Genomic DNA, 127,837 nt, shown 5'->3' with positions numbered 1-127,837 from the left:
GCAGGAAGGAAGACAGGACCGCAGCCAAGCTCCTAACCTCTAGCGCAGGCTGAGCTTCAGTCAACAATGAAAGACATGTTCTCAAAGCTATACAGATCATGAATACGTCCTTGAATTTCTCGTTGAATACAGAGAATCAGGGTTGAGCCCTGAAATCCTGTAAGTTTGTTTGAGAGGGCCTTTCTCTCTGTTTTTGTCCAAGTATTTTGCTGCCAGGCAGAGGTGCTGAGCTGGATCACTAAAGACGAGCTGCATCCTGCTCTGAATGGTGAGACAGCACAGGTCTCCTCTGCCTGCAAAGCCTTGGGGTTCTCCTGCCTTTAAAGTGGGCAGTTGTGGATGTGTCCATATACGGTACGGGAGACTTACAGACCGGACCTTTCCAGCATGCAAGGAAGTAGGCTAAGCACAGAGATGGCCAGGACAGGTAAGTCAAACACCATTAGGAGCAAGAAGCTGGCTTGTAAGGAAAAGAGTCGAAGGACTCGGGGACCTTCACAAAACAACTGCCGTGGGTGGGAAAGAAAATCAGAAAGGATAAAAGTATATAAACATAAAGGAAGAGGAGGAATTTTTGTGGGTACTTCAAAATAAGTAAGTAGGACTTATCAGAAGGCAAATGAAAATATAAACCAGCTACAAGCATATCCCTTAAAATTCAGACTGGCCTGGCAGTGATAGCACTAGTTGCTGTGGGGAGCAGCGGCCACAGCTACCTCTTGTGCTGACTCCTTGAGAGCTCCTGCTTTGAGTTTGGGCTTTATTGCCTATAGTCATGTAAACTGTGGCACAATACTCCACCTTGTCTCTACCACTGCAAAGTACTTCATGTCCACCACTGCGCCAGAACCACTAGAAAAGCAAGGTAGATGTCACACAGGGTGAAATCTTGGCTGCCGCTAAAGGCAGTGGCGGTTTTACTCTCTGACTTTGAAAGCATGTAGTGAACCCTTGCCTTTAGCTCTACATAGCTCGACTCTTACCCATAAGAAAGGGTTTTAATTTTCCAGGAGCCCACTAAACAAACAGTCTGCTGGCTACAGCAGGACAACCAGGGCTACCTACCATTTCAGCTGAAGCAGCGGTGATACCACTGGAAGTGCCAGCAAGGCTGAAAAGGGTTAATTAGCATGAGGGGTGGTAAAAATGCCAGCAGTTGCCAGAACATCATCTCCACTTGGGCCCCCATCACAGTAACTCCCTGGGTTTATCTGAGCCAGCGCTAGCAGTGATGTAGTTTTTGCTCCTACTCCTCTTTGGAGACCCGGCCAGGACAGGCAGGCTGTCACATTATGAGTTCCTCCTTTCCCTCTTTGAATGTATCCGTGTGGAGGCAGCAGGAGCCTGGCCTTGAGTATGCACAATTACCTTCATAGAAGGGAAGGAAATACAACAAATTAATGCCAAAACAAATACTGTTTCAGTCACATTTGGTATTTTATAGGCCTGTTTTGTTCAGTTTAGTATAATACTGTTTATGCCCTGAAATCTATGCTGTGGAACATACAGAATGTATGTTATGGAAGAATTTCCAACGCTGCTACAACCTCAGTCTCTCCACTTCCAGAAGCTCAGGACTGTACATCCATCACCTGCATGATGCACTAGTGCCAGGTTTGCATTAAGAAACAACTGTTTTTATTATATTATCCTGAAAATTAACGTCATCTCACTTTGTAAACTGACTGGCTTCATTCTGCAGCCACTAAAGCTGAAAAATAAATTCTCTGTCCCATTTTTTCATGACAACAAAACTCATGCCATATCAACAAAATGTTATCTGCATCTGAAAGACTGGCAAAAGGAGGTAAGTGGTAGCTGCAGGCTGATGCTCTGACTAGACAGATTTTTGTGCTTGGCTTGAACCCACCGATTTCAAAATGAGGCCTCATGCACCTGCTTGCCTGGAGCAGCTTACGGGATTGGGGTCAGAACGGCGGCTAGCAGGGGAAGCCTCTCTCTCATCCCTGCCTCCAGTTTTTTCTTATGATCTTCGTGCTTATATCATCTGTAGTGGCACTAATGCAGCCTGATCTCTCTAAACTATGTCATACTAGTGGAAGGAAAAAAAAAATGCTTGTCTGCGCTCTCTGTCTTTGTACTTTTCCTTTTTTTTTTCTCTTTTAATTTGTTAGGTATGATGACCTCTGTGAGAGTGCCGGATTTATTTTGGCAGATTTGGCTGCTAGTTCCTATCGACTAGGATGGAAAGACAGGATCTGAATTTGGGATGTCTCTCTATTAATAATCTGTTTGTTATCTTAATAAATATTTGTTAATTGTTTATCTGACACAGATGACATGTTTATTATTACAAATATGCTTATTGGCCATGATTCACATTGGTCTCTATTATTTTGGACTGTTTTCATTTATCTGTAGGCAGCTCATGCTGTTTTATATATTCTGTCACAGTTGGTTGTGTTTTGTCTTTTCGTGCTGATCTCTGTAAAAAACACAGTAGATGAGAAATTAAAAAACAATGAGAATGTTTCCAAAATCATCCTCTACCACATCCATCCAGCAGTAATTTAAATATATACGAAACAGAGTACAAACCTGAACAGATGGGAAGCTTTTAAACAAATCATAACTTCAGACATCAGCAAATAACTCTGGCTCTTTTAGGATCCAGACCTGAAACTAAGACAGAGTCAATGGAAAGACTGGCATTGTCTTTTGACCAAGCCACAGGTACCTATGTGCTCCTGCACGGTGACATCTTTGGAGAGAGGATTCTGCTTGCTCACGTGGCCTTCATCCCTCGTTCACGTATGCGGTGCTGTCCTTGTTCTCAGTAGTGCACGGAAAGAGTGTTAGGTAATTACAGGTGGAGCAAAGATCTGATGCTCCCTGCTATGGGATGATGTGAATGCTAAAAATTCAGACAGGTTCAAGGTGAAACCAGCCAAACTGATAGAAGAGAAAACTACTAAGATGATTGTTTTTTTTAATGCAAGGGTATCACCTCCGGCTGAGGAAGTCTGGTTGGAAGCATATTTTGAGAAAGTAACACTTTGTGCAGCTCCCACTGTAATTCTCTTTCCTAGGCATCTGACTTTTATTATTTATATGCTCTTAAAGTCTTACACAGTCGACTTCAACCTAACTTTCAAGTTCTGAGTCTTGCTTTTAACCACACTCAGCATGTCTTTATAACAAATATTCAGCCATTCCCTTCAGTTTACTGAGAAGCACTTCAGATACCTCCTGCCCTCACACCTTTCTGCCTCCGTCCGCACATTCACTTCTTTTCCACAACTTCCTCTTCAGTCTTGCCCTCAGACCAAACATCAGCCTCCCCCCGCCTCCGTTCTGCCCGCCCCAACGACTAACAGCCTATCCATCCTCAGTGCCCTGCCCTCTGTCAGTTCTCAGTGGTCTCACTACATATTATGCTTCCCAATTCACATGGGCTTTCTCTCCCTGCCATCCAGTCACTATTACCACTTCTGGCTTCTAAGCCCTCCCTGCCTCCCTCCAGGGATGAGACCCCTTGCCCTTTGCCATTTATCTCTCCACCTTCCCAAGGTGAGTTCTGCAGAAAGTGCTGCAGAGGGAAGGAGTAACTGAACTGTCATCTCTGCATAGGAGGGGAAGAAGCAGCGCTGCTGTGAGCTTTGGAGATTTTTTTTCTTTTTTCCCTCTTTTAAAAATGAGTGTAGTGTTGTTTGAGAGGATACTTCTGTTCTGGAAAGGTCTGCTAGGCTGCTTTTACTTGGGAGATGGGCAAATATAGTAGCCAGCACATCAGTGGGGATTTTCTCTCTGACCAAATTAAATATTGCAAGGTTTCAGCTGCCTGCCTTGTCACTAGACTGGCTTCAACCATTGCCAAAATAACATCAGTAATGAAGAAATTCACAAGACAGACTGGCTTGCACCCAGAGCTTAACCTTATGTTACGCTAATGCATGCAACACAAAAACTAGACCTGTGATCTGCCACCTTTTGACCTATCTCCTGCTCTTTACACCTGGGCCCCCCAAAATCATTGGTCTTTTGTGTCCTTTGCAAGAGGCTGTGTAGACAGAGGTCCAACCACATGGAGTCTGTTGCAGGAATGTGGATGGTGGTAGCTGTCTGAAGCAATTCTGCTGTGTTCCTCAAAGAAGAGTCTGGAGCAAGTTCTCTTCCGTTGGTTTTGAGTCACAGGATCCTTTTTGTCTCTTCATTTGCTCCTTAAAATTCTTTCAGACACCAAAATAAAACACAGAAATACTTATCACAAGTCAGCATGTCTAAGCACAAGGGATCCTGTCTTTAAGCAGATTCGAAGGCAAAGGTTAACCTGAGCAGAAGCCTGACCCCATAAATAACGAGCAACAAGAGATAGGAACACATCTGAGCAGTGACCTCTTCAACAAATGTTTGGCCTGCCTTTAGCTGGACCACGCTATGCATCAGCGAGTCTTAAGGATTACCTCAAAAGCCAAACACACAAACAAAAAGACTCAGATTTTTAAAAACCTGCATCATTTAAAGAGTTCAGTCCTTCTAGCTTGCTAAAAATAATATCATCGGGTGATCTGATCAGTCACCTTCAAGGAGAGAAAAGCTTTAGGAATAAAGAGCTCTTTACCATAGCGGAGAATGGCATAAATACTCATGGCTGGAAAGTAAAAAAGGATAAACTGAAATGAGAAAAATACTCCAACTTCTCAACAATGACAGAGATGAACTGTACTGACAAAATATCAAGGAACGAGACAAATATTCTACCTTTTACTGTCTTCACAGAGGCATTCCTGGAGACGATACGTGTTTCTTAAACTCGTGTTCCAGGTTGAGTAGCTGCATGAGATTATATGGTATGTAGCACGTCCGGCCAGATGTGTTGTTGATTTGTCCTGGCCTTAATTTCCCTGAGAAGTCAGCATCTGCTTACCCCAGTTACGTAACGGGAGCAAACCAGCCACGCTTTCAAGGTGAAACAGGACGCCACGGAGGGTCTGTGATCAGAAAGCACTGGAGTCAACAGGAGTGCTTCCTCTGCACTCAGTAAAGGCAGGGGAGTCCTCTGGCATCTTCTGCTTCAGTCCTGCACCTAAAGCCAGGTGGCATGGTCTGCAGTCCTACCTACGTTCTTTAAACTGACATCTGCAACAAGGTGAACTCTCTCTCTCCTGTTGGGGTTGCTGAATTGCTAATTCCTACTGATGCCACAAAATCACAAGCAAAGGGATAATATCTTATACTATAAATCAAACATAAAGAGCTTGAGATGTGGTAAGGGCAAATACTTCAGTTTCTTTCAATGCTGCCTTTTTTTTCCCCCCCTCTTCAGTGAAACACAGCTAAGCAGACATACAAATATTTTAAACAGCTGCTCATCAGAAAAAGGGTATATTGTAGCCTTAGCTGAAATGTACACTGTTCATGCATGGTTTTTGTTTTCTTGACAGGATGTGATCTCTACCACTGCAGAAAAAGCTTCTAGTTGGAGTATGAGTTTAGACTTAACATCATTCCACTTCTTTCCACCCCCCCCCCCTCTTTTTTTTCCGTGTATCTTATGCAAGGACAAATCACAAAAACTTGTCCCGTCTGAAAATCCCCATGTAATTCAGTGGGACTAGTCAGATAAGATGTGGAGAATCAAGCTCATGTTCAATTTTTTCATTTTACTGCAGTATTTACAAAAGACTGAACAACTGTCAGTTGAAAAAAAACCCTGACTGACTCTGAAGAAAATGTCTCTGTGCAGCTTTTGCTCTCTAGAATTAATCAATTAAATGGTCAAAGCTTAATTTCATGAAAAAGACAGGAGATAATGTAACATTTAGCAACATTAAAAGGGAGAGTGCATTCTAAAGAGGGACCTTGATTCCTTTTAATTTGCAGTAAATAATGCAAGGCTGCAATAGCACAGTTCAAATACAGTCAAGATTTTAAAATGTGTCAAAACCATACATCTCAGCTAAGGCTACAATACAGATTTTGTACCTTTTTCCTGATGAACAGCTGTATTAAGATATTTATATGTCAGCTTAGCTGTCTTCCACTGAAGAGGAAAAAAAAAAAAACAACACTGAAAGAAACTGAAGTATTTGTCCTTACCACATCTCAGCCTCCTCTTTATGTTTGATTTATAGAACAAGATATCTTCCCTTTGATTGTGATTTTGTGGTATCAGTAGGAATTAACAATTCAACAGCCCCAACAGGAGAGAGAGAGTTCACCTTGTTGCCGAACTCAGTTTAAAGAACGTAGGTAGGACTGCAGACCGTGCCACCTGGCTTTTAGGTGCAGGACTGAAGCAGAAGGTGCCAGAGGATGACTCCTGCCTTTACTCAATGCTCATCTGAAGCTGAGGAAGCGCTGCTGTTGACTCCAGTGCTTTCTAATTACAGACCCTCAGTGGCGTCCTGTGTGATTGTGGGCAACACACTGTACTTGGTCTTAGCTTCACTTTATCCATCTGTTTAACAGGTGTAAGCAGATAGAGACTTGGCTTAGACTCAAGATGGTGAAACATCTCTCATTGATCTGAATAGTTTTGGATGAGGCCCCAAGTGAAAGAAGCCTGAGTGAAAGAAGCATTCAGAAGATGCAGATTTTTTTCCTCAACCATGAATTATGCATGAGTACATTGTGATTGTCTTGATTCTACACTCTATTTTGAAATTATTCATCTAATTCCTGCAGAAATTTTTTGGTCTGCAGGCTGTTTGCAAGCAGTTCTGAGAAACTCTACTCAAGCAGCTGCTAATTTCCAGGTGGGGCTGAAGACACCCTGTCTTCCCCCAGAATTCAGAATGGAAGGTGGCAACACAAGACCATGATTCTTGCGTCTCTTTCCTCCCGTCTTTTACTCTAATTCTGTCTTTTTTATATGATTTGTGTTATGCTTCCTTGTACGTACTTCCTAAGAACTGTATGAGAATGGATCTGGTGGGAAACACTGGCTGTGAGGATTTCACTGGAGATTCTGCCACAGTTTTGAGAGGGACAGGAAGAAGGGGAGAGAACGTTAGGTTAATTAAGGTGGGTTGGCCAACATTAAATCTGCCTTTCCTTGAGTACTAAGGACTTGACCTTGAATACCCATAATCTCCACTGTATTCAGGTGCACTTGTACACAATTCTCCTTAAAGAAAGACAATAGAAATACATTATAGAAGTATAAAAACCCTTACCATAAGCTCATAAGCTTATGATAATAAGACCGTAAAATCATAGCTGGAAACCTAAGCTATATGCCCTGCATCTCAAACTAGTAGCACTGTGGATACTGAATCACCAGGAGAAAGTTGTTACCTTGCAAGCCCTGGGCGTGGAAGGTGGAGGGGAATGGGGTCGCCTGCAAGAAATGGGGAGAAAACTGCACGGATTTGCTGTGAGGAGCTCCTGTCCGGGAGAAGGAGATGGAATGTAACTGAGAGGAGGGAAATGCCTTGAACAGAATTTCGAGTGGAAAAACACGGGAAGTCTCTACCTGTCAAAAGGCTGGAGCGATTTGTTCGCATCAAGTTTCAGTGAGCTGTTGCAAATTAAAGTGGGATTAGGACCTCTCAGAAAACATTACAGGAACACTCTGCAGTGAACATTTTTCTGCAGATGAAACACCTGAAGATGTTATTACCTTCTCTATCGTGTATGCTTATTAGTATACCCTTATTTATGGATTCTCTCTCCTCTGGCTGAATTAAATAGCTAAATAAATATAAAATGAAATCATGTAGTATTAGACCTTTCCATTAAATCCTGGGGCTTGACTCATTTGCATTTTGTTGTTTTTATAACACATGCTTGTTTTAATTACTACTGCTGCACTTTATTTGTAATTGTCTGTGCAATGCCCAAGCACCTTGCTAAGTGGATAAGGGAAGCACTTTATTCCATAATAACATAATGAATCCATTATTATTCATTATTATTTTTTCCAGAATGGACTGAAAAGAATCAGGACTTTGAAAAATACAATACCAACAAATTATCTATGGAAAAAATAATTTTAACAATTCATACTTTCCTTATCTTCACCATTGTTTTCCTCTACATATCGTCTCTCCTAAAGAGAGAGAAGCAGCAGCATTTAATGACCTGAAGTTTGGGCTAAATGCCAAAGGTGTTGGAAATGAGAGATCTGTCCCCTCGCCTTCCTGCATGGCCTTGGACCAGTCATTTAACCAGCCTGTGTCCTTATTTCCCTACTTCTGATGGCTACAATCCTACCATTCACCTTCTACGGAACAGTAAAGCTTACTTCACTAATGTGCAGAGCTTTGCAAATGATGCATGCCAGGTATTGTGGCAGCATAATCAAAGGGACACAGTGATGGCTGGATAAAAGAGGAGGCGTTTTCTAGCTATGCAGGATTCTCGCTTACCAAGTGAAAGAAGACATTCGGTTTCTTCTGATATCCTTGCAGATTCCTCCTGAATGAATACCCCGTCTTCACTGAATAATCTCTACTACAGAGGATTATGCAACTTGTTACCTCTTGACGTTTTGTAGGGAGATCCCTGCATGGCCATTGGTTAGGCACAAAAGCATTCTGCTGCATTTTCCTTCCGCATGTGCTCTCTGTAGAAACCTGGAAGGTCAGGGCTGGTCAGTCATTACACCTGCACAGAAAACCAGTTTTTTTAAGCTTCTCCTAGCCTGCTTGATTTTAGTTTACCAATCCATGGCTGTCATTCTCTGTTTAATTTATGAGAAAGATTTATTAGTAGAAACTAGGACAATGAGGCTGGTCAAGCAAATTAAAGGTGCAGAAAAAGTGGACAAATAAATGGGATCCACTCTGCGCAGTGAAAGTCTCATCTTCTGATAGCCATTCAAGCACCATGACACAAGATTTCCAAGCTGGCTTGCCCCATCCCAAATCACCCAAGCCAGTATGATTTTTTCTTTTTAGTTAGTATTCACTTAAGAATAAGTGCCACGACCTGGCTGACTATACCTGGATAGGCCAGTACAATGTCTACGACCCTTATTTCCTCATCGCTTTTATCCAGCTGAGCTGCACAGGAACATGACGTCCACTGCAAAGACAGAACTCTGCACAGGGCTTGCCTGAAGAGTTAAAACAGCCACTCCTATTCTGCAAGATAAATAATCTCTGCCTGAAGTCTCTCCTAAAAAGGACAAGGTAGCTCTTTGTGTGTATGTCTGCACATATGTGAGCACACCCATACCCATCCCTGGTTGTTTCCCAGAAAGTATTCATGCCAAAACCATGTTATTTCCATTGGTGCCCCTGGACTCTGTTCCTGCGAGGCAAGACTGAAATGATGCTGCTCAGTAGTCTCTCTGAAAGGAGAGAGCATACCTACACAATTTCCCAAATGATCACTTCCACTCTGCCCCAATTACAGCTTAGGTGTTTTCACCTCCTCTGCCTTCCTGTGCATGCCTTTTTCACATTCCCCTATAACCACCTCTCCCCTTGCGAAATAACGCCAGTTCCTGCTCAGTCAATCCCCTGTCACAAAACATTAATGACATGATAGGCAATGAGATGGAGGAAGGCCTCCCCTCAAACTTTCCAATAAAATCGCAAGTGTGTGGGATTTGAGTGCTCTTACTCCTCAGAGTTCACTCTGGGGTCTTCCCCCAACACACAGGGGACATATGGCAATGTTTCACGATCCCCCAAAGCCATCTCCAAGCACTTGCAAGAGAACTGTGAATAGCAGTTCTTTTTTAGGAGGAGTCTGTGAACAGCTTCTAATCCTGGTGATCCTGTTTGCATCAGTTTACGTTCCCAGGGCTATCTGTGAACTGAAAAGACTTGAAATACACCTTTCAGCTCATGGGAAACAGAAATTCTCCTCTAGGTTTGTCGGTTCCTCACTCCAGCAAATCCTTGCTGTGGCGCAGGTTTTGCTGATCTGAAAAGGCAAAACGAGAGTAGTTCTACGCTCAAAATCACCTACTGGAAAAGCTGCTTTTTGTTCTGCGGTCTTGCACCTTTTGCACGCTCGGTCGAATCTACTGACGTGCTTGCCTAAACCCAGGTCTGGCTGCTCGTGACACCTCCTCTATCTTTGGTGGCCACAGGGATTGAGAAGGACGCCGCTTTTTCACCCTTTAGAGAAATTGTCAAAATTGTTCATGGATCCACACAGGAGTTCCTGAGAGTAAGTTTATTACCCTTAGCAAGGTTGCTCATTGACGAACGTAGTAGAAAGCACACAGGTAGCTCCTCAGGCCCAAGGCTGCAAGCCTGCGAACTCGTAAGGCTGAGGCTGGGCGAGGGAAGGTGTTTCTTGAGAAATGAAGAAGACCCGCACGGAGTCTCCCAGCAAAGGCCCTGCCTGTCGCTGCTCTGGTATTGCCTGCGCAGCCCCCAGCAAAGCTCCACGGCAAGCCCTAGTTTTCTTCCCAGGAACGAGCCGGACACCAAAGCCTCAAAGGAGTGACAGACCGGCGGGGAAGCAGCAGGTTCCTCTGACATCCATTTCCTCCGGTCACCCCTTCCCTCGCGTTCGGGTTCAGCCCTGCCTCCCGCCCGCTTACGCGGCAGGCGAGAAACGGGAGCGTTACCAACAGGGCGGCCGAAACCAGCCACGCTTCCTCGAGTCGCTCTGAAAAATACGACCCCTAAAATCCCTCAGCGATTTCCCCCTCGCCTGGGGGAAGGAAGGAACGGCCGCACCCGGAGGGGCCGCTCGGGGAGGAGGGAAAGGCGGCTGCCGAGAGGCTGCGCCGGGCGCCCCCGGGCTCCCCTCAGCGCCCGCCGCTCCGCGGCGCAGCGAGGCGGGGCGGGACCTCCCGCGCTTTCCCCTCAGGAACGCCGGGACCCCCGAGCCCCCTCCCGCGCCTGCGCGGCCCGCCGGGGGAGGGGGCGTGGCCTCTGCGGCGGACCCCGCCCCCCTTCCCCGCCCCGCGGCCGTGCGTGGCGCGCGGGGGCAGAGCGGGCGCGCGAGCTGCCTCGTCTTCCCTCCCCTCCCCTGCCGGTGGCGCGCGCGGGCGGTCGCGCGTGGGGCGGTGAGGCGCCTCCCCGCAGCCCGCGCCGCTCTCCAGCCCCGCAGCGCTCGGCGGCCGGGCGGCGGGGGGGGCCCGGTCCGGTCCGGCAGCCGGGGCATGGAGAGCCTGCTGGAGAACCCGGTGCGCGCCGTGCTCTACCTGAAGGAGCTGACCGCCATCGTGCAGAACCAGCAGAGCCTCATCCACACCCAGCGCCAGCGCATCGACGAGCTGGAGCGGCGGCTGGACCAGCTGAGCACCGAGAACCGCAACCTCCGCGGGCAGCGGCCGCCCCCCGCCGAGCCGCCTCACGGACCCCAGCCCGAGCAGCCCCCGCCGCCGCCCCCCCCGCCGCCGCCGCCGCCGCCGGGCCAGCCCGACCCGCTCCAGCAGCACCAGCAGCCGGCCCCGGCGGGCCCCGGCGTCGGCGGGCGGGCTGCCGGCCACCAGCACCCGGCCCTGCAGCCGCACCAGCACCCCGCCGAGAAGGACGGCCGGGAGAAGGGCTGCTGCGCCGCTCTGCTCCAGCACAAGACCCCCCAGGCCATCGGCAAAGGCGTCCTGAGCCGGAGACCGGAGTGAGTGAGCCGGGGGACCGGCGGCGGGCAGGGCTTGGGGGGTAGGAGACGCGGAGGCGTCGCGGGCGCTCCCCGGGCCCGGATCCGAGAGGGAGCTGGGCTGTACCCCCCCCTCCCCGCAGCCTCGCAGCGTGTGGGTGGGTGGGGAATCCCTCCCGGCCCCCCTCCCTCGGTGCGTGCCCCGGGAGAGCGGGCGGAGGGCGGCGGGGAGCCGGGGTGCCGCTTCCCAGAGGCGTTTGCCTCCCGCTTCGCCACGTTGATTTTTATGTGCGGGTGTCGGTGGTCCCTGTGAACCCCCCCGGGCTGCCCACGCACAGCAGCCGGCCCTCCTTGTCTGCCAGAAATAAAGAAGTCTCGGAGCAAAGGTGAGTGCGGCTGAGCCCGGGCAGGGAAAAGCTTTGCGAAGCATCGTGGCAGCTTCTGCTTGCCCGAAGTAGTCGGTATCCGTCAAAAAAAAAAACAACCCCGTCATCCCGGGAATGAGCTGGGGTTTTCCTGCCCTCGCTGGTGTCGGGGCTCTAGGGTAGGAGTTGTACGTTCGCAGAGATACAGATGCTGTACATATGTCTGACATTTGGGATGCTGATCGCACTTGCGTGTGGGTTGTCTTTTTTTTTTTTTTTTGCGTTTGGTTTTTTTTTTTGGTGAGTGACACCTGACGCTGATCCAGCTCTTCAAAAGGACAGAGTGTTTTTTGCTGGTCTTTCCTCTTCAGCGAAGCAAGCGTGACTGCTGGCGCTGAATACTGATACAGATCTGTGTGCATGCACCCATAGTAAACAAGGACGAGCATTCCAGCGCTAGAGGTGGTGGAAGAGGCTGCTGTCGAAGAGTCACATTTTCTTGGATTGCGTATCCAGTGTATGCCATCTGTTATCAGCAGGTAGTTACAGCCGGCTCAGTATTGTATTTGCCTTTGTTTGGGCACTTTGAAAGCAGGGGAGTGTTTTCTGGTCGAAAGGCAGAATTAGTGAAGGTAAGAAGAGAAGGAGTACAGTTTCTGATGTGGCTTCTTTTATGTAAGAAAGACGCTAATAGAAGTAGTACAACTAGGTTGGAATTTCTTTCCTAGAACAAACTGTGTTTTGGTTATAGTAATGTCAAAACAAACGAAGTATGCAGCACACCGTATAGCCCAGAACGTCTTCCTTGGCTCTTTTGACACCTTGAATAAAAGGGCCACTTCTCCCTCATGTTTATTTTGAATGCACAGCCACAGCTACAGCACGGAGCTGGGTTTTCAGCTGGTGTAAGTGGAGTTGCACCACTTCATGAGAGCTAAGCGTCTATCACGTGATGCTATGAAAAACAGTGGAGAAATTACTATTGAAAGAAATACTATTCAAGGAATATGTACAGTCGAGGCACACTTAAATCCCAAAAGACTTCTAAAATACTGCCCTGTAAGACTCAGTTTTGCACTCACGACTTAAAGGAAGTGAGTGGGCTGCTCAGAGTATTAATACAGGTAGTAAGCATTTGCAGGACCAGGCCCTCATTTATCATGCAATAGACGGCGTTTTAAAAAGATGTAGGGCCAGATTCTGAACTCATACCGATTGGTGCAAATCCAGAATAGCACAGTTTAAGTCACTGAAGTCGAAACAGCAAGAAACCCATATAAAAATGCATAATGGACCTCATTGTTTTTTCAGTAGTGAATCCCTGCAGTGAGGGCTCTGTGAGAAACATCGCACCGGCAAGGGCTTTCCTTTCTGCTGCACAGAGTTTCTAACATACGTCATTACACGGATTGAAGAATCAATTTCTATGCATAAGTCTTAAATTCCTCCTTCTTATCTGAGCTTTTTTTGCGGCGGGATTTGATTGGGGGGAAAAATTGTAGATTTTTTTTTATTCATACCGAAATGCACAAAGAGAATTGCATTGAGAACACAGCTGATTGCTAGTATATCATACAATAATCTTGGAATTTCAGATAGATGGATGGATGGATGGATGAGTGGATGGTGCCTTTTTGTGGCAAGTCAGGGCTGCTGCTGGGGATAACAGAGCAATCCCTGCAGCGTTCTTCACTCAGGAAGATTAAAATAGACTGTTTCTGTTTGCTTCTATAGCTTAGGCAAACCAAAATCTTTGTATAGAAGAGGAAATATGAGAGATACAAAACAGTCTACACTTCTCGCTCCTGCAGGTTCTTTTTTTTCTGCCGTTGATTGTATATATTGGGTTTTGTCCTCTCTCATCTCTGACTGTTAGAAGGAAATCAAAGAGACTGCAAAATCTAACTTAAAGGCAACTTGGATGGAGGGGGGGTGGAATCTTTCGCCACTTATTGACAGCATGCCCAGTATCCCTTGTGATCCAGCTCGCCGACCTGAGAGTTGTATTTTTGCTTTTGTGTGACAGCAGGGGACGTATACTTTAATGCCGACACCGACTAGGTATCTCCCCTCTCTTGCTTCCTCCTCACATCTGAACGTGCTTTTCCCTCTGTTATAAACCCTGAAATTCGATGTTATCTCAATTTTTTTCTCTTAGCCAAGAGCTTAGGAACTGACTGTTCACTACAGAAAATGGCCACTCTAAACAGAACAGAAATGATGTTTTCGCATGTCAGGATGCGGTGGCTGAAAGCGAGGGTTAAAGCAGCGCCCGGGCAGTGCTTGGCTGTCGCTGCCCGGTAATGGAATTTCCTCTGCCTCTCACAAAACAGGAGGTTCTGGCAGCATGTTTAAGTGTACTTGTGCTGGCCCTTCTCACCTCAGACACAGCCCAGGGATTTTGCGCATTTTGAGTCAGGATTGAGGTTTTTTTTGCAGCCCAGCTCACCTCAAGCCCTGGGTAGAAGTGAAGACCTGAGCTTTTGGACACGTGTGACTGTTCGTGTCAACTGGGGCAGTCTTCTGTAAGAGGCTCAGAAGAAAAATCAACCGAAGCATCTCTAGTATTTTAAAGAAAAGTTCCATCTGATTTTTGTTATTAGCTTTTAAAAAAAACAGATAAAATTTTTTTTAAAGGCTTTTTTTTTTTAAAAAAAACCCCAGCAACTACATTTTGAAAGGGAACAAATCCAAGCCCACCTCTAGAAAGGGAAGAATTCCTGCGTTATGCAGAGGATCGCTAATTGTTGGTGCGTGTCTTGTGTGAGAAAGGAAGCACTGAGCTTACCTATGAAAGGAGAGGCAAGGAGAAAGATTTTTGCAGAGATTCTCAGCAAGAATTAGGCTGATTATTATTCCGCGGCATCTGTCTCTTTCTACCTTAGGAATCTATTGCATAAGCGCCTCACAGCTTTAAAAACAAAAAAATAAGGTCATTCGTCATGGAATGTTTTGCTTCAAAAATACAGGTTGCCAAATTAGCATAGCTTAGATCACCCTTACCAGGCAGCCTCTTGTCTTAAGGGACCATCCCAAAGTATCCTCAGATCCTGTGAGTATAAATTTTCCTTCCCTTCTTTATCAGAATCCTGCCTTCTTTGCCAGTCCCCAGTAGCCTTCATTGAGTATCAGGGAAATGCCACAGGGTTGAATTTAGCAGATTAAGTCTAACTAGCCCAAATTGTGCTGGTTTTTATCAGTCAAACTCTCAGTAGGAGCTCTGCCTATGGAAGGACTTCAGAATTTGAGCCCATGCATTAGCTGGAAAAATCACTTCGATGAATAGAATTGAAATAATAGAATAATAATCCGTTATAGTTCCTTCCATCAGAAGACATGGGTGCAGTTTATAAACATTCTGCATTAAAGTGGCATTAAAGTCTTCTTTTAACGACGTCACCAACCGTGAAAACAAGGCATGGAAACAGTATTTGTCTGGCATGACATAAAGAATCTAAGTACTGCCTTTAAATTATTGGCCTGTCTCTACAAGATATCTCCTCACGCAAAACAAACTCTTAGAACTCTTGAAAGAAATTTTCTAAGATCATGTTTTCACAGAGGTCTTAAAGCTCGTTTCGATTTGCATTGGGCTGAAAACTATTCTATTTTATTTCGTGTTGGTTTAGGATAGTAGCTTTCATCTTAGTAAAGAGGCAAGTTTTAAAAGACAATGTTAGAGTCACTTAGTTGCTGTTGTGGTCTGAGGCTGTTTGCTGTCTTTTTGTTTAATTTCAAAAGCTCAATTATGTAACTTTGAAATGAAGATACTGCATGTGCAGAGGTGCCGTTTTCCATAATTTTTCTTTTTATCTATGCATTAATGTTCTATTCTATGGATTATCTCCAGGGTAAAGGCAGGAGACAAAATCCTACTGATTTCAACAGATATTAACAATAACTGTAAATATGGCTTACTATTAAAATATTTTGCTATATTTGCGCATTGCACCAGCACAAAAAAAAAAAGACGACGACCAGAACAACTCTGAATGGCTTTTGTACCCCAAGTACCCGTTCCGTTCACTTTGGGTGCACAAGGAATGCTACATTTTCCCTCTGCTTTCATTCTTTCAGATTCAGATTTCCCTCAGCCTGTTTCAGAGTTTAACTCCCTTGAGCTTTCACACACCAGAAATAGTTGCGTTGGTGCTGCCCTGGGTTCTGCAAATCCCTGCTAGCAAGGCACCGTTTCAGCATCAAGAGTTATTTGGAGTAGAGTGCTGTAAGCTGGTTTCAAGTGGCAGAGGTCTGCGTTGTCATTGCTACACAGATGCTAAAGCCCTGCTTAGATGGTTTTGAAATAAAGAGCATAATGAGAGGAGAAAAGAAAGCAGACTCTCTGTGACTACGTCCCATTTAAAGATGTATCCATACTGGTTGCGTTCACACTGTAATCATCCTAAGACATCCATGCCGTGAACACACCTGCGTCATAGCTACATCGGGGCCTGTAAAATCCCAGGCAGAGGAATATGGAAGTAATGATTCACAACAATATTTAAGAAATAACAGATGAAGTGAGAGAAGGAAAACCTCTCAGGTTGGGAAGGGCTCAGGATGGAGTTCTAGGTATAAAACTGCTGAGTAAAGACAGCATGAGGAATTCCACCCACAGGGACAGCACCCCAATATGATGCTGTATAAAGTCCTGGCCAGAGCAACAGAGTGTCAGGGCTGAAAATACGATTGTGGGAAATCTCACTGGCTGGACAGGAGCCTCAGGAAGCAATAATAAGGAAGGAATCTGTGTGAAGTACTGCCCAGTGGTGCTTTGGATGGACAGTACCTGTGTATCTGTGTCCTGAGGCCAGTTAGAGCAGTACCTGGAGTAATAAAGACTCATACTAATCTTTTGACAAGAGAAGCCACGGGCTGAAAGCAACAGCAAGAAAGGTGATTTTTTTAGTGCTTAAATGAGGAGGGATGCAAATGCATGATTTTGTTTTTCTGGTAAGATGATGATATTTTTATGTCGCTTGGCTATATGTTCTGTTGCAGCCAGGCTGCTGTTCTCTGGTGGCAAGGGTGCCTTTCTTCCATACTCTTTGTATTGGCCCATTTGGTGTCACTTCCCACGCAGAGCCAAGGTAAGGCTTTATGAGAGGACTTCAGGAGCAATGGGCTCACATAGCAACGCTGTTATTCTGTGCATTCAGAAGAACTTGTGCATGGCTGTTAGGAAGAGGTATAAATGGAAAAATGTCCCAAACGAATAGGTGTTAACAGTGTCCTTGAGAATTCCTGCCAGGGACTCAGTGCCAGGTGACTCTTGGGCTGGCTGTCCCACCAGTGTTCTTTGCAGTACGTGTAGTGTGGAAGGACACCCGTTGTTCTGAGATTGCAAGAAGCGACTGATACTTCCACGTCCTTCATAAAGGGATGCGCACACAGGAATATGGAATTCAGGCATGGTTCATACAGTTCATGCAGGCAGCAAGCAGCTACTTATGAGGCATAGACTGTACACTCTCCCACCTACACCATGCTTGAAATTATTTGCACTTTTAGTCAGAGTAAGCTGGAGAAATGTAGCCTTGGGATGCTCTTCTAGTCCTTAGATGGTGCCAGACCAGAGCCTATCAGCTAGAAGTCTGGTCTTGTATTAATTTGGGCTTCTACCTCCTCATTCAAAAAAAAGTGTTCACGTGATAAAATGAAGTACATTTCTGCAAGCAAAAATATCTAGAGAAACAGATGTATTAGATTATAGAAATTCCCCAGTTCTATTTTTTTTTTCCTTCTGCCTTGGAATGCAAGTAGAAACAGTAAAAAAGAGCTACTGTCTCTCTACCTTAATCTTCCTGTATGTAAGGTTTATTCACCTTCTGTTTTCCTGTTATTTTCCCTGTAAACGCCTTGTTAGGTTGCTTGTTTTCTCCTTTCTTTCCTAGTTCAGCAGCAGTTTATTTATCTTTTTCCATTCTCAGTTATGAAACCTTTGTTGCTCTCCTTAAGGAAAACATTATGGAAAGCCAGAAATATTCCTCTGTTTAACAGATGGAAAATATTTCATTGGTTATAAAATTACCTGTAGCTTGTGATCATTACTTGGTCCACGTTCCATGGAACCATATTAGAGCAAATAAGCAAAACAGGAGAGGGTCATTTATGAAGGCAGAGCCTGAAATGTGACCATTTTCCCTTTCTTTTTCATACATTTTTCAAAAACTGTATATACCTTTTTTCCCTCAAAGAGATATCTTGAAACAAACTAGTAATATTCTTGTATTCATCTATTCTGGAGTTTGTAATTTCGTTTAGCTAAGCCCTAGGTGAGAAAAGGAGAGTCTCGAGTATTGGATTTGTTCTGCCCAATGGCTCTGTTTAAGATCTCTTAGTTAGAGCATTGGACTAACAGTCTTAAGATCAAAGTTGAATTCCTCCTAAATGTATTTTTAACAGTCTTGTGATGCTGGACAGTCCCTTTCATCTCTCTGTATTTTAAGATCTGTAGCAAAGCAGTTGGAGATGTATTGTTACAGATAAGAGTGGGCAGACAGATCAGGAGTGATCCTTTTTATAAATTTCAGCACAGGAAGCAGCATCAAGCTCCTGTCGTTGCTTGCAATGTGTGCTGCAAGGCAATACGTATATTTGCACATAGACGAGAGGATGTGTTTGCATGAGCATTTGTCTGCAGTGTCTAAGAGCAAAGTTGAAGCAGCACCTAGTTGCTGTGCTTTTTACATACAGAAAAGCAAATCATCTGCTGGAGGAAATCAGTGTATCTTTACTGACGTCAGTACAGCCATGACAATTTACATCACCTGGGGATCTGTACCAGATTCTGTGTGTCTGGCCTCACACACAAATACACATACATCCACTAGTGTAGATTGGTGCTGACAATAGCACTGGCTAGAAACTCATCACAGAAATAACAGGGAACAATGAGAAAACCATTAAGCAACATTCTGACTCTTCGTATGATGGGTTTGTAGTGTTTTCGTATGGTATTTTAATACAAGGTGGTAGGAGTTTTGTTGCTGCAGGGTTATAAAGATGTATTTGCCGTGTTTGATAATGTGTTTTGCTTTTTTTTCTCTACCCTGTGCATGCACCCTCAGTCTACTTCTCACACAGGTATTACCTTTATTGCTTTTTCTATGATTATGCTCATTGATCAGCTGTTATTTTCATGTGCTCTGAAATTGCACTTTCGGAGGGGGATAGAAGAGGATCAATATTTTCCATGATTAGTCGCATCTAAGAGGGGACATTTTGGTGAAGTGGAAGTGATTTTAAACAAGAAGTTAAGAATAGCAAACCTTATCCTTCCTGCCCTGTTCTAGCTGAGAACAAGGGAGTCTGTGAGCTGCAGAGCTAATCAGGCTTGGCTTCCAGAAGATTTGTGTCACGGTTACATTTTCTGATGCCTAACAAGATGTGAGTTCTGATCTAAGCTTCTCCTGATGTTGAGGCTTTTATAACATCTCTCTCTGACATGGAGACTTCTATGTGGAGTAATGGCTTCAGTTCACTTGGCAGCCTTTCCCTCAGTGGAGAACCTACAAAGTTCTCTGTTACACCCTGCCAGCTATTTTCATGAAACTTGCAAGAGGTTGGTATCTCTGAGACCACTGTTACTCACTCAGACTTGGTTGAGACTCAGAGTGGGATCTGCAGCTACAAAGTAGGAACCAGCATAGACACACAAACCGACATGGAGAAAGAGAGAGACCTACATGCATAGAAGGAAAAAGGAAAACATTATATGGTCACAGAAACCTTATTTTGCTTAGGAACCCAGGTAATAAAGACCAAGTCCTAGGTAATTTTTTTATTTAGCTCACCAGTACGTCAAAACGACTGAACAGCGTCCACTCCAAATCTGTGACCCTTTCTTGGAGCTGGTGTTCTGTGTGTAATAGCCTCTTAGAAGTCTTGGAATGTTAAAGTTACAAAGGATTGGGAAATTACTCTAGGAATTCAGGAGGCATGTAGATGGAGGTTTACCATTGGCAAATGGAGTCTGTTGCGCATGCTGGCTTTGCATATGAAGTTGGTGGATCATCTTAATCCACTTGCCAGCATTTGCGTGGGCATGGGCTGCTGTGGAGACAGTCACTGCTAGAGAGGTTAACCTTATGTTTGCTGAAACACACGAAAGCATCCATGTCATTCTCGAGAACAGCAGAAAATTGACACTGAAATTATAGCTCTTAAGGAGGCTTGGGGTTGTCTTCAGGTTTTGCCGTCCTTTGGATGTTTGTTCAAATTCTGACCTTTCTCTTAAAACTCAGGACCTTGCTGTCGATCTGTTTGTCTCTGTGACATCGATTTCCAGGCAGTCCTCCAAAGCGGTTCACACTATCCTGCTCCAGTGGGAGAGCTGCTCTGCCAGCACCTCCTTCAGCCTCAGCGTCCAGCAGCTTGGTGTTGCTGTGCCTGGGTGGGCGCTGCCTCCACGGAACATCCTTGGATCTGCCTCCTGGCGTAGTGTGCTTTTGGCCCTGAGATTCTTAACAGACTTTATACATGATGGCATTTCCCAAAAGAGACGGTGCCTCTCCAGATGTGTAGAGATTATTACCTTCCTTTCTGCTTCAGTTATGGAACTAAGCTCAGACCTGTCTTTCCTTGCTTTTGCCCCTTTGTGAGGAATACTGTTTCTGCCTCTGTTGGGTTGTTCCAGGAAAAGTTTCAGCTCTGCCGTCAGTTCCAAATTCTCACAAATGTCCTTGTCTTTCATTTGCTGGTTTTTAATTTGTAAATCCATTCCCAGCAGGACACCAGTAGATTGCCTGTGTCTGCCTAGGTACTCGCATGGCCCCCTTCACCATAGTAACCGAGTGTCTGGATTTGTCCTGAGGGCCCAGGCTGATACCCGTGCACACTGGACCACTAACCTTCATCTGAACTAGCAAAGAATCTGAGGAATCTCCTCCCTTTTCTCTGAGCATTCCGTGGTTCTCATGCCAAAGACCTCTCTTCAAGCGGTTTTCTTCTGTAATGATTCGTGCCAAGAAGTCTATATCCAGTCGGACTCCTGATGTAGATAGACTGCATGGCTCTGATCAGTAACTTGCACTATTTTACAGTCTGGGTAAGTGTAAGAGCCAGATTCTGTTACCACTTAACTGTAAAGCTGAGCAGTTGAACTCAGTACTAAGTGGCTTAAAATTTGAGGTGTGAGAGAACGCTCACACGTAACGTCTGGTGTTATGGATCTTCTGGAACTGACTTCTGTCCCACCACTGGTTACTTTGTTAGCTATTAGCCTATTAGATTCTGTGCATACTTGCCATGGCAATCATTTGGGATGGCACAGCCAACTGCTGTAATGTTTCCCCCAAGAATTCTTTATTACTCATTTGGGAAAATACTGATCTCTGTGTTAGCTGAGCTCCAACATCCGCTGCTGGTCCCTTGTTTCTGCCAAGAAAGGATTGAGTTTCTCATCTTTGTCAAACTGAATACATAAATATTGACTTCACTAGACATGCCCTGACTGGAACTATTATACCACCTCTGTCACCTCATTCACCGGGGCTCCTACACAGCCAAGCAGATAGGGAATACCAGATTGTATCCTTGATGGATAAAAAGCATTGGCAGAGTTTCAGTCTCAGACATGTAAAGGCATTTAGCCTCCCAAAGGTGGAAGAAAGAATCTACTCGTTTTTAAGGGAGGGATCAGACTTCTGCCAGACTCCATTTGCTTTCAGCAAGTTATTTTACGGGTAGGGAAAAGAAAGGAAATCCTGATGACAGGGGAAGAGGGGAAGAAGAGGATGAGAGGGATCTACAGTGTGTCTCTAGTCTCTGCTGAGGGCGAGCTTCAGGCTGGTTGAAGTCCGTACTAACGTACTCATCAAATCCCAACCTGAAAGCATGGCTAGAGCGTTGCCTCAGGACGACATCCCAGCTGTGTGCACATCTGCATGCTCTCCGAAGCCTCTGCAACAGTCATAAGATAGGGTATACCATACTTCTGTGTTCTGCAGATGTCTGTGCTGGGATGTACAAGCTGGTGGAAGAGTGGACAGCAGTGGGGAGGAGTTACAAGGGGAAGGGAAAAGCGCCCAGTGGAAACTATAGAATGCGGGAGGGCCGGGAGCCCCATAACCTTATCCTGCAGAGGCTGTGAAGCTTTTGAATGCCTGGTTCATTTACGTGTGCGACTGTCATGAGGCTTCAGTGTAGCTGGGGGGAGGGAAGGAATGACAGGGGTTTATGTCCTTTTTTTATGAAGCTTCTTGCTCTGGAGAAATTAATAATAAACAGCCCACACGGAACATAAAATACATACTGACGGGTTGAAGCCATCTCCCCAGTAAGCAATTCCTGGGCTTAAGGAAGGAGCACACTACTGTATGCCCAGAGTGTGACTAGTTCTCATCACTGTGGGGTGGGAGGTTTATCAGATCTTACAAAGCAATGTAGTTTAACCTGGTCAGGCAGTGTCTGGGAGATCTCCAGGAAGCACCCAGAGTGCTAGGAAAGGACAGTGGAGTATGTTGGCAGGTGGCATCCTTTTCAGGATGTCTCTGCCTAGCATTAGCACCGCTTTTTTTCAGATTAGATGTTGGGGACCTTGGCCACTTATGTCCCTTCACAGGATATACACACACAGACCAAGGGTGTTATCCCTGTTCACACACTGGTGTAAATTTGTAGTCATGTTCCTCTCACTGTTTTGCTTAATTCACAACAGGCCCCATTTTGTGAAGTTATTTTCTTTTGTGTGACATGGGTTTAAAAACAGCAAATCCTCACTGAGCAGTTTACATCCCACTACCTCAAGCACAAATGATAATGTGACTTGTAAAGCATAAGGAATCGGGGCCATTCTTCTGCTGCAGTTTTTTACAAGGCTTCATTGCAGGCTGCTATGGCCAACTCTCAGATCTAACACCAGAAACACCTACATTTCAGAGATGAGTACATATGCACAGTAATATGATATTTTCTGAAGTGCTTTGGGAGGTAATGCACTTATTCACAGGTGGAATATTGCTAGTGCATTTCCCTACCAATATCTAGAAGTGTAGCAAGTAGCAAGCATGTAAGCTTTTTCTTCTAGCACACCTCTAAGCATGGCAGGATCTTGCTGCAGGATGAATGATAGAAATACCATGCAAAAATAGGTAATGATAATAGTAAGACTGTCTCTTCTACGTTACTCTTTATCAGTAGACCTTTCAGTGCTTACAAATGTAGTCCTCATTTTACAGGAAGGGATGAAGACATGGAAAATGTTTTGCTTGATTCACCCAGTTAGTCAACGCTGAGAGTAAAACCTGTGTCCCAGGGCTCTGATGTGCCAAGTAGGCTACAATGCCTTGAAGGAAGGAGACAAACAGAGCAAGAAGTGTTAAAAGTTACAAGGTCGCTTCTGTGGCATAAATAGCATGTCTCTAAATCCTGAAATCTGATTCACTCCCTGGACAGCTTGATATCAGGAAGAGTTTTGGCCAATTAAAGATCTATAACTTGGTCAAAAATCCTTAGCAGCCATTCATGATTGGTGTCAGTTATGTACACTAGAAAGAATGAACAGTGGAGGCTGGAGATAAAATTGAATATTGAATTTGAGGAGGAATCGAGACACGTGGTTTCAGGCTGGCAGGGCTGTGAACATGTACTGCATGCAAGTCCAGCAAAGTTTACAAAAGCAGCTAGTCCAGCAAGAAAATGTGTTGGAGTAAAAAAGTGCAAGAAGCCACACACACATGCTGGAGCGTGTTTTGTTTCTTGCAGCAAAGAACCAGTTACGAGTTGCACAGAATGATGAGGAGTAGTGACAAGAGGTAGGTTAAGAGTCTATAGTCTCTGCTGTTTCAGTTTGGTTTGATGGGAGAAAGCACATGGAAGACACCAAAAATATTCCTCTCGTGGGAGCGAAAGGAAAAGCCTCCCACAGAGCTAGGCACTGCATGGGAGCTAGGGAAGCGGAAAGCAATTATTACATCTGTGGATGTGAATAAGTTGACAGAATACCTTCTCCAAAAACCACTGCCTAGCAAGATGCAGTTCCTTCTTCCCACAGCTGTATTTTCCCTCCCCAGAGCAATACTGGGCTCTGCTGCCTCCATCCCCTCCTCCCCTGATACAGTCACAGCAGTATAGGCAGTCACCAAGTCAAGCAGACAGTCTCAGCTAAGGAGAACTCTTGCATGACTGATATATGTACCTTAATGGATTCTGGGCTGAGGTTTTAATTTCCAATAAGAAGAGGAGCATTTGGGTTCCCCCATCCCTCCTGTTTGTGGTATGGTTACATTAACTCAGTCTGATTAGCTGTTACCGGGGGGACATGGCTTTGACAGGGATCCTCCATCCTGCCTGGTTTTTTATTCAGCACTGGGGCAGGCCCCAGTGTTTTACAAACCCGACGGGTGCTCTTTGGCACACTCGTGCGTGTAAGAGAGGGGAGCACACTCTGGGAATTCTTATACAACTTGAATACATCTCCCACAGTCAAGGGGCACGTTCAGTATAGACCTAGCCTGCATTTCATAATGACAGAGATGGCAAGGGAGATCTGGAACAAGGGCAAGAATGCCTGCAGGATGTGAACGTGCCTTGGATGTTTCTGGAACTCCTTTCTCCTACCAGTGAGGAGCTATTGGTTACGTTTTCCTCTCAGCTTGTACTGTAGGAGTATACTGAGTTCCTCAGTTTGAAAGGACTCAACACCTCAGAGGATCAGGACCTCTCTCTCTCCTTTATCTTTCAGCTCTATTTTTTATTTCTCCATTCTGATTTTATTTTCTGCTCTTTTGAATTCTCTGAGGTGAACACTAACCAGAGACACAATTAGTAACTGTTCCCTTGGGATCCAGTATGGCACTAGTTGGAGATATGTCAAAAAAATAGCTAAAATATGACCGATTTAATGATATTTCTCTATTATTACTCCTTTTATTAAAGTCATATTAAAGAAAACCTAAGGACCTGAGTGGCTCCTGATTAATAGCACAGCAGCATTGGCAAAGATAGCAGGAAGAATGAAGCTGGCCTTCAGTAAAAGAGCTTGGAGCTCCTCTCCAGGCTTCACTGGCTCCTGCCAGACAGCACCTTCTGTTCATCCTTACTTAACTCGCCCTTGGTCCTCTTTCACACTGGCTGTTACACCTCTTTTTCCCCCCAGACCTCCATTCTACAGCTCTGCTGTGAGAGTAGTGTAGGTGGCAGCTACACCACAATGGCAGCGTATGAATACAGCACTGCTGAGAACAAGGCTGTGATGAAGGTTGCTGCTGCTGGATTCCCAGATAGCTGTTGCGAAGATGAGGAGCATGGCATGTCTGCATGTACTGAAGAGTTAGAGTGTACCCTCAGCAAGTTTGCTGATGACACCAAACTGGGAGGTGTGGTAGATACACCGGCAGGCTGTGCTGCCATTCAGCGTGACCTGGATAGGCTGGAGAGCTGGGCAGAGAGGAACCTGATGAGGTTCAACAAAGCCAAATGCAGGGTCCTGCACCTGGGGAGGAACAACCTCATGCACCAGTACAGGCTTGGGGTGGACCTGCTGGAGAGCAGCTCTGCGGAGAGGGACCTGGGAGTGCTGGTGGACAACAGGTTAACCATGAGCCAGCAGTGTGCCCTGGCTGCCAAGAAAGCCAATGGGATCCTGGGGTGCATCAAGAAGAGTGTGGCCAGCAGGGCGAGGGAGGTTCTCCTTCCCCTCTGCTCTGCCCTGGTGAGGCCCCATCTGGAGTACTGTGTCCAGTTCTGGGCTCCCCAGTTCAAGAAAGATGAGGAGCTACTGGAGAGAGTCCAGCGGAGGGCTACAAGGATGGTGAGGGGACTGGAACATCTCCCCTACGAGGAGAGGTTGAGGGAGCTGGGCTTGTTCAGCCTGAAGAAGAGAAGGCTGCGAGGGGACCTTAGAAATGCTTACAAATATCTGCAGGGTGGGTGTCAGGAGGACGGGGCCAGACTCTTTTCAGTGGTGCCCAGCGACAGGACAAGGGGCAATGGGCACAAACTGAAGCAGAGGAAGTTCCGTCTGTACATGAGGAAGAACTTCTTCCCTCTGAGGGTGATGGAGCCCTGGCACAGGCTGACCAGGGAGGGTGTGGAGTCTCCTTCTCTGGAGATATTCCAGCCCCGCCTGGACAAGGTCCTGTGCAGCCTGCTCTGGGTGACCCTGCTTCGGCAGGGGGTTGGACTGGGTGACCCACAGAGGTCCCTTCCAACCCCTACTATTCTGTGATTCTGTGAACAGAGAATGAGTAGGGTGAAGTGGCATGCGAATGATACACCTGTAATCCCCTCACTTTTCTTGCCACCCCAGTGGCAGGTACGGTAAGATCATCAGCAGTCACAGCTTTGTTTTGACACAATCTTTAGAGATGTATTTATTGATGCTAACACTGTAACAGGGGATGCTCCTATTTAAACTGAAACAATATATTTTGTCTACGACCACTCCGCTCTGCTCGGTGGGGAGAGCTCTGATGGCAAGAAGTCCATAGAGTGGCTATCATGCCAGTAGGCTACCATGGCTCTACCTTAACATAAACTAGGGTGAGCTTAGTGACATTTGTCTACCCTTTATGTTGATATTTCCCCAGGTGGCAAACCCAAATTGGCTCAGCAGAGCCACTGTGCAAGTCCACAAGTGCATTTGTGAGGTAGGAGTTGCTGGGCAGAATCAAAATGAATGTGAGAGGTCTGCATTTTGAGGAAGAGACATAGAGAACTGGAGGAAGCGATGCTGCAGGACTCAGATGAAGACTGGGTGTTGTGCAGAGGGCTAGCAAATACTGCATGTGGCTAGACGGTGAAGGAGCAAGACTGAAATAGCATGGGCAAGAGTAAGACAGGATTCTAATTCGTCAGTAGAGCTGCATGGACAATCCACACTGGAACAACCAGTGGTAACACAGGCAGCTTTCTGCATCAGCAGCAGAGTTATATGGATGAATAGGTCTGGGCTAGCAGGGTTTGGGTACTGGCAGCTGCCCGGGTGCTCAGAACTAAGCTAGGGGAGGTGCTGCAGGTGAGGAAAAACTGCAGAGCTGCACAAAGGTAACCTGCTTGTGCTCTGCTTGGCACCAAGCAGTTGCTATTAATCTTTCGCTTCCCCAAGCACTGATATTCATGCAAATTATGAAGAAAAAGAAAGTTCCTGAAATGCAGCAGGAAAGACTCTTTAGCCTTTTATTTACGAACTTCGATAAAAGAGAACTTGATATGAATCTGGACAAGTGATGTCTCAGTTTTGTCCTTTCCATCATAATGATGAGTGCAAGTGTGTGTTGATTCTTGCTACTGACCCCTTCCTTTCCCTTGTCCTTTGTGAAGTTCTGTTTCTCAGGGAACTCCTTTTCACTTAATAGTTCAGGCTGTTCTTTGTCCTTTCAGCCTTGTGATTTCCACTAGCACCAAGCCAGGAAATTGCCTCATTTGCTAATAGGTATTCTAGTTAATAATAGCAAATCCATCCACTGAGGATATTTCTGGCCTGCTTTGCAAGGCAGGAATACTGTTTTGATGGCGCAATGCTGGCACACAAGTGGGAATGCTTGTACCCATTTGTGTAGCTGCATGTTGCACACAGTCGGTGCACCCCTGAGAACTTGTGATGCCCCACGTGGCTCAGCAAACCATAATTACGATGGTGGAGAGAGTGTCATAATTCCATAGATAGCTGAAAATCTCCTGGGTGGAAAGACTTGCTGAATTTCCATGGCACAGGAATTCTGCCTATGTATTCATTGGCTGTTTGGGGATTTGACTATGAAGAATCCAAACCAATTTTCTCAATCAGGCTTTTGATGTTGTTGTTTTATTTCTTAATTACAGAAGAATACGTTTTCAAGAAAAGATAGATCAAGCCATCTCCCAAACAGCATTCAAATCTCCAAAAGAGATTTTCTACAAAACGAACTGTAGATCTAAACAAGAAAATTACTCACGTATTTTGCCTGTTCCCAATGTCTTCTAGATGCTTAGCATATAATTCCTGTTTTGTTTACCTTGGCACAAATGGAGAGTAACCATCAAAGGCAATGAAACCAATCCAGTGGAAGCCCACAGCCACGAACAGACCTAAGTGAGGAGAGAGTAGAGGCCCTTGGAGTTCTAATGGGCACACAGGCGACAGATGCAGATTTAATTAAACTTTTAGCAGCTGGATTGAACAGTTAATAGGGAGGGCTATTTCAGTCTTGGTAGAAACACAGGCTGCATTGCTAGCTAAAAAAATGTCTTGAATAAACAAGCAAGAAGAAGGGTAGCGCTGTAGTCAGCAGTGGCTGTTGTCTGTAAGAGAACAATTATCTGTAGCAATGGACATGGCATGGGTCCCAATGCCACAGCAGCTGTTCTGGGCACTGCTGCGTATCTCAAAGTTCATGCCCATACTGGTTCTATGGCGAGTGAGACAAAGGTGCATTGAGAAACATTTTTTTTTCTTTTAACTTGCGTTTTTCAGCCCTAACAGGTTTTATTTTCCAAACGCTCAAAGCATGAAGCCTGTTCCCCTATTTCCTCCTTTTTGTTGAATTCAGTCAAGGATATTGGAGAATCACAAATAGGAGTGTCACATGAAGCCAACGCTGACAGCACTGCTTTCCTTCCACGCTCCAGTATTTAAGTACAAAAACTTCAGAGAAAATAATCATCATCAAAACCCTCCTAAAATGGAATAAAAGTTACTTACCTTTATCCTTCATCCCTTACTTCTTCCCTGACATCCACTGTCAAAGACCAAAACCCCGACATTTCTTTCTGTAAGGATCTGACACAAAAGAAAAAGGAGGTGAGGTTGGATAAAAACTGTGAGAAGAAAGGAGGTATGAAATGAAAAATACAATGTCATATGGAGGCAGCCTTTATGAACGCTACAGACACAAAAAGCAAAACACTTTATTTTGCCTTGCGTTTCCCCAGAAAGCATTTACAGGGGCACACAAGTGCAACAGTCAGTCTGTTGTAATACAGGCATAGTTTTTAGTATACGTACGCAGTTGCCTGCATTTTGCCTCCTCCTTTAACAGACTGAAGGTCTTGAGACAGACTGCAAGCCTTCCCAGGGAGAGATAATAAAGAGAACATTGATACAAGAACTTGTTAAGACAAATGAGTTTCAGGAGAGTGATTTATGTAAAGGATCTTGTAATCACTCCAACCCCAACACTGTCTGACAGCAGCTGTTCTTATGAAGGAAGTTAAACACAAGAGTGACTGCTGCATAGCTGTCTGCTGCAGAAGGCTGGGTTAATTAAACAAAACAAAACAACAAACAGCTGGAAGGAGAAGATGAGGTAGTAGCTAATGCTATCAACTGATAAGGCCTGCTGCATTTCAGAGGCACATGGCATCCAGGAGTCACAAGGCCTCAGCACGTTCTGCAAGATGGCAATTGGTCATCAAAAGTTTCTGCTCCTGGGCTAGATGGCCTTATTGCTGCTGCATGTGGAGCAGTTTATTCTCAGACGCCAGCCTTGTTGTTTTGTGGAGAGCTAAGCATGATGTGGCAAGTTTCACATTCTCAAATGTGCTAGTATTGCTCGATCCGGGAGGTTCACGGTTACCTCACAGCTTCTGCTATTTCATATGAAGCCCATCAGTGGAGGAGCCTGCAGGTTTGTCTTGAGGACGAACCTCCAGATGCATCTGAATTTCAGTTCTGTAAGGTTGACCACGTACCTTTTTTTCTTTCTTCCTGACTCTATCCTCTATCTCCTTCCATTATTAACAGTTCCCCATCTTATTTCTTGCTGGAGCACTCCTCAGATTGATGTAAAGCCCGCAAATTAATTAGTTGCCAAGGCAGAATTAAGATGCCCAAACCCCATGATAATACTCCACATCCACCTCTTGTACTTCTGTCAGGCTCTGTTCCTTTCCTTTTTTAGTCTTGCTCCTTGTCAGTGTTTCTTCCTGTGAATCTCCCGTTCGTCGAAACCATGGCGTAACCAGAAAGACAGGGGATTTTTATTTTGTCAGAGGCCAAACAATAGATGAAAGTGCCATCCCCTTGATCTTTTCGAGATGCTGAGGCTGCCATCGTCTTTCTGAGACATTACACGCAAGAGAAAGGCTGAGGAAGAGGAATGAAGTGCAGTCACCTCCTCATTTCACCCTGACGCTTGGAGCTCTTGGTACCAGCTGTTACAAAGTCACTGATTCTGGTTCCTTGCAGACAAAAGCAGCCATGCAGCAGATACCTAGTAACAAAAATCCACAGCACTTACCTATTGCGCACTGCAGGCAGAAAAGGACTGTCCAACAAACTGGCAGCCTCTATCAAAAGAGCAAAAGAACAAAAGGCAGAGCTAGGAAATGTCCCAGAAGGAAAGCAAAGGAAATCAGGAATACTACACAAGTCTTAATTACTGTAGAAGTAAGGTGTGGTAAGTCAAACTCAATGACCCTGGAAAGCAAGCCACGCTGTCCACGGGAGAGGTGAACAATTTGAAAACAGGCAGAGGAACAGCATGAAAGAGTATGGCAAATGCTTTTGGTTTAGAATCTCCCAGAAAAAATGAGAGAGTGGCACAGACTTATATGCACATAATCAAACTCCTCCCCCCCAACCTTAACACCTCGGGAGCCCACGGTTAAGAAACCCAAGTCTGTTTCTAGGCACTCCCAGAACTCTGTTCAGAGCACTTAGCACATGAAAAGACCGACCTGTTGCATTGCACTAAGAAGGTCTGCATCTTTTATGTCTACATAGACGCTACGAAACTTTGGGTACTATATAAAGGAGAAAAAACCTAACCCTATAGAGAGTCAAAACACTGTTACCCCTTCTCTGCTTGCTAGCATCTCATTAGCACCTCCTGCCCTCAGCGGTGTTTTAGCTTCTAAAAGTTAAGGAGTCAGTCTAGTTACAGACATACTTTCAGGGGTTAAAGTGTTCAGCTCTGGGTGATGGAGAAGAGAGCTTTATAGGGAAGGACCCAAATAATTCTCTCCCATTTTAAGGATCACGAAGGAAAATGTAAGGCTGTGACACTGAACCGCAGAGTAAAGAATATTGATGAATATGCTGCCAACCTCTAATACCTTACCCATTCCAGCTAGCCACTGTCAGATTTCCAGAATCAGTGTAATGTGGAACTGTACACACGTGTGAAAGTTCAGCTTCCCCCTTAGTCTCTTTGCTGTTTAGTCTGGCACGCACGGCCCTCAGCAGTGCCCAGCCCCACAGGTCGCCCACAGAGCATCCCTTTGACACAGCCATGCTGTACCTTCTATTCCAAGCATGCTCTCAAGGTGCCCGTGCCCATTCCGATGGATTCCACTTCTCCTGCTCTATGACAGCAATTCTGTGGTCTGCTGGAGGCTTTGGTGTGCAGTTCACAGGGTCTCTTACACAGCAGTGCAATTTAATTTCTATTAGTTTCTGATAGTTGGGCTGAAGCACTAGCTGAAGCAGTTATGAAATTCTCTCCCTCCATACACAGCCTTAACGAGGCTTTTCAGAAGCGTTGTTCTCCTTAGAAAAAAAGAGTTTGTGAATTAAGGAGCTCAGAGGATATGTAATTGGAAACAGTTCCATCAGATAATGGCTGTAGACTAGAATTCCCTTCTTGCCCTGAGGGACATTGTTTCCAAGCCAGAAGAATATTAATTTCCATTGACAGAACCCTTCTTCTTTCTGAGCACTCAAACTGACCATTACCTGCCACTGAGACACAGCTGCCTCTGGGACAGAAGGCAGCAGTCCCTTGTGATCAGGATTACCATTTCTTCCACAAAATCTGTTGTGCAGGTGTAGGCTAACCAGCTGAGACCAGGCCGTTAGCTGGTGCGTATGACCATAGCCCCCGTGATTTCTGTTAACCACGTGGAGCTGGACAGAAGACTCAATGTCTAGACATGCAAGCATGGAACAACAACAACAACAAAATCCATTTAGCCTTACTAAGAGTTCGGGTGACTTCAGCATTCCACCTTGCTAGGGACACCGAACCTCACAGCACCATGCCATGGCACTGGTGCAACGATGACTCAGAAGGAAGGCTACGGCTTACGGCAGCACCCGCTTCGGTTTTTACTGGAAGTCTTCAGTCCTGCTGCACTCCTAGACTGATTCACTTCGCTTATAATAGCTGTCGTGAGTGCAGCCTGAGGAAGCGTAGCTGTAGGCTACTGAGCATTGCTAAAGAGACTTCTTCAACTTGATGAAGGAGGTCTAGCAACTGCAGTGAACACGTGTCAGTCTGTCTGCTTTGGAGTCACCCTGAATCTGACTTTGCTATGAATTTTGTCACCCTAAACACAAAGATCTCACTCAGTTCTTTTTAAAGGCGAGAAACATATCCTTGCAAGTGGCAAGAATACAGCACAAGCAATGCCCAGTCCTGATACATCTCTGACTTCCAGTCTTGAGCCTCAATTTGTGCCTGTTCTCAGTATTTTCACATTTTTTCCTTTATAAAGGCTCCTCGTGCTGCTGTTTCTACAGATGAGAGGAAACAGCTATCACACACAAGAGGAATGTGAATTTCCCTTTTTGTAATCCAATCAACGGCAACAATTTAGTCAGAAGGGCAGAAAGACTAGTGCGAAGTGATAAAGGATCACATAGAAGCTTATGAAGGGTTAAAAGCAGTAGAATGACATACTCTTTGGGAACTCACCTAATCCAAGCTGTACGCTTGTTCTAGGACAGCAGAATAAGCTTAAGGAAACCTGCCATCTTTCAAGGAACGTTTGTTTCTGAGGACATGCTGCAGTCATATGTGGGTTCTTCAGCTTACCTGCAATCAAGCAGGACAGCTCTTAGTTCCTATCCAAAATGGCTTAGTGATCTAGGCATTTATTTTCAAAAGGGGTTCAGTTCAAAGGCAAAGAAAGTGGCTTCTCAGGAGCTCATGGTGGAGCAGCAAATCTCAGATTTGAAATCTGAAAGGCAGAGTTCCCATCTGCTCTACATAAGTTGAAAAAGCTGAGTCTTCCAAAGTCACCAAGAGATTTCGGGTGTTTAGTTTCCATTAACACTCATGGAAAAGGAGCAGTTAGATCCTCCTAGATGGACTTGAATCCTTAAGTAATCTTCCGGCATATTTTGCAAGAGAAAGGGTTTACTTAGATATCCCTGGCTCAAAGCTCCTCCTTAAACAGCTCTGCAGCAAACTGACTGCCAAATCCCACCTAAGGGATGGCTAGACATCAATGGCACTCTCTCTGTTTCTCTCTCCCTCCTACCCCGCTGTATAAAGCACTTAGGGAATTAGTGGAAGTATTAAAAAGTTGCTTATTTTTCTTATTACAAACAGCTGCTGTACCTTAATTTTACAAAAGATATTAGTAGCACCACAGAGGGCAAGGTATCTTCACGGTCTTCTTTGCCCAGCTGTGCCCCTCAGACAGACTGGGGACTCAAGACACTTAAGTTTAGCATGAAGACATTAATTTTTACCTCTTCCACATCTTCTCCAGCAATCGGGTTTCTAATGTTTTTGCCTCCCCAATACGAATGCAATGACATATGTATCCATCGTCACCACTACTGCATGAGAAGACCATGGTATGTCCCAGGCAATGAACGGCGTTACAATGCCTTTCTCGCAGCTACAGCGTGAAAGCAGACATCATAATTCCAGTAGATGGGCTGGGTGGGGGAAAGGAGGCAGGTGGGTCTTCATAGGTAGTTTTGAGCTGTACTAACACTGTTTTACAGGGAAGTAAACTTCACTTCTCAGGTGAAGTTCAGCCACCCTAAACCAAGATGGATCATGCTACCAAATAAGGGAGAAAACACTGCACTTAGTCCATGATGATGGAACTGTGCTACCAGCATGACAGCATCTAGTGGCTACTCTCCAAGAGGATAGGTTCTCCATGTTAAGAAGTAACACAGATTAGGTAGAATTCAGAGGCCCTTTCCATCCAGCACAAGCATAAGGAGTTCTTGTAATCATTCTGTGGCACCATTTGAGAATATTTATGAACGCTGAAACTGGCTAAGAAACCACCCACACATTTCCAATGTATGACAAGGTCTCATGAGAACCTGCATCTTTCAATAAAACGTGACACTTCAGAATCAGCAAACTGTTTTTGTTCCTAGATTTTCCATTGGAAGGTAACTGAAAAAATTTAACCAGTATTTAAAAATCTTTAGGTGTTCCTTCTGGGTCAAAAAGGCATTTCTTGTCAGGAGGATATTTGGACTCTAGCAGCTTTTGACCAGTTGTTTAGTGAATTGTCATTCAGACCAAAACTTTAATGCTTTGACTTCGTTTGCTTCAACCAGAAGTGATACGGGTCATGACATCTTTGGAGCACGCTGTCAGAAAACGACTCAACAATTTTTCCTTTAATTGTACCCATTAACAGAGCAAGGAAACTTCCTACTCATTATTCCAAGAATAGCAACAATGCCTTTTGAAAGAGGATTAGCTGAAATTTCAAGTGTGCCAGCACTCCTCAACCCTGAAAGCCCTGCTACTGACGCCAAGCAGCAAGATTAGTCTGCAGGACGAGGGAGCCTGCACAGCAGCGATGTGGTGTTCAGGATTGGTGACATAGTTGCCATGTGATGAAAACTCCTAGCTATTCCGTATGAGTAAGTACAGTTGTAGCAGGATGGCCTTCCTACTGGCAGGCTTGGCAGAAGAACTCACTCCTGTGGGAATCTGTAAAGGCTGACAACCTTCTTGAATTTGAAACCAAAGACAAGGCACAATGCTGGAACAACATGGAAGGGGGAAAAGGCTGCTGTCCATTCTGTGTGCATTGTGTGGCCTGTTGCCTTCATGTTCTTCCCTCGTACTGGAAGTTCCAAGTAAAGGAATGTGTGTTTGGATCCATCACAGAAGGGGGTAAGCCTCATTATATAAGGGCTGCAATTTGTTTGTCTGTGTTGTTTGCTAAGGAGAGAATGTCTCGAATGCTTATGTGAAAGTTTGTCGGTATGGGTCGGGGTAATCCCCGGAACCAATACAGGCTGGGGGATGAAAGGATCGAGAGCAGCTCTGCTGAGAGGGACTTGGGGGCACTGACAGACGAAAGGCTGGACATGAGCCGGCAATGTGCGCTGGCAGCCCAGAGGGCCAACCGTGTCCTGGGCTGCATCAGGAGAAGCGTGGCCAGCAGGGCGAGAGAGGGGATTCTGCCCCTCTACTCTGCTCTGGTGAGACCTCACCTGGAGTCCTGCGTTCAGCTCTGGAGCCCTCAGCACAAGAAGGACATGGAACTGTTGGAGCGGGTCCAAAGGAGGGCTACAAAAACGATCCGAGGGCTGGAGCACCTCTGCTATGAGGACAGGCTGAGAGAGCTGGGCTTGTTCAGCCTGGAGAAGAGAAGGCTGCGGGGAGACCTGATTGCAGCCTTTCAGTGCTTAAAGGGAGCCGATAGGAAAGATGGGGACAATCTTTTTAGTAGAGACAGCAGTGACAGGACGAGGGGTAATGGTTTTAAACTAAAACAGGGTAGGTTTAGGCTGGATATAAGGAAGAAATTCTTTACAATGAGGGTGGTGAAACACTGGAACGGGTTGCCCAGAGAGGTGGTGGAGGCCCCATCCCTGGAAACATTCAGGACCAGGTTGGACAGGGCTCTGAGCAACCTGATCTAGTTAGCGGTGTCCCTGCTCGCTGCAGGGGGGTTGGACTAGATGACCTTCTAGGGGTCCCTTCCGACCCAAAACTTTCTATGATTCTATGATTTGTTCCTGTTGGCTGGCTGAGGCGTCGGTTTTGCTGGCTCTCCTTTTTATTTTTTCCTTTGCCTGCAGCAGCTATTAGTGACAATCAGTTAGTAAAAGAGATTTATTGTTGCCGGTTAGGGCATGTTGAAACTTTTCAGTCTGATTATTTTATTATATCAACCCAAATTAAGTATCTTGCTTATGCTGCATTTCCCACTTCCTGATGTACCTCCTGCCTGAGTGGAAGCAGGCAAGGCGTGAGGACTCAAGTAGATAGTTAATATGTGCCTTGGGGAAAGCTAACATCTTTAAAGATCCTATGAAATAGACCCAAGTTCTAGACATATCCTTTATCTCTGGTTTGCTTTGTGCGTAGTTGCCATCTGCTTTTTGTGGTGTAGTAGGAGAGATGGAGAATGTTTGGTTGAAGTAAGCCTGGACACTGGAGGAATAATCCAATGACACCTGCATGTTCTCACAGAGTTCCTCTTTTAGCTCAAGCAGGAGAGGTTTCTTTCTCCATAAGACGACATCAGGGGCTCCATTTCTCTATTCTCAGCATACAAGCAGATGTTTAGCCAGGTGCTGCTGCAGGACTTTTATGAGCTTTAGTGGTGATTTCACCAGAAAGATGTTGCTTATTTGGTGTGCTGAGAAATAACTGGAGGTTCTCACTGTGTTATGGAGGCTATATGTTCTCTTAGAGAGAGGAAGAGACTGGTTAATATACCTGGAAAGCTGGCCTATTAGTAACAACTGAGCAGTACAGGTCAGCTCCATTCCTGTTCCTGTGGTTTATTAGTGACGTGAACCATTTCATTCCAGTTCATTTTGTGCTGCCTTTGCTACTTGCAGTGAATGGATTGGTTTGCTCAGCCTGGAAAGATCAGGCTTATACTGCTCAGGTTCAAGGCCTTTTTCTGGTTATGCGAGCTCGTTTGCTATTCCAATGACAGGTTACAACCTGTTACCCCGTCTGCAGCCCTGTCAGAGCAAGGATAATACTTAATTCAGACAGGCACAGCATAGTGCTTCTGAGACAGACGTGCTCTTCTGGGACCACAGTTTAGGCTATGCAGAAGAGCACCAGGATTCAGGTGCCATTCTTTTAAAGGAGAGGTGCCCAATTCTGTTCCTTGGGGCTGCTATCCAGTAACGGAACTTAGGGTGACCTTTAGGGGTGCACCTGGCCAGGTGAGCTACTGGGCAGAAGTGACTTGCACTCTGTTCTCTAGAAAGTTTCTCCCTCATTTAAAGAGGCTTTTTGCTCTGCAAATGATCATGAATCAGGGCAGGGGGAAGCAGAATGGGAGGGCTGGATTTGACAACTACAAGCTTTAGCAGTTAAGCGTAGGTTGTTTCTGCCTTTTAATCAGTACACACATTCTTCATCCCCCAACTTGTTGAATTCTTTGTGCTGGTTTCTTCCTTTCCAGTGAAATAAAATCTTTTGGCTCCTGTTCAATATGGTGTTCAGTATCTACTTAATCCTTTGCAGTAGTTTGAGCTGCTGAACAGAGAGGAAGCTTAGGCTATTGCTTAGAAACGAGGACTGAGGTGTTAGAAAGGTAGGAGCTTCATGCTACAGACGAGCTTGCTGTGTGACAGTGGGCAAATTGTATTGCCTTGCTTTCCTTCAGCATCTCCCTGTGTGACTAGAGAGCAGTGTTACTCATCTCCCTTGCAGGGGGTAGCACGAGGTGTCTGCCAGTGGGGTTTGTAAAGAGCTTTGAGAATGCTGCCTTTGAAAGACGAACGGCTTTGCTGCGGAGAGCGCTGGATGGCTGGACATGTTTGACAGCACTTTGTGGAGCAAAGAAATGAGTGGGACTGTGCATTATTGTCACAAAGGGGAGACAGTTTCTGAGACAGCTTTTGAAGTTGAATTCTACATAACCTCTTAATGCAAGAATATATTTTAATTTAGACACAATACAAAGTGCCACAACTTCAGAAACTGGAGTAGAAGCTGAATCAGGCAGCCATACTGGAACATTCCTAGCGCTGCCCCAGAGCCAGCACTGAGGTTTGGGTCCTGAGAGCCTCTGGTGGGAGAGAGTCACATACTGTGCTTAACAACTCCATTTTCTCTTTGTGTCAGGTTAGGTGAAGCAGTTTGAGGTACAGATACTGTTTGGTGAGAGAGCTCTCAGGATGGTAGTTTTAAATTGCTTACCCACATTCCTATTTTTCCAGCACCTCAAAGCAAGCGTAGTGATGAAAACATCTGCGTGACAACACAACTTCCTATCCCAACTGGTGGAAGTCAGACCCTGAAAAGAGGCAAGAGTTGCCTGGGAATGATCAAGGAAAACAAAAACAGTGAGAGTGTTCTGGTAGTCTCTGACAGAAATTAATAGAAATTTTGGTATTTAAATATGTTTTGATTATTAAATCTGTATATGGGTATGGCATTCCAAATGCAATGGTACAGTTTGCCCGAGAGAAGACTTAAGAAAAAAATTGGGAGGCTGAAATTCAGATCCAGCTTAACATTTTTGCAGGTAAGTTTTTTGGATTCGAAGCTCGTTTGGGAAGGGAAAGAGGCATAGGTTCAAGTCCCTGCAGATTCAGAGCAAAGGTTTTCCTCTCCAGTCACTTTGAATTAGGTAGAAAAGGAGCACAGCTCACTTGGTCTTCCACATGTCAGCAATGGGAAAAGACCGTTATGTGGGTTGTACACGACAGTCAGAAGTCTCCTCTTGGCCTTCTGGCACAATCATGAGAGGATTATGTAAGACAAGAGATGAGATAACTAAACATAGAGATCATTTCCGCTGCTCTTTCCCCTTCAAACAGAATTTAGCCCTGGTGAGAAGTTCAGAATTGACGTTACTAAGGTTTGAGATTTCCTGTTTACCTCAGAAAACAAGCACCGCGCAGGCCGTGGTAGCTCAGGCTTCCACGGAGTGCCTCAACACATCATTGTCACCCCTTACCCAAAGGGACGCGCCACAGGAGCACAGAGGTAGTATCCTTGCAGCCACCACCACTACTCTTTTTCAAAGTGGCTTCAGCCCAAGGATCGAAGGTCTTTCCAGACATTCCTGAATGATGGGCGTAGCACCCGCAAGAGGTTCCCTGGTCTCAGCGAGGAGATGGGGCAGCTAAGAACTACTGCTTTTTTTTCCTAAAAGTGAAGCACACACTACCTTCTACTGCAAGCTGTGCCTGCTCTCAGCATCAACTTAGTGGGACGCAGTAAGTCATGTAGAACTTTTTGTTATACTGGCATGCAGATTCTATACAGGTAAGTGGGACGGTTCACACCTCTCTTGCTGTTGCTTCAGTCTTTTTGTGGCTCGTGCTGGATCATATGTTGTGGATTATACGTGAGTCACAGATTTTTCAGAACTGCATGCCTACACACATAATCTGTCTCTAAATCCATGTTCAAGAAGTATTCAGCATGGAATCATTAGGGGCTTTTAAGATCAGGCTGTTGATTCTGCTACCCATAGAAAAATGTTCCCGTTGGAAAGTGTTTAGTTACTAGTGTAAAAAGATTGAAGACAGAGAGGACAACATAGGCATTGCTAGGGGAGGCTGCTGTGTGAGGAGCCATATTGTTTACTGATCCTCCCTTTTGAAATGGCAATAGATGACATTTCTCATGCAACAGACACAAGAATAAGATCTGCTCATGAGTAGGAAGAGCCTTCATTTGAAAGCAGATAGTTAGCATTTGAGTCAGGACAACCCTTAAGAGCTGAGTTGGCTAGGATTCACTGCATGGGACTTGAAATCAGATCATACACAAACTCAGTGGAAATACTGTTTTAGTGGGAGTTGGAGGAGATCCCAGATGAATAACAACCAGATTCCATTTCAACCCTTACTCTTGGCCAGCTGCTTCTTTTGTATGTGCTGGGAAAGATTAAAAAGTTTGGAAACAGTATTCATGTGGTGCCTTATCGCCGTTCTGGGGCATTCTCTGTCTCTCTCAAATGTACCAGAAGTGCTAACAGTTTAATAAGACCAGGGTTTGGGGTGTAAGAGTGTGATGTTAAAGGATTGCATGTAGCCAGCCAGGGTACATTCTGTTTCAATCAAACCCATTCTGCCTTGAGAAAACTTCAAGGACGAGGGATGGTTAGATGTAGAATTGATGCCTATGCAAGCAAGCAGGTGGTCAAAGACATTGCAAACTTTGTGGACCCTTTTCTGGCTAGCATATTGATAGCAGTTATTATATGTTTCCTCTGAAAAGAGTAAGAATTGCATAGAGGCCTCCAGACTCCTCCCATATGTTTTGCACCTCGGGCTCTATACAGAGGTCTCCCTATGCATTATTGGAAACCTTTCAGTCTTCTGAATTCTTCCAGTCTTTTGTTTATGGGGAATCTCCTAGTACATTTGTGTTTTGCTTCTGCTTTGTTTATAGAGTGTCTTCTGATACGGTGATCCTTTGCCAGAATATCTGATCCTGTCTCAGAACTGTTGATAAGTGGACTGTGTGGAAATATTACCATGCCACCTATGAAGTTCTCCAGCAGAGCTGGACAAACTGATTCTAGAGTAAGAAATGTCACAAAGTTCACTGAATGTATTACTCATTGATTTTCACTTTATTCACACAGCTACAGAGTGAATAAAACCAAATTATAATATGACACAATTAATGTCATTTGCCTAGCTACTGTATAAGAACAGAATCCTGCTTCTCCTGATACCAAGGGCTGACATTTGCATTAGACTTGTTCATTAGGTAGGAGCTGCAGGTCTCCAAACCAGATCCATCTGTGCATAGTCTATGTAAGTGCCATTGATGCCAATAAATTTACGGTAGGGTTGTATTTTGCCTCAAGTGTCCTTTTAGATGATTCTTCTCCACAAATCCAGTCTCCCATTGGTACTTTAATTTCGCTGTAACACACATTCACCCTGAGTTTGACTACTGTCTTTTTACAAATAGCCTCATATCCTGAAGACACACAAACCAGCTAGGTGTTTTCAGCTATGTAAGCAGTGAAAGCTGACTCCTCCAGACAACATCTTAATGGTGGTACCTGAAACAAGCAGTTGAATCATGGCACACAGTTACACCCCGTGGCGGAAGCATCAGCCTTTTGTAGAATTCAGCACTGTTTTGCAGAGGCTTGAGCTGTCTTATGACAGTAATCACTATGAAATCTCAATAAATGTTAGAAAAGCGTGGTCCATTCCAAGTGCAGCCTAACCATGAGACTCCAATCTGTAATGCAACCTGTTTTACAAGATGGGAAATTCTGTCTCTGTCCAACTAAGAATGGGTCGCTGCTTGGAAGTGAATGTGGGAATAGTATTCAAGTCCTGCTATCATAAGACCTGAAGAGAAAGACAGTCTCTTCCACTTCAGTTATTTGAAGAGCATTACTTTGGAAAGAAAAGAAAAATTACTGCTATTCTAAGACCTTGCAGGTTCCAAAATAACATCCTTCTGGAACATCCCAACAGACTCTCCCAGTGAGCCTTGTCAGTGTTGGGTCAAAACTCTGGCAATATGATCTGCACTGTCTTAGTACTGTATAGTGCAAACAAGTGCTACACAAGAAGAGAATTGTTAAGGCAGTGGTTGTTCATAGAGATACAGGAATTAAAGAGCCTAGTAACCAAGGACATAGAAAAAGGGTCTGAAATGTCTTATGTGTTCCAATTATTCCATTAATTTACTTTGGAAAAAAGAGATAGTGATCTTCAATGTTCCTGAAAGGATGAAAGAATTCAATTGTTCTGCACAAAGGTGCAAAACCCAAGCAAATGCCCTCAAATTCACAGTGGCATCAGTTACCCAGAGCTTGGGAATTTGGAAGATATGCTTCAAATTATGGACTAAAGCAGAAACAGAATAAATAAAACACAGCGAAGTATGACATTGCCCTTTATAGACGGAGAGTCATGGAGTGAAGTAGCAAAGCAGTCGATACCAGAGTTAACCAGAGGGCAGTTTTTCAAGTGGAAGAGAAAAGGCTTTAGAATCTGCCCTTTCCTTGAAGAGGCAAACCTAAAGCTTTTTATGTTCTTGCTGCTCCCAGCCTCCACGCTCCCATGTGCTTCCTTGAAGGAAGGAGCCTGGCACAAGCAGAGGGAATTCCACAGCAGCACAATTTAAAAATGCCATCAAGGAGAGAAACCTCTGACTTGCAAGAATCAGCTTAACTTTTTTCTTCATTATTCAGCTTTATACAAAATGCCTGTATCGCAGGACTGTAATATACCTCTTCTTTCTACCACATACAGACACATACCAGTATTTTTAATGACATCTCTTTGGTCATTTTGCAGATGTCACATAATGCATCCTTGCTTGCAAAGGCAAAATACCTCCTGATAGAAACTGCCTATCAAAATATCCCACCACATCACCTGTAGCGACCACTGTTATTGTCCTCTTGCCAAAGCATCTCTTGCTTATGATGATTCAGATCCCAGCAAGGACCAGTCTGCTGATCCCCATCCCAGTTGTATTGCGGGCATAACTGCTGCCACACAGACCAGAGAGATTAATCTGTTAGTGTCAAGCTTAATTTGAAAATATGGTGGGTAGAAGGAGAAACAAACACATCAATAAAGTACGAGTTTATATGGCTTGAGCAAACATTGACTAGAGTGGTGGTGAAAGCAATCAAATTCAGCTGAGAAACAACTGTTAGGAAAGGTACAATGACAGAGGGAATAAAATGCAATGAGAGTTCAGTTTAGAGTGAGCTGGGAGATCTGCTATTTGATGGAGAGGTCAGCTGAGAAACGTGGAGCTGTCAATACAACTGTTCTCATCTAGTCTGGATGTGATGTTGGTCACTGTATTGAAGTAATCATGAGCAGGGAGGAAGCAGGGATAAGGAAAGCCCTCAGGAGATGCTTTTCTAGTTAAAATAGAAGGCAAGTGTATAAAAGGTACATTTGTCTCTCAGTGTTATTTACTTGTTGGTTTTGCAAGCAAGGCAGAATAACTTTTGTCTCAAAAATAAAGAGGATGCCCCTTTCTCACTGCGTTTAGGTGTTTTTGTCAGTTGGCTGCAAGAATGGACGATATTCAGTATTACTTGCTCTCCACTATGAATCACTTCTGATTTTTTTTTTTTAATCAGATGGCTGTTGAGCCTCTAGCAAGAATTCCACTTTACAGATGGTCCCCAGATCACTGTCCAAAATGACCTTGGAGGCCTCAGACTTTAGAGACCAAGTAGTGGTCTGCAGCTGCAACTCAAATTCTGCCTTTCTCAAAGGCACACGGGCTGGAGCCCAGGACAACATTCCTATTTCTTCATACATTTCAAGAGTATTTCTGCTGGGTGAGCATGCTGGTCTCTGCTGTGTAGGGAATTGGGTGCTAATCCTCTAGAAGAGGAAATAGTAGCCGTGGGCAGAGAGGAATTCTGGCAATCACAAGGCACGAAATATCATATCTCCCTGGAGGGCAGGACTGGGGTGGAGTAGCAAAGCCGCATGTAAACAGCATAAAACTGTATGACCCTGGAGGGAGAGTACCCCTCCTAGCAGGGGAGGGGGGGTATTTCATCGCCATGGCACATTGAGTGAGCACTATTTCATGGCCATGAAAGAAATCCAGTGACTAAGGAATCTCTGTCACAATTTGGTTGTTCTGGAATAAACCCTGAGAACAACTATGATGCATAGCTACTCCCTGGATGCAAGGGGCTGTGTTTCAGCTACAGGCAAGGCTGACCCTGCTAGCCTAGGAGTGTGATAATTGCTCTCACCTGTTCATAGCTGTGCTTAGAGAATAGGAAGGAAGGTGGCTGTCCTTTCTAATCCAGGCTTATACCTCTGTTTGACACTTGTTTGGTTAAAATGCTATTTTCACTAGGCTGTTTTTCCTGTGAGAGGCTTCGTTGTCTCTTCCCAACACCTTTTCTACAGCTCTGGGATCTCTTTGCGCACTACACGCTTTTTGTACAGAACAGCAGCTGCCAAAAGTGGAATTTCCCCCACCACACAGCTTCCAAAGCTAAAGTAGAGTCTAGGCAGAATCCGTTCATCACTAGACTTGAGATTTCAACAGCTCCTAGTGCTAAAGTAACCACAGATGCAGGTAGTGCCACTGCTGTCGCCTCTTCCCGGGATGGGAAGTAGCGTCACATCCCAGCATCTGGGGTCTGGAGCCATCACTGATGTAGCTTCACAGCTGAAGTGTGAAAGCACAGATAGCACTGCCAGCTTATGCGGAGCCACATGGTGTCAGCTTATGCTACAGCCCTGTTGGCACCAGGGTACTGAAGCAAACTTGTTAAATCTCAGTTGTTAGAGGAGATTGCCCAGCTGTAAGTACCGCAAGGTTTGGAAGGTCTGCATCAGCCATCTTGTTTCAGGAGTAGAAACATAATCAGTCCTACAGCTCCTCACTCAGATTGCTAGTAATTGTTTTTATAACTTTCCTGAAATATCTCAGCAGAAATCAGGCTCCTGTAGTACAGGAAAATCTCTTTATGTTTCCAGAACCACATCTTATATATATAATTTTTTTTCAAATAAAGGAAAGGAAACAAAGGACTCCAGCACATGGTGGGAAGCTCAAAGCTTTACTAAGTAGAGAACAGTAATGGATTTGTAAGTCAGATGCTTTAGCAAGACTCCCTGCAAGGCACAAGTTAGCTGCAATAAGGCACTACAGAGAGATCCAGTAGTACAGACAGACATAAACATCTCATTTAATTCAAGACGAGCTGTACGTTTGGCTGCAGATGCTGGCTATATAGGTTCCTATAGTCATCACTGACTGAAGCACTGCTCCTTTGGCCAGATATATGAGTGTAAGCTGACATTTGTATCTCAGTTCTGAGACAGAGCATGGAGGAACAATTAGTGTATGCAAGGCAACCGGTTAAGAGGTGATGCCTTCTTTATTTTTATGATGATTTTTTCCCAGTGCTGCCGCACCAGACAGGGAGTATAAAATAATCCAACTCCTGGGACTAAGACTAAACTGTCATCATCCTGACAAATTGACTTGACAGTACATTGTATGTCGTATCAGTGTTAAATCTCAGGAATTATCGAGCAGTTAACATGGGGAAAGGGAACAACTTTCATAGCTTTTCTAAATCTTAGGATACCTCACCTGCTCTTCTGCTACCTTAACAGAGTTTATGACGCTCCAAGAAACTGTGAAATCTCCTCGTAACCCAAAACCAAGTATCCGTGATGGTCAAGCGCTGAGCATGCAAGTTGCATCCTCTCCCCACTTTTATTAATGCCAAATTATACTTTCCTTCCAGGGCAATTATACATGCAAATTCAACTGCTCTTGGTGTGAACCATCTGCTGTGTCCACAAGCAGTCTTGGACACTGCCTGTTTTCCATATGCCAAGGCCCTGGTGGAAGCACATGGCTGTGTGTGTTTAAGGTAAATGGGGAAATTAAATTTCCCCTGAAGCAATGGTGACTATTCCTATCTGTCACCTGAGGCACTGGATTCAGCTCTGCAACTGGTCCTGCCCTCTTCCTCTGCTCTTCTTCCCGCAGTAGAAGCAGCTCAGCTCTGAAGCGTCAGAGAACAGCAATATTTAGCCTTGCCTATGCCACCAAGCAGCCTATGTCTGGTTCTGCATTCCTAATTCTCCTTGCTGTCCTTTCCAGTTAGGAAACCACTCCACTTTCAATTGTAGGCATCTTTGATGCAGCAGCCCCAGATACCTGCAGGTCTTTTAGTAACTGGGTATCTATAGCCAAGCCAAGGACCTGAAGCAGCCTTCTGCAAAACAAGCCAAGCCAGGGCATGCTGTTTCTCACTGCATTCAACCGCACTCCTCTTGTTACAGTGTTTTGTGTCAAGCCTCAACATACAGAGTCTGAGCAGCTCAGTACTAGGCAGCAGGACTTACCCCACAGTGCAATCTTGATAATCTTTGGTGAGTAGGCAGAATAAAACCACTACTTAAATTTAGTGCATCAGCCTGATGTGGCATTAACAAGCTTTTAAGCTTGTCTCGAATAGCTGGTGAAATTTACTGTCATGCTACTCTGGTATCCAGCCTTGAATACAGGGCTGTCTCCAAGGGCACAGAACTACAGTGATACCAGCAGCAAATACGGCCATGCATTTCCATGCAGGGGCAAGTCTGCAGAAGACAGTGTTGATAAGGTGCCTGAAGAGCTTAGTGGCAAGCCATTTCCAGTGTATGCAGCTAATCTGCATGTTTATGGGATTCTGAATTATTGAACAGCACTCCTTCGTATAGCTTTGTGTCATTCTCCAGTGCTGAGGGACAGTTTGATTTTAGCCTTTGGAAAATTCCAGGGCTTTCTTCCTGTACCAAGGGGTTAGACATGAGCCACGTGAGCGAGAAGCCAGTAAGAAGTCTAAGCCTGCTTAGAAACAGATCTAATACTCAGTCATAACAAATATCCTTTTCTTGAGTCCAATTCTGACACTTATTCAAAAAGTAAACATAATTTATGCTTACTGAGGAAGAGACCTAAATTCCGTTTATATCTCACAGTCCCAGTAATTATGAAAAGTGTTGCCAATTCCACAAGCCTTAGCTTTTTTAGTAGTGTTCATACATATTAGCCCAAAATAGGAGAGAAAAAAAAAAGGTGTTTACTCTGGTAGCAGAGCATTCAGGCAGAGTGCTAGTTCCGGATCTCTTTAGGAGGACCACATACTCATTGGTATTAGGCTGAAAAACTATAATTATTACATGAAGAACTGGAGGGGATTTGGAGAATGCTCATCAGGGTAATTAAAAGTGAGCTTTTGCCAGCTATTTCCATTTTATGTAGTTATAAATCTATTATGTGAACAAAGAAGAAAGGGCCTTTGTATAGTACAAAACAGAAGAGGTATGAAAAGATGTTTCAAAGCTACAGAAGGTCCCTATCAGCATGCATTTGCAGACATGTAATTATTCCATTACATATATAACCTTTAAAAGAAATTATGGTATTGAAGGTAGTTGGAAGTGAGGGATGCTGTCTTGGAAAAGGTCACATGTTGTCTTGGAAAAGTAGCTTTGTATGAATATGCCATCTTTCAATTAAGAAATTAATCGATACAACTTCTGTTTATGGTAATTATTTAATTGAAATGATTTCAGGAACTTACACAAACTCCCCCTCGCACATGCTTCAGATTTACATAGCAGCTTCCTGGTTGTGATATCTGAAGTATGGTTTTGGCTACGACTTCTTAAACCTCTGCTCACTTCCAGTGAGTATTGCATGTGTCGCTAGAGGTTCCCATCCACGTCGTTAGCTGTGCACATACGCTCAGAATATCAGATTGCTCTTTCATACAGTAGCTATTTTTCCTGAGTACCACTCTTCACCCTGTTAGCAAGCCAGAGCAAGTGATGTTGTGACTTGTCTAGCACAATAACTCATTAACGGTTTCCACCACTGACAGAGGATCCAATCAAGACTGGTGGTGCACACTGGACTCTTGCACAGTCCAACATAAAGCATTTCCCCCCATCATGGCTGCTTTGCCTTCTTCCTCTTAGTGCTTATGAACTGCCAGTCCAGTTATCAGACAGCCATGCTCTATGTGGCTGATGTTCCTCTGGAAGATAGAATTCCAGTCTAAATGGAGTAAATGGACTCATTGACATGTAATTCAAAGAGATTTCGGGAGAGGCAGGCCCCCAGCCCCTCTAGCAGCTGATGACAAACTCTCTTCCACCCAGGAAGTTTCTTCCTGGGAATTGCTTAGCAAGTACAATCATTTCCCTCATCCCTGTTCCTACTGTGCCTTCGGAAATAAGAGTAAAAAAAGAAGCTTCACAGAATCACAGAATCACAGAATAGTAGGGGTTGGAAGGGACCTCTGTGGGTCATCTAGTCCAACCCCCCTGCCGAAGCAGGGTCACCTACAGCAGGCTGTAGAGGACCTTGTCCAGGCGGGGCTTGAATATCTCCAGAGAAGGAGACTCCACAGCCTCCCTGGGCAGCCTGTTCCAGTGCTCTGTCACCCTCAGAGGGAAGAAGTTCACTCTTCTGAGTGAATCACTTCCACTGGGCCAATATGAGAGCATGAGAAGCATCCCTCATAAACCCAAAGGGTATTTCCTCAACTAGTAATTCTATAGGAGACATAGCGACATTGGAGATACAAGTATCCCCCTACAGAGAACTTTCAGCAATGCTGGCTTCTCCCAGGCCATCTGCGTGTCCCAAATCTGAAGGTTTTGTTCCGTCCAAGTTAAGTACTATTTCCAAATTTCTTCCATCTTCTGCCTTTTAATAAGGTACTGCATCTGTATGCAATATATTATGTTTATTGCTTTAAGGATCAGACTTTCTTTGTACAGTAGATACTTGATCTTAAGTTTCCTCCTGTGGACAATTTCTGCCACCTAGACTGACTCTGGTTATATTGAAGTTAGTCCACAAATACTTGAGAGTGAGTGTATTATCCTTAGTTCGCCTTATATGAGTTATTTCATCCACTGTAGCTGAAGCACCAAGAGCCACAAAACTGCACGGAGAGTAACGCACCACATAGCATGAGAAGTGCTGGAGGTGGGTCCAAAAGCTGGTCCCAGACTTTGCTTCTGACAGTCAGAAGGAGATTATCTGGCAGACTGGACTCAGAAGCCAGTATGGACTCTCCCCCTCCAGTGGATTCCTGGAGAGTCTATGAATACCAGCTGCTCCTTCTCTTCCTTTTTCTTCTTGTACCCATTTCTAGCACGTAGGGGAGATCTGGCAGTTCACCCAACCACTCCTTGTAGGCTTAATGCATAGATGAGATTTCCTTCAAGTGTTTCTGGGTAACAAAATGAACTTGTGTTACGCATTTGCATGGCAGGGTTTTGGTAGCAGGGGGGCTATAGGGGTGGCTTCTGTGAGAAGCGGCTAGAAGCTTCCCCCATGTCTGAAAGAGCCAATGCCAGCCGTGACAGTAACTGGTGAGTGATTGCTCCCTGTTGTTATCTCGACCCTCGAGCTTTTCATCATATTTCCTCTCCCCTTTCCAGCTGAGGAAGGGGAGTGATAGAGTGGTTTTGGTGGGCACCTGGCATTTATCCAGGCCAAACCAAAACAACTTGTCAGCAGCAATTTTCACTGAATACAGTGAATCACAGGTGACATCTTTCCAGTCTTCCTCACTCTTGCTAGTGATGTCTGGCGCCTAGATCCTTGGGTAAAGGAATTTCTGTCAAGTAGCCTGCCACCAACCAGAAGAAAGACAGTATCTAGGTCTATGACAGAGGAGCAGACCCCACTGAGCTGGAACACAAGAGGGGGCGGCTCATTTTCACCATCTCCCAGACACGTTGCTGACTGACCCCAAGCCCGTGAATGGCAGCTCATGCTATCCCTTCGTGCTCTGACCCTATTTAGTACACATGCACACGCATTCGTCCACCGGTCGTGTTCTTCACACTGAAGTTGGTGCAAAACACCCCAACTTCTTTCCGAAATCTGTGGACTCATCTGCCAGTCATGCCCACATTTTTCCCCGAGAATTTCTTCAAGGTAATAGTGAGGATGTGCAGGAGAAATGCCTGCCACATATATGGACTAAATTAAGCTGAGAAACCAACTGTTCAGGAAGATATGGCATTAATATCTCCATCCCTAGAAGCAGATGGTGATAAATGAATGGCGTATTTGACATATCTGTTATTGTCACCCAACTAGTTAACCAAAAAAAGATCAGATCACAGCAGCATTGGCTCAGATCTTCTTCCTCCAACACAGGAAATTCCAGTTCCTCAACACGGTGCCTTCTGCTTATCCTTCCAAGCTGTGCTGTTCTGAAGAACCCACAATAGCTCAAAGACACACATTTGCATCAGCGTGTCACATTGAATTTTCACTTTCCAAACAGTAGTATATGCATGTGGTATTTTATACTACTGAGGTGAATTTGTTTTAAGATATTTTATGGGGTCCCTAAAATCGACGTGTTCCGGTGAGAAACTGGAAATACTCTGTCAATGGGAATCCTGTCTTCATCCCATCCCCTAGCACTAGAAAAACAAATTTATAGTATGACTTAAAATGAATTTGTACCAAGAAACAATATGATGATTAAGCAGGTGCTAAATAGGTTTTAGAGGATGAGCTCTGATCTTTCAATCATCGAATTTCTAGAGAAACATTATGGAAGAAGACATTGTCTCCAACACTTCCGAGGTGTTTCAGGCAGGCCAAGTTCCAGACTATAAAACATATTTGATTTTTCATTTCTGGCAGGCAAGCAGAGAAAATAGATGCTCCTGCTAAGTTCTCCCCTCTTCACCCCTCTCAGCACGACTTTGCGGGGTGGAGGAAGGAAGAAGGAAGAACAGCTTTGCGAATGCTAAAGAGAGAGCTGTGGAATGGTGGGCACTCAAGTGTACTGAAAGAAGAGCCACTGTGTGCTGGGCATGTATGTTTATGTTATACATTCATCCATCATGCTGACACTGCCAGGGCATTTCTTCAGCAATTTGTTTCTGTAGGCAGTAGTTATGTGCTGACATCTAGACATCATCTAGACAGCTCTTCATTTTTTTCATACAATTAATTAGATATCTAAACCTGTGAAGGGTTACAGGCAGAGCTAGACAGTCCCTAGTGTGGAATAAGTTAAGAAAATCCTAGATCTGCATGATGTGACTGGCACTCTGCACATAGATACGTTATGAACATCGACCCCTGTAGGCAACAGACCAGAGTCAATGACAAGAATGTGGAACAGAAAGAAAGTGGTTCTGCATAGAGTATAGTGGTGTATGCAAGCCCTTTACAAATAAGGCACTGACCTTCCAGATAGCTAAAGGACTAAGGATAGTCACTACCACTGATGAGGGAGTCGAGGCAGTGATGACTTGGAGAGCAAAGTCAATCCATAGCCATGAACCCAGCAGATGTGGAGTATAGGAAGAGGCAGAGGCTAAGAAGTTAGAGAGGGGGAAATAAAACCAAGGTAGCCTAAAGGTGTCGGTCACCATGCTGTGATTCTGTGTAAGAGCTTGCTAGGTCAACACACACACATTCCAAATCATCTTCCTATCATCGTTTGCTCAGTTCTTCCCCCTGCGTCATTTGTTGTAGTTTCATCCTCAGCAATCTGCTACACAGATCTGACTCCAGACTGCTTCAGTCTTCTTCTCCTCTTTGAGGATTAATGCTGGGACATTTTTTGACAGAATACAGAAGTCTTTGACAATTTAGAGAAAATTACCAAATCGGTCCATTCCTAGGATGCATCCTGGAGACACTCAGGTTGAGATTGTTGTAGTTACTGGGAATGTAAAATAAAATTAAGGTTTCAATCTTGTTGCACTGCTACACTTCAGTATCTTGGATACTAAGCCACTTGCCCTTTAACACAGGATTTCTCGGGCAGTTAGATTTGTGAATCTGGTTTGTGTAGCTGTTTTTCAGAGACAGCCAACATAAGATGGTCAAGAGGGAAGAGCAGGAAGAGTCACAGTAGACAGCCATGGGACACCCGTAAAAGCCGCCTTCTAATGCTGAAAAGTTTGAGTCCTATACATTGGCTTTGGGAAGGATCTGTGTGAAGTATTCTGATAGGATAGTCTTTAAAATGTCCCGTTCCTCTCTGAATCTTGTCAGATTCTTGCCATCAACAGTATCCCATAACAATGAGGAGGCCATCAGACTTACAAGGAGTTAAAGAACTTAAATTCCAGAAATTACCTTGAATTTATTTTTAATCATGCGTGGTTTCCCTACAATGTAAGCTCTGCCCATACTCAACTCCCTCCAGCATAATGACCTACAATGGAGATCAGTAACGAAGACAGCTAGAAGGTTTTAGTGAGAGTATTTTGGAGTGAAGAGTGAAGAAGCGGGGGAGAAACAGCTAGTTGCTGGAAGGAAAGACTGCCTCTTTCAGATCTCACTTCTGTCCAAACAATGACTTTTGGTCAAACCTCTAGCATTTTTTCAGAAGGTGGAGTTTTAAAGAGAAACCAGAAAGGCTGCATGACTTGGACTAGTTATTTACTGGTAGAACATTGCTTGTTTGCCTTTCAGCATTGTCAGATTTCTAAGAACTGATGCGTGCTTGGGCCAAGGGGCAAGGCTACTGATTATGCAGGCCAGTAGGGCCCCGGTATCAGGCTGTAGAGGTTAAACAAGTACTGGCAGTTGGAGAACCCAGTGATCTTCATTGTCCTTGCAGCAGGGGCCATGCCAGCTATCCTACATCACTGCCCAGGGCAGCAGTCACGGTGGGATGCAGGGGTGATGCAGTGTGTTAGAGAGAAGCACTCTCTGTGTATACATGGTGAGAGCAATTTCATTCTGTCTTGTTTTGGCATTTCTTGTAGTCTAAAATCATTCATGCAGAAAAACACAGAGCTGCTTTTTATCTGTGGGAACAGGCCACACTGGATATTTGTTTAATTAAAGCTGACTGCTGGAGAGCAGGCAGCACCACCGTTTTCCATATGCTCTCTGGGTTGGGGGTTTGCTTTTGTGGGGGGCAGAAGAAGATGAAAAAGGAGTTAGACTTGTTTACCATAATAGAGCTCTCAGCAGAAAGGCATCTCTGCTTCAGGACAGCTATCATGGGTGCCAATCTAGTGGGCACTGACGCTTAGGATGGGCAACAACACTGAACGAACGTAAAGCCCCAGACGCTTGTCTTAAGGGAAGATAAAACATTAAGGCAATTTTAGGAAAGTTTGCACTGCTTTGGCCTTGTGATGTGCAGTCTAGATAGCTACAGAGACTTTCAGTTTTTGGAGCTCAACTCTTACACCCTCTACAACAGCAGTTTTTAAGAGAAAAGAGGCCTGGCTTTTTGGGATCCGTAGCTGTAAAGACCAAGGCAGCACGAGTCAGGGGGCCCCTCTGCAGCACAGTCCAGCTTTCTAAGAAGCCGGAAAGGTAGATCTAACTCCTGAGCTGACTAGACAGCTTGTGCTAGCCAGGAGGTTTGGCACAGGCTTCTCTGAAGTTCATCACAGAGCAGGAGTTGCTGTGGCCGGACAGTTCATTCACAGATACCCCCACTGAGGCTGCAGACAGCTGGCTGGAGGATACCTCTTGTCAGGAGCAATGTTAAAGACAGGCTGAATAAAATTCAGTCAGCTGTTTTCTCTCTGAGGAGAGGGGACTAACGTTTCAATTGACAGCATGGGTTACTGCTGGGCCAAGCGCAGCTTTCTTTGCATTTAAGATAGGTCTGGACTGCCAAATCCTTGCCTCTGGAGCATGCGTCCCAGCTAGACAGAGCAAGGCACTGACAGGCTCAGGCTGTTCCCAGTCCTGCTTTTGCATCTACGCTTACCCTTGTCCTGTGCTGCTCCTCCACACACGACTCACGTCCTGCTGCCAACATTTGTCCAAATCGGATCTTCGGCATTCCTCCTCCTCTCCATTAGCCTCTTCCTCTTTTGTACCACCCAACACCTCTTCACTCACCCAAAACACCTTTTCTTCTTTCTGGCTTTTTCCTTCCAAGCTTTCATCAGGGTGTAGCCCAAGGGATAATAATTTATTTGTTTTTAAGGCAATAAATTGGGAACAGAACAGTTCAACACTATCCTGACAGACGAGAGAAGTCATCTCTCTTCCAGTCACCTGCCTGATCTGCCCATGACAGTGTTCATTATGCTGCAGTCTCTGTGATGGTTTGCAAGTCTAAGCAAGGCAACACAGAGGATGTAGAGGAAGAGACAGAAAGGCAAAAAAGGAAGAAGAACTTCTTCCCTCTGAGGGTGACGGAGCCCTGGCCCAGGCTGCCCAGGGAGGCTGTGGAGTCTCCTTCTCTGGAGATATTCCAGCCCCGCCTGGACAAGGTCCTGTGCAGCCTGCTCTGGGTGACCCTGCTTCGGCAGGAGGGTTAGACCAGATGACCCACAGAGGTCCCTTCCAACCCCTACTATTCTGTGATTCTGTGAAAAGCAAGCCCTGGACCTACTCTTTTAATTGGTAGACCGTTGCCACCTACCTGAAGTATTTAAAAAGAAAAAAAAGTACAGATCAGCACCCCAAAGTAATGAGTCTGAATCGACTGTCACTAGACTGAAGATGTGCTGCCTTCCTCCCTGTTTTTCAAAGGCAAAACAAGCCTTATGATTTCTGGTGTTTAACTCCTCAGAGGCTGTGCATTCAAGTTTTAAGTAGCCTTTCTGAGTTATGAAGTAAGATTTGTTTAAAAACAAAATAAAAAGAAAGCACATAAAGGAAGAAAAAACCCACCATGAAAAGTCTTACACTGACTTCAAACAGATACTAAACATCTCAAGACTCACTTTAAAGCTGCAAAGTTTGACAGTACCACAGGGGAAGGGAATCCAGGTAGCCACAACCAGTACAATCCTGCCAGGCTCTCCTGGATCACAGCAGCAAAAATAACATCTTACCTGAAGACTTCACACACTTGAGAAGACAGCTGCTTTCCACTTACTTTAGGCTTGGAAGTGATAGTAGGGCCATAGGACACTTGCCTTTTGCACCCAGATAAGAGCTGCTTTGCCCAGATAGCAATTAATACAGCCTCTTCAGGGTGGAAACAGGTCCACTTCCTTCATAGCAAGTTAACCCTCTCCCACCTTCTGTCTGGGCTGTGCATGCTATGCTGCAAAGGCGAGGGCATGGATTTGCAAAATATCAGATATATGCAGGATCAAGAGATAGAAGGAAAGAAAGAGGAAGATCAACAGGGATAGTCTGCAAGGTGGAACTCAGTCCCTGTGGTGTATACCTGGGTAGCACAAAAGAGAAACAAGCTATAAAAGAAGAATGTAAATAGACCCAGAGCTCCAACTGCTCTGGGGCGTTTGGGGAACTCGGATGTAATGGGAGTAATAAGATATCCTTCCCTGTCCCAGTCAGGGGAAGAGCTTTCAGCACAGTCTTAGAATACCCGTTTGCACCTCATATATTTACCTCTATCAGGCAGTGTCTGCTCCTCACCACCTCCTTGGTGGCTTCTCGATGGGAGTCATGGCCCCCGGAGCGGGACTCAAGGATGCCAAATGGCCTGGAGGCAGATTTCTGCCTGTGGGCATGATCAACACATGGTAGATGTATGCAAAGTGCACAACTGTTCCAGAGATCTTGGAATCTCAGAGGTTCAAGAGGACTCTGGTTTCAGCAGAAAATACCCAAGATTAGTGTTAAACACAGATGAGAAAGTGTGAGAACCAGAGCCAACAGCTGACTGCAGCTGCAGTGCTCAGAGATTCTCTGAAGAGTATCTGTGAGATGATTTTTCTTAAAAAGCCCACAGAAGACTGAGCCTAAAGTCCTGTAACTTCATACCACTCATGCTTTCCATGTTTTCCCTTTAGTTTTCTCCATGTTTCTATCCTGATAATTAACTAGCAAGGCGTTTCATCTATATACAGGCTTCTGTTTCTCTGCTTTCTGTCTGTCCTTGTGCCTTCCTCTTTTTCCCTATGTTTTCTCTCCCTGTTGTTTACTTTCTTCATCTATAATTAGGAATTGGAGTGGTGCATCTGCTGTTTGAATAAAGGCAGAGGACAGTGTAGTTCATTTAGGGAAGTGTTGAGATTAGGAATGGCTGAAAATTCGGGTGTCCGTTTTTTGGAAGATTCCATCTGGAAGCTGGTGAAGGATCTGGAGAACAAGTCTTCTGAGGAGCGGCTGAAGGAACTGGGGTTGTTTGTCCTGGAGAAAAGCAGTCTGAGGGGAGGGGAGACCTTATCGCTCTCTATAGCTACCTGAAAGGAGGTTGTAGCGAGGTGGGTGTCAGTCTCTTTTCCCAAGTAGCAAGTGATAGGATGAGATGAAATGGCCTCAAGTTTTGCAGGGGGGGGGGGGTTTAGATTGGATATTAGGAAATTTTTCTGTACTGAAAGGGTTATCAAGCACTGGAACAGGCTGCCCAAGGAAATAGTTGAGTCACCTACCCTGGAGGTATTTAAAAGACGTGTAGACCTGGCACTGTGGTTTAGTGGTGGACTCGGCAGTGTTAGGTTTATGGTTGGATTTGATGATCTTAAGGGTCTTTTTCAACCTGAAAATGCAATGATTTCAAAATATGTTGTTACTTTTGTCTGGAAGTAGGCTGTTTTTTCCCAGCGGTTCCTGTAGAGATGAAATTCAGTGAGAAATGCCAATATATAATACTTGGGAAACCAAGAATGCTCCTCAGAATGAATGCCAGCTGTTGCTGACTCAGCTGAGAGCCTTGTGCATTGCCACGCTGCAGCTGATGCTCTGCAGAGCCGACTGCCTTGGTGCAGGTGCTCCACACCTCTTGGGCCAGCCAGCCGCCCGAGCATCGCTGCTTTGGCAGTCGGGCAGAACAAAGAGCTGGGTGGAAAACCTGGAGGTGTGGGGCAGCCTGCCAGGAAATCCAGGCAAAGCCCTGGGATTTGAAGAATCTTTGTCAAACCCAAGATGTTTTCACCAGATAGTTTAAATTTGATGAATCGGTGTTTTTATGCCAAACCAAAATTTTATCAGAAAATTCCTGACAGATTCTATCTAGAAGCAGAGTGACAAGATGTAGGAGCTGGAGTGTTTTGTGAGCCTGCTTGAGCATAGGCTCAAATGTGATACCACCACTTGCTTCAGTGAAAAGACAACACAAGTAATTTGTGGACACACCAGTTGGGTAGGTACTTGCCGTCTGAGAAGTTTGAATCAGAAACAACATAGTTAGAACCAGCAATAACCAGGCTGGTAGGAGAGAAAGGATGTGAACTGGGTAGTTACCGAAGTGGAAGAGCAGGAGATTAATTTGCTATGTCACACCAACTTGCCCTCTCTTTTCCAGCAGGTTGCATGGCACAGGCAGGGGCTGAGGGCATGGGCAGAGGTCAGTGAGGTAAAGCTAACACTTGTCTTCCCCCTGCTGTGTTCCCTTGCCAATCCTGTTGTTTGTAAGAAAAGATTCCTTTTGAGAAGCCAAGGAAGTGGAAGAACGAAGCAGTTGGTTACGTTCAGCTAGCTGGGAGGCCAGAAGGAGGTGGCTGGGAACAGTATCATCATTGCCTGTAGTTTAGCTCTCTTTGTGGCCGTGTCTGTCAGATTTTGAGAAAGACAAAGGTGATAAGCTTCACATTTCAGAGTGACGGAAAGCGTGGCAGGGCCTTTGGTGGAATCCGAGACCCCATGACGAGCCAAGAGACTTAACTTTATGCTTATGTCTAGGTTAGAAGCCGCAAAAATATTTTTAAAAGGAGATGACCCCTTTTGAGCCCTGGGTCTCTGCAGTAGCACTGAGAACAGAGCTGTAAGTGCTGTTCCACTGACTTGGAGACGGGGTGATATTACGCCATCTGAGGATTTAGCCTGCTTTATCTTCCCTGCTTTTCTTCTCCTCTTCGCGTTTTCTTTTCCATTCCCCTAGTACTTTCCCCTCTTGACAATGTGTCTCTTTTTAGGGACTCCTTTTCATTGATGAAGGTCAGTGTGTTCAAAACTGGCTGTTGAATTGTGCTGCCTGTAACACCTCAAGGGCCTCCCTGGAGGTATCTTAAAAGGATCTCATTTTCAGAAGTGCTGAGCAGCTCTTTCTGGGTTCCAATGCTGTGATAAGTGCCCAACACCCCTGAAAACTGGGCTCCCAGGCAAGGGACCCAAGAACAAGTCCCAGTTTTGGAAGTTTGGTCTAGGATTTCTTCCTTTGGATGATTTTTTTTTGCCTTTCTTACCTAATAAACACATTTTTAGCCTTTTGTTTTCTTGTTTTGCTCAGGTTTGTGAGCAACCTTCTTACGGTTTTGCTTTTTTTTGCTGTGATCTCTTCCTCTCGTCTTGATCTCAGCGTCCCTGCTTGGGCTTGTCCTCTCAGGTTTCCACTACTGTTTCTGGTAAAGCCCAGTGCTGATGTGCTGAGGCCATTTCTGTGTTCTAGAGAGGTTTCAGGAGAAATGTCTGCAGACTTAATTTAGCCACCGTCAACAAAGAATCAACTTCTTTGCATTACAAGGTATAGGAAACATATCTGAGGAAACACATCTAAGGACGTGTTTCTGTCCCAAAAGAAATAAAAGTTAGACAGGCAAAACTGTTTTTCCTGAGGTGAATGGGATCATGAGACAGATACTGATGGAAGGAAAACTTTTCATATGGGCGCTTTTGCCCCATTCTCTCCTGCTTGACATCAGTAGCAGGACAGGTAAGGTAGGAGACAGAATTGTCAGCCCCCTTCTCTCCTGGTCCGCACGACCTCGGGAATGCAAGAGGTTCACGTAATAATCAGATTTCTCTTTCAGCATCACTGGGAGTTACTGTCCCCTTGGAACAGCCCTGGGAAAGGCATTCTCCCTTGAGTTTTCTGCTGAGTGAGCTGAACACTAACCTGCTATGATTTGTTTTTTCTTGCAGGAATGAAACTGTTTTACACCAGTTCTGTTGCCCAGCAGCTGATGCAGAGCAGAAACCTTCATCTCCGGACTCCTCACCAAGGTGGGAAATTGCTGCCAGCAAGACCTTTTCTTTTCCATCCTGTACCTCCTCATCATCCATCATTAATCTTCCTGCCCCAGATAAAACTCACATATTATACATCCCCATGTTCCTCCATCCCCCCTTATGTCCCATGTCCCCAGCACTGCTGTCCGTCTCTTTTCTCTCCCAGAGATTATGGTTCATACATGCTCACTAACCCCCTTCTGGCCTCCACTCACACACACCCATGCACCTCCAAAAACATACTTTCAGCGTCTCTTCAGACATCTACTTCCACCAACCCACATTCATGCTTGTACTTTTTCTTACCCTTCTGCATCACTTTGACACCAACCACACACATGCTTCACTCTTCTTCACATTAGTTATCCCGCATCGTAAAGTGTCTGGACACACACCAGTATACACCCATAACCTTTAAGTTACAGCAAAAGTCACCAAACAAACTCAGAATTCTATCTATCTCACCTTAAGACAGGATGGGGGACACAGTTTTATATGTGTTGAAATGGTCAGGGCTTGCCAGTGAAGGACAGTTATAGACTGGTACTACTATTAGCAGCTTGTATCCAGTGCACCCAGGTGAGCGCACACCAGCAATTGTCATAGCTCTCCCTCGTCAGTGAGTGACATCAGCACCAAGACCAAGGGGTCCAAGTTGCTTAAAAAATACTTGAGATGCACGTAATGCATATAGCTTCCATGCTAAGCCTTGTCCCTCTGTTCTTGCCATCTTCTCCTCCTCTCACAACTTCTTACACCTCCATTTCACAGACTTATTCCATCTTCTCATGCCTCATCACCCCTCTGTCAGCAGGAAACAGGTTTCTCTTAAATGATTTCCCTTCTCACACTGCTAGACATTTACATCTGCCCTTTGGCATCTGTATAAGAAGCCTGAGTTACTAGGGAGGGCTCTGGACAGAACTGGGCAGCTGAATTCCAGTGGTGACGATACAACATTTTTTAAATGGTATTTCTCTTGTTTGTTCTGCTCACTGGAGCAGACTCTTTTCTGACTTGCTTCAAAGGAAAAGTGTGAGTGCTGGACAACTGTGAAGAGAACAGTGTGTGTGTGTGTGTGTGTTCGAAAGTAGGGTTCAGCCACACTTGGGGACAGGGTAGAAAAGCAGGGCTCCTCCTGCCCATTTGAGTATGAAAATGGAAGGGTTGACACCCATGACTGTCTGTGCTGAGAGGTTTCAAGCATTGGTAAAGTTTTCATGACAGCCATGTGGGACATCTGCCACTGCACCTCTGTGGTAGATGGGGAGATGCTGGTAAGGAAGAGGAGGAGACAGCAGAGGTTTCTCTGGTAGGGACAGCCAGCCATCTCTCCCTTGCACTTCTGGAGAGAGAGAGAGTTTTGTTTATGTGCTCTATTTTGTGTGAACAGAGGCTCAATTTTGCCATAGTGTTCTATCTTCATACCCTGATCCTGGACCCTGCCCATTCTTGTTCCAGCCTCCACCTTATTTGTGATCAGTTCCCTTAGTTTATAGCATTTTCTTATCCTACAAGGCTGTCACTCCTACAGTGTCTTAAGCTCTATGGTCATTTTTGTCATGCTCATGCTTCAGACCTTCCCTTTGTCCCAGTGAATCCTAAAGGCGCTACCCATTCCTTGAGCCTGAGTTTGCCTGCCCTCCTTGTGCTGGGAACCACCAAATTCTCACCTGGGATTTGACAGGTAAATTGAAGAGGAGGCAATCGTTTATTTCAGTAATTTAAGAGCTCTGGCCAGTTGTGTCTAAAGATGAGTCTGAGCCAGGAAAATCAGCAGTGAGTATGAATGACAGTGACCCCTACAGCGTGTTGCATTTGGGCTTCCAGTTAAGGGGCTTCTCATAATGATCTGTGCCTGTCTGTTTTATGTCTTTTATAGCTTGTCCCACTCTGCAGGCCTCCTGCTTTCCTTACATTTTTCCCAAGGCTTTCTCTTGTCCACTTCATTTCTAATGCCCCCAGATCCCAATAGCAGTCCTGAATCTGTCTGTGTGTGACACAATATTCTATGTAGAAATAGAGATGGTTGAAGCCACCATAGCTATTTGAAGATGAGGAAGAGGCACACAGATTTTTTGCTTTTTGAAACAGAGCAGCTTTTATATGTGATCTCTCTATGTGACTTTCTCAGCAAGAAGAGCATCCCTACTTCCCACACTGTGCCAGAAGAAAGACAGAGCACATACAGGACTGTTAAACTCATCAGCTTTATGCTGGCCAGAAAACACCACCTAGCCTCTGCCAGGTCCTGCAGTCAGCCATGGGCTTGCTTCATATCGGAAGTTACATATACGATGCAGTGAGGAGAGCGAAAAAATGGCCTAGAGGGAAAAACAGGGTCACTGTGGAGCTGGTGTCCATAGCTGGTAGCTATGCTGCTCTGGAATGGCTCAGTATGCTACTGGGAGAAGCTCATCAGTTCGTTTACAGAGCCTGTCACCCTGCTCAAATCATGAACAGGCTTCCATTGAACCAAAGCAGAACAGAAGTCAATCATCAGGACTGAAATACGTGGGTCAGACAGCCTGAATAGGCAATCAGTTCCTGGGTGAGCCAGGCATATCCCTGAATAAGCTCATCAGGAGCTCCTGATGGGACAGCCTGGGACACAGGGGCTCCCTGTGCAGCTCTCCTGAGCCCCGCTGAATGGACAGCCAGTCACAAGTGGTGCTGTGGTGAATTTGATAAACCAGCTCAGGTTTGTTCTTTCTTTTCCCCTTCCACGATCAGGCGTTTCCCTAAATGAGATAAATCCTGTCAGAACTGATGCCACTAATAACCATCAGCCGTCTAGTTTTAATTAGAGTTTGCTTCATTAATGCCCCAACTCCTCTCTGCGCAGCAGATTAAATAATGTACTTGCAGCTCATTTACACAAACCCCCAAACTGCAGGGCTGAGCTGCAATCCTTTAATTAAACAGCCCGGCTGATCCCTACCGCTGCCTTGGCTCATCAGTCTAAGCCGATTAAAGAGAATAGGGACTAATAAAGAGCATAAACAGGGAAGTGACTCTCGTCCCTTCAAGGGACTTGGAGACTCCAGTGGTGATCGGCTGCTTTCTCCTCCTCTACCAGGAACCTTACCTCAGCCCACATCACTTCCTTCTGGGACCTGCAAGAATGGACCTGCTTTCAGCAGGAGCCCAGCCTTATCTTGTGGGACAGAAATCAATTGGGAGACTGAGGGAGCGTGGGCAGCAGAAGGGTAACACAGCAGGGAAGCTGAAGATAAAGAGGCATCAAGGCAGTAAGAAGAGTGACTGCCTGGCTGCAGGAGAGACCAGCAAGAGCAGCCGTACAGCTCGAGTGGGAGGGCAGAAGGAGAAAGAAACACAAGGCAGAACAGTAGGATGTTGGCTGTCAGGAACAGTCTGGGACAAAAGTTTGTCTCTGGTTGTGGTTTGTGATGGTCATTGTTTTTCTTGTGTGGTCTTCCCTGACGTTTGTCCTGCAAGATTTCTGACTCTTTCTTTGCTACTCATCCAGCTAAAAATGCCGTGGCTTCACCTGGGTGGGAATGCTAAGGAACATGTCAGTGTCTAGCCACTCAATAGAAGCCAACTCAGCGAGACAGCTATGACCATTCCCACTCATACTGTTCTGCCTTGCTTCACTGACTGCCACAAGCAGTGCTACCTACCCCCCTTCTCTCCTCCAGCGTGTGAATCCTTGGGGGGGGGTTACAGCTGCATGAGTTTAGCAATGTGAATTTCCCACCTGGCTGCCTAGCTGGGTTGCACCAGCAATCAGCAAGACTGGTGCTGTAGGCCATGAATATTAGGAGACAGATTTGGTCCCAGAATCTGCCACCAAGGAGCTCAGAGACAAAGTACAGTAAGAGGTGATGACAGCAGCGGGCAGACTCCTGTTGCTGAACTCTTAGGGCTTCCCCATTACAAAATACAGTGTAAACCCTAGGCATGGACTACCGTTGTCTCCAGTGGACTTGCACACCACTGGCTTCATGACCATAACCCATCTTGCAGGTTGGGCTTCCACTGGGGATGCCAAAGATCAGGTTGAGGGGCATGAGGAGACTCCATGCATGGCAGTAGGAGCTAACCCTGCTCCTTTACTGAAGTGCTGATTAGACTCTGATTTAGCCAAACCCTGTAATTTCATAAAGCAACCGCTCTTTTTCTTGCTGGCTTCTGCCTGTTAACGGCAGGGTTTCATTCTAGGGATTTGAATAGCCTAGTAATTGCATTTCCCACTTCTCCCAGTCTCACACAGTAGAGACTGGCATCCCAGAACAATGACCTTAAAACGTGTCCAGCAGCAGCCCAGCTCTAACAGGATTACGTACCATTTTCCTTTGTGTGAGGTAATAGGGCTGAGATGAGGAAGATTAGTTTCTATTAGAGTAATGAGAGGAAATGATGGAGTCACAATTGGAGGGAACAGTATATTCATTCAGTTGCCTTTCATAGGCTTTTCAGAGCCTGCCTCTGGCTCGCCTGCGGTGCTGAATAGGAAATCAGCAGAAAATCACCTCTGCTCCAGTGGTGGGAAAAGTTCTACATAAAACTTTAGGCACCTGAGGCAGGTCCACTGTGGCAGTGGGCATGGGGATAGCACTGGAGGGCTGAGGGATCATGTCACGAAGGAGACTGGATGGGATCCAGGTACATTTGTGTGAAGGGCAGGGTCAGATGCCAGGTAGCTCTTCGGGAGGGGAGGATGTTCCACCTGCATTTTGTGGGAGACAGAAGGTCCTACCTATCTGGAAGAAGTGCAGATAAGACCTGACCTTTTACGGCAAAGAAGACAAAGAGTTCTACCAGGAGGACGAGAGGTCAGGGATCTGAACAAAGTGTGCTAGAAGGGCTTGGATGTGTGCTGAGCAGAAGGACTAGGATCTGAAACATTATGGAAAAGTTGGAGAAGCTCTGCTTATATTTTACCATAATATTTTCTCACTTTCCAGCAGGGAGACTGCTGCTTAGCTCAGGGTTAAAACACGAATAGTGCAACCGGCAAGTGTTTACTTCATGATTACAGACCAATTAAATTGTAACTCGATATAGTTTAGACTTCAAACAGCTGCGTACTCGTTTCTGAAGTGCCTGCTGGATTAGTCACCATCACAGACTGGTTATTGCCTGGCATCACAGCACCAATTAGTGGTAAGGAGACATGTAAGCCACTGGTTACATCTCCAAGCCAGCCTTCCTTGCAGTTCTGGTGAAATTCTCTCTTGCCGCACTTCTGACTTGCCAAAGTACTCAAGTGGAAAGGTGTTGTTGCTGGAAGAGGTCCTCTGTGCTTGTTGCTACAGTTTTGCATGTGGGAGGGTGAAAAGTGAATGGACAGATTTTGGACAGTTCTTTGAAATCAAACCTTCAAACATCTTTCTTCCCAGCTCTCTGAGCTGCATAAGAGTATATGCTACACCCTAAGTTAACCTAAGTTAAAAAACCAAATCTGATTTCATTTTCTTGTGGAGGTCTGCTGTTTCTGACTCTTCATGGCTCTTTGCCTGAACTCACTGTTTCCACTGAACATGCGTTTGTTCTTTGTTCGATGGAATTGTGCCAGAAAACATTTGCACAAAAAAGCCCTGAATGTTATCCACTGCACAGTCACAGCATCACGTTCTCCTTTGGCTCCCCGCTGCTGTAGCCCAGGAGCATCTCTCCTCCCAGTCCAGCTCTCACTTTGCCCTTGGGTCACTCTAGGTCCTCTAACAGTTGGAATCTCCTGAGAAGTCCACAAGACTTTATTTGGATTTTGAATGCAATACCCCTTAAGGCTGAGGCCCATGAAGTTCATGAGAGATGAACCACTGTCCAAGTCGGTTCTCCCTTTAGATACCACTGAAGAATCTTGATAGAAGAGAGGTGGGGAGTTATGATCTTTCACCAGTATCCATCACTCTTTAAGTGTTACAGAAAAACAACAGAGCTGCCAAACATTTTGTCCGAACTTGTAGAAGATTGACCTTGCCTGGTAGAAAGAATGCAAATATACTTCATGAAATTAGCCTTTCTGGTTTAGGACTGCTGAGAGGATATTGGATATATAACCTGGAGGTCAGCGCTTCCTCTCAGCTCAGAGGTGCTCCGTGGCTCTGGCCCAGGTGTGAAACATGATAATGATTCTAGTCTGTATCAAATCAGATCTATAGCCTACCACACAGAACAGCGTAACAACTCTGACTAATTGGCCCCCAGCTGGCAGTGTCAAGTGCAAGCTCCTACAATTAGTGGACCATAGAGGCTGAATTCTCCTCTGACTCTTAATGGAGAACGCTTCAGGTCAGGCTCACAGCACCTGGACATGCCAGTGCAAAGCAAGCCTCTACGCCCATGGTCGGCGCCTTGTGTGCTCTGCGGACAAATGACTTTGTATACAAAGCTCTTCAGTCTGACTTCTGTCATTCATGCTGAAGTCCTCCACAGCACTGTGTCTGAAAACACAGGAGAAGTTTGAGCAACATTTCTGCTTTGTTAGCACATCCTCTTTGTGCTTATTTTCTCATTTCTTTTCCTTATTGAGGTCACAGGCATGAAGAGAGGATTTTTTGTGCTTCTTACCAGCTCATCTACTTCCTATTCTTTCCTCCCTGTAGGCTTAATAATCCTGTTCGAGATATTACAACTGGAGGTTGTGGGGATGCTGCAGACAGGCGAGGATGGGTCAGCAAAGTTCACATAAATATCCCCCCAGGCTCACAGTTGTCAGAATTTTGATTTTAGTCTGACACAGAGATGTTGGTGAGGAGTAGTGTCTAGACCCAGATTTGAACTCTTTCTAAGCTTGGGAATGAGTAGATTCCTCGCTTTTTATGGGTGTTTCGTACAGTCAGGGCTAGGAGCTTTAACTGCTTTGCAGCAGCCTCGGTCCTGAACCACAAAGGTATTTAGTGCATGTAGACTTGGGGGAAACAGGGAAACACAATGATAAGCAAAAAATGTTTTAGAGAACATCCTTAACATCATAGTTACCAACAACCTTGGGAATCTCTTGCAGGGAGGTATAGTTGGCAGTTCTTCTGGTACTATGACCTGGGAGGAATGGCTCCTTCTGGAAACACCCAAAGAAACAGGAGGTGAGTTTCAGATGCAGTGTCTCAGTCCTGTAAAGGAGATCCACCAGGACATTTTGTCACTGTCTCCCACACAGGCATTTGTCTGCTCCTTCTCTCCGACAGCTGGTGCAGCCACTTTCAGGCAAGTTTGGAGAACATGAGGGTGGGGAAGTAAAGAGAGGAATAGATGTGCTTTTCAGCAGGAAAAAAACATCTCTGGCAGAAACTGGAGTCTCCCTGTCATATTGCTTGCTCAGTTTGCCTCTGCCAACACCTTTCTCCAGGAAGGAGGAAGGTGGCAGGAGAGAGAGGCCAGAGAAAACCCATCTGAAGTATCCTCTTTTGAAACTGCAAAGATACCCATCAGACACATGTTTTCTGAGAGCCTGAAGCTGTGTCCAGCCATTGACTGGCCACGTGTTCTTCCAGTCCTTCCTTTTCCCCTGTTACTTCTGTTGCTTATGTGAGTCTTGCCCTAGAGAAATTCCAGGATGGGATTGGATTCAGGTACTCTTCTCCCGCATATGACGATGATTGCTATTTCTTGGGCCACATCAGTGGTAATGTCAGTGAAAGAGAATCAATCATAGCCAACCTGACAGTTGTGGAAGCCACTTTCAACAGCTATTGAGATAGAGTTAGTTGCTTTAATACTAGGTGATTCACTCACGGCTTGCAGATGATCCTCATGTTCTCTCTCCTGTATTGCAAAGAATTCACTGCCTATAGCACGGCAACTTCTTGGTACTAGTGGAACACAACGTAAACACCTGCTGTAGCCTGTGTTTTCTGTGTGATAATGCCACAGAGATGCATGAGAAAAGGCTATGACAGCTTTGGAAATAGTCCTGTATCTAGCATTGGAAAACGGGCACAGACGGTTGAGGAAGTAATAGCAGATGGACTGTGGCGGAGCTCACACCATTCATTCTGATCCTCTACTGGTATCATTTGACATGATCTGCATCAGTCAAGATGCACCCACCTGCAAAACCGGGCCATTCCAGATCTTTTGTACACTAAGGTATGTTCTGTTGAGCTTGACGGGTGGTTTCTGTGCACCTTCTGTCCACACACTTCTTCATGGCTTACAAGGCAGAGAGGTAAGGCAAAGAAATGGAAAAAAGAGCCAGTGAGAAAGGAAGGGAGGCAGACTCACCCCAACGAAGAGAACTGCTGTTCTCTTCAGGAAAATGGATGGCAAATATGCTCTACAGAGAAGGGGAATGACAGGGGAGAACAGGAGGAAAAGCAGGAAGTTAAGAAATAGCGTCAATGAAAGAAGAAGATGGAGGGAACAAGAACATATTAAAAAGGAGATAAATGAGCAGATCGCTTGGCTGGAATATTCCTATTCATGCCAGCATTCTTTGCTGGTGACAGCAATGAGGCTTTGGCCTTTTATTACACATTTTCTTGCAGTGTGATGTCAGTCTGAAGGCCTTCTGTCTTTACTGTGCTCTGCAACACTAACTCACTCCTATGCACGTTCATCTTCTGACCACCCCCATAGGGCAAGCTCTGTGCTCAAATACAGTAAGGTCTCCTCTTGGAAAAACATGTGTGTGCTCCAGAGTTCCTTCTTCTGCATGTGGCCCTGGCAGGCTTTCATATGGTCCAGGAAGAACCAAAGAGTCTGAGATGCTGAAGAGGAGCACACTGTACAGCTTCTCAGGCTGAGCTCTGCGAACAGCTAGATAGCTGAGGGATAGGGTGTAAAAAAGTTGGGAGATTTTTGGGACTGTCACCTGGCCCGTTCAAAAACTGCAGAAGAGCTGAGACCTCTCCCATCTTCTGTGAGGAAACATCATCCTGAAAAAAAGCATCAAGACATAAACAAGAGCTGAGTTCAGTGAGATATTTCTTTTGAGACTGAGGAACCTAACTCTGGCCACACGATTTGGAAGTGTGTTCTAGTAACTTTTAACCATCTCTGGTTGCACCTTGGTTGTTTCCATACACAGATTGTACCGTCATCCCACCAGGAACTGTATTTGCCTAGTGACTGTAGCTATGGGTCACCTTTGTTATGTCCCACACTGGTATGTTGCTGCTTTCCTGTGAACAGGTTAGGATGCTGTTCTTATTGCCTGTGTCTCTGGGTTGACTGCAATCTCTCTCATTCCATCTTTTGGGGAAAGAGGGAAGATGGGGATAGACGTGCACATTGCTGGTACTCTTGTACGTGCCTTCCAGGGTGACTGCTGAAATATAACAGATGCTGGTAATTTCCCAGAATACACTGACGTGAGAGTGGTAGGTCAAGGTGCACAAATAGGACGGTGCAGAATTGCATTGTGAAAAATATTGCTGTGCTGTTACAGCACAATTGGATGTGATACAGAGTGTCTTAAAATACAGCATATTGGGCGAGATCCTCCACTGACCTTGGTGCAGTCCACTGGCATAATGCCATTTAGCACCAGCCATGGTTCTGCTCAACAACACAGTAGGATTGGTTGTGTCAAGGCAAACTCCCATTTTCTTCAGTGATCTTGCCCCAAAAGGTCCATGTGGCATACAAAGTATAGGGATGGGAAGCATTTTCATTCCTCGCAGGGAAGAAAAGTTTAAGTGGCCCTAGGGGGAGCTGAGCTTGTATGACCAAATGTGTAAGCTGCTAAGTCATCCTGTTTTCCAAATGGGCATGAAGAAAGATAGAAAAGGAAATAAGGCCTGAGGGAAGAGAAGTGACATGAAGTGAATCAGAATGTGAGTGAAGCAGCAGCGACAAAATAGGTTAGAACTTGAAAAAGTAGAGCCTGGTGCCTGCTGCACAAGTCTGTAGGGGTGTTCACTGGGTTGGGGAAAGGAAGAAGGAATGCTAACCGTGCTGTTTCTGTCTTAGTTTTCAGCCATAGGCCAGCCCAAAACCCTAGATCTGAACACAGTGGCAGAGTTAAAATCTGGATCATATCTGATTTCCTAAAGTTGATGAATGGTGTTTGGACTGTCTGTTTTGAGGATGGTGATTTGAGACTCTGTTACTCTTCTATGGTGAGGAGGACCAGGCTTCCTTCTCCTAGGTTTGAGACAAGCAGTGGCCTTCTGTTGGGCTGCAGTGATCGCAAGAGACAAAATAGCTGAGATACTCGAGAGCAGAAGCAAAATTTATCTACGTTATGCAAAGATCTTCCTGTGAAGTGGCTCACTCACTACCTTCAGTAATCAGTTACCCTGATGCCTTAAGAAGGAACTCAGAGGTGCAGTCCAACCCAGGGTCTGTCACAACAGGTGGAAAAAGAAGACCACAGAAACCCTTGCTTAAGTCTATGAATGCCAAAAGTTGTGTCCCTCACCCAGCTCACGGGTGGCTGGAATAGGAGAGCAACGGGCTGAGGAGATACGCAAAATTTCCTTGCGTTGTAGAGGTTCTGCTTCCTTCCAGCCCTGAATTCATCTCGTTTAGCAGTGAAATTCTATCTTCTGCATGATTGCACTGGCAGGCTTTTGTCAGCGAATTTGGTGATGTTCAAACCTGCCTCAGGGGTGAGGAGCCAAGAGATCTGAGTCGAAGTGGCAGAAAGGCTGCTGCTGAGAAGCCAAGTTTCTCTTTCCCGGGGTGCTGAGCGAGCAGTTACACTAACGCAGGATGCCATCTGTTTTTTCCTTCTCTAAAAGGTCGTGTTTACCAAACATTGCAGAGGCAAGAGAGGTCTGGGGTTAAAGTAAAAGTAATTAAACCCTGCAGAGCAGGGGTCCCCTGTGCCTTCACTGTCCACTTGGTGCTTTTCATACCTCAGTGATAAGCACAGGTGCCCTTTTTGACATAGCTACAAGTAACCCCCTCTGCAGTGACAGGCTGTGGGACCTCCTCCTAGTCTAACCTGCAGAGACAGCACAGCAACCAGCCTGGGGCATCGAGCACCGAGGTGTGGTGGGCAGCTGAGAAAGGGGCTGTACTTCCCAAGCTGAGCCCCGTGCTCCTGCAACCGGTGAGACAGGAGGCATGGCTGGGAAGGGAGGAGGAAAAAGGGGTATGCCAGAGGGGTAGCCCAAGTGTCATTCTGCGGTGTCATCCAGAAACACGTAGGAACTATAAGAAAAAAACTGTCTGACAACTACACCACGCAGCACAGGCAGCCTTGCACCAGAATCATAGAATCATAGAAGGTTTTGGGTTGGAAGGGACCCCTAGAGGTCATCTAGTCCAACCCCCCTGCAGCGAGCAGGGACACCACTAACTAGATCAGGGTGCTCAGAGCCCTGTCTAACCTGGTCTTGAAACACCACTTCTCATACAGTGGGAGCTGCCTTAGCTCCAAGTCACCTTCTGGAGGAGCCTGCCTGTCTCCATGAAAAAGCAGACGTCCTAGTCCTCAGGTGGCTGAAGTTAGTCGTGGAGAGCCTGGCCCTCAGACAAGCAGCCAGCCCAAACTGACAGCTGGACAAGCATCTTTGCACCGTGAGGGCATGGGGTGCATCAGAGAAGTTCAGATTCTGTAGAGCTGTTCTGTAGCAAAAGGTACAACACAACAACGTCGAAATTACACAGACATGGGGATCGTGTTTAAATACCAAATCCGAAATGAAGGCCCTGACTTTGGCGTGTTGGACCCTGTAGGACACGAGGCATTTGCTAGCATTCTTACATTTGCTGTCTGCTTAATATACATCTCACCCAAAACCACTTTAAGCAATGTTGAAAAGATGTTGCCTGGTTCAGTCTGTGCTAAAGGATGTTAAATTTAATTGATTTCCAATATATTTACCATACTGTACTGTCAAATCTATTTTACAGGTGTGTGTGCCAGCCTTTTTATGAAACGAGTGATATATTCTGGAATGGGTAATGAGCTTGGCTAATTATCATTAATTCCTCTTGGGTAAAACTAGTGTGAGAAGATGGCTTCATGCCACTGCTTTGCAAGGTGTTACGTGAACGTAGACAAAATCAGAATCTTGTTTCTATATTTGTCTTTGGTGGGGGAGACTGTCTGAGAAAGCTGCAGCTCGGCTGGCAGGGGATGATTTGCCAAGATCAGGTTCCAAGTCCCCTGCCTTCCTGGCAGGAGAGACTTTTGCCTTCCATCATTTTCAGCATGCTCCCAGGGAGCATTGCCTCCAAGTCACCCTAAAACCTGAACTTAAAAGCAAATCATAAGCAATTCTTTTGCACTCAGACCCTGAGTATCTCAGAAATCTCTGAACCTTGAAAAGATCCCATAATATATTACCAAGCCTGTCTCAACCATTTTTTTCATTGAATTCTGATCAACCCATTCACCGTATGTTTTGGGTGTCCTCAGGGAACACTGAAATGAAATAAACTGAAAAGGCACTTTCAACCCTGCTAACTCAGCGATTGATTTTTATTTTTTTTTCCAGAGCAGGGAGAGGAGAGGAGCGAGGACAGCAGAAATGCTGAAATGTCTTAAGACAGAGGGAGCACAGGTTCTTGCAGACTTGGGGTCTGGAATCCGTTCTCTTGGCATTAGCTAGTAACCTCTTTTTCTAATTCTCCATATGCCACTTTCTAAGGGTTTTTTATTTTGACATCTCAGAAGCTTTGAAGTCTCATATGGCTCTCAGGCCATGGTAATACTAATCGCTTACTGCAGTTCAGAGCATCATGTATACAATAACCAACTGATCCTTACAAGGAGCTCTGTGAAATGGATTCATAAATTTTTGTGGTCCTTCACAACTAGTCCGTATAGTCTTTGCCTCAGTTACAGGTCACAATCCTGCACATTGATCTTGAATACCCTGAAGAAGGCGTTTGGTAAGTTATACATGGGAAACAGCGATGTGGTCTTCTCCTGGAGTGACCCAGGGACAGAAAGAGGAAGCCAGATCAGCCTCCATCGTACCTTCGTAACACCTCACACCCGTAGCCTCCTCCCATCCAATTAGCTAGATCTTTTTGTATGACCACTGTACCTGCCAGCAGGGCATCGGAGCATCCTCTTCTTGAGTGACTGGTTTGTTACACCACTGTCCAAGTCCAGAAGAGCCATTGCTATTTTTGTTACTCTGTTCTTGCTCTTCTTTATATGCAGTAATTTTTCTTCTTGCAGGAGGAGAAGGAGCAAAGAGATGAGTTTTGTGTCTTGACCACATGAGAGCTGTGTAGCTATGGAGTGATCAGTGAGAAAGCTCGTTCTTAATTTCTTATGGGACTAACATTACTGTCCTTGAGAAGGGTAGCTCTTCTGGCCCTGGAGCCCTGTTTAGCCACTCAGATACCCTGTAAACACCTTTCTGAGACCTCTGAAAATTCCTTGTAGACCGTGGACTGATTCTGGTATTTGACAGCAGGGCAATAGAACGTAATGTCTAGAGCATCCAAATTCTGTGTTCCTGCTACAGGTCTAGCATGAAATTGCCTTGAAATATTTGGGGAGAAGGCGCTGTGTGTTATTTCTCAAGTCACCAGATACGGGAATGTGTAAGCCGGACAGTCAAGATCCAACAGATAACCATGGTTCAGCTCCACAGCTGGCGGTTAGAGGCATAGATCCTTGCCAAGCTGGAAGCGTCTGCTTCCAGCAGCAAGGAGGTGGTGAGGAGCATGCAAGAAAGTGCACCATCCTGATGCTGTAGGAACTGAAAGGCAACCAAATCTCTCCCAGGACAGAGTATGATACAACACCTCTGTACGGATATGGGGAGCTGATACTCCTAGGAATGGGCGGATGGGCTTCTCTGGTTTGAGAATTTAGTATCACTGATTTGGGCTTTAGGTTTCCAAAATACCTAGGAGGAACAGAACAGCTGAATTTGTAGTCTTCCTTTTTTCTCTGATTGCAAGTGATTTATATTAATATTACAACTTTCAATCAAACAGAATTCAAAGACATTACAAACCTTCCCTACCTGATTGCATGACTAGCAGTAAATTGCTTCATTTATCATGCAAGAGTAGGTGTAAAAACTGTGAAAGATGGTGGTATATGAGACTTCAGGACAGCAAGTAAAGAACACTGATTACAGTTGAAACTGCGGGCGTGATGCTGGGATGTGGAACTAAATTAACCTAGTTGGAGTTTGGCCAGGACGTTGGGATTCACACCTTAGACTCTTCATGGGACTTCTAATTATTACAAGTGGTTAGAAAAATTTGCTTATCCAAGAAACAGAACGTGCAATTTTCCATTCCTTCATCCCACAGCCAGGGACATTGATTGTTCACTGGCCAAGGGAAAGCAAGTGGATCCCTGTAATTCACTGAGTAACATTATTTTCCTGGTGACCTTCGATGCTGCAGCGTGTAACCTTGCCCTGCTTACTTTTCTTACTTTGGGGTTTTTTGTCACTATGATTACAATAGCTCCTGCAAATCAACAGTGTCACTCAGGACAGAGGGAAAAAATCAGGACCATGAAGGTTTTACCCTGTATTTCACTGCAGCATCAGTTTTGATCTTTAGCAGTGTGTTTTGTCTCTCCTATGGAGGTTTCACCCATGGCTGCTGCTGGACAATAGAGAATAGGGCTCCCCACGACACTTCCTCCGAAACAGGGTCGAGATGGGAGTAAGCCTGGGAGCAATACGGGGTGGTCAGTGGAACCACGGGGCTGCAATGCGAGCATTCAGGCTGCGAAGCAAACTCTGCTTTACCCCTTTTTTCCTTTGTTTAGAAGTCACTGAAGTTTACCAGCTGAAGCTGACATTTCCTAGGCTTGGTCTCTTGCTCAAAGGTGAAGTAGGCTTGGTTTTGTTTTTTTTTTGAGATTTTTTTTCCCACGAAGTAAAAGTGGTTCAGCCTTTTTTTTTTTTCCCACAAAAGAACATGTAGAAACTAGTCCCAATTCAGCAAGAGTATTTGCTATTCCTTTTGAACAGCACAACAGCCAAAGCAGCAGGAGGTTAAAAAGTTTACATTTAGCATAAAAACATCTAGCTGAAAAATGCCTTTGAGTGCTGCAGTGGAATCTGATTTTGATTTGACCGAGTTTTGACCCTCAGAAAATTCCACGCATAAGCACAACACATTCTGCATGAGTGTATTCGCTGGGTTGAGAGCATGCAAGGAGGAGGAAGGCAAGGTTGTACATGTCTGTGTGGTTAGCTTACATCCTTATCCTGGCACAGTGTCTTTAGGGACTTCGGTTCTGCACCGTGAGCAGGAGCGCTGAGCTTGGTGGTGCTTCTCCCACAACTGTGGCTGAATGTGTGCGCTTACTGCTTGCAGCCTGAGGGCACTCCTGTATCTCTCGAGGAATACCCTAAATGCCTAGTGAGGTTAAAGGGAGCTGCTGAGCATTTTGGCTTGGTCCAGTGCCCTCTGCCTTATTGCCCAGGGTAGGAACCAGGTCCAGTCAGGGTACCTAGGTCAGACACAGCCCGGTCATCAATGGGTAGGTCCATAGTGATGAGGCAGCAGGTCCAAGGTCAAGCTGGGGAGTCGGTCTGCAGGTCAGAGTCCAGATCAAGTGGGTCCATGGCCATGGAAAGGGAAAGGCTGTGGCAGAGCTAGAGACCAGCACTCTTAGTGTTGCTGGGGCGGGGACTGATGGCTCCAGCTGGGCTGAAAAGGGGGAACTGTGCGGGGAATATTTGTGGGGGCCCCAGGTGAGGCTGGTCAGGCCATTAAGGTCTATTAGTACATGAAGGGCCCTGACAAGGCTTTCCAGGGAGCCTGGGGAATCTTCACATCTGGAGGTATTCAAGAGTTGACTGGAGAAGGCCCAGATCAACCTTATCTGTCTTTGAAAATGGTCCTGCTTTGAGCAAGGAGTTGGAGTAAACACCTCCAGCCTTCCCTCCCAGCCTAGGTTAATCTGTGATTCTACAAAGCCTGATGGTTTTCATTCTGTGTTAGCAGTGCCTGCAGGATATCCTGTCACTGTGACTGGTACTCAGTCTCTGAACTGCGTGCGACAGAAAACAAAACAGGTAGCACACACTAGAAGTGATGTACAGCCTTACAGAGCAACAGGCCCGAGTGCTGCCATCTCTTATGTACACACTTCACGTTCTACCACCAGCAGTCAGTGGAGGTCCTCAGAAAAATAGTTAAGCATGTGTGCAAGTGCAAGAGGACCATCACGTCAGGGAATATTTGCTGGCATTTAGAGTCCATTCATGCTCCAAGGGAAGTCAACTAGCTCTCTAGTCTACTGCCTCAGGCCTGGATCTGCCCTAAAGAAAGTCTGCACAGCACACTGAACACTGTGGCCTTGACTCAGCAGAGCAATTTGGGGTATGTGGCTTGCTGAATCAGAGCTGATGTGTTGAGCTGACATCGCTTTGTAGGGCGCAGTCTGGTTCCCACTGAAATACTTGTGAGGCTTTTGGCACGCACTTCAGTGAAAACATGATCAAATCTATGTTTGCGTGGCCATCCCTTGAGCTGAAGAGAGAAATTACTGCTCTGCTGGTTAAAATGAGAATGGATAGAACAGAGGCTGCCAATAAAAATGTTTCAGTCAGAGCTGCAAGAGGGGAGTCTTTTATTAATGTTTCCTGCAATGTGGATGGACAAAGAAGGAGTTAAAAATGGATACATACTTTACATGTACATCTTTAGGTGCAGGAAAAAAGAGTGTTCAATTATATAGTATCAGGAATAGACCAAGGGAAGATTTTACAAGGTGTGCAACCTAAAAGGACAGTTTTGTGCCTCATTTTAATGCTGGTATTTCCTGACTGATGAGTATGCAGATACGTCATTTTAATATGCTGTGGCAAAGTTGGTTATATAGCATTTATGTAAGAGACTAGTTCTTCTGTGAATTTATTTACCAGTCTAGCTGGTGACTACATGCATGTGTATAAAAGAAGAAACTTTCTGCCTTTAAATCCTTCGTCTTTCGTAGTTCTGAAGTTGTGGTACTGTCTTTGGCTCGTCAGATTTGGAGCCCTTTTAGATCTGTGGGAATATTTCTAAATGTGATTGTTAAATCTGCTGAACAGAAGAGCTGCCATTGGAGAGAATAAACTTCCTTTTAAAGTACTAGTAAGTATGCAAAAGTGCTTGAAGGCTTAGGAGGCAAAGTCTATTTACAGTTGGAAGACTTGGTCTCTTAAGTGCTTACAGCACTTTTGAAAATGAGACTTAAATGCTTCTGAGTAATTTGGGCACTACAGAAAATCATATCTAATTTCCCTGATTTCGCTCTGACATCAACACCAATCATAAAATGGTTTGTTATCTAGATGACAGGAGAAGTGGTCGTATGTGGAGCAAATCCAAGAGAAAGAAGTATGATTCAGAAGTGAATTAAATAATTTAATGGTGTTTAAATATGGGTGGCAGTACACATCCTTGGTTGCAATGGAATTAAATGCATTGGTTCTGCAGTAATTATTTCCAGACTAGATGTTGCTCTCAGTTAAATACTCATCCTCTGGAAACCAGTGGAGCTGTATCTGATGTACACGGTGCAGTAGAACCCAGAGTCCGTGCAGATGGGCCTTTACACTCCTGGAAATCATAAATTATTCCTCTGTAGCCACTGGAAGGAGACAAATGTAACAATGAATAAACACTCATGGCTCGAACAGTCCCCCAGAATACCAAAATCCTGTTTGAAATTGGATGATTTTTGAAAATAGTCAGCAAGAGAGGTGAACAACAGACTTCCTCAGCAATTCAATGGATCAGACAGATGCTAATCCCATCCTGTCTGGACCAGCACGCCATCTCTCCTTAGAGTGCACGGTTGTCAGGCCCTGGGTTCACACAATTACTGCTGTGGCTGACAGAAGAAAGGCGTGTTTTCCTTTCTGCACAAGATCTCAGTGGCACAGCAATATGTGGGTCAGAAAAGGCTTCTTTCGTGGAAGCTCTGCAGTCTGCTGTGGCTGTGTTGCAGATGTCCTTGGAAGAGTCAGGATCTCAGGGCTGGCTGGCTCTGTTGCGTCTTTGTATTCTCAGGTCTCCGGGAGTTCCTCTGGAAACTCTGCAACATTCAGCTGCCCCTGCACCATTTCCCGAATGCCCTTAGAAACTCCAAGGGAAAACTGGATCCTTGGGATCCAGGCTCCATGCCAGATGGGACTCTGGGATGCAGAGGGAGATGCTGAGCGATAGGCAGCAAGGGCACAGGGATGACTGCCAGCTGCTAGCTGCTCCAGGGAGCGGGAGAGGTGTCCGCAGGCTGTGACACCCTCCTTGGCTCCTCACCTCCAGCGGCAGCACCTCGAGCAGAGGCAGCCGGGCAGCTCCAGGAGTCACAGGACGGGTTCATACAGTGTGTGCAGCACAGGTGCCTGCTCTCAGGGAGGGAGGGATCAGAGCTTTGGCTGCATCAACCCAAAGTCCTGATCCATCACTGAGAGAGAACCCTCACAGCCCAGGCTCTCTAAACATTTAAAGTGCAGCTCAGTGAATGAGTACAGAAAACAACAATAAACATAATCACAAAATATATATATAAAAAAAAAAAAAAAAACAAATAAAAAAAGCGAAACGTTGCGTTTTGTTCACAGTGACGATCCCAGCGGTTCCACAAGCAAGAAAGCCGGGTGTGAAACGGAGGATCCGAAGGAGGCCGGCAGACAGAGTGGCCAGGAAGGCAGGTCCGACACCCTGACGCTAAAAGCCCAGCCTGCGGAGCTCCAAGAAGAGCAGGCAGCGGGGTGTTCCCCGCTGGTGCAGAAGGCGAGCCTCCACCACACGGGCTCCCCAGTGCGAGTGCAGCGCAGCAAAGGGACGGCCTCGTGTTCCCATGCAGCTGCCTCCGATTATGAGCTCTCCCTTGACCTAAAGAATAAACAGGTACAGAGGCTTCCTCCTCAGGCTGTGGGAGAAGGGGACGGGGTGGGTGGGACTGCGTTCGCACTGCGGTGGGACGTCTTTCAGCAAGTACTTTAGCCTTTTGTTCCCCTTGAGCTTTTGCCCTGATGAGCAGGCCTGGCCCTTTGGTTACGTGGGGCTGATGGAGGAAGTAGCTTCCCCACCTCTGACTGCAACACCCTTTGACCCAAACCTGCTAGGCTCTACTCCTCCTTGTCTGGGTTCTGTGGTCCAAAATGGACCCAGATGCTCAGGTGTGGTTGTAGGCTTAGAGACGGGTTGCGGGCAGCCAAGAGCTGCGGCGTCCAGAGATACTGCCTTGCTCACAGGCATACAGTGCCTGTAGGGCTCCCAACAGCTCACTGTCCCAAAAGACCTCCCTCATGGGAGAGGTCTCCAAGAGCCATCTCACCTTCTTGGATCACACTGGGCAAGTCCCCAGTGCACTTCCACATTAGCCTCTTCAAAGCATAAGCCTTCAGGGGAAGTGGGGTTTATTCAATGAGTGTCCTGCAAAGCGTCTACCACGATGTTTCTGTATTGCTACCATCACTGCTTTCGATCCAGCGATGGATGCTGAAGAGACAGGCAGGTTTACCAGGCCAAGAGAAAAGGATTCAGTTCTTGTAGTTGCAAGCCTTGCCTCCCGTGCCCAAGGCTGCAGCCTATCTCCAGAGCACAAGTCTCCCCGTCTCCAGCTGCATCTCCCGGTGGGCTCCCAGCAGGGGATAGCGGGACAGGGGCTAACAGCAGCTTGCCTCCTCACTCAAAGGCAGTGAGGTGGAACATGCCCCTCCCACCCTGCGTCTCTGCAGATTAGAGCCCAGGAGAGCTGTTGTGCAAAACAAAACCTGAAGAGTCATTTCTGACTTTTTCCTTGGATGGCAGCTCAACCAGAAGCTGTTTGATACGCAGACCCTGCAGTATGTGAGAGGAGGAGGACAAGCAAGCGTTAGTGACAGTGTCCATATTACGTTCAATGAGAGAATTCAGTGGGGGCTGTGCTATCGCAGATGAAGGGTCTCAGCTAATGAGGTTCCCACAGAAGAGGTTCCCTCAAGGCATCACTGCTGTCCCTAAACATACATGTCAGATCAATGGCCCAATAAATGCCTGAGCAGAAAAGAGACCTTGGCTCTTTAGCTCTGACTTTCTCAAAATACTGCGTACTCAACTCAGACAGAGTTCTTGCTTCACACCAGGGAAAGAAAAAAGAGAAACTAATTAACTGGCTTCACAAACCAATGTGACATATCCTCAGGGTGGGCCATGTCTTGGCTGCTATATATGGGCTTAGCCTCCTCGATGTCCTAGAGCTGCTCTGGTTTGTCCTGGGGAGCATGTGTCCTGTGTTATTTTAGCTTTAAGGTCATGTTGTCCTATCATTGTTCTTGCAGCAGAGGCCAGACCTGCCCTGGATGCATATGAGACAGAGAGACATGTTAGCTGCTCGTTCATTAAATTCTGGTGCCTCGAAGTACTGACCTTGCAGGGACCTAGCCTATCTCGTAGGTGAAACCACTTTTCTCACGGCAAAGGGGGCTTACACAATGTGTGCTCCTCCACCCTGATGGATGTTCTCAATGGACTGCCTCCAGGTCTGGAAGGGGAGATTTCCAGGGGATGAAGAGTATCAATCCTTCCAGTCTTGCACTCTAGTATGTGTTTTCATAGGTATCCCTATCAACTTACCTGTCAGGTAGTTCTCTTGAATGAGAATAAGCGTGATAGGACCATCACAGTACTGTCCCAGTAGTTCCCTAGTCATAGCACAAATTGTAATACATTAATAGAACGTACAGTAAGAAAAACAGATGGAAGGAGAGATTTTTAGTCTCTCAGTGCAGCTGTAGTCACATTTAGCTTTTGGGAGACGACTGAGTGCTGGTGAGGAAGGAGGGTAGAGTACAGCCTTCTCTGCAGGGATCGGAGGTGCAGGTCATCTGCCAGCCATTGCCCCATGGCATCGTTCTAGAAGGCTGGTGGGTGGGATCATGGCTCTCCTTGCTCCCTGTGAAACAGAGCATGCTGACAGTGCGCAGAGCAGAAGTACACTATGCTGGGATATGGGAAAGGAAACTCTGCTGCTGAAGGTCCCCTACACTTAGGCTCTATTGTAAATTTGGGAAAATGGAGGGAAGGGATAACAGGAGAGAGGAGCATGCTTTCAGTCATACATACTCTTCTGATGTGCTGAAGGATGGCAGGTGTCCCATGTATGAAAGAGAATGTCCTATTAACGCATGGCCCTTAAAGCAATGTCCTTCCATCATGAAGGGTTGGTGGGAGGGGGGGGAGCTAAGAATGGGTGGTAGAGAACATGTATGCTCTATGTCCTTTTTTAACTTTTTACAATGCATGCATTGACTCGAGTGACTCAGATTCTGTCACTGAGCCTGATTCTCTTCTTGCTAACGTGGTGGCATGTCGCCATGCTCAGTGGCAACCTGGGTGGAAAACCGGTGCTTACTGAGAATAAGATCAGGCCCATTCTCTCCTGGCAGATGTATGAATTTATGCCTACGGGCAACAAAGCCATGAGATGTGCTCCTCAAATGTTTGGCCATATCCAGGCCTGGGACTTTGGCTTGCCTTAGGCTGACCTTGTTAAAGCTCTCTTCATGTGCAGTCCCTCATGGCAATGCGTATTTCCCAGCCGTTTCTAATTCAGCCACAAGGCCTGAATTGCTCAGACTGAGTCTTCATATTGAGACCCAGAAATGTATTAAGCTAATCATTCTTTGAAATCCCCCTGACCCCCTTCCTGCTTTTCCCTTCCTTTGGTGCCGGCTGTTGGATCATTCCCCAGAGAAAAGTAGCTTTAAGCAGGCAATTACTTGTGATTCACAGGGTTTATTAGGAGTGAGAGAGGGCCAATCATGTCTGGCCTTCCTTGGCTCTCAGATGGGAAGGGAAGGTTCATCCAGTAAGCCAGGCATACATCTCCATTACCTGTGACTGCTGTGGTACTAATGGATGCCCTTTCTTCCTCTTGAGAGGAAAAAACCGGGCCAACAGCTGTGTGAAATCCTTAATTCCTCTGGAGTGTCAGTTAGCTCAACCTGATGGCAAATGTGAATGTTTCAGACATCAGTAAACAGTAAATGACTGGGCTACACCAAGGAGAGACAGAGACCCACTCTTACCAAGCAAGGGTGGGGAGGACACTTCTCTGTGGGGCTGCTGCTTCTGGCTTTGTCAGTCTTCTCAAGCATCCTTTGGACCAGTCCCCGGCCCTTGTTACCCCAGCCACAAGACACTGTAGGACCCCCCTGCTTTGGACAGGGCGGGATGGCAGCGGACCACGTGCAGAACCTATCCTTGCACACCTGGTTTAAACTGGAGAGCAGACGAGACTAGGAGTCCTCTCACTTTACATCTTGTTCTGCTCCTTAATGCCTTAGGCCTTTGGGAGGACTGAGATAATGGACTGCAAAAAGATGGTGATGTTTTATCAAGGTACTGATAGCTTGTACCATTCCGTTAGACTTTTAGAAGGATCTCTCTTCTTAGTAGTTATTAAAGTCTGTCTTTTCGGGAACTGTCCTTGCATGAGATAAACTGGCCTTTTGCTTCAGATCAGCAATGACATCTTATCTTGGCCTCTAATAACATCAGAGCATATGAATTCCATGTTTTCAGAATGGCTGTCACCTCCTTGGAAACCTCAGATAATTATAAGGCTCTTGCTTCTGCCTTATTTTGCATTTTACTATTATTCTGTCCCTCGGATAGCTCTGTCTGTCCCTCCCATTTGTTCCTCTTTCCCTCCCAACACAATTAGCTCTACATTTTGATTAACCAGTCCATTATATTAAGTACTTGCGGTCAGTTGTCAGTAATAACTGTCCAGGTTGGGCCTGTGCAGGTTATTGGTTTAATTTGCATTTATCTGCATGAGCCTTCCCCCTGAAGGGAAGGGCCGTGGGGTAGCTCGGTCTCTTTCCAGGGAGGCCAGCTTTGAAGAGGTGTGGCAGGAGTGCTGGTTTTGTGGTGGGACTTAAGATGGTCGTTTTGGAAAGAAGGACAAAGAAATCCAGCAAAACCCTTCTGCTTGCTACCCAGAAGTTCTTCTTGTCCCTGTATTCCTCTTTCCTGCCACATCAAGCTCTGGGGATTAACAGAGGCCTTTTTTATCCAAAAAGCCTACTGGCGGGTCTTGTGGTAAATGAACCTGAATCCTTGATCATTGTGTGGGTAGTTTTTATCACCAGTTCTGCAGACCCTTTGTGGGAGGGCAGCAAGGGGAGTATTAGGGCAGTGCTTTTTCTAAATGAGGGGTAAACAGAACTCTGAGCCATCTGCCATTGCAACTGCAGTGGCCAACCCCATTGCTAAGCAAATTGCTAGGGTGGGGCTTTGATGCTTGCTTTGGACAGATACGAATTCAAGGGCAATGCAAACAGAAAACACAACCCTACCTTATGTCTGAGCACAAGGCGAGGGGTCCCTGCTTCACTTCCAGCAAGGGAAATAAGAAAGGATGCGCCCCCCACCCGGCTCCCTTCCATAAGTGGCAGCCTCCCGTCCAGGACAGCAGGATCCCTAGAGCTGTGGGGTGCTGGGGTGCCAGTGGGCAAAGCTACTCCAGCAGCCAGGATACCGGCACAGGGACAGAGTGGCTGGGGTCGTGTTGTTCCTCTCTTCTGTCATCTCCCAAGGTCATAGCATCTTCCCCTACTTCCAGAGGACTCAGTGTTGGAAAGATGCAAGCGGTGATTTACACTTCTCACAGCTGTCATTCCAGGCCTTCACTTGTACCCAGGTCACTCACTGATGGCTTTATTTGCAACTTACATAGTGTTAAAAAAAAGGAAAAGAAGGAAGCAGATGAAATGCCGTGACTGCGAGCTGATGCTCGTTCCTCGCTTTGACTGCAAAAACAGTTTGCACTTAAACTCAGATCCTTTGTGAACTCCGTCCTTCATTCTGTAAGCACTGGGCCAGCAAGGCAAGTGGTCTCTGTCTAGGGAAAAGGATGCAGCCAGTAAAACTCACCCTTTGGATCTGCTAATGAGCTCATACTTATCGCATGAATGATGTAGTGAATCCTCTGCTAATTCAGGACTGATTTTACCAGCACTCCCAGTCGTGCACTTGACCTTTTTTTGGCTTTTCCACGAGTACACACGCACGTACAAACGCTACAGTCTGCACCTGCGCTCTGCTCTGTGAAGCGCCGACACATAGAGTTTAGCTCATAGTTCCACCACAACTTCAGTGGAGGTGATTCAAGTTCATCCTTCTGTTTTCTTTGATTCCATCATCCACCATCATCTTCACACTGTCCCCCTTATCCTCTGTCAGTCACTCACTGTAACCAATTGTCTAACATTCTCCTGTAGCATGTCAGTGAAGGCCCAGCTGCAGAGGAAGAGCGAGGGGATTACTGGGAAGTATAGATACTGGGCTATGGAAGAGAAATTACCATAAATACTTGCTTTGCCGAAGCCTGTTGAGATGCCACTTAGCTGCGTGTGTATGTATTTACGTGTGTGTTTGTTGTTACCAGTTTAGTAAGGAGGAAATCTTCCTTCTACTTGTTCTTAATAACTTGTCTCAACATTTAAAATGAGATTTTTTTAACTTTCAGAACTGAGAGTTTTTCTTTTCTTGGATAGTTTTCATTTCACTGCTGGCTGACACCTGAAAAACTCAGACATCAGAAAGGAAGACACTCTGGGATTCAGAGTGCTTTTCAAAAGACACTGAATAAACCCAGCCTCCACTGACTTCTATGGAAGCTGATGTTTCTCGCTAGCTCCTGTGATCAAGCCAACATTTTCTGCATTTAAAAATTAACTTTTCCTTCCTTTCTCTGTATGGTTTCTCCTTTCCCTGAGAGTATTTCCTAAGGTGACTAAGGAGGGGAGCAGCATTAGTATAGGGGATGATGCTTGACCATTACCAGAGGACTGCTGAGCAGCAAGACACGTTGCCGGAACACTGTATTTGCAGTGTTGAGCTTGCCCTAAAGGCCATCAGAAGTTGGTCTGCAAGGGAAGGGCACCTCCAGGCTCCAGCTTGTATGGCTGACGCTCTAGGAAGAGGCATGACCATGTTGCAGCTGTGAGGAAGCTCATAGTGCTGATGCTTTAGCCAGCCATGCCCAAAGGGAGGCCTTCTGTTGAAATCAGGGGCAAGGCAATGAAGGAAAAAACTAATTCACTTTTAGAAGTTCCTCTGACAGCCATTACAGACATCATCAGTGTAGGATCTGGGGCAGCAGAAAGCGATCAGAACTCAATTAGAAAAAAATAACCTCTCCTGTGTGTATGTCTTTCAGATCGAAATGTTAGAGCACAAATATGGAGGTCACCTGGTATCTCGCAGGGCAGCCTGCACCATCCAGACTGCTTTCCGGCAGTACCAGCTCAGCAAGAACTTTGAGAAGATCCGCAACTCACTGCTGGAGAGCCGCATGCCACGCCGCATCTCTCTGAGGAAAGTCCGGGTCCAGAACTCAGAGAGCTTCTCCGCTGAGAAAGCCCTGGTGGAGGGGTACAACTTTGTGGGCATCCCATTGGTGAGGTCCCCATCTTTGCCAGCCACGATCAGTGGGGCACTGACCGAGCTGGAGGACTCCTTCACGGAACAAGTTCAGTCCCTGGCCAAGTCTATTGATGATGCCCTCAGCACCTGGAGCCTGAAGACCATGTGCTCACTGCAAGATGGGGGCTCATACCAGATAAGGGAGACCTTCAGTGCCAGCTCAATGCAGCCAAACCAAGACTTAGAAGCTGAGCTGCAGGACAAGGAGAAGGAGGAAGGGCTCCTGCCAGATACTCTGCCCAAGAGCAGCAGCACTCTCATGATGGCTTTTCGAGATGTCACAGTCCAGATCGACAACAAGAACATCTCTGTCTCATCGTCTACCTCGGTGTCCATGGCAAACTGCCTCAGCAGCAATGCCCAGGCTGGGCTCTCTCAAGCTACCAAGGCTGAAGAAAGCCCCGGAGAAGGGGAGGGGGAAGCCAGTGAACCACCAGCTGCCCCAGAGAGCTTACCTGAGTCCGGAGCTCTACGGAACAGCCACACTTTCACCGAGGTGAATGTCAGTACTAACGGCACGGGAGACAGCAGTGCTGAGCCTGGGCAGATGGCAGTGCAGAAGCTCCAGTTTGATGCTAGCAATGAGACGGGGCAAAGCAAAGGCTCTGAGTCTGAGAATGCAGACAACTCAGAGCAGCTGAGCAGCAGCAGCACCTCCACTTCAGCCAAGTCAGCCTCCGAGGTGTCCTCGAAAGAGGCACTACAGGCCATGATCCTCAGCCTCCCAAGGTACCACTGCGAGAACCCAGCGAGCTGCAAGTCCCCCACACTTTCCACAGACACCATGAGGAAGCGCCTCTACCGCATTGGGCTGAATCTCTTTAATATGTAAGTGACTCTTTCTCATTCGTGTTTCCCAGCCTATTCCATGCCTCACAGGAACAGGTGGTGGCAGGCTCTTGGTCTAGATCCATCTCCAGGGAAGTTCTTTTGCATTCAAGGGCATGACCATCTGGGTATGCAATGCAGACCACAGGTTGGCTGCCCAGAAGCTTTTTCACTGAAGTCCTCCCAGTGCTGTCCTGATCTGCTGCCCAGCAGAGGAACAAGCCCAGTGCCCCATGAGTAGCGCCCGTGCTCTCCTGAATTCTGAACCTCTCCTGAATTCTGAACCTCTCCTGAATTCTGAACCTTCAGTCCCAGTTGGTGCCCATTTGGCATCCACCAGCAGAGCCTGGGGTCCAGGCTCCTGTTCCACTCTGTTGCAAAGGAGCAAGCGTAGCTGGGGATGTAAACCCAGCCCTGGTTACTTAACATAGCGCATTTTCAAGTAAAGAGCGAGAGTCAGAGGTAGAGCTGAGCTTGGCTGCCCAGTGTGAGTTCTCTGGCTGTCATTTTCCTTCTGGTATTTGGGTAGATTTTCACCTGACGGACCAGGTTAAGTTGTCTCAGTCTCTCTCACATGTGAGTCTGATATCCTATGAAAAGGCTGTAGGTGTGGAAGCAAAAGCAGAGCAGCCCAGAGATTACCATCAGAAGAGGTTAACTCGAGGGGTCACACGTAGTCTATTTTGCGTTGGCAGAAAGCAGCTGAGCTCCTGTAAGAAGCTTTGGATTTGCCCGTTGCCTGCTGATGAGACTTTTCTCATCAGAGCAAGCTATGAGAAATACTGGGTTTTCCTCCACCATCACACTCTCATCTTATGCTGTCTTGGTCTCCATTTGAGTCCCCTGATGATGGTGCTGGGGATTTAGTGCAGCCATACTAGAAGCGTGTTTTGCCACACATTAGCATGGGCCTTTTGGTCAGAGTGAGAACTACAGATTACACAGTCCTAGGCAGAAGTTTTGCACAGACAAGCAGGCAGTGCACAAGGTTTATGTATGTGTAGTGTGGAGACTGTGGACTCCAGGAGGCAGGAACGGTGAAGAGTGGTTTTCAGGGCTGGATTCAGAGCACATCCAGAACTGAAGTGATGTTAGAGCAAACAGATCTGGGACTCTTACAGAACCGAGGAGGACATTTTACTAGCTCTGAGATCAGGCTGTGAACAGGTGGGTCCACGTGTATAGATCAGTCAGGCTCTGGGTGCACACAGATCTGCCTGATGAGCACAGGCAAGCTGGAAGGAGAGGAGGTAGGCACCAAACACAGGTGGGGGTTGATTATGATAGAGATAGTTCTGGGTCCACACAGGTGTTGTGGTGTTTGTGTTGGGACAGGTGTACTTCTGGAGGGGGATGTGGGGCTTGCATCTCTGCTGCTAAGTGTTGCAGTATTCTCAGCCGTGCTTGGCAGGAGCCCCTCCACCCAATGTGTTTTCCTTTGGTTCCTGCACAGTTGACATGAGTACTGATGTCAAGATAAAGCAGGAGTGAAAATGCTTTTTCCCAGCCTCTCCTTCTTCCCCGTTCTGCCTGGCACACATTCATGTGATGGATCAGCAGTGCCAGGTCTGTTTTGGGGAAGCAGCTCTGCCATCCTCCTTCACTCAGTGACCTGGGTTCGCTGCATCTTGCAGGTCCCTGTGGAATAGAAGACGTACTGTGGAGCTCTGAAACACAACTTCCTAGCCAGGCCTCCCCTGCTCCCTTGAAACTAGCTGCTGAAATAATGTGCAATAACCTGTAGTGCTCAGTTTTCTTGACAAGATGTTGGGGGACAGGAAGGGAGGGAACCGACCTGTTAGCTCTGGGGAGCGAAGCCTTTTTTTTATTCTTTGAGTGGAATCTAAGGGACATATGGCTCCCCTTGTGACACCGCAATGCACCTCCATCCAAGGGACTGGGGAGGCCATTCAGCTTTCTACTGTTATTTGGTTGTTGGTTTCCCTGCCAATGTCTAGCAAGGGGCCAGTTTGCCATTGCAGGGTGTGCGATGTGGGCACCAACCCGCAGGGCATGGAGCTGAGGCCCTCTGTGCGTGTGTGCTCATGCTTTTTGCTGACCGGTCCCACAGAATCACAGAATCACAGAATCACAGAATAGTAGGGGTTGGAAGGGACCTCTGTGGGTCACCCAGTCCCACCCCCTGCTGAAGCAGGGTCACCTACAGCAGGCTGCACAGGGCCTTGTCCAGGCGGGTCTTGAATATCTCCAGAGAAGGAGACTCCACAGCCTCCCTGGGCAGCCTGGGCCAGGGCTCCGTCACCCTCAGAGGGAAGAAGTTCTTCCTCATGTTCAGCTGGAACTTCCTGTGCTTCAGTTTGTGCCCATTGCCCCTTGTCCTGTCGCTGGGCACCACTGAAAAGAGCTTGGCCCCATCCTCCTGACACCCACCCTTCAGATATTTGTAAGCATTTCTAAGGTCCCCTCTCAGCCTTCTCTTCTCCAGGCTGAACAAGCCCAGTTTCCTCAGCCTCTCCTTGTAGGAGAGATGTTCCAGTCCCCTCATCATCCTCGTAGCCCTCCGCTGGACTCTCTCCAGTAGCTCTTTATCTTTCTTGAACTGGGGAGCCCAGCACTGGACACAGTACTGCAGATGAGGCCTCACCAGGGCAGTGTAGAGGGGAAGAAGAACCTCCCTTGCCCTGCTGGCCACACTCCTCTTGATGCACCCCAGGATCCCATTGGCTTTCTTGGCAGCCAGGGCACACTGCTGGCTCATGGTCACCCTGTCGTCCACCAGCACACCCAGGTCCCTCTCCGCAGAGCTGCTCTCCAGCAGGTCCACCCCAAGCCTGTACTGGTGCATGAGGTTGTTCCTCCCCAGGTGCAGGACCCTGCATTTGGCTTTGTTGAACCTCATCAGGTTCCTCTCTGCCCAGCTCTCCAGCCTGTCAGTTCCTAGCAGCATTTGCCGTGGTCTGTCCGGCCCTGCATTGCTTTTTCAGAAAGCAGCTCTCTGGCTCGGAGCAGGCCCCTGGGAGCGCATCGCTGCTGCGCTGCCGTGGCACTTTCCCCATTCCCGCTCCACAGTGAGGGGGTGGAATCCCTGGAACGGAGAGAGCTCCATTACGCAGCGCTGCTGTAATCACTCAGTGTGTGTGGGCAGCTGGCTGCGTGGGCAGAGGGAAAGCCAGCAGGACGTGAGGAATCCCGCAGCATTGGCTGGCCGTGCTTAACACCCCTGCAACGCTAAAGAAAATAACAGAGATCAGGCTCAGGAGAGGTAAAAGCGGAGTTTGCTGCACATCTGGGTAAAAGCTGCATGCTGCAGTACGTGGGGTGGGTCTGCGGGTGTTCAGTGGCAGAGATGCTGCACTGCCAGAGGGATTTTGTGGAGAACAAGTTTAATCCCAGGAAAAACTGATGAAAGGCTGCTGTTAGTGGAAGAATAGTATGTGCAAGTGTATTGGAGTTATAGTCTAGGTAGTGCAGGTGGGCTGTCACAGCTGGTCTGTTTTATCCTGCATCCTCCTGCGTTGCGTGCCATCTCTGAGATCTGCACATCCATACCAGTGTGTGAGCTGCGTTTTTCTGGCCATATTCAGCTTCCAGCTCCTCTGGAGTGAATCCAGAGTCAGTCCAGTGGCTTTGGAGTCACACCAGCGTAGCTGAGATCATCCTCGTGCTGTGAACACCACACTGTCCCTAGCCAAAGACCAAAGTGTGCAGGTGGAGGTGCATTTTCCGAGTCTCTGTTGCTTAGCTTGGCTTTAGTCCTGACCATATGACCTTTGCACTTAGGAGAGAACTTTGCCCGTGCTCTTCAAAGGTGAACCAGGAGATCTGTGTGATAATACAGAAAGTGCACTATTGCTTTTCCCTGAGAAGGCCTGGGTTTTTCGATATCAGACCTTGCAGTTCTCCTGTTCATAAATTTAATGGACTGACCTCTTCTCCCAACCGCTGTCCTCAGGGATGCCACACTGCCCAGGATATTTTCTTTGTGACATTGCAGAGTAAGCAGAACTATTTCAAACCCATCTACTTTTTGTATACTCATGAGGCCCCTGTAAGGAGCAGGCGATTCTCCTGGATGCTGATCCCCTTATAGCTAGACATATGTTGCTCACCCACATCCTTCACCACCTGGCAGTGTCACAGCCCGTGCCTGTGCATATCATGCATTCACGTGCTCTGAGATCTCATCCTGTCCTTTCCTCACCCCAGGAAACTGCCTGAGCAAACTCACTCCTTGAGCCTTGTCAAAGATTCCTGAATTTGGGCCAATGATGGCATCCTTCCATGAAGAAGCTGCCCTCTTACCTCTCCCCACTCACCAGCTCGGAGAACCAAAGGAATGTAGGGGTCTTCCTGACATTGCACTAATTCCCCTCAGCAGGAGTGCATCATGACAGACACCCTTCAGCAGGGCAGATGGAAATGTAGACAGAAAACCTGCACAGAATCACAGAATCACAGAATTGTAGGGGTTGGAAGGGGCCTCTGTGGGTCACCCAGTCCAACCCTCCTGCTGAAGCAGGGTCACCCAGAGCAGGCTGCACAGGACCTTGTCCAGGCGGGGCTGGAATATCTCCAGAGAAGGAGACTCCACAGCCTCCCTGGGCAGCCTGGGCCAGGGCTCCGTCACCCTCAGAGGGAAGAAGTTCTTCCTCGGGTTCAGCTGGAGCTTCCTCTGCTTCAGTTTGTGCCCGTTGCCCCTTGTCCTGTCGCTGGGCACCACTGAAAAGAGCTTGGCCCCATCCTCCTGACACCCACCCTTCAGATATTTATAAGCATTTCTAAGGTCCCCTCGCAGCCTTCTCTTCTTCAGGCTGAACAAGCCCAGCTCCCTCAGCCTCCCCTCGTAGGGGAGATGCTCCAGTCCCCTCACCATCCTCGTAGCCCTCCGCTGGACTCTCTCCAGTAACTCTTCATCTTTCTTGAACTGGGGAGTCCAGACCTGGACACAGCACTGCAGATGGGGCCTCACTAGGGCAGTGTAGAGGGGAAGGAGAACCTCCCTCGCCCTGCTGCCCACACTCTTCTTGATGCACCCCAGGATCCCATCTGCCTTCTTGGCAACCAGGGCACGCTGCTGGCTCATGGTCACCCTGTCGTCCACCAGGACGCTCAGGTCCCTCTCCGCAGAGCTGCTCTCCAGCAGGTCAGCCCCAGCCTGTACTGGTGCATGAGGTTGTTCCTCCCCAGGTGCAGGACCCTGCACTTGCCCTTGTTGAACCTCATCAGGTTCCTCTCTGCCCAACTCTCCAGCCTGTCCAGGTCTCGCTGAATGGCAGCACAGCCTGCCAGTGTATCCACCACACCTCCCAGTTTGGTGTCATCAGCAAATTTGCTGAGGGTACGCTCTAACTCTTCATCCAGGTCACTGATGAAGAAGTTAAACAAGACTGGGCCCAGTACTGACCCTTGGGGGCCACCACTTATATAGACATGCGCACTCATTCCTGTCTGTACTGTGGGACAGGCACTGCCTGGGCTCACAGCTACTCCCAGGATACACAGAAGCGTGTGTACTTACAAAAGACATGAGGACAAAGCCAAAATATGGAAACGCACGGGTTCCAATGAACATGTTTGGGGCAAGAGAAATCTGCACGTGCGGGACAGACACACACCAAGGTGTGCTTGTTGAGACACGCACTGTCCCCCGAGAGCTGCATACGTGGGCACAGACACTGGGCACGCTGAGGAGCAGAAAATCACTCCCACAGCCAGGCAGTCGGGCGCAGTCGGCACCAGGCCTGTTCTCGGAGAGGCACTCACAGCCACGGAGGGAGAAAAACCCTCTGGGAGCTGCGCACGGCTCTCTCCCAGCTCTGACAAGGCGTTCTCCAGGTGCTCTCATCCACCCACACACAGAGATTTCTGCTGGAGGGGGTAAATCAATGGAGAAGGGAAGAACAGCACAGCTAAGTGTGGGGAAAGTGGAGGAAGAGATAAGCAAATCTGAGCGTGGGATTTCTGTTCAGGCAGCCAGCCCCAGGCTCAGGTGAGGACGGCAGAAGGTGTCACTCAACACTGAGCACTAAAAATGTATCAGAAAGAGAAATTTGTTTTTTACAGATAAAGTTGCCACCTTGGGTTATCCCCGTTTGAGTCTTCAGCCTGCTTTGCCCATACACCGTGGCAGCAATGTCTCCTAAGTCTCTTCACAGCCACGTTTCTCCCTCAGCCCTCTGTGGGTTGCATTTGGAGCAGCTGAACGTGCTGATATTGCCTGTGTCCTGGCTCCCAGGAGCCCGTGCGCATACTGAGGGTGGCATTGCTGCAAGCCACGAGGTGAGCCAGAGGCAACAGCGCCTTGGAGAGATCATGCAAACTCACCATGTCTCTGTCCTTCCCTTTCAGAAACCCAGACAAAGGGATCCAGTTCCTGATCTCCCGAGGCTTCATCCCGGACACCCCCATTGGGGTGGCACACTTCCTGCTCCAGCGCAAGGGCCTCAGCCGCCAGATGATTGGGGAGTTCCTGGGCAACAGCAAGAAGCAGTTCAACAGGGACGTCCTGGAGTAAGTGTGGAAACGTCTTCCCCTCCTCTCTGCACTGCAGAGGAGCTGCCAGCTCACTCTGCCCCTGGCCGCACCAGCCAGCACCCTGTCCTCCATGCCCCTCCATCCCCACTCTGCAGGAACTCCACCATTCCCACTCCATGTCTGGCACCTCTCAATGCATTTCTCAGAAATGTATTTCCCCCTTAATGTCAGCAGCCCTTTTCATTTCAGTCTCTCCTCAGAGGGCCTGCGATCATCCAGCAGGAGCTCGGCACCATCGGGTGATAGCACTAGTGATGCTGAGAGGTTTTGTGGCCGGGAAACTCTGTGGCTGGGGTTTCACCCCATCCAGATAAAACGCCTCTGGTGCTTTCTAGGATGTACGAAGAGAGGCAGGGGAGGAAAAATATCTACTCCTTGCTGTGAGACCAGCAGGGCACAGCAAATGCTGGCTTCACACCTGGTTCTCTTTCGGCCCCGTTTTGAGACAGGTGGCCTCTTCCGTTTGTCGGACTGCGCTACAGGGATACTAAGAGGGGATGTGGTGCTCTTTGTGGTGATGAAGAGGCCTGCATGAGGAAGCATGCTGCTAATGGTTTGTCATTGCCACTGCAGTCACAGACCACTGAGGATCATCCCCACTCCAAGAACTCCACTGGGCTGAGCTGTCCCATTTCTGAACAAGATCTCTGGTTTCCTCCCAGCTGCCGTTCAGTGGCTGCCTTTGCTGGATTGTTCCCTTCAATTCTGTCACCGTGTCCCTCTCCTGGTCACACAAGCCATGCATCTCTCAGCTTACACCTCTCTCCTCTTTCAAGTCTTGCAATTTCAGCTGCAAAATCCTGTGAATACCTGAGACCTGTACTACCTCAGCACCTGCCTGTTGCTCTGCCTTCCACATCGTAACCATTGCTAACTTGTCAGCCACCAGCATAGCAGGAGCAGGGTCTGGTGTCGGGAAGAAATGCATCTTCCCTGTTGTCCTGAGTGTTGTCCAAGACGACAGCCTTTCTTGCAAAGGTCGGCCCAGGGAACTGAGATAAGCCTTCATTTGCTGCTTGGTCCTGGTTTGCTTCAGAAGAGGGAAAAGGAGAAAAGCACAGCTCTCTGTATGATAGGAGGGGGACATCAGGAACAGGGGACACCACCTCTCCCACCCTGAGAACTGCTACAGTGAAAGCAGGGTGAGTTTGCACCAGAGTGCGGATGCGAGGGCTGCCGTGCAGGCTGATGTAACATGAGCAGTCAGGGGGAAACAAGCTCACTCAGAGACCCATTTCAAGGGATGACCAGCACGCAGCTGGGTCTTTCTTTTATGAGGCAGAAGCACAGTTCTTAGTAAGAGCTGCCTTTCCATTAGGCAGGAAGTCCTTTGCACTGGATCCTTTATTGTATTCTCCCATTCTCCGAAATGTTCCCTGCCTTCTTTGAATTTTGCAGTGGTTTCTCTTGAACCAAGCCAAACAGAAACACTAAATCCAATACACACGCCACTGCTACTCAAGGAAAAGACTGGAGGATGCCAGTTCAAGAGTCAAATCTGGGCCAAAATTTAAAAATTAATTCCTGCTGCAATTGGTGCTGCTTATTGCTGCATGTACCTGACCTTTGGTCCAGCTCTTTTTTTTTTTGATATACTGTATGGGTATTGATTTGGCCAGCAATGAGACACGTGTTCTCTCTAGTCTCTTCATGCAGAGAGCTACAATTAAAAGTAATCGCCTTTTTTTCTCCAGCAAGCAATGTGTGGGCTGCTTCCCCTGACAGATACTCTGCTGAAGTCCAAACCTAGCCTTTGCCCAGACAGGGAGATATTACAATAGCAATAGGCTGGCACTTCCTTGTAGCCCTAAATTTGGCATCATCCCGGCAAATAATCACGAAGTTCTGCCTCACAGGTGACTACAAACTCTGTGTCAGCAGCTCCTGGGAACAGCCCCTGTTGCAAAGCTTGCTGTCCGCCTCCCAGCCTCCATGCCCAGGAGCTGCTGTGTTGTGGCTGCCTGTCATCTCCACATGTTGCAGGAGGGCCATTAAATCAGGCCCTGCTGCGTCATGCTCCTTCCTCCTAGTTTCCACTGCACCTCTCAATGTAGCACTCCAAACGGTCGATGAAAGAGTGCCCCTGCCATCCTTATTTACGGATGCAGAAAGCAAGGCTCAGAGGTGGGAACGGAGCTGTTGAGGCTGTGTGAACATGGACGTATCTTGGACATGAACTGTGTGTACACGGGCATATATCAAGCAACCGAGTCTGAATTCTGGCTTCAAAACTGTGTCTGGTCTCTGCAGGCAGCAGATGATGTTCTTGCACTAACAATCTGTGCTGCCATCCCCTCTTCACAATAAATTGCTGATTCGTCTTCCTTAAAGGCAAAGGTAGAAGTAGACGTAAAATATACACCAAATGTCCTAAAACAGGGAGGAAAAAACATACGCATTCAGCTGGTTGTAGCTGTGCCGTTTGCAGGTACTTTTACTCTCTTCCTCTGCCAGTTCTGAGCTTGGGGGTGGCAATGGTTGGTGGTTTTTACAAGCAAGGTTTCATCAGCTGCTTGTGAGAGCTGGCTGGGCAGTGGCTGCACACCCAGTGGTGTGACAGGCATGGGAGCAAGGCATTGCCAGGAGAAATTCTGGCCTAGGATTATCGTCCTGGATATTTTTGCTGAAACTGCTTCAGGAAGAAGAGGACTGGCAGTGTAGTACAGTGTGCTGGTGTTTCGAGTGCACTGTAGCTCAAGGGCTAGTCACAACTTCTGAGCTGTTTGTGTGGGAGCAAGAGGCAGCTCAAAGACCTTTTGGCATTCTAGAACTGTCTAAGGCCTAGTCTGGTTCTCATTCCCCATCCAACTCCAATCAAATTACTCAGAAGCACTGGCACAGGTTGGGAGAATGGACTCTACAAGGGCTGTCTCGCAGTCCCCACACCTACCCACACTTAGCAAGCCAGTGTTAAGGTAAGTGGTATTCCCTGGAGAGCATGTAGGAGACAGGATAGCTCCTATGGTATCTTCTGCACAATTTGTCCAATGCCACAGTCATTTTTTGGTCCAAGTGGGCAGAAGAACAGGCACTGCTGGTCCTGGCAAGCTCAAATACCCAGGCAGGGTGGCCACGAGCAGACAATAGTTGTTGGACTGGTGCTGACCACCTGCAGTGAGCAAGCCTGTATGCAGGGGGAGATGTCTCTGCTCTTCCACATCCCAGATCTGGCCCTGGAGCCTTCCTGGCCCATCCTCTCCCTCCCAAAAGCAATTTCAATTATTGATGCTGCTTGCTGTGTTAGTTTAGCTTTCGCTCGATGTGAAAACTTGTGTTAGAATTCTGTATTGTAAGCATTGTTTCTGTTGAGCCGGGTTGAACTAACCCAACTGCATGAATAAATAATAGGACAGCTTTTAAAACATCTGCAGAAGTGTCAGCCTCCCCTGTGCATTTGGAGGCGCGGCAGAGCCGCCCAGGTTACAAACTCCAGACTCAGCTGTAAGTCCAGCCGCGAGCCTGTACTCTGCAAACTTCTCTTGGCTTCCGTAGGTATTGAATCTCTGCTGGCTGACAAACAAGCCAACCGCTGTTCCTGGAGTCAGGCAACAGAGCGCAGGAGTGCACAGCAGCATTTGGCACTGGTGAAGACAATCCCTCTTCGTTGCCCACCTAGTAAATGCAGAACTCCCAGAGCAAAGCCTCTTCTGTACCTGGGCAGGGGGTGAGTGAGGGTGAGCATAGTATGAGGCTTGAGCACTTTGGTATGCTATTTTGCTTTCTCACACCTGCATGCCCAATGCCTAAAAGTCCTGAAATGATATTCTCCCTTCCATCCTCCTACTCTGTCTTTCAACCTTTAACTGATTTTCTTGAACCCAGAAAAGGTGTCTGGATACCTCACAAGTAATTACACACACTAGCCGGAGGAGCAAGGGGGAGAGCAGGGGATTTTCAAGAGTATCTGGCTGTAATTGGCACACATCCTTTGATAACACTAAACTGCTCAAGCCTGTCTGTTTAGGGAGATGCAGTATGTCATTTTCTCTTGCAGAAAAGGCTTCAATCTTTAAACATAGGATTTATCTTTATTAAACTTGTTTGCCACCACCAAGTTTAGTGTCTTCTATCAATTTATGAATTCCTTTAGTCAATGGAGAGACACAGGTCCCTCAAGGGTGTTGTTTTTCTCAGTGTGCTAGTTTAGACTGGACATCTAGCTTTTAGGCATTTCATGTGACAGGGGATAAATCCCACCTGTAACCAGTTTTGAGCATCCCACAGTAACAACCGCTCCCTGTGATCCAGCATCCCACAGTAAGATCCAGCCTCTTCTCCTGGCTATCTGCTTCCACAGCCTGCCCTGCAGTCATCTGGGAGGAGTCACTGGGGACCTACCCCAGAGTTTCAATGTCTACTGGCCCAGGGAATACAGCTGTATAGAGGTAGCCTGGGCCATTAAAGCACTGATCTGGTACTGAGCAGTTTTTATCAAATCTGCTGGGCAAATTCTGCAGAAGAATGATTTTGTTACTTTAAAAAAGTCAGGCCCAAGGCATTAACACATATAACTAGTTTTTAAAATGAGACACATCATCGTTCTTGCATCCTTTCTTCATTCCTGTGTTTTGTATTACGTGCTCAGAGGAATTGTTTATTTCTTTTTGTGCGCTCTTCATTCTGTGTTTGTTTGTTGCTTTTGTTCTCCTTCATTCATACTTCACTTTAGTTCATTCTTTCCCTCCACCTGTTTCTGACTCAGGAATTGCTTCCATTTATAGTTCATTCATCAACAAGATAATAGAAGTGGTGCCGTGAATGGGGTCGGCTGCGCTGCTGGTACTGGGTGGTTTGTGTTCAGGTCGTGGGCCTTGGAAGTGCAGAAGTGGCTGTCCTGGTGCATTTGCTGTCAGAGGAGAAAGGGGCAGGGATTCAAGCAGAGGAGACATTGTGCTGAGCCGGGGGCTGGTTGGTGTTAGACTGTAAGTTGCTGTTAGACACACTCTCCCCGTGGGTGAGCAGCTCTCCTGTCTGTCAAGTGTGTATTGTCTTCTCTTTCTCTCATGGGAAGTCAGGGAAAGAAAAAAATGCTTTTCAGAGTGTAAGGGCAGAGCTGGGAGCCCAGCAAAGAGATTGTCTCTCAAAGAAGTGTTAGATTCTTCTTGGACTGGCAGAGTGAATTTGACAGGTTAGCCCAGACTAGCCTCCCTTCCCCTTCTCGATGAAGACATTACAGAGGATCAACAGGGCGCCTGCATTACAGGAGGGTTTGAGCAGCGCAGTGCTGCAGCTTCTGCTGTGGAGTAGTAGATAATCACAGAATCACAGAAGGGTAGGGGTTGGAAGGGACCTCTGTGGGTCACCCAGTCCAACCCCCTGCCGAAGCAGGGTCACCCAGAGCAGGCTGCACAGGACCTTGTCCAGGCGGGTCTTGAATATCTCCAGAGAAGGAGACTCCACAACCTCCCTGGGCAGCCTGTGCCAGGGCTCCGTCACCCTCAGAGGGAAGAAGTTCTTCCTCATGTTCAGACGGAAAATAATGATGTGATGGAAACAGGACGGAGGGAAGAACGCGTTAGGCAGTTCTGACCGCCCGCTGCAAGCAGAGCTGTGGCACAGACTGAACTTTTGAACAAGAGCAGCTTTCCCATGCCAGGCTTGCAAAGGCTGAAGGTGCACCTTGAATCTGCCTAGGTGCCCAGGGAAATAATGGTTTCTCTTGTCCCCCAAGGGTTCCCAGTGTCCCTTGGAGGGGAAGATGAAGGCTGAGTAAAACCCTCCCCTGCATGGCCAATGCGCCTGGAGTGGGGACAGCTCTCCACCTTGGGAGGCAGCTCTGGTGTAAGGCATTGTACAGCAGGCAGTTTCGAGCTTAGGAAGGAGTAGATGCCCAAGTGAGTAGCCACGTGAGCTACAAACAACCCTTGGAGGGCAAGTGGGCATGACTCAGCCCCAGAAAAGAACAGGCAATACATGTAGTGCAGCATCCCCCAGAAAGGGAAGACTGGTGTGGGACATGGTCTCCGTTGTAGAGAGGGCATGGAGGGCAGGATTGGGACACACGCCCATGCCTGCTGGTGCAAGGAATTGGTGAGTCCTGCTCACTCTTCTTTCTGTGAGCCTCAGTTAGCTCAGCCCGGTGTGCAGAGCAGCCTCCTCCCAGGGAGCTGAGCTCTTACTCTGCAGTCCACTCTAAGCCTGATTCATCTTCAGAAAGCTTGTAGGGTTAGGGAAGCCAAGAAGAGTGACGTTTTTTATTAATATCTTTGTGCCTTGTGGTTTTAAACTTTCCACCTGGCTGCCTCCCCCTTTGCTCCCTTCCTGAGCGCGGGCTGCAGGTTCATTACAGACGCTTTTAGTTGCAGCCCAGCTCCTGCTGCATTGTCACCTGAGCAGAAGAGCTGGAAAATAGGTCATCATGCTTGGGCGAGCAGATCCCAGCCCCACACCATACAGCTGCTTCCTGCCTTCACTGAACCCTGTCGCCGCAAGGCTTTTTTGCCATGCCTAGCCCTGTGCTAAGTCCTTACAGCTCTGATGCCACTACGTCCACCCTCCTTTGGGGGGGTCTATGCCCTGCAGCCTAGGAGGCAGCATGGCCACCACAGAGGTAACAGCTAAGCAAAATGATCCAGTGAGGAGCCCACCCTTTTGTCCTGTCACCTGGCGTGCGCTTCTCTGCCGGTTGTGAGGTGCCTGTCTGCCAGGTGCCTCAGGACAGACCAGCTCCCTGTGCATACAAGGGGCACAAGAGCCCTCAAACTCCACCACCTTTTTTTGTGAGGCAGAGTGACAGCACTTTTCCTGCTCACTTTGGCAACGTGATCCAGACGTCCAAAGGCCTGTCCCTCTGGGTAGTGGGCTAAATGCTTCTCTCCATGCACGGTGAGCTCAGTTCCTGTGGCTTGTTGCAAGTCTGTGGGCAGGAAGGAGTTGAAACAGGAAGAGATTTTATGAGGTGATTACTCGGCTCCTGGTTCGTTATCCTTCAGGCCTCCTGGTGGTCCTGGAATAGGCATCTCGCAGGCGCGCTGCTGTTTGTGGATAAATGAACTCAGCACTGGTTTTGGCACATGCAGATGAGCTACTGGTTTATGGCTTGGATGCAAAGAGCCATCCGCTCTCAGCTCAGCCTTTGTCCCTTACATTGGCAAATGAGTTCTAGGGAGAGACATATCCCTCGTGCATGTGGATACACTGCCTTTTACATTGCAGCTCTGGAGGCTAACCAGATCGATGTACTTTTTGCAGTATACTCGCCGAGATATCCTATGTCAGCTTCCAGGGTCTCTACCTTGGAAAGAAAATACCTCCTTGCTCTAGTTCCATGAAGGAAAGTTGCATTGCATTTCAGGGGAGCTCCAACAGAGGCACCTGTGACATGGGCACCTCTGACATAGGCACCTCTGACATAGGCACCGCAGAACAACCTCATGCACCAGTACAGGCTTGGGGTGGACCTGCTGGAGAGCAGCTCTGCGGAGAGGGACCTGGGTGTCCTGGTGGACGACAGGTTAACCATGAGCCAGCAGTGTGCCCTGGCTGCCAAGAAAGCCAATGGGATCCTGGGGTGCATCAAGAAGAGTGTGGCCAGCAGGATGAGGGAGGTTCTCCTTCCCCTCTACACTGCCCTGGTGAGGCCTCATCTGGAGTACTGTGTCCAGTGCTGGGCTCCCCAGTTCAAGAAAGATGAAGAGCTACTGGAGAGAGTCCAGCGCAGGGCTACGAGGATGGTGAGGGGACTGGAGCATCTCTCCTACGAGGAGAGGCTGAGGGAACTGGGCTTGTTCAGCCTGAAGAAGAGAAGGCTGCGAGGGGACCTTATAAATGCTTATAAATATCTGCAGGGTGGGTGTCAGGAGGATGGGGCCAAGCTCTTTTCCGTGGTGCCCAGTGACAGGACAAGGGGCAATGGGCACAAACTGAGGCACAGGAAGTTCCGTCTGAACATGAGGAAGAACTTCTTCCCTCTGAGGGTGACGGAGCACTGCAACAGGCTGCCCAGGGAGGCTGTGGAGTCTCCTTCTCTGGAGATATTCCAGACCCGCCTGGACAAGGTCCTATGCAGCCTGCTGTGGGTGACCCTGCTTCGGCAGGGGGGTTGGACTAGATGACCCACAGAGGTCCCTTCCAACCCCTACTATTCTGTGATTCTGTGATTCTGTATCTTCGGAAAGTGAACAGGAGTCTGTCCAGGAATCTGAGGTCAGGCAAGGCAGCAAAACTTGTAGCCACCTCGAAGAGGAGCGGGAACATGGCAGCCCCATGGCACAAGGATGTTTGGCTCTTTGAATGCATTTTTCTCTGTCAAATTTGCTCACAAAAAGTATCAGACAACTAGGATCCACCATTCTTTCTACTGTCTGTCTAGCAGCAGAAAGTAGCAGCATACCTGATGGCCCCTCTAGGAACTATTCCTCAGGCCTTTGACGCAGGCTTTGTCAGATGAATCAAATGGAAGCTCAGGCTGACTTTGCTTGAGTCAAGCTTTCTTCCTAACCTGTCCTTTCTGCCTAGTCGGCTTTTCTCAGGAAGAAGGACGGGGGGCACCCTTCTCTGGGCTGAGAGACAAGTGGAAGGGAGTCCCAGGAGTTCGTCTTCGAATTTACAAAGTAAACCTGCATCTGTCACTCTGTGAAAGAAACTGTCAAAGGAGAGGCTGAGCATAACTCATGTAGCAATGCCTGTTTGAGTTTGGAAAGAGCTATAAACAGCTGCCTTGTCCTACTTGTCCTAATAAAGTCTTGATGCGTTCTGTATCAAGGGCATTGACTTTATTATTTGAGATTTGTACACAAAAGGGAGGACATGTTAGAGCAGCCTCCTTGGAAGGGGAAGGATTGATCAATGAGGGAGAGAGCAAAAGATACATGATTTGATGCTGGTGGATTGGGGTGACTAGGGTGACCGCAGCAGGTCTCGCTGGTGTGTGCAAGGACTCTGCTTTCACACGTCTGGAAGCAGGCAATAACAGCAAAATCATTGAGGTCAGTGCTGAGAAACATCACCCATTGGAAAGGAGTAAAAAATAATAACAAAGGTCTGACTGCAGAGGTGGTTGCAGCTGTGAACACAGTAATGACTAACCAGAGAAAAACTTTTCTTACTTTCAAAGATAAATTCCAAGAAGCAGAATGCCTTGATGTCAACCCAAGGGACATGCGAGTATAAGTATGAGAAAAATAAAAATAACAAAGGAAAGAGGCAGTGGAGGAAGTTTTTGCTGTTGGCAGAAACCGTTTGTGAGTGTTTCTGCAGTCCACCTCTTGGAGAGGAAAGAGAAGATTCCACGTAAGGTTTCCTATGAGAGCAGCCCCATTAATTCTCTGCCTTTGCTCCTCACTAGTTGTTCCTACGTTTTGATTTTATGGAGTTTGTTCGGGGAAAGAGCCCACTTTTCCTATCTGAGGTTGTAACGACTCCAAACTTAGAAGATGCTGAACACCCCATGTTCAGACAGAGCTCTTGGTAAGTTGTTCTCTGGGTGTCACTCCGGTTAAGCAATGATACCTCAACTCCTGAATCAGTAGGGGAATGGAGGATTAGCGAGACGTCCCTGAGCATTTGAACCCCGTCCCTCACCCATTTGAGGCACCATGCAGTAGATTTTTGATCTAGAAAGGCTGCACCTGGCATTCAACAGCCTAGCTCACAGAACACTTCCCAACAGCAATCTGCAGCACTGTGGAATCACAGAATCACAGCATGGCAGGGGTTGGAAGGGACCTCTGTGGGTCACCCAGTCCAACCCCCTACCGAAGCAGGGTCACCCAGAGCAGGCTGCACAGGACCTTGTCCAGGCGAGTCTGGAATATCTCCAGAGAAGGAGACTCCACAACCTCCCTGGGCAGCCTGGGCCAGGGCTCCGTCACCCTCAGAGGGAAGAAGTTCTTCCTCGGGTTCAGCTGGAGCTTCCTCTGCTTCAGTTTGTGCCCGTTGCCCCTTGTCCTGTCGCTGGGCACCACTGAAAAGAGTTTGGCCCCATCATCTTGACATCCACCCTGCAGATATTTATAAACATTTATTAGGTCCCCAATAAAAGAAAAGACCAACAGACACATCTCCAGTTTACCACAGAAGCAAAGAAGAAGAAACTGATGACGGCACATCCCTTTATTAGCAGAGATGTGTTTGGTATAATTTCCAGATAATCCTAGGAAATAAAAGCATCTAGAAAAGAGCTAATCCCCTCCCCCTCTATTTTCCCTGTGCCACTCCTCATACAGTCCCAGACAACCTGTCTTGGGGAAAATTTCCTCCTAACCTTAAGTTTGGGGTCGGTTTAACCTTTACAACATGAGAAAGCACACCAAACACAATACAAAGGATGAAACAAAAAGGGGGAGATAGAATTAGCATCCAAGGTATATAAAAGCAGAAACTATGAAGTCCTTGAATTTTTAATACACTTGTAATGTCAAGCTGGTGCCATATGACTGAAGATTAGCAAATTAATCACTTTGTATTTAAGGAAGGCTTAAAGAAAATGGGAGTTTGACACCTGTGAATTTCTTGGTCTGTCAGATAGAATGTCAGCTTTGAGAATTTATTTTTGGGAAAGAGTAATGGCAGACAGGAAGGTAAATGCTACATACCAAAGCCAGTGGAGAGTAGATTAATTAAATGTCTGTCTTTGTTAAAATAACTGGTTTTCTTGCCAAGGGACATGCAGAAGGTAATTCTAGACTTCAGCAAAGCGTTTGACATGAGAAATTGTTAGTTGAGAGTGGAAGAGAGAGAAATTAGCAAAGGAATCATAAGTGGGGGAGAGAATTGGCTGATGCAGACATTGGTGCCTACATACTCCGCTGAAATGGGATGCTGGGCCTAAGGGAGTTTATGAGCAGAGTTTTCTGAGTCTAGTCTTTCGATTAATGCTTGCAGTAATGACCTGGACACAAAAGGGAGGAACACGCGAACAAAATGTGCTGAAGCTGCACGGGGATGGTGTTGTCATTACAAATGACCAACATAACATGCAGTAAGAATAAGAAAAACTAGATTATTTGACTAATACAGACAGCAAGAACTGTAGTAGTAGTTTTTGGAGACTAACAGTAGGACTTTCCTAAGCTGAGAATGCTTTAGTGGGTAACACGAGAGGTGGCATCCCCTTCTTTGGGTATCTAGATTAGCTATGAATTACCAGCGTGAAAGCAAAAGCGATACCAGATGTATGAGGTGCAGGATTTCCAGCAGAGAACAGGGAAGCGTGGCACAGAAGTAAGGTGGAAATGGAAAAGATAGTGCAGAATGGGTAGAAATGCATGAAATGGATAGGAGTTTGGACAGAACGAATTGCTGGGGACTCCTGGTGTTTGCCTACATGGGCAGAGTTTTACTCAGCCTTGCTATTACAAGCCAGCTGATGTTGCGATGTTGTTTCTATACAACAGCTTCCATTTCCTATTTTCTCTGAGCTGGCTCTGGTCTTTGAAGACACAATGAACATTGTTGCTGCAGTGGTTGAGTGGGAGGGAAGAGTGGTGAAGGAGGTAGGGGTTGCAAATGGGAATGCGTGCTGGACAGAATGGAAGGTGAGGAGCGGACAAGTGCAGGAACAGCCCAGTGAGCAGAGATAAAAGAAGGATGGATAAACAGGTAGTAAACAAGTGCGTGTGCTGAGAGGGAGGGAGGAATGGACAATGTGAGAAGGATAACCAGAAGATAGGAAAGGCAGAAGCAGGTGGATCTGTATCTATATTGTTATTGGTATTGATAGAAGTGTCTAACTACCTATGTCAATGTAGATGTCTGGATATCTGTGTCGATGCAGATGCGGATGAATATCGATACATATATATCCACTTTCTCTGTATATGTAAATATGTATGCTGTGTATGGTATTATAGGAGATCAATATAAATCATGGTGTATATACACACACGTGCATATATCTATAGATGGTTGGGCACAAGAGTTGCTCACCTGCTGTAGAACGCAGGAATCACCTGTCTGAAATTGCTGCCCATTCTAAGTATGATCTGGGCAGCTGTAGTGACGTCTCAGGGCCTCTCCCGTGGTATTTCCCTTGTGGACCGAGCCTTGGCACCACAGTGCGGGAGCCTGGCTGGCGTCCTCTGCGGGAGGAGGTGCTGATGAAGGCTGTTCCCCCCCCCTACAGCTGCGTGGTGGACGAGATGGACTTCTCAGGCATGGAGCTGGACGAAGCCCTGCGGAAATTCCAAGCCCACATCCGCGTGCAGGGGGAGGCGCAGAAGGTCGAGCGGCTAATTGAGGCTTTCAGGTAAGAGAATGAGCCCTGCAGCCCCACTGCTGCAACCAGGCGAACGCAGAGAGCTCACCCAAGGCAGAAAACATGCAGCAGCCATGGAGCGAATGGCCAGGGACCTCCCTTCCAAAGAAGGTGATCACGGAGGGACTCCTGAAGCATGGAGTGCTCTGTGCTACTTCTGCGGCACAGCCGTGTCCTTGTCAGATGTTCAGTGGCATCAAGGGCACAAAGGGCTGGAGTGAGGCCAGTCCTGCCATGTCAGCCAGCAAGGGACTCCCTGTTGATTGGTGACGCATGGGAAGAGCAGCAGTGGGGCTTGCAGGGCTGCTGGGTTGCTCCATCGGTGCATCCAGAGGAGTGCTTTGCCCTTAGGAAGGCAGGCTGGAGTAGTCTCCTCCTATATTACCCTGACACAGTGACACCAGCCTGAGTAGTCCTCTCTAGTCTCACTTGCTCTTTTGATTCCTGAGAACAGGAAGGCTGAAGGCTCAGTGGTCTACTTTCAGCCGTTGGTGGGTAAATTTGCCTTCAGAGAGCAGTCAGTTCCTTCTGATTTGTGTGAGGGGTGGAGTGAAAAGAGGAGTGTGACGCACTTGTGATGGAGACATTGCCACCCTGGAGCAGAAGACTCCCGTGTTCCATGTTAAGTGTGTGCATCCCTCCTGCTGCAGCCAGAGGTACTGCATGTGTAACCCGGACGTCGTCCAGCAGTTTCACAACCCGGACACCATCTTCATCTTGGCCTTTGCAATCATCCTCCTCAATACGGACATGTACAGCCCCAACATCAAGCCTGACAGGAAGATGATGCTGGAGGACTTCATTCGCAATCTGAGAGGTGAGGGTCCTGCTTTCATTTGTTTGCCCTCTTGCTGCTCTGAATTCTGCCTAGGTGAAGGCAGCAAAAGCCTGGCGGAGCTGCCTTTCTCCAGGGCTGCAGCTGTTCCCTGTAAGCCAGACATGGAGGGTTCCTTGAGGTGTCCTCTAGGACCCTGGGGAAGGGGAAAATCTAAGCTTTGTCTTCTGCTGAAAGCTGTCCAGCCCTCTCAGAAACTAATCATTTTCCTTGAGAGATGGTTTAATCTTTTAATAGATCTCACAGCTTGGAAGCAGTCCATTGTATTACATTTTCCTATTGTTCAGCTCCATCCTTCTTAGACACTGCTGGATTGCGCTAAACAAGCCCTTCCCCTGCTTGCTGCTTTGAATATATGAACACATTCTCCTTCTATTCAGGCTAAATCTTCCCCTTCTTAATTGCTTGCAATTACTTATAGTAACTGTAGGCCTGACAGAGTTCATGCATACATTACCTCTTCGCAATTTCTGATACATCAGTTCCCCAAATCAATTTTCTTCTGGTTTTCAAGGTCGGTTCTTCCCATCTCGGTAATAGGTTGCTAAAAGCACTTTTTCAGATGTGGTCACAACATACTCGTGTGTAGAGCCACTGCCTCCTCCTTATTTTCAGTTCTGCTAATGCAGCTTAGTATTGTTTGGCCTTTTGGACATCATGTCTAGACAAATTCTTGTCCAACTTCCCAGCCATGTTCACTCCTAGGTCGTCCTGGGTCAGCCACCTTTCAAGTGTCTCTTATTGCACAGCTGCAATTCGGATGAAGCTCCCGCAAAGTTTTTCCACTGTAAATCTCTGTCTAGATTTTGGACTTCTGTGGGTTCCTTTGACTTGTTTCTTTGTCCTGACTGCTGTTCAGAAAGTGTCGTCTCAGCCTCCCACACCTTCTCCAATTTGTTGTCCACTTCAGACTGGTACAATGTGACACTGGGGCCCTCTTTCAAGTTATTTCCCGAGACACTGAATGGGGCTGATACCTGCCATCATCCCCTTTGATATTACAGCTGATAGCACTAACTCAAAAGGTTTTTTGATCTTAACTTAGAGTTGCTTGGATATCTGCCAGTTCACATCACAATGAATTCAGCCGGCATGAGGATCACTCACCTCCAGTGAGTAACCCACCACAACTCACTAGAGCAAGTGAGTGTCACCCCATTGAAGACAAGGGGAGACAATTCATCCCAGACTTATCTGCAGGCCAGTGCCCAGGTCAGTAGCTTCACCAGCCTGTGTTTGAAAAAAGACAGAGTATTCAGGCTACATTTGCAAGGACATGGATGAGGGAGCCAGGAGATGACAGTGCCTCTCCGTTCCTCAGCAGTTCCTCGCCTGCATCACTCAGCATAGTACATCTCAGACAAGGGAGCTGGAGGGAAAGCAAAGAAAATCAATATAAAATGACTGAAAGAATTCAGTTCAGATGAAAGACTGGCAGTTTAATTTGTGGTGTTTAACTCAGGGAAGGGTGAAGGAAAACTTTTCTGCCAGGCTCTGAAAGGGTCAGACAGCAAAATTTGGAGACTTATCTAAGGAGTTGTAAAAGAGGAAAGGGACAGGGCGGAGAAAGAGATATCACAGACAGAGTAACAGGAAAGTATTACTCCTAGGAGTCATCACAGAAGGAAAACGGTGGAGGCCACCAAGCAAACAGGAGAGCTGACACTTGCATTGGCAGGAGGAGCAGCTGGATCCCGTCACAGATCTCCTCCACATCTAGCACTTCTGATGATATGAGATCAGTGCAGGGGTTGCTGCTGAGTGGCCCGAGATATATGAATGTGAAATTGTGGCTGTAAAACCTTAGGGAACACATGGAAAGGAGCCACCATGCAGAGCAATGGAATAATAAAATCTTCTGCATTGACCTTAGAGATGTCAGTCTCTCCTGCTGTTGCATTAGGTGTGTTAGAGCAAGAAAGAAGACAGCCTGCAGCAAAGTATTGCTCTTTCCCTTCGGCCTTCCTAGCACTGCAGAGTGCAGTAGTTGCCTGTCAGCGACGACCGCTTCTTCCCTTTCCTTTTCCCCCTGCCTAGCCTGCCCAGCATTTTCTGTGTTTTGCAGGGGTGGACGACGGTGCTGACATCCCACGGGAGCTGGTGGTGGGGATCTATGAAAGGATCCAGCAGAAAGAGCTAAAATCCAATGAGGACCATGTGACTTATGTCACCAAAGTGGAGAAGTCCATAGTTGGAATGAAAACAGTGAGCACCCATAACCCCACTGGCACCCACTCACCCCTTTCACCCTCACCTCCCTCACTGCCCTCTTTTCTGCCTTTTTTCTCTATGCCCCTACTCCTCTTCTGTTATATTTTCCTTGCTTGTGTTGATCAATTCACTGCTTTTTCTCCAAACACGTTCTTCCCTGCTATGTCATTCTTTTCTAATCCTGGGGGGTCTCCTTGGCCAGAGCTTACAGTACCTGGTGTGGTAATTGTTTGCCGGAGAATCTCATTGCAGGTCCTGCATGCCAGTGCTCCAGGGACAGCTCTGCAATGTTGCAGACTTTCAGACCTTGTGAGGGTGTAGGAAGCAAAAGGCAAAGTGATAGAAAACAAGTTCACTCACCTGTCTCTAATGAGTTCCCTGAGGATTGCTGGGGTTAAGAGACCCAGAAATGCAGAGACATCTTCTTTAGCAATAAACAATCCGTAATGCAAGACCGTATATACTGTTTATTCAAAATGAGCAGAATAATTTATCGAAGTCCAGGAAACCTGCAGATGTCCAGTGGGGTGAGAGGATGAGCAGTTGCCATTTGGTTGGAAGCCAGAGGCATATGAAGATAGGATGTGTGAGGGAGAGCGTTGCCTGTCCCACTCTTCTGAGTTACTCAGATGACAAAGGCGTAGCTCTCTCTGCTGTTGCACTAGGAGGAAAAGTGATGGTGAGGAGTGGTGGTGAGGAGACAATTTGAGTAGGCAGAGTGTGCAGAATTGGCTTGTGCTACTGTCACTGTGCAGGCTGAGGTGGGGGAGACCCACAACTGCAGCTCCCTCAGCCTCTGGATGCTCTTGTGGGTCTTCTGCAGGTTCTGTCTGTGCCCCATCGCCGGCTGGTCTGCTGCAGCCGCTTGTACGAAGTGACTGATGTGAACAAAGTGCAGAAGCAGGCAGCTCACCAGAGGGAGGTTTTTCTCTTCAATGACCTGCTGGTGGTGAGTATGCTCTGGCAATTAGGCACTGCAGTGACAAAACTTGCCCTGATTTCTATACAGAAATCTAAAACAAGTCCACAACATCCATTTCCCCCCTCCCCTAAGGACAGACCATCTCCTGATCCATCAACATTGTAAGACACAGCTCTGGATCCTTCACTGTTAAAAACCTGCCAAATCTAAAACTCCTCTAACCCTTGAAAAAGCAAAGTGCCACATCCCACAGCCATCCAAGCAATGTCATTGCTCTCTCTCATGCCTTTGCCAGCAGGGAGGTTCGTTTCATGAAAAGGAGGTTCACTTCTTTGTCTGTTGGTACTATAGTAGACAGAGCCCTCCCATGCACTTTAAATCTTTCCTGCCAGACACTTTAAAACCACTGCCTTCTAACACTGCAAAGGCTGTAGGAAAGTAGGTACTACTTACTGGAGCCCCAAACGTGTATAGCGTTTTTAAAAGCAGCCTGGCTCAGCAACCTTGCAGCTGAGTTCAGACAGGTACAAGGGAGGGCAGAGGTACACTGAGACTGGGGGGAGGCCAAACAAGGTGGAAGCTCTGCTGAATTTAATGGCGAAATGAAACTGTGGCTGTTGCAAATGTAAGGCTAAAACCAAACCCTTTTGTAGGAACAGAGGACAAGAGAGCTTTCCCCACCTATTCCTCCGCACCAATTTGTACAGTTTGAACCTGGGAGAGGGTCTGCTCCTTGCCATCCCTCTACTCCGTGGGATAAATCAAATCCGTAAGAACTAGTGCTGAGGGAGCGAAGGCAGTGCAGCATTCACATATGCTTTTGTTCCCAGCTCTGAGGTATTTCTAACAGGCTTGCCTTTGCCTTTTGATCTGGCCCTCAGTGAAGAAAATTATCCTTGCAAAATCAGAAATGTGGGCATCAAAAAGCCAGCACTCCGGGGAGACAGAGAGCTGAGTGGGCTCCAGGACTGTGTATACAGAATTTCAGAAGTGTTGTTTAAAGTGCAGCACGTCAGGCAGCTTTCCAGGCAAAGAGCCTGTCAGTCACCAAGTGTTACTCCCGTGTACAATTAACAGAGCTTGCAAAAAGGTTTTTGCTTTGAGCAGTTTGCATTGTTCTTGCCTCACTGTTCCCCAGCACCCTGCCCAGTGATTCCTCTCTCCCTCCAACAGATCCTCAAGCTTTGTCCCAAGAAGAAAAGCTCCTCAACGTACACATTTTGCAAGTCAGTTGGCCTGCTGGGAATGCAGTTCCATCTCTTTGAGAATGAATGTAAGTCCATTGCTCCTGGGTTGCCTGGAGGGGTTTGGCAGGGAAAAGGAGAAGGAGGGAGGGGGCTCTGTCACCAGTGTGAGTTTGCATCAGAAAAGAGATTCCATCAGGGTTAAAAGTGGAGGGGAGGAAACTGAGGCTTGGTGCTGAGGAGATCACTGTCCAGGTACAGCCCGCTGAGAAGAGGCTCCTGGTACCTCTCACTGTGTCTGAGCACCTGCAGAAGGGCTGAACTTAAACTTGTTGATGGATCTGGCTTCTAATGGTGGCAAGGAGAGTCCTAACGTGGAAGAATGAGAAAATCAATCCCCAGACACATCTCATTGAGCTCTCAGGAGCCAAGTGTAGGTGGAGAACCTCGTTGACAAAACTGCTTCTGCCAGGTTTAGCCCCTCTCCTCTCCTGCCTAGAGTCACAACACCCACCTTAGCCTTTGATACTGATAAAGGCTCAGGTGCTGCTGCTGCCTCCCCGCACTGTGCCGTGCTGTGCTGAAAGCTTCCTAAGGGAGAAGCAGAGCCCTTGGAACGGCACCCACCAAAGTATGGCGAGAGGCCAGCCCTAGTCAGCCTGACCTTGGTGGTCTGGGAACAGAGCCATGATGTGTCTTGACTGAGGCTGGTTGTGCAGTGGAGGAGTTCCAGCAACAGGCAGGCTTCCTGCTGGCACAGGCAGAGGGGCTGCACAGCAGTCCCAGGCAAGCGTGGCTGATGCCCACTGGGGTTTTTGTGACCACCTGCAGAACGTGCTGCGAGGAAGGAAGACTGTAGCAGCACTGTGGCTGTACGAAGTTTTTTACCCTATTGGCAGCACGAGTCACTCTTTCAACAGCCTACCCTCAGCAGCGTGCAGAGGCTTTCACCTCCCTGTGTGTACAAAAGAGTCATTCGTAAATGAGCATCCCCAGGAGGCACCGTCAGAGCTGGGATCGGCTTGCAGGGGTATTGTGACTACCCTGGGAGTGCCCACGGATCTTCTGGTATAGGCATCGTGTTGTGTAACCCCTGAAGAGACAGAAAAGCAGATATCCCAAAGAGCTTGTAGTCGGAACAGAGGAGACAGACACAGGGTGGGAAGAGGGGCGTGGGATGCAAACGGGGCGAGCTGAGGGCTGGAAGCAAATAGCAGGCTGGTCCTTTGACTTGTTTGGTAAAGGCTGAGAAAGGAAGGGGGTGGGGAAGGCAGGCAGATGCAAGAGCAGTGGAGGAGAAGAAAATGCAGGACAGGGGAAGAGAGAAATTAAATGTAAAAAAAGGTGAGAGAGAAGGAGAAAAGGGTTTGAAACCACTGGCCACTGAGCAAAAGGTAGAGAAAGTCCAGTCACAAGCGTAGCAAGTTCTCTGCACACTCTCGTTCTCCTGCTTCTGTTGGCTGAATCTCCAGCCACCATCTTCCTGCACCCAGCCTGATCTTTCAAACACAAGGACTTTTGCTGTGATCTTTTCACTCTCTGGGCATGTCCTTGCATTCACATTCCCATGTGTTTTGCCTGTTGGGGAGTAGTAAGTGGAGACCTACAAACCCACATCTTTACCAATCTTTCTGCACAGCACGAGGAGCTCCACAGCCATGCTGTGCCAACACTCCTGCCATGTTCTGGGGAAAAGTTCTGCCACTGTGGATGTTACTGGCTGTTCTGGTTTTGACTGCAGGAGCCAACCTCTCCTGCTGTATCTCCAACAGAAGAAAAAGTATCGTTGGCCTCTTACATATACTGTTTACTCCTCTGCAGATTCAGAAGGGCTTTACAGTCCTACCTCTGTGCTCAGGTTCCCAGAACTGATGTTGCACTACGTGTAACTAAGAGCTAGAGTTTCCTGATTTTGCCAGTGCTGTGGTGTTGGTGGCACTTGCCTTGCTGCTGCAGCTTGGCCATTCTGTTCCCTTGGAGGGCTGGAATGCTGCAGGTTGCTTCCCACAGTCTGCAGTGTGACAAGCTCTATGTGTGCCATTCGTAGAATCACAGAATGGTAAAGGTTGCAAGGGACCTTGAAGATCATCTGGTTCCAACCCCCCTGCCATGATTCCTTTGGAATCATGTTGGAAACTCTCTGTCCTGCAGAGGTACCAAATCAGCCAACTACCCCAGCAAGGATGCCTAACTCCTCTGTATTTTCTTAACTCATCTTCTTTACAGATTACCCCCATGGCATCACACTGGTGACTCCAGTTTCGGGCTCAGAGAAGAAACAGGTACTACACTTCTGTGCTCTTGGTGCTGAGGAAATGCAGAAGTTTGTGGAAGATCTGAAAGAGTCAATAGCAGAAGTGACAGAGCTGGAGCAGATACGAATTGAATGTAAGGGCCTCTAATACAATTTATGCTGCAATGCCATCACACTGCATGTGTCTACAAAGGAGAAAGGGTAAAGGAAACGGGTTCTTCAGGAACAGGAGGAAAGAGGATGAGTAGCACAAGTCTGCACAGGATTGTTCTCGTGCTCACCAATAGGGTGAAAAAGCAATCAGGCTCTGTGACCACCCATCAGCAGGAGAAAGGAAAGAACTTCACTACTTATGATGCTTATAAAACAGGGTGTGTGATACAGTGGCCTGGAATCATGAAGCTTAGACTGTCAGACCCAGAAGACTCTTCTCCAGCCCAGCCCATACTCCCTTGACTATGCAGATGTGATCTGTAGATAGCTGGGAAGTGCAAGACAGGTCTGGTAGCCTTCATAGAGTTGTCCTTCACTCCAGGAATGTCTAGGGGACAAGCAGTCTGTACTGTGTCCCTCTGTGACCTGTCTTACACAGATTAGGTGTCCATGTATATAAGTTGCTCCACACCTAAAGTCCTCTCCAGTTTCTGTTTTTTTCTTTGCTGTTCCTTTCTCCCTTCCTTCTTGACACTCTCTTGTCATTTTCTTGCATTAATTCTCCTTGCTGACTTCCCATATTGCTCCTCCAGTATGCTGGTATCCTTCCCTCCAGCCCTCTCCTCATTCACTTCTGTATGTCTGTCTTGCAGGGGAGCTGGAGAAACAGCAAGGGGCAAAGACTCTCTCATTAAGGACCAACGGAGCCCAGATGGAACTGCAGTCTAAGCAAGGCTCTCCAACAGGTAAGAGGACACCCAGCTTCTCTTGGTCAAGCAGTGCTGCCTTTGCAAATGTGTTCTCACTGATTCCTGTGAGAATAACTACCAAAAAGAAATGTTCAGTTTTGTATCCTTTAGCCTTGGGCACATAGTGGGAAGATGAGAACACATGCTTTCTTCAGATACCTTAGAAAAGCCATTAAAGTCTCGTTACCCAGCCTGTAGCTGCGCCAGCTAGCAGAGAGGCGTTACCGATGGAGCCTAGGTGACTGCTGGGGAACCTGGCATGCCTTCTCTTCCCTGAACTGATGCAACACAGCACCATCACCTTCCTCCTCTTCACCAACACTTTGGGCCAGCCTCTTTGCATCCAAGGCTTTCTGTCCATTCACGTCTTGGCTTGTATGCCAGCAAAAATCAGGTGCAGAGGGGAGTGGCTACCAACTCACTGGTGGTACTGACACTCACCAGCACTGAGATCAGCAACTCAGGATAGGACTGGGGTCCCCCCAGGCCCCCTAAAGGAGCTTCACCCTACACCACTAAGCAGCTGTCAGATTGCAGGAGGGTCTGTATTTGTTTTTGCAGTCGACAGTCTTGCTTGGCCCTGCATCTCTCCCTTTAGCTTTCTAGTCCACAGTTTGAGGGCCAGCTCTTGACTAGAGGTACAGACCTCGTGAGTGACGTCTTTTGTTTTATCCCAAAGGCAGGAAGGATTTGGGGGAGAAGGTCTCGGACAGCACAGTGGAGGTAAGTAGAGTGCAGAGCAGCTGAGGTAAGTAATTCTCTCTCACTTCAGCTCTTCTCACATTCTCTGTTGTTTCTTTTCTCAGGTTTTAATCAATGCCTCCCCAGCCAGACTGACAATTTTACCAATTTCCAGAGATACAATTAAAAGTTACTGCTAGGACGGGTAATACAACTTTCAAATCCAAACTAAACTTCAAAGCATTTTCAATCCGTTTTTATAACTGTAACATCCCTCATAGACCAAGCTCCCAAACGCTGTAGACTAACCCACCCCACTGCTTATGGGGAGACTGAGAACCCACTAAAGACTTCCCCGACATGCTAACTCCATGCAGCATCACATGCAAATTTCCCCCAGCCCAGCTTTCCTGCACAATCTCTGCAGCTCTGTCTCTCCATTCCCCCTTGAAGGGGGTTAAGCATGGCCTTTGTATACCAGAGACTTTCCCTAGGGCTTCACCTTCCTAGGCAGGGAGCTTGGCTGACCTGTGTACATCTGTCTTTGCAGGGATGTCAACATCCAGTGGGTTGCCTGTTTCCTCACAGACACCCAGACTCCCACTGCCTGTGAGGAAACAGGGAAACGCGATCTTCACACTGAAGAGCTTATCTGCTAATTCCTGCTCTCTCCCTGTCTGGAATATCTCCATTGTCCTGAATTTGCCCTTTTCCAGGGTAGTTCTTTCCCCTCTTGTCATAGTTTATTTACTTGAAGAGTTCCGCTTCTCTGTGGGGAGCGGGTGCTGCTTCTTTTCCCTGAAGAGCACCCCATTTCCCTGCAGACACCCCCATCCTGGGGAAAGTACCTCTCCCAGCCAGTTTCCTATTCCTATTGGGAAGAGCGTTTCCTTGTGGAGAATGGCTTCCATGTATCCGAACGTCATTAACACTTCATGGCCCAGCAACCAGTTTTTTGCTATGGGATGTTCCACTGCCTCAGCAAATATTGATGCGGTACGTCCTGCTGTGCAGTGAGCCTGAGAGACCTGCATGCTTGAGCAGGGACAGACAGCTCATCCTTGTTCCAGCGTGGTGGGAAGCCTGGTCACTCCAGAGCTTCTCCTTCCTGGTTTGCTGGTGCTGCTGCTCAACGTGCCAGACCATCAGGGCCCCCCCACTGTCACGCCTGCCCATCTGTACCCCTGCCTAGCTGAAGTGCCATGCCAACCTGCAGGCACTTGTTTCCTACCCAGGGTTTGTCAATTGAGCGACATTCTGTTTTGAGCCCGTAACTTTGCTCTGGTTTGGGGTCTCCATCAGCCCCTAGGCTTGCCAGGAGGAACTATAACATCATCCGCCATTCAGGAAGCACCATTTTCCTGCTGTGCTTCCCCTCCTAGGGATCTCCAGTCCAGGCAGGTCCTCCTTTTCAAACTGGACTCAGTGAGCTCCCTTATGTGACTCCATTATCAGCACCTCTCTGTGGGGACCCTGATGACCTCCTGCTTCCCTTCCCTCTTTCAGCTGCTCGAGTAATACCTTGCCAGCAGAGGAGCATTTCCATTTCTTTGAGATTATCTAATCTGCTGCCATTTCATCATGAATTTCTTTTATCATTGTATGAGCCAGACGGGCATTTTTTCTTTCTTTTTCTCTTTTTTCTTTTTTTGAAAATCATTTCCTTTCGCTGACAAACCATCAAATGGATCAGAGGGAGCTGATGAGTATGTCAGATTTCTGCTTTTTCCTTTGTAAACAGATTAGCCGGTCATGTGGTGTACCTTCCTACTCAGAAAGGCAGGGAGCTGGGAAAGGCTCGAGTCTCTCTGTCTATCTCAGATTCAGCTACCGTCATTTTGCTGAACCGTCCAACCTCCATTATCTGAGACCTCGCTGTCTGGTTCCCCTCTCCTTTTTGCTGGTGGGGACAAAGGCATGACCTCCGAGGTCTGTTCGTTGCCGTGAGAATTCGCAGATGCCTCCGCTTACGGAGCTGACTCGCGTTCCCTGTGCTGTCTGGATAATCAAAAGTCGCACTCACTGCCTTTGGGAACGCCGGCCCTGCCGCCTTTGACGTGATGGAAAGGACAGGGGCACTTAGGCCTAGATGGGGACCATGGGACTACTGGGGGCGGGGGACTGTGCAGCCGGGGGTTGTTCCTGTTCTGGTTTTTTTTTTTGGGGGGGGGGAGGTTTAATGCATGTGAGGCCGACTGGTGGCGGGGGTTCAGGGCAGCCAGTAGCAGCAGATGGGAAAAGTCTTGTAACATTTAATGCTTCTCTGGCTGTTTCTAAACTAGGTGTCAATTCACAACAGGCTTCAAACGTACCAGCACAACTCCGCCCTGGGGCCCGAGAGTGGAATGCAGCCCAGCACGCGTCTTAACATGCCACGGGAGCGGCTGGAGACAGCACTGGTGCCCGCGCACCCCGCCTCGGCGGGGACACTTGTACAGTGCCAGCAGATCGTCAAAGTCATTGTCTTGGACAAGCCGTGCCTCGCTCGAATGGAGCCGGCCCTCAACCAGACTCTGACGCGCTACGTCACCTCCGACTCCTGCACCTCCACCCCCTGGCGCGGTGTGGGCAGCGGGCTCCCTGGTACCCCCATGAAGCTGGTCCATCAGCCTCCCCTCCCGCCTCCACCACCTCCCTACAACCACCCCCACCAGTATTGCCCCCCCAGCTCCTTGCTTCAGAGGCGCAGGTACTCCAGTGGCTCACGCAGCCTCGTGTAGCCGCACCACCAGCACCAAACACAGCACAGACTTCCCCGCTTCCCTTCCCCACCGCCTCCCGGGGACCCTTTCTGCCTACAGAGATCTAGTTTGTGATTTATTTTTTAGTAAAAGAGGAAGAAAAGAACAAAAAAAAAGAGAAGCCAACTGACCTAACTCTTACCCTGTCTCCCCTCAAGATGATGCTAATTGTGAGGAGCCGTCTGTAGAAACTGCCGACCTACGTGCTCACACATCCTCATGCCCTGCCAGCCCAGCTGGCCTCCCACCCACGTGCCATCCCCACGTAGCACTTTGCTGCCCTGTTCCTGAGAGGCTTGATGACCTGCTGCTTTCTAGGCACCGCGTCTTCCGTTTGCTGCTCCTCGACCTCCTACCCTGCCTTGCATTTACCTGGCCGTAGGTTTGTACCCACCCCAAAACTTCTCCAGCCTTAGAGAGGAACGGACTCACCCATGCCAAGGACCGACCCTGGGGCACTCCCGGGGGTGGAATGCCCCCTGCCACCACTGCTGCCGCCTGCTGAGCTGGAGCTGAGAACTTGCACCACTTGCCATGCTTTCTCCTCATCGCTCTTCAAGTATTGTCTCCTTGCAGCAGCCGGTTCCAAGCGAGGGAGCGCACGAGTGAAAGAGAGCTGGAGAGGAGGAGAGACTGTCCTGAGCTGCAGTACGACACAAAGATGGCCTCACTCTGAACACCAAAACTCTTTCTGTTGTTATATTGGAGCATTGTACCAGAGACCTCTGCTGAGACCCAGCAGACCTCATCACATGTAAATACACCTGTATGGTAGCGTATGTATGGCGCATGCTTACTAAAGGAAACACCAAGCAGTTCCGAGGGAGCAGAAGGGAGGGATTAAGCCCAGGGATATTCCTGGAATGGACGAGTACTTTTCCAAAGAGATGGCACCAAGAGGTGCCCTCCCACCTTAACACACACACACACAAAGATTGTCTTCTCCAGCATAAAACAGACCCACCTCTGCTGTCCTCCTTCTAGCTGGTTTTGTGTTTCCTGCCCGCCTGCTTTTTTATATTCTGAAAGCAAAGCCAAGCGTTATGTTCACCTGCTGAGGTGGATGATCCTTTCACTTGGGCTCTTCCTCCCATGCTGGAGAGAAGGGACTTGTTGGAGACCACCCATGTGAGGTCCCATCTGTATCTCTTGCCTGGCTACGCTCTTGCCTCCTTCAGCCCTTCCTGTAGGAAAGCTGCCCAGATACCAGACTCCAAGGCCTGTTCTGCTCTCTCCCTCCCTATCCCAGCTTCTGAGTGAGGGGAGGGGAAGATCCTGAGATAGAGATGACAGCTCAGCTCCTCTGCTTTATTGGGGACATTGATGTGAAGGAAAACGGCATTAAAAATGGGCTGTGGATGTATTTTTAGAAAAAAAAAACTCTTTGAGCAGTAGGGAGGGGAAAGTATTAATTAGCTTAAAGGCTTTGGTCTCGCTCACTCACTCCATCTCCCTTCGCAGCTTAAGAAGATCAACTTGAGGATTTTAAACTAGGACAGAATGCCTTTTAGATCCTTTATTTTAATTTTATTTTATTTTAAGAGGTAAAGAAAGAAATGCTCTTCCTTCCTGTGCAAAGGTGAGCCATGAGCACTGGGTGCTGACGGCACAGCCGTTGGGTGAGGAGTGGCAGGAGTTGCTGGCAGTGGCGGGGATGCACACAATGTAAAGGGGGCACAAATGGACGGGGGGACAGTGAAGACAGAGGCAGGAAACTCTTTTTTACCTTGTGGGGTGAAAGCCACACAGCAATTTCCTTAGGGTTTGTGCTAGTATGCTCAGCTCTGGGGCTGTTGCCAGCGGCCAAAATCCCAGAGCATCAGGGACTGGCTCCCCTCAGTGCTCTCTGGGTGTCTGCTGGCTCTACTGAAGTGGTCAGATGAAAGTGTTTGCACATCTGACCCAGGGCTGGGGTGGAGGGTCTTCTGTGCTTAGCCAGCCCTCCAGGCCAGGAGCCTGCTCGCTTGCAGGTCCCCTTCTTTCTGAGCCTGACCCAGGTGTGCCAACAGGTCTGTCTGAGTTGCTTGCTTAGCTGTCAGGAGGAGGGCACCAGGCTGCCACTTCCATATGCAACAGCAGATCTACTGACCAGGAGCCGACAGGCACGGCCTCGTGGAGGACTGCGGAGGAGAAGACAAAAGATTGTAAGAAATCACTGAACAGAAACCCAGTCTCCCTGCAGACCAGAGAAGCTTTCTTCTGGCCAGCCCCCCCAGGGCAGAGAGGATGCTTCACCTCTCAAAGCTGAGCCCAGGGAGAGGTCCTCACCCCCGGCCAGGGCTCAGCCTGTCACCCTACAGCCAGCTGTGAGGCACAGCTGGCCTGATCTGCTGCTGGCTCCCTCCAAGGTGGCACCTCACCGCCTCACGGCAGCCGGGGATCTCGTCCAGCCTGCCCGTAGCTTCCCGGGAAAGCGTACGTGTAGCATCTGCCCTTGTTCAGCCAAAGCGATGGGTGGCTGCCGTGGTGTTCCTGCTCACTGCTGCCGTGAAAGCGGTGCTCTCCAGGAGGCACTGGCACTGCCCTCCCTCCTCAGAGGTTACTCCGCCGTCTGAGAGGAATGGCGGCACTTGTTTGTTTGTTTGTGGTTTCCCAGAGTGCAGTGAGCCACCGAAGGTCTATGTCTGTGTTAAAATAAATTAGATTTTACCTGACATTTAACACAAACTGACAACAACAAAAGGTACTTGACAAAATAATTTTTTTAGATAAAATATTTATAACAATGTCTATGAAGTTCCTACGAAAGAGGTGTGCTCCTTTAATAATTGATTGGGAGAGCCACAAGAAATTCAAGGAGAAATAAGGCCGTTTCTGTGAGAGTCCCTTCCTCGTGCTGGAGGAAGGGCAGAAGCGAGTCAGCTGAAGTGCCAAGGTACCTGAGGCACAGCAGTCCCTCAGGGCAAGTTGGCTCCATTTCCCCGACCTCGCAAAAGCTAACGCTGGCCTTGAGCTTTGGGCGGAGAAGCAAACGTAGTAGGTGACCCTTGCTGTCTTCGAGCCTGCCAGCTACACCATCTCCTCTCGGGTTTAGCTGGAGACACCCCAAGCTGCTGTGTTCCAGGCTGTCGTGGAAAGGTTGCTCTATGTAGCTGAGCCCTTCGGACTTCACTTCAAAATACGGATTTTTTTTTTTCCATTGAAGGTTGGTCTCGAAGGATGACAAGCACTTTAAAGCATGTCCACACCTCATCTGATCTATTGTGTTGTCTGCTCCCACAGCCCCGCCACACCAAGCAAGACACACGGACTCAGTGTAGCTGTAGCACGGTGAGCAGACACCCTTGCACGCAGACCGGTCGTTGGCGAGGCGCGGGCTAAGAGGAGCGTGTCGGTGACAACCTGACGAAGGGCAAAATGTGTATCGCACCTCGCCCCGAAGAAAAATCACCGGCTCCTGACGGCAGCGATTCTGATCGTGAACCTAGCGCAGTCTTTCAGGTGGAGGGATCAGGCAGGAAGCTGCTGCGGAGATTAGATCGACCCAAACGAACCAGTGGCTTTTTGCTGCCGAATTCATATCCTTCTATATTAAAAAAGGAGGGGGGGGGGGAGATAGAAAAGAGAAACCCAGTCAAAAGTTCTCCGCAGCGAGTGTCGGGTGCTCGGTGGCCAAATGAGAAGGTGGCTCTGCTGGGCGGTGGAGGAGAAGGAGGTGTTGAGGTCCGCCCAGCTGCGTAGCACAAAGCATCAGGCTCTGTCCTGATTCTCCTGCTCGTGCTGGTGCAGATCCAGTGAAATTAATACACCAGGAGCAAAGGGATGGAAAAAAGCGGCAGGAGAACCAAGCTTAGCGCAAACACTTGGGGTTTAATGCAGTGTTTGTCTGCTGCTGTAGCACTTTCAATGCCATAGTCAGGGCCACTCTGGTAGCAACACTCGATGCTTTCTGCAAGACCTTCAGAGCATCCCACTGTTGATGTTTTCTCTCCTCCCGGTAGATGGAAGGTGCGGATGTGGTCCTCAATCAGAATTCCATCAATACTCAGGCTTTGTCACAAAAAGGTCCCACCAGATTTGGCGGTATTGGAGGGCTTCTGAGCTGTCAGGGTTTGGGTTTTGTTACATGTTTTTCGGAAGGCTCAACCTGCAACTATCTGCATGTGTTTGTGAGGTTTCCAAAACAAATCTGAGCCCCGAATCAAGGGGCTTGGCAAAGCCTCTGCTTTGAAATGCGAGTTGCTGAGCAAGCTCCGCTGTCTCCCACTCCACCAGCTGCCTCGCTGTGCTAGCGTAGGCTCCAGGGGCTGCTGGCAGTGTTTCGTGAGCTAGAACTGTCCTTGTCCTGCCCGCTCTTTCACAGCCATGCCTGGGACAGCAGCTTTGAAGTCACCCAGCTCTTCAACACTGGTCACAACTCCATCTGAATGTGTCTTTCTAAAAAAACTAACAACAGAAGTGTTACCTGTGCGTAGGCTTTTGAAAGCACCTGTCTGTCTGTACCTGTTTCCTGCTGTAAATATCACCGAGAAAAGCTTCCTTTGGGAAAAGCGGTGTGGTCACACCTAGCAAAGAGTCCAAATGGCTAATATTTTGTAACAAAATAACAAAAATAGAACCAGAGGTATTTTATCTGTTCAATTAATAGAGTTTTAGAAATTATATTGAGATATGTCACTCGTGCGCTAATGTCTTCTTTGCCCCAGCCCCCCCTCCCGTGTCCCTGGGCTCCGCCGGCGCGCGGGCGACGCGCGGGGCTGCTCCCGAGGCGTGCTGGGCGTCGTGGCCGACTGCTGGCCTCAGGCCACGGCCACCGCTGGTCTCTCATCGAACGCAACGCTCAGATCCAGAGGAAACCAGGAGAAATAATAATCTTGTCCAAGAGATGGCAATTGGATGTGAAACCCACCCCTGCAGTGAGGCGGGGAGGAATACGGAGCAGGGGAAAGGAGAAGGCCTTCCGTGCTGCGGCTCCTTCCTTGCCACCCTGCGGGCAGGCGGCAGAGCCAGCCCCAAGCCCTCTGCTCGTGTCACAGAATCACAGAATCACAGAATAGTAGGGGTTGGAAGGGACCTCTGTGGGTCATCTGGTCCAACCCTCCTGCTGAAGCAGGGTCACCTACAGCAGGCTGCACAGGACCTTGTCCAGGCGGGTCTTGAATATCTCCAGAGAAGGAGACTCCACAGCCTCCCTGGGCAGCCTGGGCCAGTGCTCCGTCACCCTCAGAGGGAAGAAGTTCTTCCTCATGTGTCCGTGCAGCTCCGTGCCTCTGGGGAAGGATGCGCACCCGTGCAAGGCGCGCGCCGTGGCGAGGAGAGCGGCTTCGCAAGCCGCCTGCGCCGGTGGACGCGTCGGATGCCAGCTGGCCACGGAGAAACTCGTGCACCCGGAGACATCGACTCGTACTGCGTGGCAGTGCCCACACCATCTGCTGACGTGTAGGGCTACATCTGCCGTGCAAATCAGATGTGCGTGCGTGTTTACACAAAGCGTAACCCCAGGGTTAATGGAACTGAGCTTTGTGAAGTTCTGCACGGGGGTGAGGGAGATGATCAGAGACCGCGCGTGCACGAGCAAGCTGTCCTCTGCAGTGGGGGGGGGAAGCCACCCACAGCTTCGCAGCTGAGTCCAACAGTCGCTGGATTCAGATTGCACCTGATAAAAACCCCTGTCTATAGGTGGCAAATTCTTTGCTAGCTTCACAGAATCACAGAATAGTAGGGGTTGGAAGGGACCTCTGTGGGTCACCCAGTCCAACCCCCCTGCTGAAGCAGGGTCACCCAGAGCAGGCTGCACAGCACCTTGTCCAGGTGGGTCTGGAATATCTCCAGAGAAGGAGACTCCACAGCCTCCCTGGGCAGCCTGGGCCAGGGCTCCATCAGAGAATCCCCTAGACCCCCAGGCTCAAAACGAAAACCTTGGGAGGGCAGAAATCCCTCTGAGACACAGACAGGAAATTTCCCAGGGGTTCAGAGGCTTCTGTTTGTGTTTTTGTGTGCCACGGATATCTTACAAATCATCCCATCCGATTTTCTAAGATGTTTCCGAACAGGAGATTGTTGGAGGAGTTTCTGCCTGATGTTTAGGTCACACACCTGGCTGTAAAGATGAAAGCAATAAAACCAGATTGTCTATATGTGAAATACTCCTAACTTGCTCCAATGTGCAGATACCATTATTAAGCGGAAGATGGCAGGTCCCTTTGGGATGAATACTGTGTAGGCAGTGGTGGTACAAAGAGGTGATAATCCAAGAAGCATCTACCACGACTGTCATACTGCATCTGTACACCGTTACATCTGTGCAGGGTGCATAATGTGCAAGAACACGTACACAGAGCATTCAGAGTTGACCAAACTACGCTGCTCTTTCCCACGGACAATTCTGAGATGCAATTTTTCCCCAAAACTTTTAAGATGGACTTTAAGCGCGTCCCTCCAAGTGCTTTGCTGTCGAAGGGTTCCACCCACCCCCTGTCAAGCAGGACGCAGAAGACTGGGCTACTGAACTGGGCACCACGCAGCCTGCGCTCTGCCATGGCACAGGCGTTGTCCCTGCGGTCAGACATCCGTCCCGAGGCCAAGGCAGAGAGTGGAGCCCTCGGGGAGCGGCGCGGTGGCAGGGAGGTCACTGCAAACCCAAAGCTGCCATGGTACAGTCCCTTCTCGGGGACAGCGAGGGGACGGTGCCTGCAACGTCACTGCTGTGTGCAGGGCGCGATGGGGCCCTTTCCACCTCGTCTGGGGGTCTCTGGAAGCTGTGCTGGTGCCAGGGGCACAGCTGATGGCAGAGCCGGGCTCCGCTGCTCCCCACAGGTTCAGGCTTCCCATCCCGGCTGCTGCTGGGGGAGAGGTGCCCCTCTGCAAAGTCACTGCCCTGATCCCGGGTCTAGCAACCCGCAGTCAGGCACAGACTCCTGCCCGACCTAAGAAAGGTGGCTGAAAATCAGCAGGTGCCTCCAGGATGAGGGCAGCTGGTGAGCAGGGCGGTGGGAGCTCTGTCACACTCGGCTGGTCCTGGAGCATCTTTGTTGCAGCTCATGAGTGCAACTGAGGTTAAAAGCTGGCTGAGGAGCTGTGTTTTCTGCCTTAATCCATACAGCTGACAAGCTGGGATTGTTCCTCAGCACGTAGGGTAGGATCTTCTCTTATGCAACACCCATGCTTTACCCTTGGGGTCTGACAATATGGCGTAGTGTGACTGCTTGAAAACAAGAGTCCTGTCTTCTGAAGCCTTCCTCCTCATGAAGGGTGGAGTCTCCCAAACAATACCGAGTTCATTTAAAAAAAGAAAAGGAGTGAAAGGGGAGAGGGAAAGCTCTTCCTGCACAGGACTGTAGGGCCAAGGCTGCGGCAGCAAAACCACGTCAAGTTAAATGTGCCCATACTGATCTTCAGTGTATACCTTCCTATATTCCCTCCCGTTACGGAAGGCTTGATTTTTTTCAGTACATTTCAGCCCTTCATCTCCAATGTGCAGAAGCCTCTATGCTGACTGCTCCTAGACTTGCTGATCAGACAGGACTCACAGAGTGCCAGCAACAGGAGCGATGGCCCCTCTCCTCCGCTCACCCAGCTGCACGCTCAGGATCGCCCGCAGCCGCCGGCCCCGCTTTGCTTCCCTCATAAATTTCCACTTGCTGAATCGGAGAGAGCAAGGCTTCCTTCTCCCACACCCTGCTGCAAGCTAAACCCACCCACGTCCTGCCATTGCCACCCCGGGCCGCCTGGCGAAGAGCTGGGTCAGTCCAGGGCGACGTGTGCTGACGGGCGACGGCTTTGCCGGGCTCCTCGTTGGCAGCGGCCGTGGGCGCCCCGACTTTCCTCCGCACAACGGGCAGCCCGACGGTCCGGGTATGCTCGCTACCCCCATGGCCACCGTCCCCCTGCCTCCGCGCCCTCCTGCCTCCCACTGCTGCCCGCGGCGGGGGGAGCGCTGCCCCCTTCCCTCCCCTCACCACCTTTTTGAAATGAGCCATTCATTATAGAATCATGGAATGGTTTGGGTTGGAAGGGACCTTAAAGATCATCTGGTTCCAACCCCCCTGCCATGGGCAGGGACATCTTCCACCAGACCAGGGTGCTCAGAGCTCCATCCAACCTGGCCTTGAGCCCTACCAGGGAGGGGACAGCCACAGCTTCTCTGGGCAACCTGGGCCAGGGCCTCACCACCCTCATGGTGAAGAATTTCTTCCCAATATCTAATCTAAATCTGCCCTCTTTTAGTTTAGAGCCGTTCCCCCTTGTCCTATCACTACACCCCCTTGTGAAAAGCCCCTCTCCATCCTTCCTGTAGCCCCTTCAGGTACTGGCAGCTGCTCTAAGGTCACCCTGGAGCCTTCTCTTCTCCAGGCTGAACAGCCCCAGCTCCCTCAGCCTGTCCTCGTAGCAGAGGTGCTCCAGCCCTCTGATCATCTTCGTGGCCCTTCTCTGACACCGCTCCAACACATCCATGTCCTTCTGATGTTGGGGGCTCCAGAGCTGGATGCAGGACTCCAGGTGGGGTCTCACGAAAGCGGAGCAGAGGGGCACAATCCCCTCCCTCGCCCTGCTGGCCACGCTTCTCTTGATGCAGCCCAGGATATGATTTGCTTTCTCATAAAAACCTTGGAGCAAAGTATTTGGGCGGCACAGGAGGAGGAGGACAACAAGTTCCCCGCAGGAAAACACAAATCTCTCTATTCTGAGCAGACATCTCTGTGCTGGCTCTGGCTAAGCCCGAAACAGCGGAGCCGGGTGCAGGCAGGTCCCTGGTGCCAACATGAGGGCGTAGCGCGGGGGGCTGCCAGCCGGGCTCTGACGGCAGCTTGCTGTACGCCAGCCCTCCTGGGATGCTACGAGCGGGGCTGCTCCCCGCTGGGACAAGCAGCCCTGGCAGCAACAGGAGCGACCTGGGACAGCTGATGTTACAACTGTTGTAAATATCCCAGTAAAAGGCAAGAAAAGCCGCCACAACCCTCTTCAGCTTCCTAGGCAGGGGGAAATAAAGGTAGGGGAAAACGAAACGGCGAGAGGTGCTGCAGCCCTGCCCTGCGGAGAGCCCAGACCCTCACTAACCCTCTTACTGGGCAGGCATCCCCAAACAGAATCACAGAATGACAGAATGGTCGGGGTTGGAAGGGACCTCTGTGGGTCACCCAGTCCAACCCTCCTGCCGAAGCAGGGTCACCCAGAGCAGGCTGCACAGGACCTTGTCCAGGCGGGTCTGGAATATCTCCAGAGAAGGAGACTCCACAGCCTCCCTGGGCAGCCTGTGCCAGGGCTCCGTCACCCTCAGAGGGAAGAAGTTCTTCCTCATGTTCAGCTGGAGCTTCCTCTGCTTCAGTTTGTGCCCATTGCCCCTTGTCCTGTCGCTGGGCACCACTGAAAAGAGTCTGGCCCCGTCCTCCTGACCCCCACCCTGCAGATATTTAGAAGCATTTCTAAGGTCCCCTCTCAGCCTTCTCTTCTTCAGGCTGAACAAGCCCAGCTCCCTCAGCCTCTCCTCGTAGGAGAGATGCTCCAGTCCCCTCACCATCCTTGTAGCCCTCCGCTGGACTCTCTCCAGTAGCTCCTCATCTTTCTTGAACTGGGGAGCCCAGCACTGGACACAGCACTGCAGATGGGGCCTCACTAGGGCAGAGCAGAGGGGAAGGAGAACCTCCCTCGCCCTGCTGGCCACACTCCTCTTGATGCACCCCAGGATCCCATTGGCCTTCTTGGCAGCCAGGGCACACTCTTGGCTCATGGTCAACTTGTCGTCCACCTAAACAACTCGGTGCTCATGGTACGAAGTCCTCAGGACACTTGGCTTTGAAAACTCTTTAGGAAAATGAGGTCCAGAGAAAGCCTGCTAAAAACAGGGAAAATATTCCCTGAAGTGAGCCTGGCCGTAGCAGGGCCTGGTGCCTGGTGCTGGTGTCTCCACTCAGGCATTCCCACAAGGCTGCTGCTGCCCAAAGCCTCCCCCTGTTTCCCTGGCCTTTGCTCTTGTGCAGAGGGAAGCTTTCCTCTTGCTCCTGGAGCAGGTCCAGGAGGGTTTGGGTCCTTGCACATCCCCTTCATGTCTTTTTGTAGGGAGGGAGAGCATTGCTCAGTTAGGGCCACATGAAACCGGGGCAGAATTATCTTCCCTCTCAAAAGGGAGAGAAAAAAACCATCCCCTGGGATATGACCTGGGCCTTCAGCCTCGACTCGCATCTTCTGGCATCCCCAGTGAAAAGGACAACCCATCCAGCAGCTCAGGACGTGCGGCCAGGAAAGAAATGTGCAAGGGAAAAGCAGGAGCCCTTCTTAAATAGCTTGTCCGAAGATAAAACCCCCACCATCTGTCGCCTGGCCCTGGGAGAGGCCCTGCTATAATAATTCGCAGAGAGAAAGGCGGCCGGTGAAAAAATCCAGCGTTTTGCTAACGTTTCCTGAAGGTCGGCCATGAACACGGTGCGGGGGAAGGAGCAGGGGGAAAGCGTGAAGGCAGCAAGATCAGCGAGTGCCTCGGCGGGCAGAGGGTGCCGGCGGTGAGGGGCAGAAGCCTCCCTTCAGGGGCTGCAGGGTGCTTCGGGCCGGGGCGGTTCGGCGCTCGGCATCCCGGGAGCGGGCGCTGCCGCCGGGACTGGCAGCAGCCCAGCTCCCTGGGATCGCGGGGCTGTGCCCTGCGGAGGAGTCCCCACAGTTTGGGGGTGTCCCGGGGTCTGCGGTGCCGCCGGGGACCGGGGCAGCCCCAGCAGGGCTGGGTGGCTGGGACGCTGCGGGGGGACCGTTCTGCCGCACACCTCGGACCGTGGCTGGACGCTCATCCAGCTGGCTGCCATTTAAACAGCGATGGCTGACACAGACCCCGCTTTCTTTTCAAAGCTCAGAGCATCCAGAGACCCCTGAAAACCCCTTGGTGCAGCCCGACAGCAGCCCGCGGTGGCTGGGGCTGTGACGGCTGCCCTGTCGCCCGGCTCCCCGAGGAGCATCACGCTGGGGTCCCCCTCACAGAGCTGAAAAGCTGCTTTAGAAGAAGAATCTTGGACTGTAATTCCTAATCCCTTCCTCTGCAGTAAGCGCAGGGAGGGGACAGAGGTGATGGCTCTCTTTCTCTCGCTCCTGCAGGACCAAACGCTCCTCAAAAACCCGCCGAAGCGTTCGTGCCGTGGGCCGTGGGCTCTGCTGGGACGTTGGGGCGTCATCGGGACGTGTGTTTTGCCAGACAGCACGATGCAGTGCAAACTGACCAAGAGCCCTCCCTGAGCCACGCAGCCTTCAAAGGGAGAGAAACATCCAGCCGGGCAGCCGTGCCCTGCTCTCCATCGCAGGAGATGCAATGTCCGGGCAGGAGCTACCTGCCCCACGCTGTGGACGTGGGGCCCTCTGAGGCCGGCCCTCCCCTGCTATCGTTACACCAGGACAAGGGGCAATGGGCACAAACTGAAGCACAGGAAGCTCCAGCTGAACAGGAGGAAGAACTTCTTCCCTCTGAGGGTGACGGAGCCCTGGCCCAGGCTGCCCAGGGAGGCTGTGGAGTCTCCTTCTCTGGAGATATTCCAGACCCGCCTGGACAAGGTCCTGTGCAGCCTGCTCTGGGTGACCCTGCTTCGGCAGGGGGTTGGACCAGATGACCCACAGAGGTCCCTTCCAACCCTGACCATTCTGTGATTCTGTGATGATTCTGTGACTCAGACACCTTCTGCTCGGCTGGGTTTGCTGATCTGGAAGGAGAAACACCCAGAGGCCCCTGGAGAAAGCTGCTGTGGAGCTGGAATGGGACCAGGATGAATCCCTCCACGGCTGCTGGTCCCTGGGGTCCTTGGTGGGGACAAGTGCCACCCCGCGAGGGGCCGTGGCTTTTCCCCCGTGGCCAGACTGCAGCGAGCCGAGGGGCCGGGGCTGCTCCCCAGGGCCCCAGCAGAGGCTGGTGCCGTTTTCTTGGCAGCGCAGTGGCATCATGCCGGGCTGTCGGGAGGCATCTCCGTCAGCGTCACGGCCGTCAGGTATCGGAGCAGGGAGCGCTAACCTCTCCTGAGCATCTCCAGGCGGGGACAATTCCCAGCTGACAGCATCGCGGGGATGATGGACGGGTGCTTGGCAGGAGCCCCGCGCTGCCCTCGGCAGTGCTGCCTCAGCCAGCGCTGTGCTGGGGACACCAGGATGCCACCCCTTGTCCCCTGCCATGCCCCAGGGTGTCTGTCCTGGGGTCACCACCTGCGGCTCCCCCACGGGCATGGCCCTGGGGCTCAAAACCCGTTATGCAGTGGTTAACAGCTGCACGTGGGTCCCAGCCCCATTGGGATGTCCCAGGGCAAGCTCTGCAGCCAGGGGAAACGCCGCGCAGCCAACACACGCTGCTGGGGCACAGGAGGGGACAAGTGGGGACCTAACCCTGACCTAACCCGCGGCGCTGGCGGGAGGGACACCAGCCCCGGGGGTCGCTCCTGAGGGGGCAAACAAACCCTGAGGACCAGGGGGGTGATGTCACTGCCGCCATGCAGCTCTGGGTGGGTCACCAGCACCCGTCAGCAGCACCAAGCTGTGCTGAGGAGGAGAGAAAAGCTGGCGCGGGCAGGCGAGCCTCTCCCCAGAGAGAGAAGGTGAGACAGGAGAGTGAGAGGAAAGCAGAGAAGCGGGGAATGAGCCACAGGTACCTGACCCAAGGGCTGCTGCAGTGGCCAAGACGGTGGAGCGGGAGATGGTAGCCAGCCCCCACGGGAACCCTCGTCTTTCAGCCCTCCCTTGGCATCCCTGCTCTCCCCTTTCCAAGGGCTTTCAGGGGTCAGAATGGTCCTTGCATTTGTTTTTAAGAGGTAGTTCCCAGGTATCATCAGTAGATTTCAGAGTTTGCAGGCTTTTTCTTGCTATCAGGCTGACTCCGACCAATAGCTGGAGCTGTGCAGAGACAGGACCAGACATCAGGAGAGGACAAACAAGCCACATGGACACACCACCTGGCCTCCAGTGCCAGTATTGGCAGCCAGTGCCGAGCACCGTGCTCCATACGCTCAGCTCCCAAGGAAAGCAAGCAGCGTGCTTGGTGTAAGCTCCATCGCTGTGGGTGGGCTGGCAGCCCACAGGGCCACTGCCCTCAATACAAGCAAACCCACAGCGGACATGGCCCTTAGTGGCGCAGACCCCCCCTCCCAATTTGGCCATCACCACCAGATGCAACCAGGGTCTCCCAACCCAGAGGGAATCCCCCCGGGACAGGAGAGGGATGAGGACCAAGCTGCTCATCCAGAATGACGCCGGCTTGAAGGGCACCCCCTGAAGCACAGCACGACTGCGCCCAACACATCGTTTAATACAGTTGTGGAGAGACTACAAGCAACGTGGTGGTCAACGAGCCGGAGCCTTACGGTGCCACCCGGCATCAGTATTGCGTTGTGGGTGTTGCCCGCATGTTTTGTGAGCAGCTGCCAGCTGTTGGAGCACATCTGGGAGCACAGCAGGAGGAAGAGCTCTGCACTCAATCACAGAATCACAGAATCACAGAATGGTAGGGCTTGGAAGGGACCTCTGTGGGTCATCTAGTCCAACCCTCCTGCCGAAGCAAGGTCACCTACAGTAGGCTGCAGAGGACCTTGTCCAGGCGGGTCTGGAATATCTCCAGAGAAGGAGACTCCACAACCTCCCTGGGCAGCCTGGGCCAGTGCTCCGTCACCCTCAGAGGGAAGAAGTTCTTCCTCGTGTTCAGCTGGAACTTC

The 127,837-nt window shown here is 48.0% G+C and overlaps 1 protein-coding gene across 5 annotated transcripts; it reads left to right on the top strand.

Moving 5' to 3' along the window:
• The first annotated feature begins 10,951 nt into the window (after positions 1 to 10,951).
• On the top strand, positions 10,952 to 120,323 carry IQSEC3 (IQ motif and Sec7 domain ArfGEF 3). Of its 5 annotated transcripts, none has more exons than XM_075429430.1 (15): positions 10,952 to 11,496; positions 57,629 to 57,709; positions 76,129 to 76,417; positions 82,722 to 83,815; positions 90,125 to 90,286; positions 102,375 to 102,497; positions 103,157 to 103,323; positions 105,407 to 105,546; positions 106,376 to 106,501; positions 107,648 to 107,747; positions 109,885 to 110,046; positions 110,719 to 110,811; positions 111,494 to 111,537; positions 111,621 to 111,700; positions 113,795 to 113,877. In XM_075429430.1, exons 1-14 carry the CDS (start codon positions 11,036 to 11,038, stop codon positions 111,693 to 111,695), a joined length of 3,117 nt encoding a protein of 1,038 aa, XP_075285545.1. In that variant the 5' UTR covers positions 10,952 to 11,035; the 3' UTR covers positions 111,696 to 111,700; positions 113,795 to 113,877. The 5 variants fall into 5 exon arrangements, with proteins under 5 accessions (XP_075285545.1, XP_075285543.1, XP_075285542.1 ...); XM_075429428.1 differs by having other exon boundaries at positions 113,778 to 113,868; XM_075429427.1 differs by lacking the exon at positions 111,621 to 111,700 and having other exon boundaries at positions 113,778 to 120,323.
• Positions 120,324 to 127,837: the final 7,514 nt, after the last annotated feature.

The sequence above is a fragment of the Opisthocomus hoazin genome, chromosome 8, assembly GCF_030867145.1.
Source record: "Opisthocomus hoazin isolate bOpiHoa1 chromosome 8, bOpiHoa1.hap1, whole genome shotgun sequence".
Taxonomy (NCBI): domain Eukaryota; kingdom Metazoa; phylum Chordata; class Aves; order Opisthocomiformes; family Opisthocomidae; genus Opisthocomus; species Opisthocomus hoazin.
Note: the sequence above shows the minus strand (reverse complement) of the source record. Positions and strands in the feature narration are given on the sequence as shown.

Excerpts from the sequence above, each read along its gene's own strand:
- IQSEC3 (XM_075429427.1), top strand. The coding sequence starts at position 11,036 with ATGGAGAGCCTGCTGGAGAACCCGGTGCGCGCCGTGCTCTACCTGAAG. Across the intron at positions 76,418-82,721 it reads TTGACCTAAAGAATAAACAG|ATCGAAATGTTAGAGCACAA; the intron begins GTACAGAGGCTT and ends TATGTCTTTCAG. Across the intron at positions 83,816-90,124 it reads GGGCTGAATCTCTTTAATAT|AAACCCAGACAAAGGGATCC; the intron begins GTAAGTGACTCT and ends CTTCCCTTTCAG.